The 128,691-nt window shown below is 38.8% G+C and overlaps 4 protein-coding genes, 4 long non-coding RNA genes and 1 pseudogene across 18 annotated transcripts; 2 read left to right on the top strand and 7 right to left on the bottom strand.

Moving 5' to 3' along the window:
* Positions 1 to 11,899: 11,899 nt before the first annotated feature.
* LOC112198960 lies at positions 11,900 to 24,714 on the bottom strand. Its single transcript, XM_024340039.1, has 4 exons — positions 24,562 to 24,714; positions 23,703 to 23,790; positions 23,448 to 23,660; positions 11,900 to 11,937 (listed from the first exon to the last, which is right to left on the bottom strand). The coding sequence occupies exons 1-4, from the start codon at positions 24,712 to 24,714 to the stop codon at positions 11,900 to 11,902; spliced, it is 492 nt and encodes a 163-aa protein (XP_024195807.1).
* Positions 24,715 to 56,511: 31,797 nt separating this feature from the next.
* On the bottom strand, positions 56,512 to 58,810 carry LOC112200881 (annotated as a pseudogene).
* A 19,664-nt stretch (positions 58,811 to 78,474) lies between these two features.
* On the bottom strand, positions 78,475 to 79,472 carry LOC121052428. The gene is made up of 3 exons (XR_005809043.1): positions 79,367 to 79,472; positions 79,035 to 79,123; positions 78,475 to 78,519 (listed from the first exon to the last, which is right to left on the bottom strand). It is a non-coding gene; the product is annotated as an uncharacterized LOC121052428 (long non-coding RNA).
* A 324-nt stretch (positions 79,473 to 79,796) lies between these two features.
* LOC112198959 lies at positions 79,797 to 83,614 on the bottom strand. Its single transcript, XM_024340038.1, has 2 exons — positions 81,062 to 83,614; positions 79,797 to 80,690 (listed from the first exon to the last, which is right to left on the bottom strand). The coding sequence occupies exons 1-2, from the start codon at positions 83,612 to 83,614 to the stop codon at positions 79,797 to 79,799; spliced, it is 3,447 nt and encodes a 1,148-aa protein (XP_024195806.1).
* Positions 83,615 to 86,170: 2,556 nt separating this feature from the next.
* Positions 86,171 to 88,459, bottom strand: LOC121052461. 2 transcript variants are annotated; one of them, XM_040517538.1, is made up of 2 exons: positions 86,419 to 88,459; positions 86,171 to 86,233 (listed from the first exon to the last, which is right to left on the bottom strand). In XM_040517538.1, the coding sequence occupies exons 1-2, from the start codon at positions 88,085 to 88,087 to the stop codon at positions 86,220 to 86,222; spliced, it is 1,683 nt and encodes a 560-aa protein (XP_040373472.1). In that variant the 5' UTR covers positions 88,088 to 88,459; the 3' UTR covers positions 86,171 to 86,219. The 2 variants fall into 2 exon arrangements, with proteins under 2 accessions (XP_040373472.1, XP_040373471.1); XM_040517537.1 differs by having other exon boundaries at positions 86,175 to 86,233; positions 86,315 to 88,459.
* Positions 88,460 to 88,618: 159 nt separating this feature from the next.
* On the bottom strand, positions 88,619 to 92,883 carry LOC112197115. Its single transcript, XR_002935559.2, has 8 exons — positions 92,626 to 92,883; positions 92,253 to 92,356; positions 91,482 to 91,698; positions 91,066 to 91,147; positions 90,846 to 90,923; positions 90,463 to 90,609; positions 89,340 to 89,668; positions 88,619 to 89,064 (listed from the first exon to the last, which is right to left on the bottom strand). It is a non-coding gene; the product is annotated as an uncharacterized LOC112197115 (long non-coding RNA).
* A 764-nt stretch (positions 92,884 to 93,647) lies between these two features.
* On the bottom strand, positions 93,648 to 98,872 carry LOC112195939. 6 transcript variants are annotated; one of them, XR_005809969.1, is made up of 9 exons: positions 98,751 to 98,872; positions 98,453 to 98,634; positions 98,302 to 98,357; positions 97,983 to 98,072; positions 97,126 to 97,193; positions 96,052 to 96,194; positions 95,460 to 95,532; positions 94,690 to 95,359; positions 93,648 to 93,669 (listed from the first exon to the last, which is right to left on the bottom strand). It is a non-coding gene; the product is annotated as an uncharacterized LOC112195939 (long non-coding RNA). The 6 variants fall into 6 exon arrangements; XR_005809968.1 differs by having other exon boundaries at positions 98,453 to 98,652; positions 98,751 to 98,767; XR_005809970.1 differs by lacking the exon at positions 98,751 to 98,872 and adding an exon at positions 95,727 to 95,794 and having other exon boundaries at positions 98,453 to 98,738.
* Positions 98,736 to 100,955, top strand: LOC112195938. 2 transcript variants are annotated; one of them, XM_024336179.2, is made up of 6 exons: positions 98,736 to 98,861; positions 99,483 to 99,577; positions 99,763 to 99,823; positions 99,900 to 100,109; positions 100,219 to 100,473; positions 100,664 to 100,955. In XM_024336179.2, the coding sequence occupies exons 3-6, from the start codon at positions 99,770 to 99,772 to the stop codon at positions 100,754 to 100,756; spliced, it is 612 nt and encodes a 203-aa protein (XP_024191947.1). In that variant the 5' UTR covers positions 98,736 to 98,861; positions 99,483 to 99,577; positions 99,763 to 99,769; the 3' UTR covers positions 100,757 to 100,955. The 2 variants fall into 2 exon arrangements, with proteins under 2 accessions (XP_024191947.1, XP_024191946.1); XM_024336178.2 differs by having other exon boundaries at positions 99,746 to 99,823.
* Positions 100,956 to 119,463: 18,508 nt separating this feature from the next.
* LOC112196045 lies at positions 119,464 to 121,736 on the top strand. 4 transcript variants are annotated; one of them, XR_005809429.1, is made up of 3 exons: positions 119,464 to 119,905; positions 120,005 to 120,130; positions 120,245 to 121,736. It is a non-coding gene; the product is annotated as an uncharacterized LOC112196045 (long non-coding RNA). The 4 variants fall into 4 exon arrangements; XR_005809427.1 differs by having other exon boundaries at positions 119,465 to 120,130; positions 120,245 to 120,393; positions 120,869 to 121,736; XR_005809428.1 differs by having other exon boundaries at positions 119,465 to 120,130; positions 120,245 to 120,393; positions 120,503 to 121,736.
* The last annotated feature ends 6,955 nt before the right edge of the window (positions 121,737 to 128,691 follow it).

Genomic DNA, 128,691 nt, shown 5'->3' with positions numbered 1-128,691 from the left:
AAATAGAGTAGTTGTGTGAACTAACAACCAACAACAAAAGAAAACAAAGTTCTGTTGTGTGAGATTATAACACACAACAGAAATGAAATCATCTCTGTTGTCTGAGTAATCAACAGACAAGGGAGATAATTTCACTTCAGTTGTTTTGTTGTGTGAGATTCATAACACACAACAAAAATGAAATCATCTCCGTTGTCTGAGTAATCAACAGACAAGGGAGATAATTTCACTTCAGTTGTGTGTTATTAATCTCAGACAACAAAGAATGAGTAATATCTGTTGTGTGTTATGTATCTCAGACAACAAAGAATGAGTTATATCTGTTGTGTGTTATGAATCTCACACAACAGTGAATTCTTTCTTCTGTTGTCTGAATGTACCGACACATCCCCGCGCATGCCATGCCAGACACATGCTTGCGCAGAATTCACACAATGGAAACAGATATTCTGTTGAGCAAAGTATTGTCACACAATGGTGAAATCACCGTTGTCTGATTTTTCAATCACACAACACTCGTTTAGACCACGATTAGTTTGGTCATCACACAACAGAAAATCACCGTCGTCTGATGACCTTTTTGTAGTAGTGAACTTTCATTCACATAAACTATTTCATACTTATGATATGAAATAATCATGCTACACTATTGGCTACATCATTATCATTTTAACTTAGATGAATTTAAAGATATGTTAAATAAGGAACACTTAAAGTTCCATATGATTTATAAATTACCTCGGTCCAATTATTGTCATATATTGTTGCATCTTCTCGCGTTGGCCTCTACCCAACTTGCTCTGTCAAAAGGAAAAGTGAGAGGTTATGCCAATATTAAAATTCAGGTATCTGCTAGTGTGTAGATGTACAAGTGAATGCACAGAAGTAGAAAATACAATACAAAGAGAAAAGTTTGCTGACATCTATAAATGCAAACTAAATAACAATTACTATGTCATACGCTACACATAGTTTCTTTTTTCCTCATCAAGAAAATCTAAAATAGTGGTACGCCTGAATTAAGCGCACAAAATTACCCTGCAAAAGACAATTGTTAGTATAGGATAAGCAGGGATCGTTCAGTCCGGGGATTGAGGGTACTTTCACAAATTGCACTAATTGAACAAAACTATCAAAAACTAAAGAAAGAAAAGGAAAATAAAGTTGACACAAAAACTAAATGAAAGGGGGGTTTAGGTTTTTAAAATGCAAGCAATAATAAAGGAAAGAAAATATTGTAATTTTTAGGGATTCTAAATCAGATGTATGGATGTTGAGAACTTCGTAATCCACCACTAGTTATGATTAGAGAAAGACAATTTAACCTAATCTTCAATTACTAAGGCATGTGAATGAAACCAATCAAGAACTTTAGGATCGCCGCTAAAGCCTTATTTTTCCCAAAATTACTTAGAACCGTGAACGCACTGCATCCTAAGCTTGCTTATATGCAATCAAGGTGTAGAACGCTACCCTATCAAATTAACTCATTAAGCACACATAAACACATTAAGCTTTTTGGAAAGATTGATTTTAGAGTACAAAACTAGTGAGGAACGCCATCCTAGCATGCATTCTATTTGTTTGATTTCACCTAACATGTAGGCTTTACTACTTTAGTGTTTTAAGATCGTGAACGCACTGCACCTTAAAACTAGCTCCATTTACATGCTCATATTTTAGATGATCAATCTAAGACATAAACATATAAAGAATTTATAAAACAAAACCAAACAAAGCATTCACAAAACCTTGTAATCGAAAAAGAGATTCAAAAGCTAAATATCCATCACATAACTAGGGTTTCATACTAGTTCTCAACAAGAAAATTACTCACTCATAGTTTGGAAATCCAAAAAAAAATAAAACCAAAAGAAATTACAAGGAAAAAGATAGAATTACACCATGAAGGGAGTGGATGATGAAAAGCTTGAGACGTTGATCTTGAATCTTGAAAGCAAGACTTCACTATCACGGCACGAGGTGGATGATGACGGCTAGGAGGCTTCATGGCTTGTTCTTCTCTTCTTCTCTTTGCTTGGAAATGCAGAAACTTGAAACTAGAGGATGGAAAGGAAAATGGAAAGGAAATGGAGAGACAAAGAAGATGGAATGGATGAAGGAATGTGTGTATTAGAATGAGAGGAGAAGGTGTTTATATAGGGAAGAAAAAGAAGAGTGAAATGATGAGTGGAAGAAAAATAATGAAAGTGGATCTAAGTTCACTTGTAAAATATGGAAAAGATAGAGAAATGATGAAATGAAAGCAAAGCATGAAGGTGCAGCAACATGGAAGTGATGATGATCTATTAAAGAGATTGTAGAAGAAAAATATATCCAAGGAAAAAGAGAAAAGCATCTAGCTTTCTTCATGTGGGTAGGAAACATGAACATGTGAATATTGAGCTGGTTTTAGGTCAGTTTCTGCCCCTTTATTCCTTCAATTATTTCTCCAACAAGACTTCATTATATGCCTTCGACTTCTTCATATGAAATGTTCCAATATGAGTGTAGATTATCCTGACAAATGTTCAGATTTTTATTCCATGCGGTTGGGCCGAAAATGCTGCTGGACCTCTTACAGGTCCAGTTTTCCAGTTTTGCTTCTGTAGAAAATTGGGCTGATTGTTTGAAGGCCTTGCACTCATAGTTTGCTCTGGCACTCTTCATAAGAAATGGTCCTTGGGCTTTCTAGAATGAATCTGGAAAGTTTCAACTCATTTGGAGTTCGGATGGTTAGTCTTCCACTCCTCATTTCTTGTCTAGCTCGCTTTCTCATTGGCTCAATTTCTCCAAGACATGCTTTGTCAGGCCAAAATGCTCATTTTGGGGCCAAACAGCTCATTTCATCATCGTCTACTCCAATGTACCTAAAAAAAATAGAAATTGAGTTAAAAATAGATTCGTTAAGGAATTAACTAAGCAAAATGAGAGGAATTAACTATTAAAATACCACATTAAAATGCTCCTATCAAATTACCCCACACTTAGCTTTTGCTAGTCCCTTAGCAAAACAAAAATACAAAACAGAACAAAGGCTTGACAAAAAGCAAGTAAATGACTCTACTGCTCCTAACTGTTGTCTCAGAGATATCAAACTCATGGCTTTCAGGTTAAACACTTAATCAAAATCACATAGATAATTCCAAGGTTAATAAACATGTGACACTCATATGACTAAGTAAGATATGGAGAACTTAAGTTATACAGTGAATAATAGCATGTTTCGACAAGTCCAATCCAAACTCACAAGGCATACTCTCGATTTTTCTCTCAGAAATGGCTATGCTTAAAAGCTTCACACTCAAGTATATGCAAGAGAACAAATTGTAAGGCAACAAACAGCTTGCATATTTCATCAATAAAAGCATTTTGTGAAGAATTTTTAAAGACCTCATGAAATGACTAAGTGCACAAATGGACCTAAACCATAAGCTCGACTGTGTAACTGACTCCACTAACCAAAGGCTGCCCATCTCAAGGATCAAGTCAGCACTTAAAACAGGTTGTAATGGGGCTAAGCTAGGGTTTTTGAAATGAAGATTAAGGATACAAAAATCCTAAGGACCTAGCAGAGCATATATGGACCACCTTATGTCATCATTTTTGTAGACCAAATATCATTGTTTTGGGCCAAACTTTCACTCTAACCAACATGGGAATGGACAAAGGCATAATTTTCAACTTTGAGTCTACAAATTTGAAAGTCCAAAACCACACTTCAACAATTTCCCAAGAGTTTTCTTTTCAATTTTTCTTCTCTTTTGCCGCTTTTCTTTCTTTCTTTTTCATTTTCATTTTCTTTCATTTTTTTTTTCTTTGGATTTTCCCCACCCCACACTTGTCTTTCATCGTCACCCCTACATACCATGTTATGCTCTAATAAGTCCCTAAGACAAGGGTAGAGATATCCTATACTAAGCTCATGGTAGGGTAGTGAGTGTGATGAAACAAAGGTTTTCAACGTAGGCTCAAAGGGGTTTATTCTAAGGAGTCCCACGACGGGCACAATTGGGGACACATGCTTGTTTGGCTATGGTGGTTACCCTAATGCCTTCTATCCTATCCCGGATCAATGCATATTATGGCATACAAGTTTTGACAGTCACAACAGTCGAGTTCTAGTACTCTCTAGTCCATTAAAATCTATGGCACATGATCATTGGATTTCCAAAGAATGATGAGGTTTTGCAAATACAGCCATGAAATTCTAAATTTATCAGTAAGCACTCGAAAAGAAAGTATTTTAGCTCAACAGCTCACTTAGGGTCAAATGAATCAGACTTAATCCTAGCATGCTTAATGAACCAAGTTACAATCCTATCTCAAATCTTCATACAAGCATCACAATGTTGATTAACCACAGAATTCAATTAAGTCCTATTTCGATTGTGAAAACCTTCAGCCATGAATTCAGAGACATGTTCATCCTAGACGTTAGGAGCATCCTAAGACTCAAACAAACAAAAACACTCTAAAACCAACATTTTTTTTTTTTTTTTTACAATTTAATTTAATTTCAACACTTAGGTACGGGAACAGGGAGTCTCGATATGCAATGGGACTGAAACAGCTACCCTTTTTCAAGACTATGTTTAATCCAATATACCTTAGTGTATCACAACATTTTCTTTTGTTATAAACATTTTTTTTTTCTTTATATACTAACTACAAAAAAACACAATAAAGCAATAATCCGTCCCCCATACTTAATTCATGCATTGTCCTCAATGTATAAACAAATATAAAGCATGCAAAGCATAAATCAAGCATAGAAGAGAAAGTTAACACAACGAAACCTAAAACAACTTAAAATTCATGAAAATAAAATAGAAGGAAGAGTTCAAGAAAGCAAATCTGCGTTTGATGTCTCCTCCACAGCCACAGTTGAAATGGGTTGCCTCCCATGCAGCGCTTAATGTTTAAAGTCTTTCAGCCTAGACTTGTACCTCCATTTACTCCTTTGGAGGAGCGGTGTACGGGCGAGTGGCAGCCCTCTTGCTGGTTTCAGCCTCCTGAGGAGGGTCCTCATGGTATGATGCAGTAGCGTCCTTGCGAGGAAACCCAGGAGGATAACTCTGCAAGTTATTGACTTCCTGAGCAAGCTTGTTTATTGCAGTGTGACAGCGGATCAAAGAGAAGTTCATCTCAGAGATGCAATCGATCATGCATGTGACTCTCCAATCTGTCACCATAATGCGGAGAGAGGAACGCAAATCATCAATCGAATCCGACAAGCTTTCCAGGGTGGCCACAGGCCGAGGAGCACGAGCAGCTGGTGCGGAAGAAGACTCTCCGGGATGCAGTCTGGGAGATCGACGAGGCAGAGGAGGGGGACTGCGGGTACGCTCACGGATAGGACGATGGTCCCCTGGACGAGTAAGTCCAGCTCTAGTGGCCGCTTGACGACCTTCTTCCTCTAAAGAGAGAACACGGCGTTGATTGACGCCCCTGCGAGGGGTAACCTTGGTTCGAGCCATGAGGAAGTAGAAGGAATTTGATACTACACAGGCACACGGTTTTAACAAAGCTTCTCCGGGAAGGAGAAGAGTTATGACAGTTCACGGCCCAAGAAACACGTATGCAAATGAAAAAAAACTCCCCCACTTGTCCTTTCTTTTCCTGGATTTATGGCAATTAGACCTGCTTTCGGCTGTAGCTTGTCTGTCACAGCTCCTCGAGATTCGTTTGGTTCCCCCACGTGTCCTTTCTTTTCCTGGATTTATGGCAATTAGACCTGCTTTCGGCTGTAGCTTGTCTGTCACAGCTCCTCGAGATTCGTTTGGTTCCCCCACGTGTCCTCCACGCGCCAACAGCTTTTCCGTGTTTTCGGGTGACTTTAATCCAACTCGTAGATTTAATCTCAGAAATCGTCCATCCAACGGTGGAGATCAGCTCACTCGTTCTATAAATAGGTGCATTCTGAGGGAGCGACTGTTCACTCCAAAAGAAAATTCTTCCGAGTTCCAGCCTTTCTCTCTCAACCCTTCAGCCTTTCTTTCGAAACTCAAATCCTTTCTTCAATTTCAATCCTTCTCCTCCCGATCTTCTCTTCCATCAGGAAGATTCAATCTCTTCTTTCATTCGAAAAATTAGATCACCAACACAACTTCCTCAACTCATCAACATGGAACCACGAACTCTGCAACTAATGGAGTTACAAACCCAGCAACAAATGGAATTACAAGCCCAGCAACCAACCGAGGAGGGAGGAAGCATCCAAGCAGCCGGGAGTAGTGCCAACACGCCTATCAGGCCGACCAATAACCGGTGGACTCCCACACCGCCTCAACTAAGAATCCTCAAGGGCCTTTACTATGATAAGGGTTTTAAGTACCCAACTCCAGAGCAGATTCAAGAGATCTGCCTTCATCTGAAACAGTATGGGCAGATCGAGGACAAGAACGTCTTCTTTTGGTTCCAGAACCTCAAAGCTCGAGAGAGGCAGCTGATGAGGCCAATTCGGAAAGTTCGGGTTGGTGGATCTCTCGATCTCAATTTTGGATCCACTAGCTCCACTGATGATGGTAGGTCCATTGACCTAAACTTTGGTTCCACTGGTCCTACTGGTGATGATGGATCCATTGATCTAAATTTTGGGTCATGTGTCGGGTATGGTGTTGATGGATCGATCATGGAACAACGAGGAGAATATCACCAGGAGATTGAAACCCTTCCACTATTCCCCATGCACGGTGAGAACGTCTTTGGCAACATGAAGACTACTTCCGCGGGAGGTAGCGGCTATGGTTGGTACTCCGGTGGCTGGGACGACAACAATGGTGGTTCTTGCATTTCTCTTGAGCTTAGTCTCAACTCCTCCGGAGCTGCTGACATGGCTTAGTAAATTTTTTTTTTTTTTTTTTTTTTTTAATTTTTAATATTTTTTTTTTTGTAAATAGCTGAATTTAATAAGACTGAATGAATGCAGTTTTTTATTTTTTTTTATTTTTTTTTATTTTGGTTGTCAAATATGACTCAAAAACAAATTGACAAATTTGTATTTCCCTAACTCCCCCACACTTAAATTAGACATTGTCCTTAATGTATGGCAATATAACTCACAATGCACAAGAAAAGCATAGAGAAGGAAAATCCAAAAGGCAAGTAGAAAGAATAAGAAAGATTATAGAAAAGCTCCCCCTTGAAGACCTCCCAATGCTCACGACCTATGGAGAAGACCAAAGTTAGACACCAACTTCAAGGCACAAGGCCTTGACTTCCAAAACGTAAGCTCCGTTTAATATGGACTCCAAAAGAAGTGATGAGTACGTCTGCTGGTTCCATCTTGGCTACAAACTGCAGCAAGCCCAAGTTGACTGCTTGCATAGCCGGCACTTTATTGCAAAGTGTAGATTTCCTCGCCTTTCTTAATGTTTGCACCTGCGCACTCACAAAACACATTAAAACGAACTAACAAAAATAAGATTAAAAATGAAAAAGTTTGGGATGCCTCCCAACGAGCGCTTGTTTTAACGTCTTTTCAGCCTGACGTGTACCGCCAATTAAGTGTAATCAGGAGGTTTAGGCTGCGGTTCGATTAGATGCTTAAGCTTCTTCAAAGATATTTCATGGTCCCTTGCAAGTAACTTAGGTAACTTGGGAGCAATGGAAAAATGAGATTTGATGCTCTTCTTTTCCTTTCTCCTCTTCCATTGTCTCCATCTTTTCTTAAATTTAACAATCACGGCAAGAATGACCTCCTTATCAGATTTGAGGTGCTCACATATCACCATCTCCGCATGATCAACAAACTCAAACGTTGCTTGGATGAGGAGAACATGTGTAGAGCTTGAATGAGGTGCTGAAGAATCATGTGGTCTTCCATGTGCTAGCAATAAAGGTCCAAATGTAGAAGCCTTGATGGACTCCTCTTTTAAGCAATCCTTCATTGTGGTCTCGTAACATTTTGGATCTTCATAAGGTAACATGATTGTTTCAGGCACTTGGGACACATTTGCATGAAGCTCATCCTTACTTCCTCCATGATAAGATTCATCATCATCAAAGGGATCTTCCATTTCCCATTTTTCAAGCTCGGTTATGCAACATAGTTCGTAGTCCTCACATGTCTCAATATTACGTTGCTCTTCATAAGACTCATCCAAATCCCTTATTTCATCCTCATCATAGCTTGAATCATTGAATGCATCTTGAGGTTGATCCAAAGTCGTAGTTGTTGGGAACTCCTCTAAAGTTACCATCAGTGTAGGAGGGTGTTCTTGAGATATAAAGGTCTCCCAACGCCTTTGAGTTTCTGCCCAATCATCACCATTCTCACGAGCTTGCTGTATAGAAGCATCCAAAGCTTGCTGTTCCTGAATCATAGCTTGAGTTGCAGCATTTAGAGCCTTAATCATCTCATCATAATTATTAGACATACCTGAGTTTTGAGGTGGAAGTGCTTGTGGCCTATAATCATGGTATGAACATAGGGAAGCATCAAACGCATTGAAAGATCCTTGCTGCATGTTTGGATTGTTGTTCCATGAAGAATATGGAGAGTTATCCCATGCTGGACTGTATGGAGGTGAATAGTAATTATTCCAATGCCCTTGGTTGTCTTGAAATCCTCCAAGCATGGTATTTTGACCATAGTATCCTTCATAACAGATGCTTGTACATGTCTCCGCTGAATGACCAACCATGGAGCATATGGAACACACCTTGGAAGATTGATGCCACATGACATTGAGAGACAAAACAAAATTTGAAGTTAGTAAGAAGTAATGGAATGAAAAACAAGTGTAACAAGACAATGAATTTCAAGAAAAGTACTATGTTAAGTTAGATTACACATTGGTTTATGTGAAGAGAAAAAGTTCGAGATTAAGTTTGAATCAAGGTTTGGACGTGCGGCCCAAGATGTTTCAAATGTTAATAATTGTCGCCCTCAACCCAAAGCATTCGATAACTCTTATTGGGACACGGCCAGGTAGTAGAGGAACGATTTTGGCGGAGCTCAGCTCACTTGTTTAGCAGGGGACGAGACCCTTTGCTAGCACTTCTCGTATCCAATCAGCCTAGACACCGTATCTTACTAAGATGAATCTAGCTGAACAATGGGGGTTAAGACAAGAATTAACAAAAGAACCCTTCACCTATTCCGTTATGATTCACACTTAAAATCGAACTAGAACTCAAAGTTAATATTTTACACGTTTAAAAAAAAAATAAATAAATAAATAAAAATAAAAATAAAAATAAATAAAAAATAAATAAAATAAAAAAATAAAATCAAATAAAAATTAAACAAAAATTAACACAACTTGCTAGGGATTTTTCAATCCCCGGCAACGGCGCCAAAAATTGGTACGCCTGAATTAAGCGCACAAAATTACCCTGCAAAAGACAATTGTTAGTATAGGATAAGCAGGGATCGTTCAGTCCGGGGATTGAGGGTACTTTCACAAATTGCACTAATTGAACAAAACTATCAAAAACTAAAGAAAGAAAAGGAAAATAAAGTTGACACAAAAACTAAATGAAAGGGGGGTTTAGGTTTTTAAAATGCAAGCAATAATAAAGGAAAGAAAATATTGTAATTTTTAGGGATTCTAAATCAGATGTATGGATGTTGAGAACTTCGTAATCCACCACTAGTTATGATTAGAGAAAGACAATTTAACCTAATCTTCAATTACTAAGGCATGTGAATGAAACCAATCAAGAACTTTAGGATCGCCGCTAAAGCCTTATTTTTCCCAAAATTACTTAGAACCGTGAACGCACTGCATCCTAAGCTTGCTTATATGCAATCAAGGTGTAGAACGCTACCCTATCAAATTAACTCATTAAGCACACATAAACACATTAAGCTTTTTGGAAAGATTGATTTTAGAGTACAAAACTAGTGAGGAACGCCATCCTAGCATGCATTCTATTTGTTTGATTTCACCTAACATGTAGGCTTTACTACTTTAGTGTTTTAAGATCGTGAACGCACTGCACCTTAAAACTAGCTCCATTTACATGCTCATATTTTAGATGATCAATCTAAGACATAAACATATAAAAGAATTTATAAAACAAAACCAAACAAAGCATTCACAAAACCTTGTAATCGAAAAAGAGATTCAAAAGCTAAATATCCATCACATAACTAGGGTTTCATACTAGTTCTCAACAAGAAAATTACTCACTCATAGTTTGGAAATCCAAAAAAAATAAAACCAAAAGAAATTACAAGGAAAAAGATAGAATTACACCATGAAGGGAGTGGATGATGAAAAGCTTGAGACGTTGATCTTGAATCTTGAAAGCAAGACTTCACTATCACGGCACGAGGTGGATGATGACGGCTAGGAGGCTTCATGGCTTGTTCTTCTCTTCTTCTCTTTGCTTGGAAATGCAGAAACTTGAAACTAGAGGATGGAAAGGAAAATGGAAAGGAAATGGAGAGACAAAGAAGATGGAATGGATGAAGGAATGTGTGTATTAGAATGAGAGGAGAAGGTGTTTATATAGGGAAGAAAAAGAAGAGTGAAATGATGAGTGGAAGAAAAATAATGAAAGTGGATCTAAGTTCACTTGTAAAATATGGAAAAGATAGAGAAATGATGAAATGAAAGCAAAGCATGAAGGTGCAGCAACATGGAAGTGATGATGATCTATTAAAGAGATTGTAGAAGAAAAATATATCCAAGGAAAAAGAGAAAAGCATCTAGCTTTCTTCATGTGGGTAGGAAACATGAACATGTGAATATTGAGCTGGTTTTAGGTCAGTTTCTGCCCCTTTATTCCTTCAATTATTTCTCCAACAAGACTTCATTATATGCCTTCGACTTCTTCATATGAAATGTTCCAATATGAGTGTAGATTATCCTGACAAATGTTCAGATTTTTATTCCATGCGGTTGGGCCGAAAATGCTGCTGGACCTCTTACAGGTCCAGTTTTCCAGTTTTGCTTCTGTAGAAAATTGGGCTGATTGTTTGAAGGCCTTGCACTCATAGTTTGCTCTGGCACTCTTCATAAGAAATGGTCCTTGGGCTTTCTAGAATGAATCTGGAAAGTTTCAACTCATTTGGAGTTCGGATGGTTAGTCTTCCACTCCTCATTTCTTGTCTAGCTCGCTTTCTCATTGGCTCAATTTCTCCAAGACATGCTTTGTCAGGCCAAAATGCTCATTTTGGGGCCAAACAGCTCATTTCATCATCGTCTACTCCAATGTACCTAAAAAAAATAGAAATTGAGTTAAAAATAGATTCGTTAAGGAATTAACTAAGCAAAATGAGAGGAATTAACTATTAAAATACCACATTAAAATGCTCCTATCAAATAGAACAGAATTTTCTCTATTTGAACATAAAAAAAAAAAAAAAGGTTTTTACATGCCCCAAACTTTATTAGCACTAACATGCTTTGAAACTAAGAAACCAACAACCTCTCTTAACTGAAATTACACATCTTGACTGAACTTAAAGTCTTAAACAAAGTGAAAATTTAAGAACTTGTGTAAGTTTTCAACATTCCAAAAGGTCCCGGTTTTCCTCTCCCTTTTCCTCAGATTTCTCAGCTACCAAGGAGTATGTTCAATACAATCAACAACAACAACAATCATAGCCACTAAAGTTTGAACCTTTTGCCTCATCATGACAAAAAATGTATGCTAAAATTCACAAACCAAGTTACATCCAGAATAAACACAGTAAGAAAATTAACAAAGGAGATGAAAGCGTAAAGTCAAAGACCTTTCAGAACAATATCTATGTATGAAATGAAAAATTCAAATACAGAATCAAATCAATGGGAAGAGATAAATAGATTCAGAAAAAGAAGCGCGGAAAGTGAACATCAAATAACAAGAAAGTGATGCTCCCAGGCCACTTCAGTGATTCAAATTACTAGACTCTTAATTGATTGAAGAAAACCCCTTACCTAGTAGAATCTTTCCAACTTCAATCAATCCTCGAATCCTTCTCAAAATCAATGTGCTCTGCAAAAAAAAAAGACATCAAAGCTAACTCACATATAGCTAATCAGCCTAATGATCCTAATCCTAATTGAACAGTACTTAATAATGAACAAGGTAAAGAAAAATTAACCACACTTGCTTAACGAGAGGGTAGCGGAAGTCATCAGCGTCGAGTTTGCGGAAGACAACGGAGGAAGCTCACGGCGAACCAAACCCCCTGAAATTTGATGTCGGTGTCGAATTGAAAGGTAGGCGAGGCAAACGTGAAATGATCGAAGCTGTGGAGATGACGCGGAGAGAATTACGGTTATGCTTGAGGGAGTGAGAAGATAGGGGAAGATAGGGGAATGGATCGAGGCTGTAAATACAAGAAGAAAATTGATCATGTAAACCCGAGTCCACAAATGGCTTAACTCTTCAATTTTTTATTTTTTTTTGTTTTCTCAAGAAACCGCCTGGCACCAACAATCCCGCCTCTACGGAATTGATTTTTAATTTTCTTCGGTCACTAATTACACAAGGGCTTTCTCTACAGTCCCTCACAACGATTCAATTTGGTCACTAATAAAAAAATATTACTTACCAAGCGGTCTGGGTCACTACTTGTCTTATACTTGGTCTAAAAATTATACAATGGGCTGGCTTTGGCTTATCATTTACATTACCGCCAAGTGATTTAATGACCACTAGTTCTTGTTGGTCAGTAAATCTATGTTATTTGTGACCATTATAATTAGGTCACTATGGATTTGGTCACTATAGCCCAATATTGTTGTAGTGCCCGCGTGAGCCCCACGCGCCGCCACTGTAGGTGGCGCGTGAAGGCTCGTAAGGCAGTGTTTTAATTCCGGTTTTTAGCCCATTAAATCCTATAAATTGTGTAGAGCTTGTATGTGAAGTTTGGTAAATTTTGGAGAAACTTGGAATTATTTATGAATTTTGAAGTTTAGGGTTTCGATTATCGAATTGCGAGAATCCGACCGTCGGATATCTCTCGGTTCTGGTTTGGAACCTTTAAATTAACGAATTGGTATTAGTGGTATAATTTGGGCTAAATCCGAGGAGAATTGGGAGGTGAAATTATGAGGAATTGATTTTAGGAATTTTATTAAATTATTGAAGAATTATTCACGGAATATAATTGTGTACAGGACGACGTACCGAGCTATTGCTCGATGACGGAACACGAATGTGTGATCGTCGGAATAGTACTGTGAGTGGACTTTTATTTTTCAAAGAATGATGCATGCTTTTATTTAATTGGTTCCGAGGTTATAATTTGTTTATCGTATTAATTTCCCGAGCATATGGTTAATTTCAGGAATGGTTTTGGATATTTGATTATTTGAAAGTTTTATGGCGTGCGGGGTCACGTCATTGGATTATGCTTATTTTCTTTTATTTATTTATTTCTGATGTGATTTCCGGATTTATACTATTTATATTATATTTATATTCGGTGATTTGAGATTTTTATGAGATTTTCGAAATGAGATTTCGATGGAGTAAATCTTTATATTTATTTATCTCCTATTTATTTTGAACTTGAGATTATCTTGGCGTGTGGGACACGTCATGGGAAACTCTTTTACGAGAGATGGGGAAGCTTTATGTACTTATGGATTTACTTGGTTTTCGGGTTTCTTTTGCCATACTTTGGGTGACTTATCATTGCTAGCATTGATTTTCCGCCTTTGTGGCGCGGTGATGGGATCACCGTAGCCCTCCGCCTTTGTGGCGCAGGTTACTGTCTCTGTGACAGTAATTCTATAGCCCGGTATCCTATTGCTACACTTAGTGGCGTAAGGGTATATTACGGGAGTAATGGGAGTATTTTAGCCTGGGAGGCTATCACCCGAGCCTGGGAGGCTCACTAATATGGCTATCGCCTTCCCCTACTCACTTTACTACTTAAGCTAGCGGGGCTAGCTTGATTTTCGTTTAACCAGCGGGGCTGGTCTTATTTTCCTTGAGTGTCAGAGTTCCAACTTTTTCTTTTAAATCGTATGTGACTAGCGGGGCTAGTCAGTTTTCATGAGTGGAACTCCTCTTGCTTTATTTTCGTTAATCCTTGCATGCATCGGGAATTTTTTCAGAAAAAGAAATAAATGTGGGAAAGTATAAAATCCATTTGGTTTAAAAATTGTTTATTTTTGTCCACTCACGCTAACGTATTTTATGTACTTTCCCCTGGGCCCTTCGGTTTCAAATGCCCAGTTTGCAGGCGAATTGGTTGAGGTCGGGCGTACACGAAGTTGAGGCATAGTCAACAGCATGGCTTCCGCATCTGTATTTGAATTAGGTTTTCCTCTTATACCTTTCTGTTAGAATTTCTCTGATTACCTATGGGATTTATGCTATCCGAGTTGAGATGTGTGTTTTGTGAATTGGAGACTGATGTTGATTTGGGGAGCAGGGTGGCTCCAGGAGCATAAGGATGAATTGATTGAGAAGTGTACATGTTTTCTACAGGTTTGGGTAGCCCATTTTAGGGGAAGTTCCGCCAAATTTTTGGTAGAATTTCTTCTAAGGTGGGCCCCGCAAGGTCACTTCGGATTTCAGGGTGAAATCAGGGGCGGGTCCTATCAATGTTTGTACTTGTGACCTAAAAGTGAATGGGACCTTGACGGGTAGATTCCTAGGGATCCCACGGTGTCGATAACCGTGAACCTCCGGAGGGGGCCGTGCTCCTATGTTTGTCGAGGAAGAGTGAGTACAGACAGTGAACCAGTCATAGGAGACTCAGGGCCAGGAAATGGACACTTTCGCTACTTGTAGTTACAAGGACTACAGAGTAGTTGGCCGGTTCTAGAAGGATGATGAACCAGGTCGGTCACCGATTTGTTTGAGTTTAGCCAGCAGGTAAGTATCTCGGAGCTCCAAACTGTGTGAAGCATACTGCACATGCTTTATAAAAGAAATAAATGTTTGTGGTTGCCTAACTTTAAAGTATTTTCGATAAACGTGCACAATATTATGTAGTAAATATTTTCAAGTATATTATTATTTTCAAACCTAGCATGGTTGGGTCAGCCCCTACTGGGCGTGCGAGGACGAAAGCTCACCCCTACAACAGTGTGCAGGTTTTGAGCATGTGGTCGGGAAGCGTATAGGAGAGGCACATGGCCCGGCTTGGCGTATTCCTCTTTGTCTTTACTAAAGTACGGTTTTGGGTCCATTATCGGATTTCGAAGTAAATTATTTATTTACTTTCTTACTAAATTATTTATTTATTTATTTATTTCCTACTCGCTTACAAAAATTTCGGGAGATCCGTAACCCTGGGGCGCGTCTCCCATGCTTGTAGTTGCTTTGTGATTTGTTTTATTTTCCAAATTAGGGCTCCGATTGCAAGCCCAAAACTCTTAGCCCATTTCAAATTCCGCTTTTGAAAATGTGTTGCTTGGTTGCTAGAACGACTTGTCCAAGAAAGTGTTTTGTAAACCAACAGTTTGAACCCAAAAGGCCTTGCGATTTCGGGTTGATGAGTTATCGGGATGTCATTCGTGACATGTTGGTTTCTCATTGGCTCGGGGTCGCGGCGCTGTGGGACCCCTCTCTCTGGTCACCACAGTAAAGTGGTATCAGAGCTCTAGGTTCCGAAATACTTTTGAAATCGTTTTTGCAAAAACTAGCAACCCTTCTCATATTTCTCACGTGTCGAATTTGGTCGAGCAAAACACTCGGTTTTCTTGGGCATTTAAAAATATGTTGGCAAACATATGTTTTTGACCCCTTTCTTCTATTTTACTATCTTCGGTTGATTACCTTTTCCCTCATTTCAATTACAAATATTTTTCCTTGGGGATACCTCCGAGTCGTTCAAAGAATTCCCATTGGATTTGAATAGTAAAGACGCCTTTGAGATTTCTTGGAAAATTATTTAGTTTATCTTTTGTGGTGCTCTAAAGTTTGGTTTAAAGTTTTAAATTGCCAATGCCGTCATGATGCCACTCGACCACAAACGCTCCAAAGGTAGTAAGTGTGAAGATTGGATATAGTGTTGGGTTAATTATTAGGGGATGGAGCATTAAGAAGTTACGAGGTTATATTGGGTGAGTTGGTACTCGGAAAAGTAGTTCGAAATGAAGTTGAAAGGAATATTTGTGTACCCCCTGCTAGTTTTATACAGCAAATTCTGTTGATGAATTAAAGTTTTTGTACTACATATATTGTTGCACGTATTGAAAAATATAGTGTTGGGCGGATCAAAGTGAAAATTTAGTGAAAATTTGAGGAAAAAGTGAGATAATGACCTCTATACAGTCATTTGGATAAGTTGTGTTCATATTTTCACTCGATTTCCTCTTCTTCCTTCCGAGCGATGGCCCGACTGCAGCAGTTCCCCATCGATGCTCTACAGAAAGAATGTGTGAATTTCAAGTAAGGTAGACACCTCTCAAGTGTTCCCCAAGTAGTGGACTAACAGGGAAACTTGTAAAGGCAACACAAACATGAAATTAAGTATTGCTTGAGCTTGACATCTCCCCAATCCTATTGTTAAATTGTGGAACGATATGAAGCCTTGTTGCTTTGCGAGAATCTATTGTTGCATCATTGTGTTGACACGATTACTTTGTTGAGAAACACACGAAAGTGAGAAACGACTAGTAGAGTCATAGAAACTATTCTTGGGTTACCATTGTGTTCCCTATAATCAGGGAAATTTTGGGAAAATAAATGATTGCGGTACCAGCAATGTACTTGAAAATGTTAGGATGCTTCGAGATCACAGGGTCACGCCCTTGTACTGGTATTAGTAGGATCACCAGCAACGTTTCTAAAAGTGGTCAAGAAAATATCTTTAAAGGATTATAACTTTAGCAGCCAGTTTTCTTTACTTCAAGGAGTCTTTGATTGCTTTGAAGTTAATAACACTACGAATTTCGGAAAGTGGACGAGTGGGTAGCACACTCTTGAAAGACAACTTTGATTACGTGGTTACAATGAAGTTGAAATGGTGACGTCAATGAGTATTTGAAAATTCAAAAGTTAATTTAATGCCTTATTCTACAGGGGTGTGGAGAAAGGCAATCAATGTGCCAAGTAGAACTACATGTTGTGGCTTCGCCATCAGGAAAAGGGAAAAATCGAGAAAGGTTTGAACACAAATGCTTGTGCGCAATTGGCGAGCTCATGAGTCTTCTATTGGGACAACCGTTCCAAAGGTTTCGTTACCTTAAAGGATTGAAGTTTGAGTTAGTTTCCTCTTGATGAAGATTATTAGCGTGGATGAGCCTAAAGCTTCAGTTTGATGCCTTAGTATGGAATTCATCTAAAGAGGTACACCATAATGAGGAACTTGAGTACGAACCTTTGTAGACTCGATTGAAATAAGAATTCACACGTCAACAGTAGCTCTCCCGGATCGATGTATCTCCTAGTTTTACTTAGGGAGAAATCCACTACACCGGGATTCGAGGCATGTCAAGGTAAAATGCGAATACGAGTACGAGCTCCAGAATCGAGGCGACAAATTACACATTTACCACATGCGTTCACTTTTGAGACAAAGTATTCGTAACATTTCTTCCACACCAGGAGCTTACATTAGCTGTTTTACATTCTTGCCTCTTACTACAAAAGTTGATTTTCGTCTCTTGCATTATTCAAAATGTTTTCCTCATAAGTCAAGAGACTAAATCTTAAACAATTGAGTTTTCCTTACTGAAGTGTTTTGTTTTACGAAGCTCGTACAATTTTAGGTTCTTTAGAAGTTTTACAAACTCAAAACTATCTTCAAGGCTGTTTCAGCAAAATGCATTTGAAATTATTCCCTTACTTACCAAAAAGTTCGTGCCAACAAATCTTGTTCGAAAAGTAGGAGAGTTTAAAATTTCCCTATTCTGTTTTCAAGCAAAAAAAAAAATTGGAATCCCAAGAATTTTACTATTTTGTCTCCGCAATTACTTGAAATTTAGTTTTATCCGACCTCTACTACTTTTAAATTTCTGAAATTTTGACGACGGTCTCAGTCAGCACCTCTACATTAAATTTACTGATCTTGTTTGGGTTGAAATTGCATATCTAAAAATTTTAGTCGTTAACTCATTTGAAATTATTTTCCAACTTCTTGGAAACTTGAAATGATAGTCTCGTTGTGGTTTTCTTTTCTCATTAGTTATCTTTTATGTAAACTGGTGGTTGGAAGAATGTTTGTTCACCTTCGAATTTACTCAGGACACCCGCTTCGAAAGTAAATGATTACTTTAAAGGAGAATATTTAGAAATTACTTTTTTGTTGTCAGACGAGGACACAAATAAATAAAGTACTTGTAACCGATTCAACTGTTTTGGCTTGACCAAAAATTGAAGGAGCGCTTATGACTTGATTTTTGAGTTTTGACATCAAATGAGTTCGTAGGGTGAAAATGAAAGTTCAAGGTCGATATCGTACGTGAATGGAAATGCTACGAACTTTACAAATTCTGAGGAGTCAACTTCGATTGGTGATGATCGAATTTCGTTGAGCCTTATCGAAATGTATTGTTGCAACTTGACGCCTTGAGCATTGGACGGTTTGTGCACTCAATACCTAGCAACCCATTGATTGGTGTCTCATGACGTGTAGTAGATACCTAGTTGTTGCGATTTTACAATGTGATATCAAGTCTACTGAATCATGTGCTTGGTTTCGACGTCATTTGGACAAGCTGTCACAATTGTTTGTTCATAGAGTAAACAGTATCCGCTAAGCTACGAATTAGGGTGTATGAGGTTTGACAACCAAGATCGTTGATAACTACGAGGCTGACGTCAGTGATGACATCGTTGACGTGTCATTCGTAGTGACGTTCTACGAAACTTATTTATGTTAGACATGCAAAGAAGCTTTGTTTCATTTCTTGGTTGCTACTCATATTTAAGGTTCAAATTACCGAGTAATTATTTACTCTCATAGAATGGAGATTTGATGTAGAAGTCAATCTATTTTCGGTGATTCTGAAAAGTAAGCTATTATTGCATGGTTGCAACGAAGTTGCTATTCGGTGAGTTACTTATCGAAAAGAATCATGATTCATGGAGAGAAGTGTATCCTATGGAAAGTATAATCGGAACACTTGGTGAAGTGATAAAGATAGCCCCGAAATTGGGAAATGTAGCTAACGGAAGCACAAAATTTGAAAGTTTTCTTAGTGTTATTATGTTGTGTAACTGGATGCGTGATGGGGTATTCCGCGTGAATTGTTTACAAGTAACGCTTGAGAAATTCTTACACTAAAGTGTTGGTCATTTAGTTGTGGAAACAAGGTTGATAAGTGGATTTACCACTGCTCTGCAGTATGTGGTTATTGAGATTAGTGGGTGACTAAGTGTTAGTCCCCGATTTGTTTTAAGACTCTTTGAATTATTCGGAAAGGCTGAAATGATAATGTCTTGGTTTATGGCATTGAGCTCAGAGGAGTAGGATGAGACAATGAAACCAAATGTATGCACATACACACACAATGTGATTGAAGGGAAAATTGCAATTTGCAAGAGCAAGTGGTTATCGAGTTTGATAAGCTCGTCCCCGTAAGAGAAGTAAGATGTACCATGTGAAAGGTAAAAGTTCAAAAAGTATCAGAGGAAGGTAAAACCATGTCTTGTGCACACTAGAGTCCGAGGTGAAAAGAAGTAACCTCTCTCATTCATGCTTTGGGCAAATTTCAAGGGCGAAATTTATTTTAAGGGGGGTAGAGTGTGAGCCCCCGAAAATTTTGTTTAATTTTTTTTAAGGTAATTTTTCACCAATAAGATTTTTCCGCAAGGTAATTTAAGTGAAGGAATTTATTTTGGAAATTATTTTAGTATCGAGACCACCTATTGGGCTGACAATTTAAGTTTCGGTTGAGATTCTTCCATTTGGACCTAGAAGGTTATCGAAGTTTAGTGAGGTGACCGTTTGTTAAAGTTTCGAAGACGATAAATTGAGTTGTAACAAAGTTTTGGATATTGGGTTTTTACGAGATCATGTTTTGGGACTATGACGAAGTTGAGAAACAGATTAGAAAGTTTCCGACGAAAGACGAATAAAAGAAACGTCACGAGCCCAAAACCGAAAGCAATCAGCTAGGAGAATTGTGTAATTCGTCGAAGGGGCAAATTTGACATTTCTCGTACGTGAGTATAAATAGAATACTTGGAAACCCTAACACCCAAAAAAAAAAAACCATTTCTCCTTCACTCTCGGCCGCACACTCTCTTTCTCCCCGACCTCACCCTCTCGTCCTCTCCCTCTGCCATCACCGGAACCACATCGTCCGGCCACCGCCTCACATCACCGCTACCACCAATCGAAGCACCACCTCAATCCGACCTAAACCCATAAGAGATCGACTCCATGCATCGACCCCGACCTCTCTCTTCCACTCTCCTTCTCTCTGCCATCGTCGGGAAACCTAACTTCCAGTCACCACCTCATGTCACCGCCACCATCGCTCGAACCAGCTCCCAATTTCCATCAAAACCCGAGTCCAGCATCGTCATGCATCAACTCCGATCTCTACCCGCTCTCCTCAAATTTGAGACGCCGCTGCACCTCCACGACCATCGGTCTCCGGTCATTTCTCCACCTCATCACCGTCCCCGGCGCCTTTAGCCAGAGCTAATGGTCAAGACCCCAAAGCCCTTTAGCTCCTCGATGCCGGACGCCACCATACGAGCGCTGCCAGGATCACGCCTTCTGCTGGGATCGATTCATCGTTTCCGGCCTCGTCAGAATGATGCCACCGCTAGACTAGGACCAACACCCCAACATTTACCAAAGCCCCTTGTCTCGACCTCTCACTCCGACCAGAGCTACCTCGCGCCGCACACGCCCCTAGCTCCGCCGCTCACGACTTCTGGAGCTTCAGATCACCTTTATTAGGTAGTCTTCGTGTTTCCCCTTTTGATTGGAGTTTCTGGTTTAAGTGGAATGAAATCCCTAATGCTATTGATTGGACTGTGTGAGGTTTTTGAATATGCGAATTGAAGTTTTTAGAGAAGATGAGCTATTGGGATAGCATTGATCGAATTCAGATACGATAAGGACATTCTGCAGTTTCTGATTTGGATACAAAGATTGGTGATGGGTTGATTATTGATTGTGTTTTACCTGCTAGGATCTGAAAGGATAATGGTGATGAGATGCAGCTACAAGGAATTGGTTTCTAATTTGGAAAAGAACAAGGGTAAGGGTCTTGCTACTTGGAAATCTGTTCTGCTGTGAAATATTGGTACATGGTGAAGTTGTGGCCTTGTGGATTACTTGAGATGAAATTGATTGAATGTATGGAGAGAGTTTATTTTCTCAATTAAGATGATGTATTTGGTTTTGGAAATGTCCTTTTGCTGATGGGCTTAATTTGGTGGTAATTGAGAATTAAAACTCGATGTGTTGAATGAGGTCAAAGGGATTGAGTAACCACAATTGTTTGAGAAATTGATTATGAAAAGTGGTGGATTTTATTTGATTGAGCTAAATTAGGATATTGGATTAACGTTCATGAAATAAGGTTAAAAATCAGAGTATTCTAGTGTCACCATATCCTGAAGTTATCGTAAGAATGTGATCATTCGGGAATGGTAATTACTATTTATTTGCTATTATTTAACAATTGAGTAAAAAGGGTCAAACCAGTTGACTTGGAATACATTAAGAAAATAAGTATAATCACCATATCCCGAAAGGAGTTTGAAAGGCGAAATCATTCGGGAATGGTAATTATTATTTAATTGCTTAAGGTTTAGAAGCTAAATAAATTGAGGTCAAATTGGTTGACCGAAATTTTAACATGGAAAGAACTGTGATCACCATCTCCCGAATGAGCTTACTCCGTTAAGTGAATTGTTCGGGAATGGTTACCATTAAGTATCGATTTAGAATAAATTGGTGACTCAAAGAAATTGTGCATATGAGTTATGCATTAGTTACTTATCGGATATACTTTTTGTTAAAGGACTCGAGCGTGTGCACATGAAATTGGAAGAAGTATCGAAAGTCGGAAACGAGGCTAAGATTGGGCGATCACTCCAATCCCAGGTAGGGTGAGCTGTCCCTTCCTTGTTAGAGGCTTTTCTATATGTGGAATGCTCTAGTATATTAATATGTTGCCTGCAAGTACGTTTTGATTGTTCATTAGTCGATGCCTCGTGATATCCGTGTTTCCATAACTGATAATTGCATATTGTGGAAACCGAGGCTAGACTTGCATGTTGAGATACTGTACCCATTGTATGTTTGTACTTGTGACCTGAAAGTGAATGGGACCTAGACGTGTAGATTCCTAGGGATCCCATGGTGTCGATAACCGTGAACCTCCGAAGGGGGCCGTGCTTCTATGTTTGTCGAGGAAGAGTGAGTACAGACAGTGAACCAGTCATAGGAGACTCAGGGCCAGGAAATGGACACTTTTGCTACTTGTAGTTACAAGGACTACAAAGTAGTTGGCCGGTTCTCGAAGGATGATGAACCAGGTCGGTCACCGATTTGTTTGAGTTTAGCCGGCAGGTAAGTATCTCGGAGCTCCAAACTGTGTGAAGCATACTGCACATGCTTTATAAAAGAAATAAATGTTTGTGGTTGCCTAACTTTAAAGTATTTTCGATAAACGTACACAATATTATGTAGTAAATATTTTCAAGTATATTATTATTTTCAAACCTAGCATGGTTGGGTCGGCCCTTACTGGGCGTGCGAGGACGAAAGCTCACCCCTACAATAGTGTGCAGGTTTTGAGCATGTGGTCGGGAAGCGTATAAGAGAGACACATGGCCCAGCTTGGCGTATTCCTCTTTGTCTTTACTAAAGTATGGTTTTGGGTCCATTATCGGATTTCGAAGTAACTTATTTATTTACTTTCTTACTAAATTATTTATTTATTTATTTATTTCCTACTCGCTTACAAAAATTCTGGGAGACCCGTAACCCTGGGGCGCGTCTCCCATGCTTGTAGTTGCTAAGTGATTTGTTTTATTTTCCAAATTGGGGCTCCGATTGGAAGCCCAAAACTCTTAGCCCATTTCAAATTCCGCTTTTGAAAATGTGTTGCTTGGTTGCTAGAACGACTTGTCCAAGAAAGTGTTTTGTAAATCAACAGTTTGACCCCAAAAGGCCTTGCGATTTCGAGTTGATGAGTTATCGGGATGTCATTCCTGACATGTCGGTTTCTCATTGGCTCGGGGTCGCGGCGCTGTGGGACCCCTCTCTCGGGTCACCACATGCGTTGCAATCTCTAATTCCTTCACTGTGGGGATATGCAACATAGGTTGATGTGCCAGAAAGTCTGCGATGGCCTGTCCCTTTACTGCTTTCTGGGGAACGTATTGGAGCAAGAACCCGGATAGGGCCAATACCCACTTGCCGATGCGGCCTCTCAGAATAGGTCGCGATAGCATGTACTTGATCAGGTCGGTCTGAGCGATGATGCAAGTAGTAAAGGATAACATGTAGTGCCGCAACTTGCATGCTGAGAAGTACAAGGTAAGACACAGCTTTTCCATTGGAGTATACCTAGTTTCGCAATTTGTTAGTGTCCTACTAAGGTAGAAAATGGCGTGCTCAATGCCTGCCTCATCATCCTGGGCGAGTAGGCTGCCAATGGAAGCCTCAGCCGCTGAAATATATAACTTCAGTGGAAATCCAGTTCTCGGGGGAACAAGCACTGGCGGGATCGCAAGGTAGGCCTTGATTCTATCGAAAGCCTCTTGATGTTTAGGCTCCCATACAAACTCATTCTGACATTGCAGCTTCAGCAATGGAGAGAAGGGCTGGATTTTACCTGCACAGTTAGAGATGAAACGTCTCAGAAAGTTGATCTTACCCAGCAAACGCTGCAATTCATTTTTCGTTCGCGGAGCAGTTGCCTTGATGACTGCGCTTGCTTTATCTTCAGGGACCTCAATCCCTCTCTGATGGACAATGAATCCCAAAAAATCTCCTGCTTGAACTCCAAAAACACATTTAGCGGGATTCATTCTGAGCTTGTGTTGTCGCATGCGCTAGAATACCTTTCTGAGATCAGTGATGTGTTCTTCTCTCTTTTGAGACTTCACAACTACATCATCGATGTAGACCTCTAAAATCTTCCCCAGGATGTCATGGAAGATAAGGTTCATGGCTCTCTGATACGTTGCACCAGCATTCTTCAGTCCAAAAGGTATAACCACATATTCAAAAACGCCCGCGAAGCCAGGACAAGGGAATGCAGTTTCATTTCTGTCTTCTTCTGTGACCGGAATCTGGTGATATCCTGCGGTGCCATCCATGAAGGACAACAATTCATGTCCTGCTACGGCGTCTACTAACATATCCGCTACCGGCATGGGATAGACATCTTTAGGTGTAGCGATATTAAGGTCTCTGTAGTCTACGCAGACCCTCATCTTGTCATTCTTCTTGCGAACATGCACTATATTAGATAGCCACTGATTGTACTTGGCTACCCTGATAATGCCCGATTTATGCATTTTTTCGACTTCCTCCTTGACAAGGACTTGGGTCTCTGAATTCATTCTTCATGGCTCTTGTTTCATAGGCCTCTTGTCAGGGAGTGTTGGTAGTTGATGGAAAACCAAGTCTGGTGACAGGCCGGACATGTCTTCATATTTCTCCGCGAAGCAGTTTTTGAATTCATGTAATAAATCAATGAGCCTCTGTTTCTCGCTAGGCTCTAAGTAAACGCTGATGACCACTTCCATAGGTTCATCTGCTGTTCCGAGATTGACCTTCTCAGTAGGATCTCTGACCTTAGGAGGTGTGTCGTCCAGTGCTGCTAGAGCGAGCTGAATATCAACCTCATCATCTTGTTCCTGGTCAGAGAGTGTCTCATTCATGGCCTCTAAGGTCGCGACTCGATCATAGGCCTCTTTTTCCACTAAGTACGATGATAATCTTTCGTACAGCGAGTGGAAGGCCTCTATCCCTTCCTTTGGAAGGTCGTAATCCATTATTCGTTTAAGGGCTTGGGCACAGCATGGCTAGGCCTTTCCAAGCCTTCTTTTGTGAGCGTAAGCCCCCACTGTGCCAATTCAGAGGCCGTCACCCCTGTGGGGCGTCCTTTGTCATCGATGCCACTGACCTGTAATGGAGTATAGGCTCCAAATAGTACCTGGCATCTACATAGTTCGCAAAAACTGGGAATGGACGAGGATCCGCTTTAATCACCTCTGCTTTATCTGTCTCCTTGTTCCACATAACTAGTTCTTGATGGAGTGTTGACGGAACACAGTAACTCCGATGGGTCCAGTCTCTGCCCAGAATAGCACTGTAGGCCGCATAACAATCTGTCACAAAGAAAGCATAAACTCCCTCAGCAGGGCCAACCTTGATGCGCAAGAAAAGTAATCCCAGGGTTTTTGTTACAGTCCCCGTGAAGTTTTTTAGCGTGAGGGACGTAGACTGGATTTTCTCCTTCTTGATTCCGAGCAAGTGCATGGTCCTGGTAGTGATGACATTAACGGCAGCTCCGGTATCAACCATGATCTTGCTAACTTTGGTGCCGCTAACTTCTGCTGTTATATATAGAGGTCTCATGTGTTGGACCATAGTAGGTGTTGGCTTGGTGAAGCTCATGAAGAATTCTTTGCTGTGAGCATCCTCCGTTTCAAGAAACACAGCTTCTTCCACAGGCGTCATGATTCCCGATGTGATCTGCAAGGGCTGCAAACTACTTTCCTAAGCTTCGACGCAGTCCTGAGAGGCGACCGGTAGCGCATACCGCACGGGGAGTACGTAAAGCATGTTGCAAGATGTGTCAGTCATATCTGTCTCCTCCATGTCATCTTCCAAATTAAGCTTGGGTTTGTTAACAGGGGCGTCAGTGTTGAATTGCTTAGCCAAACGATCTACTAACGACTCCTCTGTAAGGCCTTTTACCTCACACTGCTTATGTTCTTGTATCACTAGTGCCTGCTTGGGCAAGTCTGACTTCTGTTCCCTTGCTGAGCTTACCTCTAGGGGAGTGACCACTACACTCTGGGCTCTTTTTGGTCTCCATTGTAAAGTATCGGTAGTCTTGTCCTTGCCCCCTAGTCTCTCAAAAACTGAAGATTTAGCTTCTGGTTCCTCGCGAAATAACCTGCGCCTGACATGTGGTCGCCGAGTCGGCAAACTCTCCTTTCGAGCTGGAGGAGGTGTTCTCTCTTCAGTGATCCTGCAAAAAACATTGGGCTTAGATGCCCCTGTTGCTTGTTTCTGAAGGCTGCGGGGAGCCACTAATGGCTTAGCAGCTAGTGCCTCCATCTCCTTCTGATACTGCTCAGGCGATTTGACCAATTGCGAAGGCTTGATCAACCCCTGGTCAAGAGCCTCTAGCGCGCGCTTGGCTTCCCTGAACCTGCGCTGTAGTTTCCTCTTCTTGGAAGGGCTTATTCGTCACGCCCCCAAATCCAAGGCCAATATTGTACTGAAATATGGCTCGTGAATTTGTGACGTGAGTCAAAACAAATAAAATTTTCTTCTTGAATAAATCAACAGGAAGTAAAAGAAATTATATACATGTTTGAATAGTACTTTTATTAGAAAACAAATATCGGTAATATATTTACAAAACCAAAGTTAAGCAAAAATTCGAATCAGTACAGGTATTCACTAGAAATAGTAGTAGAAAAATATTATTTTATCTAGTAGGTTCATCCCGTTTCCCCAAGCATCTACTCAATACCTGAAAACAAAAAGGTGTAGCATCATGAGCAACACAAGCCCAGTAAGTACACAACTTACATTCTTATATTAATGTGTCTTATAAGAAATCAAAACTGAACAACCAATTAAAATGTACCAAGAACCATTTATATGTTCATACGAATTCTTAAATATGTATATATATACACACAATACATACACACACATATATACAAATATATTCATTCATGTGAATGGTTTGGTAATAAATCACATAGTCACATCTTCTTATCAAACCAACAAATATTGTAGTATTAATATGTTAAATAACATTAAAGCAATACATGCTTGATTCTATTTTTACTCACACCATCACATATTAAAAATATATCATAGATAGATATTTGATCAAAATAACATAAGTACATTTCTCTTTTTAGTGAATTTTCAGATTAACTGGTAACAAATCACAAATCCACGTGTTAGGGACCGACGTAATATTCCCAAAACACGGGACACAAATCCACATACTAGGGTCCGACGTACTATACCCAAAGCATGGGACAACCAGGTTGACTGGTATCAAATCACAAATCCACGTACTAGGGACCGACGTACTATTCCCAAAGTACGGGTAAGCCGCAGCATACCAAAGACACAACTAAGGCATGTATACTCAAAGTAAGCACACTTCCTAAGAGTATAATAGTGCACTATCTGAAGGGACTAGAGCCCACAGCTTAATCTCCACATAACACCAAAACAGTTTTACCAGTAATTCACTTAAGCACGGGGTTGTTGTAATCACCCGGCTTCACAATTGTACTTTTCAAACATAATCAAAATCACAACATACAATCTTTATAAATTATAGATCGTAATATATGTATATGTACACACACATATAGATACATATACTTAGGAATAATCTCATATGAAAACATGTATAATATAATTGCATATCACAAATAAGTAAATTTACTAGCAAACAACATAATTAAAAAGAAGCTTATACATAATTGAAATCAAGTAAAAATAGATAATAATAAAGCACAAACATTAAATAAGTAACTATAAACAATTTAACAAAATTAAATTATAGTTAGTATAAACATTAAAAAGAAGCTTATACATAATTGAAATCAAGTAAAATAGGTAATAATAAAGCACAAGCATTAAATAATTAACTATAAACAATTTAACAAAATTAAATTATAGTTAGTATTTCAGTCCTTATGTCCAAATCCATTGAAGTTCATCAACCACGTTCATGTTTCTCCGATTAGAGTCATCAAACTTCAAAATATGTTATGTTGTCCATCACAAGTCCGAATTAGTCAAATGAGTACACCATTTCAAAGGTTTTTTCACAAGGAATGCAATGGAATAATTCATGTAGTCCAGATCAGAGTGATATAGTCCAGAAATGGTGAAGAACCATAACAGTGCAGAAACCGATATTTTTAATACTGTCCTTTGATGTCTAAGTAATTACGTACTGTGTATTTTATCATTACTTCTCAAACTTTCCAGATCAGAAGTAGAGGTCCTAAGCTTCAAATTGATATAAAGTTTGTAGAAAATGGATAAGAAATGAGGGAGATATGAATTTTTGAAGTTGTGATGGCTGTATGAGATTTCCAGCGAGTTTAAAAGTTGGAAACTTTGATTAGCCATAACTTCTTCATTTCTTAACCTTTTTTTGTGATTCAAAAGCCTAAACTGAAGAACTTTTGATGAGGAATTTAATACTGTAAATATTTTTGACAAAACAGATTTTGTTATATACGAAAATACTGGTTTGCAGCAAAGCAGATCCTTTTCCATTTTATCATTGATTATGTAGTTTGATAAATCTTAAAGACAAAAGAATATAAAAATGTATTCATGTACTTACTTAAGAAACTCAGGGGTGAGGTGAAGATTTTGGTCTTGAATTCAAGCTTGGACTTCTTTAAGAAAAACAAAGGGAGCTTCTAAAGAGAAGAAAGGATGAAGGATTTGTGTGGGAACTTGAGTTTTCTCTACAACTAAGGAGGCTTCAAATCAGTTTTGCACTTGATTTTTAAGCTTGTAGGAAATATGATAGAGATCATGTGTTTATATAGGCTAGAATTAAGCATAAAATAAGTAAGTGGCTAATTATTATAAGGTGAGTGACTAATTACTATTTAGGTTAAATGATTAAAATGATAAGATAAAATTAAAAAAAGTAATAAAAGAAAGAAAGCATAAATCCACTTGCTAAATATTTATATATGCATATATATATATATGTATGTACACATACACATCCATATGCACATTTACCCAATTAATAAGTAAAGAACTTTAGTGCTTTCCTTAAGGTAAAAAAAAATTACAATAATTAGTACTAAAATGACATGCATCACAAAAATAACATAGATAAGAGTCTTGAACTCAATAACAAAGATTTTTTTTTTTGAATATAGTTAATAATATAGTGTTCTATAGTTGGCACTAATTTTCGGGTTATTACATTATTTCCACTGCCTTCCCCTTTTCCCTGGTGTACCATTTTCCTTCCTTGATGGTGGCAGCTGGAGCAGGTGGGATATAGGGCTTGGTCAAATTGTTCTTGCGCTCGTTCGTGGCCTTCTCCTCTTGTTTCTTATCAACCGCAGCCACTTTCAGTTTCTTGAATAAATTGGAGTCCTTTGTGGATGGTGGCGACTCCATTTTCTCTTTTTCTCTTGGGCTAGAAGGTTGATAGTTCCGCGATGGGGAGGCCCACTTAATAGGCAGGAGAGAGCCAAAATGAAATGTCTGCTCGACCTCTTCATGTGACACTTGGATGTCACACTCTTCTTTACATTGCGAGCATAGGACCACGGGTGAGGCTTTTCCGACTGGTCTAGCTTTCTTCTTTGCAGGGGTCTCATCCTCGGCAGACTTTCCTTCTCGTTCCCTTGTACTCAAATCCAAGGTTGGTTTCCTCTGGTTCTGCTTGGCCCAATTCACATCGACCATATTGATCCCAGTGTCGGGAAAAAGGTTCAAGTCTACAAGCGCTGCTGTCGTTACTGGAGCTTCCACCTGCAAACTGCCATTATTAAGCCATACCCATGAATCTGGTCTTTGAGCTTCACACAGTCAGCGGTATTGTGATTCCACAGGTTGTGGAATTTGCAGTACTTCTTCCCTTTCAGCTGGTCTGGTCGAGGAAAAGGTCCAAAGTCGGTCTTCACCATCTTCGCAGCGATCATCTCATCTAGAGTCTCATGTGCCTTATTGGCATCATAAGTATATGTCGTGAACTCAGGTTTGGTGAAGGCCATCGATTTGAGCTTGACATGCTCCTTGGAAATTTTCAGTTGCTTCAGGGCTGGATTCTTCCTCCCGGTTAGTTCATAAGCAGCGATATCATTCTCCTCTTCCTCATCGTCATCTTGAACCACCTCTTCAATGTGATGATGGTAGTAAGGGTCATAAGTAGCCGGCTGGTAGCTCAGGGCCGTTATGGTGCGATGTTTTCCTGGTACATATGTCCCTTTGGACGCATTCTTCCTTGCATCAGTTTCTCTGAAGAGATGTTCAAAGCTGCCTACCTCTGTGATGAGCTCTCCCATTGACTGGATCATGCTGCCATGTTGCTTCTTTCACTGACGAGGCTCCAAACCCTTGACCGCCAGTTTGACTAACTCTTTCTCGGGCAGGATGACATTCAGCTTGGCTTTCTGAATTTGGAAGCGCTGAAGATAGGCCACAGCAGACTCTGTGGGCTGTTGGGCCATCTGAGTGAGAGAAGCCAAGTCAACCTCAGGCCCAATGGCTCCAAAGGTTTCTCGGAAAAGCTTTTCCATCGCGGGCCAATCCGCCACTGTCCTTGGCCGAAGTTTGGAAAACCACCTAAAGGCAGCTCCCGAGAGAGAAGTGCCAAAGATCCTGCATTTGAGGATATCATCATTCTGGTACTGGCCGCATTGTACCCTAAACCTGGCCAGATGGGTAGCCGCATTCTCGGCGTCTTCTCCTGAAAAAGTAGAAAATATGATATTTTTATAACCCATGGGAAAGGGCGCGAGCATTACATGCGGCGGGAAAGGTCCCTCATAGACCCCATCCACTTGGGTCCTAGGATTGGCCAGCCTGATCATCTCCTCTACCTCTTCACGTCTTACATACTCTGGGCCCGGAGGTGGAGGAGGGGGTGTTACCACAGTATGGCAAGCCACCTGTAAGGGTATTGTCTGGTTTAGAGTCACTGTCCCTTCTCCTACACGTACAGTGCGGGTTGTAGCTGGTTGCTGAAGAGTCACTGCTGGTATGGGCATCTCTTTTGTCAAGGCTGTTATCTTAATCGGGTTACCAGCCTGGTCAATCCCATAGTAGCCTCCTGGCAGTTCTTAGTACATGTTTTCTGCCCCGTCGCTGTCGTATTGAGTAAATGTGGTAGAGCCAAATCTGGTTCCACTAACTTTCGATGCCTGATGCTTCTCTCTGGTAGTCTGTTTGCCTGACGGGGTGGCATTTTCTTTGCTGCCGCTGATAACCAGAGTTTGCTCCTTACTTTTCAGTTGCGTAGCAGTAACGGTTGTGGAAGGTGTAGCGGTATTGCTGGTAACTTTCTCTCGCTGGTTCGGCGGCACATACTTGCTCGAACCAGACGGCTGGCCAAGGGAGCCGAGGATAGCATTAGGATCCCCAAAAGCTTTGTTCAATACTTCTCTTGCCTGGTTCAATTCGGCTCTTTGCATGGCCACCTCGGTTGAGAGGTTAGCGCCATCCTTGCGAAGACCTGCCATATCTGATGCAGTCTACTTCGTTTGGTTCGTGATGGCCTCCATGATCTCTTTTTGGCATTGATTCTGCTCACTAGTGATACCCGTGGCATGAGCCCTTACTTCACTTTCTGATTGTGTGATTTGTTGCTTAGTGTTTCTGTTGAAGAATACGGGACCTAAAGTAAGAAGCATGATGGGGAGAGAGAGAGAGAGAGAAGACACCGGATGTATAGTGGTTCACCTTGCACTTGGGGCAAGGCTACGTCCACTTAGAGATTCTACTATGAGTGAGGTCAAATGACCTTTGTAGTGATACAAGTATAGGGATCATGGATCCATCCCTTCTAAGAAGGGGAGGACTTCCTCTTATAGCTAAGAGGAAGTCCCCATCTAGTTTACATTTCCCATGTGGGACATAATACACATATTGCTTCTCTTGAAGCCTTTTGGAGAGCATGGGAGAGTAGCCTCCCGACTAGATACCGGCCGACCTCCACCATGGCAACGTAGCTCGGGTGTCGGTCTACCGGATGCATGTCATAGGCGGGGCTAACCATGCCGCGCGGCCCACCTAAGAGGTCGTTGTTTATGCTTGGCGGTATGTGATATAGGTGGTATGTACAAGTCCCCCGAGTCCCCGAGTAAGAGGCGCTTCTTGGTTGGGGAGTTTAAATGTGATGCCGCCAAGTATGAGTGATGACCTCGTTGAACGCTATACCCATACTAGTCCCCCAACTCCGTAAGTAAGAAGGGACTCTACGGGTAGGTTGGTGCCCCGGGGCCCTCATGAAGCTAGTACCTGCAAATAAGATAAGAGTGCAGAAAAAAGCATATTGATTGCGCTAGGGCAATCGAAGTGACATTTGAGTCAAATGCATCAACGTGCATGAATGTTTATGAGATGCATGATGCAAAGATGTGTGACGAACACGGTAAGAAATAATGATATGTGTGATGAACACGGTAAGACATAATGATATGTAATGTTGTATGCACGTGATGCATATGCGTTAGGATCGGGAGTGTTGTTACTCGCTGAGTCCCCCAAGTCACATAGTTAGTAAAACGAGAATTTGGACTTTGAGTTCGCTCATGTCGAGCGGGTGATTGGTTATATGAGTTTTGGCCTATGGTCTTATTAATGGGATGTAAAAGAAATTTAATTGTTGCGATCAACAATAGGTGAAAAATTTCAATATTTCCATTAATAGACCATGGAACGAAAAGTATGAGTGTGAAGCTCAATGATAGTCCCGGTCGGGTACTACCTCCACTGATGATAAGTGGTATGAATAAGTCCCCCAAGTGTACAGAACGGTCGGGAGGTGAGATGACTCAGAAGCAAGGGATTGGACCTTGGCTTACTTCGCCTCCGGTACCAAGTCGGGTTTTCTGAGGGCTTAAGCCTATGGTACCCGATGAGGTAGAATGAGGATTTGAGTCTCTGATACCCGGAAGGGTAGATTGAGGACTTGAGCCTCTGATACCCTGAAGGGTAGATTGAGGACTTGATGCCTCTCATACCCGATGGGGTAGTATGAGGGCTTGATGCCTCTTGTACCCGATAGGGTAGCATGAGGGCTTGGTGCCTCTCGTACCCGATGGGGTAGCATGAGAGCTTGATGCCTCTCATACCCGATGGGGTAGCGTGAGGGCTTGATGCCTCTAGTACCCGATGGGGTAGCATGAGGGCTTGATGCCTCTCGTACCCGATGGGGTAGCATGAGAGCTTGATGCCTCTCGTACCCGATGGGGTAGCGTGAGGGCTTGATGCCTCTAGTACCCGATGGGGTAGCATGAGGGCTTGATGCCTCTCGTACCCGATGGGGTAGCATGAGGGCTTGGATAGCGTGGCCTGGTGAGGTCACGTGAGGGCTTGAGCCTCCTTAACCCAATGGGGTTGAATGAGGGCCGGTGGGCTCCTTTACCCGGTGGCGTGGCCCCGGGTAGAATGATGTAACCTCGTTGGGGTAAATGAGGACTTGTGCCTCTGATACCCGGAAGGGGTATCCGGTGGCTTTGGCCTCTGGTACCTGATGGCGTGGTCCCGGGTAGAATGATGGCTCTGTGCCTCGTAACCCCGTTGGGGTACCTCGCTCGGGGCGAGGATTTTAAGTGCTGCACGTTACACTTATTTAGTGTCATATGTATATATGTAGCAATTTAATTGATGAGCAATTAAATTAACGTTTGACACTAATACATAGGCATATTAGATATGATATCGAAATTATCAAATATCGTAGGCATGCTTAGATTATAGAAATCGTTATTTGAAGCATGTAAACCATTGCATTAGCTCAAATTTGAAAAAGTGTAAATGAGAACTTATCTTTTACCGATTAGAGAAGTTGGAAATTGGGATTGGCCCGCATACCAAATCATGTTGGAGTTGTTCAAGCATGACGTTCCATGTGATCGATGAATGATCGTCAATAATTTGCTTGGCCTTGTATGCACAAGAAGATGCCCGGTTTAGAGTGATTTGTTTCCTCCAAAAGCAAGACAGAAGAAGTGATTAGCAATTTATATGATTTAATAGCGTAAAAGATTGAATTGTTCATATAGGTATACGATCATGCCCAATAAGAATTTGAGTACACAATAAATAATCATGGGTGAGACCGTGAGACTGTGCCCATCCCGCATTGATCACAACTATTGCATGGGAATAGTAATGATGGGTAAGTAGGGCATGTAACGATGAACAATTTGCATGTGAATTTAAAGAAGTAAAATATAGAGATGAAACAAATGTGCTTGACTGGTGTGTAGATATGTTTTGCAATTGTACATGTATGGGATCATGTAAATTAGTTTGAATCTATGAGTGGTGTCATAGCTAGAGTCAAGTATGACATTTGTGTTATGAAGGTGAGAGCCATGCATGAACTGGTCCTATGTATTGGACTTGGTCAAATGGCACATGCAAATACGTATAGATGGCCTAGTTTTTTTTTTTTTTTATGCTGCCACGCTCGACATGTAGCAGTCATGTGACATGTATGTGTAATAAAGCATATGATTGACAGTTATGAAGTATAGATAGAAACTCAAAGATGTGTGAGTTTGGTACTGATGCTTAATTGCAATCATGATTGCATATATGGCACAAGCAAATAATTAAAAAGCTAGCTCGTATGTGAGGGTTAATTGATAAATATGTGCAATCAATTAATATTGCGGTAAGATCATGCAAGTAGATCGAACATATTCAAGTCAGATGCATATTTGCTGTAGCTGTGCATAAGCAGACAAGTATATATACTACCTTGCCTGGCATTAATTTAGAGTATAGCAGGTCACGTGTAAGATTTAAATCATGACAAGTAGCCATGCTATTTAGAAGTTGTAATAGGCTGCCTATATATACTCATATATAAAACATGCGTTTGTTTACGTTGATGACGTTTGAAAAACAAAAACTTATCTCAGCCGAGCTGTGAAGTACTGTTGGATGGTTCCCGGACTAGTTGGATGATATGGCTAAGATGCAGACGCTCGATCCCGACACCTAAAAAGAGTCCCCGTCATTAGTAGTGCGGTGTTGTTGAGGAGGGTCTGCCTTCTTGCTATACCAGGTTGGGAAAAAGCGAAGACCCTCCAGGCGCTGGGTGTACCTAGTAGTTCTTCTCTCGTCTCCCTTTTTTTTTTTTTGAATCCCGGAGGATCTCTACTGCTTGGGAGAGCATGGGTTGGTGAAGCTTTGGAATGACTTGACCGGGATGTGAAGGTGGTACCGGTGAGTCTGTAAGTGGGAGCAACCAAGATGATGATGGTCGTGGTGATGGCAGCGAGACTCAGGTGGGATGCGAGAGTTGCCAGTACCATGAGGAGGAGTCGCCGACGTGAGATAAAGATACTGTTGGGAGGTGCCGGGATGAGTCACCGAGAGGGATGCCGGGCTCAGAGCTTGACCCATTGGGATTTTGAGACCGAGGTGGGTCAAGGGACAGAGATGGATCCTCCGGGATGTGCAGTGGATACCGGGCGGGGTCTCCAGATTAGGTCTCGGTGATGCCGGGTGCCGGTGTGGGTTTTAAGAATGTGTTGACAGCGGTACCCGTTGGTGAAGTGCTCGCGGTATGGGATGCTGGGTACCGGTATGTAGGAGAGGCATCGGTGATGCTGGGTACCGGTGAGTAGTAGTATGTAGACTTGGTGGTGTAAACTGGTTTGGAAGTTTGGGAATGAGGGCGCATTGGCTAGTTCGGTCCCCGAGAAAGAATTCTTGGATGGAGCCACCGAGATGTCGAGTGCCGAGGGCTCACTGAGAGCTTAACTGCTGCGGTGACTAGCTGAGATACCGCGACTGAGCAGAAGTCACGGGTGGAAATGGATTGTGACTGGGTTGGTTGCCACAAACCCGGATGGGTTGATCCGGTGTCTTGAAATTTTGGACTCATATGTCCCGGTCGGGAGGTGGAAGGATTGGCCAAGTCGTGTCACCGAGAACCGTTGCCGGAAAGAAAAAAAATTCGGGTGCCCGGAGAAGATTTGGGTAGCCAAGGTGTCGGCTTGTGATTCTATTTCTGGTGTTACCGGACAAACAAAGTGGTTTGGGCTAATTGTTTGAGGCTGACAAGAGTCATCGGGAACTGAGGTCGCTGCCCGGAGATGGTGAGGTTGCCGGAGAGGATTTAGAATACATGATGATAACATGATGATGATTATTCGTCTGAGGCCCAGAGAGTTGATGCTGTGCACGTACCCGCTGGCTCATGAGAGTCCCGGAGAAGAGTGGAGCTTGTGAGCTTGGGGGTAAAGGGTGCGTAGCCGCTGACTCATGGTACCCGGTCACTTGGAGAAGAGTGAGGCCTGGGTGTAAAGTTGAGGGGTGTCCTGCGTGTACCCGCTAACTCATGGTACCCGTACATGACCCTTGTTCAAGGTCGGAGGTTCATACCCAAACTCTTAGGGACCCTCCTTCTAGCGCCAATGTTTCTGTTGAAGAATACGAGACCTAAGAAGCATGATGGGGAGAGAGAGAGAGAGAAGACACCGGATGTATAGTGGTTCACCTTGCACTTGGGGCAAGGCTACGTCCACTTAGAGATTCTACTATGAGTGAGGTCAAATGACCTTTGTAGTGATACAAGTATAGGGATCATGGATCCATCCCTTCTAAGAAGGGGAGGACTTCCTCTTATAGCTAAAGGAAGTCCCCATCTAGTTTACATTTCCCATGTGGGACATAATACACATATTGCTTCTCTTGAAGCCTTTTGGAGAGCATGGGAGAGTAGCCTCCCGACTAGATACCGGCCGACCTCCACCATGGCAACGTAGCTCGGGTGTCGGTCTACCGGATGCATGTCATAGGCGGGGCTAACCATGCCGCGGGGCCCACCTAAGAGGTCGTTGTTTATGCTTGGCGGTATGTACACTTAGTATCTTCTGCATGTCTGGTAATGCGCTTGTCTAGTTCGCGTATGAGGCGGTCTGTCTTTGCGGTATCCCTTTCAAAATCAGCGGCTATCTTCTTGCAATGATTTTCAATGTTCTCCATGATGATCGCGAACCTCACCTCGGATGTAGCTCCTTCTGGAATAGGCTTCGCTACGAAAGCCTCTCTTCCTCTACTTTCCATTGTATTGGAGATAGCGGTAGTGACAACAGGCTCACTGACCTGATTGGTGGTGACATTCTGACCCTCAGTAGCGGTCGGGTGATTTTCTCCCTGTTCAGTTGACATATCGGATGATTCAGAATGATGAGAAAATCTTTGAGTCACTTGTTATTCAGAAAGACCACAACAGTCCGCGCGAGGATGCGGTCTGTAACTGGAGGTCTTATGTCTTGAGCAGTTAGCGTAAACCATTTGGTAAGGGTTTTCGCTTGACTTCCCAATGGCTACGTTCACGAAGAGACACTATTATAAGTCCCACTGGGCGTGCCAAAATGTTTGGCTCCAAAACCAGTTGGCTTGCAAATTGTCTCTTTTGAGCACGAGTGTGCAGGCGTGCCAGCACCATGGGGTGCAGTCATCGGGGAGTCCCTTGACCTGACTTCTTCTTCAAGCGTTTGTGGGCGAGGAGAGCACCAACCTCGCCACAAGGTTCTTCTCTAACCTTTCGAGAAAGGACTTCTTGCCTTACGAATATGGACTGTGGATGTGATCTCGTCGCGTCACCGAATCGATACTTAACATTGTAGGCTGAGTAGAGCAATCACTGGGAAGTTTGGAGAAAGCACGGGTTTTGCTAAAGCGTGACTTTAGCTTCGCTGGGTTGCGAGGGCATTACCCTTACTTCGCTGGTCGTATCGGTGGCAGTGGTACTGGCAGTCGGCTCGCGGAGAGACTAGGACTAGAAGTACGGTCGCCGGGTTGATCTGGTGATGCTGACAGTCGGCTCTTAGAGATACTAGGACTGGCGCGCTGTCACCGGATTTCAACGAGGTTGAAGGTTTGCTCCGAGGAGGCTTTGTAATCGCTAGGATTGATTGATTTGAGAGAGGTCCTCTTTCTGTCCTTGAAACCTAGTATTTATAACTAGGGTTTCGACTGTTCCTTGCTATAGAAGGATTATTGATTGAAGTTTCTTATTCAATCTCTGCTACTTGACTCCAATAAGGTTTCGTTTTCTCTATGGATTACGGAATAGGCGAAGCTGTAACCCAAACCCAAGCAGGCTTATTTTTGGGCCGCAGGTATCTGCCCGCTGTGTTAAATCCACTAAACGATCTTGCCAAAATTACTTTTGGGCTCAAATAGCTGTAATGTCACATCTTTGGTGTCTTTGCATATGCCGGTCTGACGGCTTGCAAGATCCTGGCAGTGAATGGTCCTGGTCTGGACCCGAAGAGCGGATTTAGAATTGGCGCTGGGGCACCTGCTTTCTCCTGGATTAGCCTTTGCTCTAGTTGTTGCATTCTTTCTAGGATTAGGGCGGTTGCATAGCCAGCGGGCCTTGTGTGGAGATTCCGCTGAACCAGCTCTCGCCTGAGGACAGGTGGGTTGCCCTCAGTCCTGGCTCTAGCCTTCGAGCGGTTGGTGTGCGGCTGTGACTCCGCTTCCTGTTCCATCATTAGGCAAGGCAGGGGAGGTGGGCCCATTCCCAATAGTTCTGGTAGGTTTGGCGGTACCTGCATCTGTATGATTGGTACGGGTACCAATCCGCTTGGGTTAGGTCGACTACGTCTGGTGCTCGGCGATTGCTCGCTCTGTGCTGGGTTAGCGTTTGCGTCCAGCGCCTTTTTCAGTTCGTCAAATTTTGACATTAGTGTGGCCACCTGCTTTTGGGCCTCGACCTTCTCTCTGCGTTCTTGTTCTCGCTCCCTGTTTGCCTTGTGGACGTTCGCCAACGCCAGCTCATATATAGCGGCGAGATCCTGGACCGGTGGACGGCTGCTGCCCAGTCGGGTCTCCGCTGCGGTTTGGGTTAGCTTGACCTGGGATGAGTCCTGGGGTTGACCGCAGTGTTGAATAGTGCACGGTTAATATTAACTGCTGGGTTAATGTTAGTCGTGGGGTTGGCAGATTGATCCGCTTGCTCCTCAGCGTTTCCCCTGCTACCGTTAGTCATGGTGGTTGTGGTAGGATGGCCTTTTGTTCAAGGGTTCCCACAGACGGCGCCAATGTTAATGCTTAAGATTTAGCGGTAGCTAAACCTTGGTTAACGTTAGTCCGATGGGCGGACCGCTACTTGTGATACTCTCAGAGCTTCCGCTACCTGTCAAGTAAAATACAGAGGGCGTTAGAGGGAGACCGCATTGGGCGGTCTTCTCTTCTCCGATGCCTAAGTTAGTCAATGTATTTATGTTGACAAAGTACTAGTAGGTAAGTAGTAAATGCGTAATTAATGAGGAGAGAGGAGAGAACCTTTTATAGGTGGGAAGAGGCTGATCTCTTCCATGTTTTCGATGTGGGACTGATATGCTTCAGTTCCCAGCTTCTGGAGCTTCTGATGCCATCTTGAAGAAGCTCATCGGCGGCGATCTAGGGGTGAGCCGGGGCTCAGGCGGTAGCCTGTTTGGCTGTGTTTCAGTAGGTCACTCTGCTGGTGGGAGTTGGTACCGTTGGCATTAGCATGAGCGTGGCTCATTAGAGCTAATTATGCTTGGCAAATGCTCATGTAAGTACACATTGGGAGATACTTCAACGTCAGAACGTATTCTTGAGAATATAGAGCTCTATGAAACTTACACTAGTGTACATGAGATGTGGGATAGAAACTGCATCATGATTGATGATGTATTTGCGCATTTCATTGTGCATGAGTTCGTTGAGTCAGATGATATCGAACCACGCTTCGTTGATGAATAAATGTCAACGTAGAGAAAATTGGCCTAATGAGAAGATGCAATCCAGGTTAAGTTGGTTTCTCTAATGAAGAGGAAGGTTTTCAAGCCAGTGATGCCAACACCTCCAAACATAAAACCTATTGACTAATGGGTTTTCGTTAGAAAATGTTATGAATGATAATAAAAAGATATGGTAATCTCGTCTTATAGCGCAAGGCTTCTCACAAAACGCCCTGGAATCGACTACAATAAGACATATTCTCTCGTAATGGATGTCATTGCACTCCACTACCTTGTCATTTTAGTAGTTTTCGAATAACTAAACATGCAGCTTACGAATGTGGTCACTACGTATCTCTAAGGGGATCTAGATATGGAATATACATGAAGGTTTATGGTGAACTTCATTTACCCAAGTCAAGTGGCTCTAGACCACGGAGCCCATTTGCAATGAGGTTGAAAACACTTACTAAGGTGACTACTTGATTGGGAAAGGATATGCCCACATGTTTGGGATTCTATTGCGGTTCATGTGGGACATGATCTTTATTGAAGTCCTTAAACAGTTAAGGGAAATCGCTAAACACTTAAAATCTGAGTTTGAGATGAAGGATCTTGGGAGAACACGACTATGTCTCGATTTGGAACTTGAGCATTGTATTGATAGATGCTTAGGCGTCTTGACAAGGACAAGCCTTCAAGCACCCCCTTGATCGTCAATAGTCTTGATCCTGAAAATGATTCTCTTCATCCGAAGGATGATGACGAAGAAGGGCTAGGAGCATAAATGCGCTACTTAAGTACAATAGGCACATTATTATACTTATTTCAATGCACAAGACCGAACATCACATTAGCAGTGAACTTGTTAGCTAAGTATAGCTTTGCACCAACGCAACGCAATTAGACTAGTGACATGACCATGCTCTACCCCTATAGAGAGATGATGGATTCAGACCACCAATATTGGATTGCATTCTCTATCCCCACCCTAAAACGACATTAGTGTTTTAGAAGGTTTTGCTGATGGTGGGTATCTCTCTGATCCACACAAAGGTTATTCCCAAACTAGTTAAGTATTCACCATGGGTAAGACCACGATATCTTGGAGGTCTATAAAGCAGACCCTAGTCACTATATCTTCGAACCATGCAGAGATTATGGATTGAATCTATAATTACGCAAGTTGGAAGCAACTGTGGTTTGAAGTCTACCACAGATGAGCCTACAAGCATTTATGAGGCTAACGCTGCTTGCATTAAACAAATTAAGCAATGCTACATCAAATGTGGCAACACCAAGCATAATCAACAACAATAGACTCTCCTCAATATCAAAGTGAACTAGGTTTGATCTGAGGACAGTACGGCAGACTTGTTACTAAGTCATCGCCTAAATCCGCTTTCAAGAAACATGTTGGTAGCATGGCTTGTGGAAGTTATCCAAACTCCCATAACCGGTGTCATCAGCGGGAGATGCAGACATCAGGGGGGATGATGTCTACATGTATAGTCTCGAAACGTGAAGGGTGTGTTGTGCTCTGTTTCCCCTTTGACTGAGGTTATTTTTGTCCCACTGGGTTTCTGTTACTCGGCATGGTTTTTAATAAGGCAACGAGAGGAGCACCATATTTGGGCAATACAAGGGGGAGTGTTTAAGTAAATCCAGAATATATGTCTGGCCCAAACTCTAGGCTACTTGCTCTAGTTATAATAGGTTAATATTAGAGATATTCTCGGAGATATCTTCGTAGATATCCAATTAATGTACGATTATATTTTCTTGTACAACTCTAATTCTGTGCTTGTAATCCTCTTTATAAAGAGGCCTCTGTTATCAATTAAAGCACAACTCAATTCTCTTTCAATTTCAGTTTTCCTAAAACATTTATTTTATTTTAATTTTTTGAAAATTTTTGTGTGTTATGAGTCTAGTATCTATCTATACTACTATTGAGAGAAACCATTTTGTTAGTTAAAATGGTGAAAAGACACGAAGACCCCATACCATATATTACTTTTATGGGCTAAATACAAATTAATATCCTGTAATGTGGGTCCAAAATCATTTCAATCCCTGAACTTATAATTTCATCAAAAACACCCCTGGACTTTCAATTTTGATCTAATAGGTCCAATTTGTTAGTTTTCCAACAATTGAGTTATTTAACTTGTTAACATGGCTCATATATGGCCTATGTTTTATGATGTGGTTGACATGCTAAAAACAAGCGCGCAATTTAACCCTGCAATGATGTAGTCGTCAGTAGTAAAGGATGAGCAAGGATCGTTCGATGCCAGAGATTGAGGGTAACTATATTAATCACACAAAAGAAAACAAAACTAAACTAAACTAACACTAAAAGAAACGTCACACAACAAAAAGAAAAGAGAGAAAGATGGAAGGACAGATAGGGGATAGAAGGGTGCGTTGCAATCCTAGAAACAAAACTGATTTGGGGTTTTTGGGTTTTTAACAAAAATGAACAGAAAACAAAGAAAAGAAAAATGATTTTGAGTTTAAGGTTTGAAAGATATGGATGGAGATGTTAGGAACTCGGAAATCCACCACCAAAATATGCTTGAGACAAGTTTATCATCCTAGTTTCAATTACTAAGTCGTGAAAAAGGTTTCAATCAAGAACAAACCATGAACGCATGCATAAGTCCCTAGATTACTTAAGCAAGATGAATGCACCATTACTAAGCCTTTAGAATAAACAATCAAGGTATAGAACGCTATCCTATCAACAAAAGAATTCTAAGCATTAATCACGTGTGGAAGTTTGATCGAAACAAGTATGCAAAACTAGTGTGGAACGCCTACCTAGCATGCAATCCGTTTTATTTGGTTTCACCTATTGTCCTATAGGTTTTACTACCATTGAAACAAGCATTATTAACCGTTTAGGATATTAAAATACCTATTTCTAGCCCCACTCACATGATCATAATATTTTATGTGCGCATTCATAAAACATAAACATGCAAGAGTTATCTGTAAACCAAAACCAAATAAACAATTTCACCACAAAGCAATCACAAAACTAGAAATCAAAATATTGTCAAAAACATATCTTAGGAGCTTCAAACCTCGCCCCTAACAAAAATAGATTAGCCACACATTGTCTCAAAATTCACAACTAGAAACATATAAGTTTGAATTACAAGAAAATAAAAACCGTAAAGGGCAGAAGATGAGAGCCACAAATTCACTTTTAGGCAGCCTTGAACGCAAGAACCCCCCTCAAGATGGTACACGGCAAGGCTTGATGAAGATGGATGATGGTGTGCACGGTTTTTGCTCTTGAAGGACTTGGGAATTTCAAGACTTTGTGTGCTAGGGTTTAGGGTAGAAGATGGCGCTGTAGGGTCTTGGTTTTCAACTTGTTCAGAGCCTTTAGATGTGAAGAATACTCAGCCCAAGTTTCCTTTTCCAATTCTGCTTTGAAAGCCTCCCCTAGTTGCTTGAGGATTACTCAAATTGGTGCACAATTAAATGATTTTCAAGCCTTAATAATCTTCCCAAAATCTTGAGGAATGATTCTAGGACTCTCCTTCATATTTGCAGCAGCAATAGCCTTCCAAAAATGCCCTGGAAATGTTCTGTTTTGACTAGGATTCAATTTCGGACTCTGAAGCTTCCTTATTGGACAAGGGATGACTTCGTCTTGACAAGTTTCTGGATGGTTCTTGACTCCCACGTGATCTATGACATCATATCTTCTAGATTGATCAACAAATTCCTGGAAAAAATCCAAGAAAATCGCCGGAAAAGATCTCCCAAAAAGCTTCGTGAAAACCTGACAGTTTCTGCCTTATCGGGAAGCCTAGTTTGTGCTTAGTTTCCTACTGCCTCGTTGACACTTCTGACCAGTTCTTTGGCTGTAGTTGAATTATAAAATCATGTCTTCAAGGATAGATGGCCTTTTCTGCAAATGTGCATCTGGAAGAGTGCAAGAATTGCTCCTCAAAACCGTTCCCAGAAAGCTGATTCTGAAACTGCAGTTTTCTGCTTTGCAGCAATTGTTTTGCACAATGAATTCCGTGGACTTCCCTTGTAATTTCGGGCCAAAAGTTTGGTCAAAATTAATCCTCTGCATCAGTACTTCACTATACATGACTTCGTTGCTCCCTTTAAGCTTCTATTTCTCTTGAATCACTTCACGAACTACTTAAAAAGAAAATAAAGTTAAAACTGACTTTTACAAGGAATTAACTAAGAAAAGTGTAAGGGATTTCACACTATATTCGTCACATTTATGCTCCTATCAGTGGTGTTGAGGTGGCCTGCATAGTCAATTTAGGAGTGAGTCCTACTATTAAAAATAAATAGTTTTTTCAACAAATAATTCAACTATAACTTGAATCCATACCAGAATATTGCCGAATTGGACCTATTAGATCAAAATTGAAAGTGCAGGGGTGTTTTTGATGAAATTAGAAGTCCAGGGACTGAATTGATTTTGGACCTAAACCACATGGTATTAACCAGTATTTAGCCCTATTTTTAAATAATTTCTGGTATTCAAAGAGTATTATAGTAAATAAAAAAATACTGATAAACAGTTAAAAGAAAAATTAATTGATAACTACTTAATATGCAGATATGTTCCCACTATTCCAATGGGAACCCATTTTGTACGTGTATAACTTCCCGCTAGCCTAATCTGCAGATAACTTTCCACTGCCCTCATATGCAAATAACTCCCTATTTTTTTAATCACTTTAATAATTACTAAGACATAAATACTTTAAAAAGAAATTTTAAAACTAGGGCTGGGCATTTAACCCGAAACTCAGCCTGGGACCGGCCCCGACCCCAGAACGATCTGGGCCCTTTAAAAAATTTGACAGTTTTATAATGCCCGGCCCAAAAACATTATATAACGGGCTGGGCCCGGTCCTTAAAAAAAAAAAAAAAAAAAAACCAGAAGGCCCGAACTCATGTATAATTACTCATAATTTTTTAGTTTTTTATTCTTCTCTGGACTCTCTCTTCTTTCTCTTCAATTACTCATATTTTTTTAGTTTTTTATTCTTCTCTCTTCTTTCTTTTCCCGTCTCTTCTTGTTCCTCGCTCCCTCCCTTTATTTTTCCTTCTCCCTTCTTATCTTCTTCTTCTTCCCAAACGCCTCCATTGTCTTTTTTTCTTTTCTTTTCCCTTGTCTCCCTAATCCTCCTTCCCCATCAGAATAATTGTAGATAATGAGAGAATTCCTAATTCTCCTTTGTCTTTACTCAACCCCAAAATCTCTCTCTCTCTCTCTCTCTCTCTCTCTCTCTCTCTCTCTCTCTGTGTCTAGTTTTTCTGTAGCTATGCCGATCGGAGACGAATCTAAGTTGTGCAAGTTCTGGAAGTTTGATTGGATAACGAAGTTTGAGCTTGATTCGATAACTAAGTCCGAGCCTAAGCAAGAGATCGAAGTCTAAGCTTGATTCCATAAACCCATATTGTCATTAATGGTTGTGGTTAGGTGGCTTTGGAAGGTGGAGGAATGAGTTTGGAGTAAGATCTGTTATCAGATTTCTTTTTTTCTTGTTAGCCTATTGGGCCCGAAAAGCTGGCCCAAAAAAAAAAAAAGGTTCGGGCCCAGCTTGGTTATAAAACTGAAAAAATATTATTTAGACCCGACCTAAAAATTCCGATCCAGGTCCGGCACCAGAAATTTTACATGGGCGGGGCCCAATCCCAGCCTTGTTTTAGGAGAAATTTTGAAAAATGACCCTTTTTGGGTCTTTAAAATGATTTATAACCTTATTTTCTAATTTAGTTGAAAGATAACCATATGATAGTATAGAATGTCTTTATTACCCTTAATAAACTACTCACTTCTCTACCCTCTACCTCTTCCTTTTCTATCGTTCCTGCTTCTACACTACTAGAATTATGGCCCCAGACATCGGCCAAAAACCGATGAGAAACAAAAACCCGACCGATGTCTTTGTGGGTGATGAGAAAGATTCGGAAAATGCAGACATCGGTTTTTAGCCGATGTCTAGTATTCGTGTAGACATCGGTTCCTAATTATAAATCGATGTAAATAGGTTTAAATGATAACAAACTTACATGTTTTACTATTTTTAAACCCACATTTTATTGTATTTAATGCTTAAAGAAATATAGATTACACAACACATGTTTGCGTTTTAACATCGTTATTGATTTAAGAACCGATGACTGATACTGTTACAGACATCGGTTCCCATTTTGGAACTGATGTCTGGTACTCAGTAACATATCGTTTTCGACAAAAAATCAATATCTGTATATTTTAGTAACATCGATTTCCATTTTGGAACTGATGTCTGGTACTCAGTAACATATCGTTTTCGACAAAAAATCGATGTCTGTATATTTCAGTAACATCGATTTTCATTTTGGAACTGATGTATCTATATTACTAGACATCAGTTCTTATAATTAAAACTGATTTCAACTTTATATCTAGACATCAGATTCTATAAAGAGGATGATGTCCACAAAATATGTAGCTGCTGCTATGAATTGCAATTTCAACCGTTGACAAGAGTGATTTGAATATTGTGGTATTTTATTTGAAATCATCATCCTTAACAGTTTACAAAATGGACAAAATAAAACCCCAATTCACGTACTACAAAATAATTTGGCTACAAAATGGAATGGATCAATTATTCATAATGATCCAATAAACATGGATCTGGGAAACAAATAAGGCAAGTGTCTTTCTTGTCTTCTTCAAGCTTCACTTTGACAAGAGTAGGAGCTCGTCACAATTCCATGACAAGCAGCACTTGATCTTCTTATGTTGGGGGATATGGAACTTTGGGTATAGTTGGATGCTTCATTGACCTAAAACATAATCAAACACGAAGGCATAAGAAACCTTCACCGCACCAAGTTATTACAATAAACTGACATGCTCTCAGTATATAAATGTTATTGTCTTAGTTATTGATAGGATATGCAGCATATATTACAGATACATTGTGTGCTATATATGGAGGAATGGATAGCCATATAGGGACTATTCTTCCTTTTTCTAGAAAGTTAAAAACAGGACATAAGCGATTTATGTGACCTACTTTGTGTTAAGATGGAATCCCAATTTTTGTTTTAATTTATAGGAATTTGAAGTTTATTAATAAGCAAAAGGATGAACAGAAGTACAGAACAAAGGATTGGGACTTGAGACCTCTTTATTAGTGAAGATGGGAGGTCCACGTCCATCCAATCTGGTGGTTATATCTGGGAGTGTTAAAAAGAATTGAGGACAGGAAACTTTTCCTTGCCCAAGTTTTGTAATTGCAGCATTGCAAGTTAGTGCAAGCATGAGGAATTCTCAGCAATCTACATAATTTCTTAACTCTATAAAGCATTACCAGCTATTCAATCCAAAACCCATGAACATCACCTATAAATTCTTATTTCTGCATTTCCAACTTCTACCATGAAGGAATAGCAGATTTCAATTAATTACCAAACAAACAACACGGCTACAATGCAGGTAACCATCAATATTTCCAAAGGTACGAGTATTACCTGTCTCAATCACGAAAGCTGCAAGATCTTCTTTGTCTTTGGATCAATGGCATTGATACTGAAAATACAATAATTAAAAGTATAAGGAAAAGAACCATAACTATAAAGATCTCAATATATAAACAAAAGCTTAGACTCTAGCTCGACATAGAATCCTCCTTTCAGCCTTGCTTCATGCTTCAATTGGACCAACTCATTGTCCTATGCACACAAGTAGTATGTTAACATGAAGAATAAACATAAAGGGCAAATCGATTCAAAGAAGCAGAGTGAAAAGGAAGAAGAGGGAGAAGTCTCATAAGATTGAATGCAAAATCAAACAGACCATGCAACATATCTGATGCATGAATAATCTCAACCACAAATAGCACAATATTGGACAACGGCAGAAAGACCAGTCTGAATATACTTGATCTCAGAAAACAATTTCTGATACTGACATTAATATTTTCAAGGGTTTAGGGTCTAGATATCAGGGCTCATAGTTTACAATTTATCAACTCAATTGAAAAAGTAGAAAAAACTGAAACAAAGAAACAGTATTTGATTTCCTTCAAAACAACAACCGTATAAACTAACCACATATGGATATTGTAAATATATGTGAAAAGTGTATCACACTTCCACAGTTTCATGCTACGGATATTATGCAGAAATTCATAGAGCATGCTGCAATGAGGTAGACTTGAAAATGTAAACAATGATGACTAACCAATCAATATATATGCTTGCTAACCTGTATCAGAACACAATAGGAAAGCGTGGTTAATTCCACCAAAAGATATTGCCTCTGCAGATCTTTCCAGAGCTTCAAGCTACTCCGAAAACCTTTACAGCAAACGAAAAGCAAGTGGAATTAAAAGTTTAAAGGGAGAGAGAGAAAAAGAAGAAGAAGAGAGAGCTGAAAGAGAAAAAACATTAACTTAGGTAACCTAATTTTTATTTGTATCATGTACGATGTACAATTGATCTAGGATTAAACTAAAGCCATAAGAATCCTTGTCAATATCTAACTAATCAGTATCATTATTGCCTTGACTTCAAAATTGGAACACAGTTACACACTGATTTTGATTTAATAAACACATATGACCTAGACTAATCTATACCTTTCATCCTTACCATTCATATCTCCACTACATAACAAAACAGTTATCTGCTTAGAACCAAAACTAAGACCATGTAGAGACTGCTCATGGATTGCAGCTCCAAGACATAAGATTGTTTACTGGTTTTAACTGACTTAGTCTTTGCACTGAACATTATGACAAACATAGAAAGAACATTGATGAATTAGATCACTGGTTATTACCCAAAATAACATTGAATCTGACCCATTGCAACAATGCTTCCAGGATTGTGAACAGTTTTAAAATGTAAACACTAAAATTATAAACATGTCACACATCCTTTAACCTTGTTGACCAATACTGGCCCTTTAATTTACGTGGAAAAGCTGATGCAAAAAGCCCTTTATCTGTTTCTGTTACTTTGCCATTTGCTTCTTGATACAATCTTTCATGCCATTTCAAGCATGCATACAATCTTCAAAATTTATATTCGCTTTCACCTCTGTAGCTAAATGAACTTTTGAACACAAATAATTTAAATACCTAGAAATACATTCATTTAATACACACAATTGTAACTGATTTAATCATTTATACTAACAGCTTTAATTGATCATCATATGTATCAAAACTCAACATGAACTGATCATGAACAACTATTTGAATTGCTTTTAATTATCTGAATTAAACATGTTACTAAAGCTTTGCTTGTCAACAATAAAGCTTAGCCTGTTGGGATAAATAGATATCAATTGATTGCTACCGTCGTTACTTTTGGTGGAGGAAGATTTTATTCCTTTTCAGTACCACATGATGATGGCAGAAATAATTCATATTTCGATACCTAATGGCAAACTATCAAGGCTTTGAATGAAGAATACAAACTAAGGGGTATAAGCATTAACTCATAAACTATAAAGAAGGTAACAGCTAAGTTAGAAGGGAAATACTAAACTCATCCCTAATAAATTAGGAGAATAAATCCTTATTCCAAACTATAAATAACTTGACTAAAAGGAAGAGAAATCTTAATTAAATTTGGAAACAAAAGAAAACAATCCAAACACTGCACTAATTAGCTTAGTCCTTCTATGTTAAGGACAATGAATCCTTAATCCAGACTAAGAGAAAAGAAGGGGTCTGACCCCATTGCATTTTGTACATAAACCTCTCTCCTTTATCTCATATTGCAATTGCACTAATCTGAAAACAGCTTAGGAAATTTGGGGATTTTTCTTGAAGTTAAGGAGTTCATCAAATGGCTACTAATGGAGAACGTACTTGTACAAAACGGCCTCCGAGCCCCTCTCCTGTAAGAAATTCCAAATTCTTTAAGGCAAACATGAGAATTTTGGTTACTGGAGGAGCTGGGTTCATTGGCTCTCACCTAATTCTTAATTTTAGAATACCCTAAACGTTGGCTGAGACATGGCATTCACCTAATTCTCCACGGATATGCACTTTATATAGAGAGAGCCAATACAATCAAGATACTTGAGATATAAATACATACAGAGGAAATAAGAATGTAGATCATTTACCTTTGCAGCTATCAAATATATTGAAGGATTAGGCTTTTACTCTGTCACACCATCACCTACAAACAAAAATGGAAGGATATTTGTGAACTTAAGTGTGAGCCAGGTATGCAAATGGAAAATCTACATGAGTATGACAAAATCACAATTTAACTGAGACTTTTCTAACTACCAAAAGACCATAACCTAGATCTTTATATAGCAAATTCCATTGTGCTATCATGTAGGTACCGACGAATGAACAGAATAAAAAATAAAAAATAAAACATGGGAGGTACAAAATCAGTCAACAAATAATGAAAATATGCTTCCAACATTGAACACAACAGAGAAGTTAGAAATTCAGTGCTTCTCCCAGTGATCTTTAGGCAGTTAAGCACTCAAAATTCCGTAGCTTCTTCAGTGCACACGGCCTTGGAATCTTCGAACCCCAGAGTCCCCCGCTTCTTCATCTTTAGCTAAATTCCGAAGCTTCACACAGAGATAGAGTGAGAGAGAGAGAGAGAGAGAGAGAGAGAGAGAGCTACAGACGACGAGCGGCGCAGAATTATCAGAGGGGGCCAAACTGGGTTTCACTTTTCAACGGGTTACTGCTCTACCCGTTGAAAGCTTTCCCAATGTTAGGCTAACAGAACTATAGTGAACTTCTCTATACACATCAAATTCCAATGAATCTGAACACAATCGTCCATTCAAAACCCAGACCCAAGTCAAAATAAGCTTCGGAAATATAGGCACTCACCGGAGTTGGAGTATCAGTCTTGCAAATGGGCATTGTGGCCTCCATTTCTCCAAAGCAAAGAGACCTAAGTAAACCCAGTCAAATCAAACAAAGAACAATATCAGTGTCACTAACAATCACAAACAAGTGAATTCTTAGATCTTGAACAAAATCTTTCAAAGACTAAAAAGAAATAAAAATCAAAAGAGACAGAGAGAGAGAGCAGGAAGAACCCGAAATATGCAAACCCAGAAACAAAGAACAAAGTGTGGAGGCCATTTGGACTAGTTGGGGTTTGAATCTCAGAGCAAGGATGTGCTGTCGTTGGATGAGAAGCATCGGCTTGCTGCGGAAGAGAGCTTGCCGGCAGAGGCGATGGCACCGGTGAGGGGACGGAGGAGGTTAATGAGGGAGAGACAGTAGCCACGGATCTCAAGCTCGAGATCCGGAGAGGGAGGTTGGGTCAGAGAGCGAGGCCGGGAACTCAGGGTCAGGGAGCGAGGTCGGGGACTCTAGGTCAGATCGGAGGTGGCTCCAGTCAGCTTAGGTCGGAGAATGAAGTCAGGGACTTGGAGCACGTCAGGTTGGAGAAGGATGTCGGGAACTCAAGGCAGGTCAGCTTGGAGAACGATGAGGTCGGCAAGGTGAATGAGCTGCTGAGTCTCACAGTTATTAGCTAGGGTTCGAAAGTTTGAGAGAAAGAGGAAAATAATTGGTCCCCGCGGTTCTCAAAGTTTAAAACTTAGTCCTTCCGCATTTTTTAAAATTTTTCGAACGAAACTTTTCTCATCGGTTACGAAAGTAACCGATGTCCATAATAATCATAGAAATCGGTTTTTTCACAAACTGATGTTAGCACAGTTTTTAACATCAGGTCCAATCCTGACCGATTTAATAGTGGCGATGTCTAATGACATTATTCTAGTAGTGCTATTTTACCATGACAAGCAATTTCTCTTATAGTCAAAACCTAAACACTATCTTACTAATTTGGAACATAATCAAAAGTTCAAAACTGTTGTGTGTTCAAGGTATGTACATCAATAATCTCTTTGTTTTTCTTTTCAAGAATTGGATTATAATTTTGTGGTCAAATAAAGTCCAACGCTTGCTATTTTAATTATGTTCTTGAATATTTTAGGGTTTAATTTATATGTTGAGTGCAGAGTAATTTGGTTATATGTCGACATACATGGGGAACAAGTTTACTAACAGTGCTGCAGTGTGAACAAAAGAATTAGAAAACTGGATCAATCATAGTCACCACATTCACCAGTTACCGGTACCAAGCCAAAAGGCTTATGATTTAATAGGTGTGAAGCTTTCATCTCTGCGTCATCGTGATAGTCATATATAGGATCATGAGTACCTGAGAGAAACACAAACACACCACCAATAGCAAATACCAATTCTAGATCGATCGTGGGGGGATGTCGATAACTCTTATGGGACCATATGCTTAACCCCAAATTCTTGTCCATCTGGTCTATAAAAGGGTTTTAACCCATTCATTGAAGCGTGAGGCCAGACCAAAACGTGCATTTCATGTCCTTCTGAGTTCCATGAAATTGCAGTGGAACCCAGTCTAGCTCTAATTCATGCAATCACTGAAAAGACAATGGTCAGAGTATAGCTATTAGTTTTAGAGAGTTTCTATTGGGACCTCTAAATCTGCTCACTTGACCTCACTCTATTGTGAATTATTAAATGACATATATAACCTACAATAAAATGACTATTAAGGACAATAATTATACCAAAAAAAATTGTTATATTTATTTTCTTTAGACTTTACAATTCAATAATATTAGATTACATTTTTTATTATTTTCCCTATCTATTTTAATTTTCCAATTTCACTACATACTCATTAAAGCATTCATTTATATTTAATAAGAAATAAAACTATGATTAAGATAAAAATGTATGATATGCATATTGAACGCATATTGGTCAGGGAGAACAAAATAAATTGTGTTATGACCTAAATCTAAATATATCCATTATATTTGCAAAAAGAAGGAAAAAAACAGAGCTACCAAATAAAAATAAATAAATAAAAATTAAATAATTAATCAAGATGGTACAAAAAATAGAGAAACATTAAGAAAAAATTATTAATCTTTTTTTTTTTGCACAGCTAAAAAAGAAAAAGTAAATAAAAAAATCACATATTTTTATTTTTATTAATTTTTAAAACTCAATACCTTGTGTTTGATTTTTTTTATTGGATAAGAGATTTATGTTGTCTGATTAAGGAATGGAGATGTAATTAAGATTTATAGAGTAATTAAATCATTGAAATGACTAAGTTTTTTATTATAAAGATCTTAGTTTGTTTGTAAATTATATGAGTAAGGTTATTTGAGGAACTTTAGTGAGGTTTAATGAGTAAATTTAGTATTTGAAAATTTGATAGGAGGTGTAAAAAGCATAGAAGTCAAATGAGTAAATTTGGAGGTTCCAATAGAAAAACTTTCACACTTGGATGAAAGTTTCTGTATCAATCCTCTATTTACATTGTTACATGCTTGCATGTCGTTCTGCATAAAAATCTATGCAGACATTGCTGATTGAGTCAAATAGGACGTGCAACTATCTGAACTGATATTGATGATCTCCCTCCTTGTTGGGGATATTTGATTTAACAAATATATATATATATATATGCATTATTGTTCCAGAATATATATTTAGTGATATACATGCTTGGTTAGTAATTGTTGCCTTCACGCTTCCTTGTGTTTCTGTATTGAACAACAGTTTAAGGAGTCTAGCCTAGAAGATTTATGTCTCCCTATAGTCTGCTTGTTTAATAGCCTGCACTTCGTATAGTTTAAGTCTACACTTCATATAGCCTTGCTGTTGTTATTTTTATAATTTTATTTTGTCTGATGCCTTGCTTCTGTTTATTCCATAAAGCATCATTGATATATATTTGTATTAACGCTATACTACTATCATGGTCACTTTCTTTCTTTTTTTCTTTTCTTTCAGATAATGAATCGGTTCATGGTTGTTCTTTATTACGGTGGGAAATGGGTGAACTCCCAATATACAAGTGATCAATCGAAATCAATGTTAGTCTCAAACAATGTTACCTACCAAGAGCTTGTGAAGGAATTATATCATCGGATTGGTATTAGTCCAAATCAATGTGGAATGAAATTGCATTATCAATATAAGAACAGCTTAGGGGTGTGCAACACAATGGAGATAGTTGACAATGAAGATGTAGCTAGTTGGGTGTGTGACAGCCTCTCAGTGCAACCTAACAAGATTCCATTCTACATTACTCTAGAATGCAGCTTATCAAGATCTGTAAGTGGAAGTAATCAAGGCATGAATAGTAGACCTAACCCATCTTTTCAGTATGATGATGTTGTCTCAACAATGTTCTCTACTGAGCTTGAAGATCAGAGTCCAATTGCATTGATCGAGTTCCCCGCATGAGCGAATAGTAGTAAACTCTGGGTTGGATAATGGTGGTAATGTCTCATACAAGAGAGGAAGATGAGTTTCCACATGCCACTTGGGATAATGAGAGTCCAATGGACGATGTAGAAATTGAAACTGAGCAACCTACGAATGCTAACTCTACTCCATCATCTTCTTATCTTAGCAAGAGAAGGCGCATAGAAGACTATGAGAATGTTGCATTTGTGGACACCAGTGACGATATTTTGGTAGGTCAGTTATATCCGAGTAAGAAAGCCTTGAAACAACATTTGGGCATGCTCGCAATAAGAAAGAATTACGAGTTTAAAGTGAACAAATCTGCTAGTGATCGGTTTGAAGTTAGGTGTGTGGATCCTAATTGTAAGTGGCGACTCCGCGCAATAAAGCTATAAGACTTGGCCTATTTTGAAGTAAGAAAGTTTCATAATGAACATTCTTGTTCGTTGGATATTATTCATCGTGATCATCGACAAGCAAGCAGCACTAGAAATTGCAAGGGGATCACCAGAGGAATCATTTGCTATACTTCCAACATATTGTGTTATGTTAGAGTGCAAAAATCAAGGTACAATAACACACATAGAAACTGATGAACATAATCACTTTCTATACTTTTTCATGGCAATTGGAGCCTCAATTAGAGGATTTCGTGATTCTATTAGGCCCGTGATTGCTATAGATGGTACATTTTTGAAAGGAAAGTACTTTGGAACCATGTTTGTGGCTGCATGCCAAGATGGAGAGAATCAAATATATCCTTTGGCATTTGGGGTGGTAGACTCGGAAAATGATGCCTCATGGTCATGGTTTTTGACAAAATTGAGAGGGGCCATTAGAGTTGTAGAGAACTTGGTTTTTATATCTGATCGACATGGAAGCATTGCCAAAGATGTGGATAATGTTTTTCCTGAAGCACATCATGGAGCCTGCATCTTTCACATAGCTAACAACCTGCAATCAAAGTTTGGCAAAAAAAATGAAGTTCCTTAAGTTATATTACACAGCAACAAAGAAGTACCAAGTATCCGAGTTCAATACATTGATGGATGACATTCAAAAAATAAAAGATGGAGAAGTCTGTAAATATCTTGAAGACATTGGGTGTCATAAGTGGGCAGGAGCTCATTTTATGGCGTACAGATACAACATGATGACATCCAACATTGCTGAATCTATGAACTCAAAGCTTAAAGATGCTAGAAAACTACTAATTACTACTTTAGTGGATCACCTAAGAGAGGTGCTTCAACAATGGTTTGTTGAACGACGTGATGCAGCAAGCTCCCTTAATACACACTTAACCAAATGGGCAGAAGACAAAGTGCGCAAAAACAACAATAGTGGTTCGCATATGCGGGTATGTATTCTAAAAATTAGTTTCATAATATTTGTACTTGTTATACTATATTATTTGATTTTCGATTCGGAACCATGCTCACTTTGGTTTCATTATACATTAGGTGTCTCCAATTTATCTCTATGCATTTCAAATACATGATCAAAGTCAAACATTTATAGTGGACTTAAATAATATGACTTGTACATGTCGAGAGTTTGATCTTGATCGACTTCCTTGTGCCCATGCAACTGTTGCCTGTAGAACTAAAGGAATATCAGTGTATAGCATGTGCTCCCAATTTTACACAGCCAATGCACTTATCTTAGCGTATGCGGAGCCTATTTGGCCAGTTGGGAATAAATGTGAGTGGGATGTGCCTGAAGATGTGCAGAACAAAATTTTCTTACCACCAATAAGACAAGTAGTACCTGGAAGACGTAAGACGGTACGAATTCCATTTGTAGGAAAGATGCAATTAGAAAAAAGTGTACAAGATGCGGTGGAGGAGGTCATAACCGTGCAACTTGCCAAAATCCAATTCCACTTGTTTGATGGAATGCGATCTTCCTATTAATGTTGTGTTTTAAATTACAACACTTTAATTCTATGTACTTACGTTTCAGTGCTGTAATTTTTTCTATTTGCTGCATTTTACTTCTTCACTAAGCTTGACATTAAAAAGTCATTTAGTCTCTGGAACCTTGTACATTGCTACTGTTGGTTTTTTTTTTTTTGGCTATTCAAACAAAGTATGAAAATGATATTTCCCTTTTCAATTAAAGCAAAGCAGAGCAATTGTACTCCACGGGTCAAAGCAAAAATATAGCAGATTGGTTTGTGTAGGTCAATAATATAAATTAGAGGAGAAAAATTTCAGAGTTTAAAAGTTCAAAATCTTCTGCTCACCGAATGAGAAAAAATTTCTTAAAAATTTTTAAATTTTTGTTCTAGGGATTTAATAAGGGTTTAGATGACTTTTTACCTTCTCAAATGGTCATTTTTCAACTAAATTAAACAACAAGGTTGTAAATAATTTTGAAGACCCAAAAGGGTCATTTAGCAAAATTTCTCTTGTTTTAGCACATGTGGCCGAGACTGGTAAATTGGCCAGCCACCACGTCCCACCACGTCTCTTCTCATCTCATTGACACAAGAAATGAAGGGCTTTGTGGAATATATGGCTTGACTTGAAAGTACATGAAGATGTTGCATTTTCTACAATCCCACACTTTAAGCAAGGGAAAATATTTGGTCTTTGCTTTACTCTTAAAGCAGAACACAAGATCCACCACCCAGTGTCCTGCAATCCGTATCTAGTCCTAGCATCTATTTTAAGAAAAGGAAAGGGAAAAATAAATCTACAAAATAATAGTCCTTCATGAAAATAGTAAATTGGAAATAACAACAAAATCCAGAACAGTTTCTTTCAAGGAAAAAAAAAGGTCAACGGATTAGTTAGATCACCAGGACAACAAAGGTACAGATCTTTGATTCACTACATGCACACCTAACGCTTTACCCATAAAAGAAGCAAAACAACGACAGCAATAATAATAATAACAATTATATTCAGAAGATGTTAGACCTGAGGCACTGGGGCCAATGAACAATGTGTGAGCTGGTTCCATCAGTTCAAGATGCTAACGGTGACTGCGGCTGTTTACTTCAACCAGGCTGTGACCTATGTCCCTTGTTACTTGCTGTGCTATTGCAAATTCTCGGATTTGCATTGCAGTGTCAAACTCACCGATTTCAGAATAGAAGTTTGAAGCTTGCAACAAAATTGCAGGGTCCTTTCCCTCAAGCTCCAATAAACTTTTTACTGTTCGCCTTCCCACTATTTCATTCTTGTGCACCCTACAACTTCGCAACAATGAGCTCCACATTACAGTCACCTTTTCCGGGTGCGTGTTGCAGCAACTCTTCAGCTTCATGTAGCAAACCTGCCCGGCCTAAAAGATCAACCATGCATGAATAATGCTTTCGGTCTGGGGAGACCTCATATAGCATTTCCATTGAATCAAACAACAATTTTGCTTCTTCAACCAGACCTGAATGGTTGCAACCACTTAACACGCACAACACTGTCACTTTATCAGGTTTCAAACCCTTTGCCACCATTTCCTGTAGCAAATGAAGACATTCACCTCCCATTCCATTTCGGGCATATCCATGGATAATCGATGTAAAACAGATGACATTTGGTAAAGGGAGTTCATCAAAAACCTGGCAGGAAAGCTTGACATGACCACATCTTGCATATGCTTCGATTAGTGAACACGAAACAGCAATATCAGATTCAAAACCTGACTTTACTGCACAACAATGAAGCAATTTGCAGCTGCCTAAACTTGCAAAAGCAGATACTGATAAAGCTTTTAGTGTCGTAGAAAGAGTAACTTCATCAAGACCAATTCCCTCATCAACCATCAAACCAAACATCTCCACCACATCCTCAATAACACCACAGTGCAGCAAAGATGTCATTAATGAGTTGCAACACTCCAAATTTCTATCACGACCATTTTCATATATGAACACTGAACTCTCAATGTCACTGCATTTCCCATACATATCTATCAGAGCAGATTGAATATGAAAACTCGCATCATGATCAAAACCCGATTTCACAACATAAGTGTATCTGCTTCCCAAGTTGAATATTCCGAATCCTACTAGCCAAATTCAAAAACCCAACAAATGAACGGATGGATGGCCTCTTCCCCCAAAACTGCATCCTAGTAAATAACTCAAGAGCATCAAGCAGCAAACCATTTTCGGTATAGACCCAAATAATCGAATTCCACGAAATCACATCCTCCACTGGAATAGCTTCAAATGCTTCTCTTGTATCAATCAAACTCCCACAAGCAGAGTACAAATCCACCAGAGCATTGGCAACAAACACATTCGATTCCAACCATCCCTCCTTCACAACACCACAATGGAGCTGCTTTCCTTCATCCAAAAGCTTCCCATTGCTACATGCACGTATCCAATAACAATAACTAAGCCCATTTGGATCCACACCATCCAACTTCATCCTATAATACATCCCAAACAGCTCATCCACTCGACCCAGTTCACAAAACCCACGTAACAACAAATTCCATACAGCCAAGTTTCTCTCCTGCAACTCATCAAACAACTTTACAGCTACATTTTCTTGCCCCATACGCAAGTAAAGGTCTACCAGGGAGCTCCCCACATACATATTCAAGCTAAACCCAAGAGACACCGCCCTGCAATGAACTTGAACCCCTTCTCTATAAAGCCCTGCATCAGTACAAGTCCCCAACACAGAAGAAAACGTCGACGCACTTTCTCTAATTCCTCGTGAAACCATATCAGTAGAGAGCCGAAAAGCCTGTTCTCGATGCCCAAATCGGCCATGCCCTGAAATAAGCAAGTTATATGTCACAACATCATACTGAGGCATTTCATCGAACACTTTGAGTGCATTGTTCAAGTCCCCAGATTTTATAAAGTGGCCTATTCTCCGGTTGTTGGAGTATACTTGGTCACTGGTATTGGGTTCAAAACACGAGTCGAAACCCAGAGATGAGGTTGATGAAGCTACAATGGGTATGCTCACAGAGGAAGACAATGATCGAAGAACTCGAAATGACCATCGAGCTCTCCGCGGTAAAATCAACATTTGAAAATCTAAACGGATATGGGAGGGGGTGTTTGAAATTTTGACTATATATACAAACCCTCGTGGACTTGAAAAGACTATAAAGGTCTTTGCCTTAGGTCACCATGTTTAAAGATTGAAGCTTGAAATATGAAATTGAAAGACTCATATGGATAATAAAATACAGGAAATAGGGGCAAATCTTTGCACCATTACAAGATTGATTTGAAATTTTCCATTTTTTACATCGAAACATCACCTGGACAATACGAAAGCCACACCGAAAAGCAACACGCTGATACATGCTATTAGTACGCTTTTACAATCACAATGATAATCAAACCATCAATTTACATTTAACAGCAGATGGCATGAAACATAAGGTTACAAAGAAGAAGCATTGCAACAATGGCGTTAGCATGTTGCAGCAAGAGCCTCCAGAAGAGACGCCACAAAGCGCATCTGAGTTTCTTCATCGATTCTTGAAAAGAGAGGAACATGGACAAATAGAGACTTGTGACCCTTTTCTTCTGCAAACCGGAGAGAATGGTAGTAGACGTAATTGCACACAAAGCGTCCCGCATCATCTGATACCGCCACATCGAATCCCTTCTTCTTCAAGATCTTAAGGATTGCATCAATTGAGCAAGAAGTCTTCAAGAACCAAATGGTGGAAAAGTTAGCACCGAAATACGTTGAGAGAGATAGGGGGGAGGGATTGCAAGAGCATAATATGTAGGTTTTCCAGATGGTAAGACAGAATGCCAAGTCCAAATTATAAGTTTAACAATACTAGAAATTATGCCCACGCTTTGCCGCGGGAGTTACTCGTATGAATTAGAACTACGTAATGGAAGAAAGAAATTATTACATAATATTACATGGTATCCCTGATCTCATAACATTACTGTTGTTCAGGAGAGTAATTGCTTGTGTAGACAACGATAGAGATCAATTCCGCGTGCTCTGCGGGTTGGTTATAAGTTTAACTACAACAAAAACAAACGTTCAAAATATTGTCCGTAATCAGAATATCTTTTACAGATTTGAAAATCTGGTATGTTAACCAGATACATACATGAGCGATTTTGATCCAATTAGGTACATCGGTGCTGCAAATAAAACCAAGAGCAACAGAAGATCAGAACTTTAAGAATCAAATTAATCAAACACGAAAATCAAGTCAAAATATTCTTCCAATTTCAGAGTAAAAAAAAAAAAAGTTAAAAATTTTCCTTATCAAACTTAAAAGCTGAAAGTTCATCAACTGTAATTAAAAAAAAAAAAAAAAGGGAGAGAGAGCAATTTTTTTGCCATGAAATGTTCCAATATTTGCAGAACATCTAGTGAACAATGAAATATCTAATTCCCTAATAAAAACTTCCATTCTTTCAATCGCTGTCCCAAATTTTTGTTTTGGGAGAGGAGGGGAGCTAGGGGGAGAAATAATCCCACAGAATTGCAATAGAATCATTTGAGCACCATGACGCCATAAGAGTTAGAAGTGTACATGTTATATATGCAAGTGCATCATCTGTAAATGATATAATCAATTTCCTAACCACATGTAAATGAAAACTTTCCTCCCATTTTTCAGAAACTACATGAAACAAAAGAGCACAAACAATCAAGCAATAATTGTGCTAAAACAACTCACTCCTCAAAATCTGATCTTTGAAGAGTAAAAGTATTCCCAATGTTAGAAAAACCAATACAGAAACAGCAACAAACTTTTTGCTATTTGTTAAGCAGCAGACAAAGGGTATTACCTGCTAGAGCATTTGCAAATGTCTTAATTTGAAAGTTGCTGCTTCCATCATTCTTTGCCACTGGTGCAAAATCTTGGCAAACATCCTGATCGAGATGTAGAATGTCTCTTTAGCTGCGACAGGCGCCATATATCTACCTTAAAGATAAAAAAAAATATTGAGGAACAATTGTGCTAGCAGATCGCCCAGCTAGAAATACACAAATAGTGCTAAATGATTCTTACACATTTAAACTGATAAATTCAGTTGTTAAAGCAAAGGAAACCAATAGCTTACAAACCCAGGTGTGATAGTTGGAAATTAGAGAAGCGAATAAAAAAATTGAGATACATATAGACACATATAGAGAATTACCTGACTTGCTGAAATGCTTTTAGCCAATATGTAATACATAAGAAGCAAGCAGCCATAGCTGCTGTAATCAACCAAGTTAAGCCTTTAAAGCTGAAGACTGAATTTGAAACTATGACCGAATGACTCAAGCTGGAAAAAACATGCAGATGCCAGACAAATTGGAATCGAAGCTTTCAGTAGAATCAGTTGATCTATTTTCTTGTATCTGTCACTGAAGCCTAGTGAAATTTTATCAAAAGATTATATGCCTTTTTGTAAAGGATGTTAAGGCTTTAACGTAATGCATAAATGAAGCATTTTACATTAACTGTTCCTGATTATTAGGCTAAAACGAAGCATAAACTTTTAGAAAATAAACAGACAGAAGAAAGCAGTAGTATATCTAAAAGATGTAGATACAGATCACAAAATGCAGAAACTTGAGAAAAGAAATTCATCAGTTAAAAATTTTGTTTCTTGCTGGAACATGGTGCAATTTGTTTCGTTTGAGGAAGATGACTTTGTTAATCATAAAGTTAACCATTTCATGACAACACCAAAAGCTACTATGCTAAGTTAATTGAGCACTATAGAGATGTTTGAACGAAAAGACAATGGATTCAGATTCATTCACAACTAAACAATAATTCTGGTAAAAGGAAACAAAGTTTATATAAGAGGATTATAAAACATGAAAAGAAATAATGATCAAAATATGAAAGATGATAACTCACTTAGACACTGCTGGCCATTGTACTGGGGCCCAAACGCATTTTTTGTGATCAATTCCAGCAAGTTATCTAAGAATCCAAACTAAACCAAAAGCGTGGGCCAGAGAACACCCACCTGGTTTGAACCCCTTATATAAATTCCACATCTTGAATTCCTGAAAAAAAAAAAAAAAAAAAAAAATGGATGTTAAACCTTAAATTGCAGGACTCAAACTTTAATCTGCAATATGCATAGGCATGCCTTACCTTCGAATTGCTCAAAGGTCTTCTTCTTTCTGTTTCAATCATGACAATAGCACGTGATCGATTGGATCCCTGCAAATATAGATGATGAATATCATGAAATTAATTCATCATTTTCTCCCAATATTCATATCAAATCAATTGCACAACTAAACCAAACCAAACTAGGCCTCATCATATGGCCCTTGGGCCCTAAGCCCGCCCGGCCCGGCCCTTCCATTAGGGCGGGCCGGCCCGACCCTTTTTTATTTAGGGTAGGGTATGGGTCACACAAATAAAGCCCGGCCCTACCCTACGGCCCGGCCCGATTGAGCCCATAAGGGCTAGGCCCGGCCCGGCCCTTAAAGCCCGGCCCTAAAATTTATATTTTATTTTTGTTATTTTCTATTACATGTGTTATATGTATAAAAGTAATAAAACTATGGAAGTGTAGAAAATTATTTCAATCTACCATATTAGGAAATGAGTCTTTTAAATTGAGCCATATTTTGAGAAGAAAAAAATAATTTTTTTAAAGAATTAACCGTTAATTCGGCAAAAACACCGCCGTTTTAATATAATCTTATGGGTATTTTAATATTTACCAATAATTACTGTTAACTAATTAACTGTAATAATTACAAAGATATTATTTCAAATTGGACAATATATTCATGTAATACCAATTTTGAAATAAATCAAGTAATCAACATAACTAAAAATAATCAATTGGTCGAGTTGAAACCTTTTTACCAATATAATGTTAACTTCTTAATGAGCAAAATGGGGGACGAAATGGAATTTTTTAAAATGAACCACTGGATGTTGTTTGCATATGAATATATGTTAGTGGTAGAAATTTCAACAATTTCCACATTCGGTTGGACCTCGATCTACCCGGTCAACTCAATACCCTAAATAGAACATAAAACAAATATGTTCTTAACCAGTCCTTGGCAATTCACTTTTTTCGATCTTTCAGCTCCCACACTCTCATGGGTAGGGGGTCTAGTTATGGATGTCAAAATTCCGCAACGTTTGTCCGCGCATGGTGCCGCTCCCCTTAGGGAAGTTTGCTTGTGCAAAGCGTTGACCGCTCCATTAGGTGCCTTATTCACGGCGGATCGGCCTAATTTCTTTACACAATACCTATCACTATTGTATAAACATATAAGAATTTTCAGATTGATCGATTTTCATTTCAAAATTTTTGGATCGCACATAATCCTTATATGTCTTGTAATGTAGTATAACTAGTTTATTAGGCTTGTTACCCTCCATGAGCAAAATGAGGGACGAAATGGAATTTTTTAAAATGAACCGCTGGATGTTGTTTTCATATGAATATATGTTAGTGGTAGAAATTTCAACAATTTCCGCATTCGGTTGGACCTCGATCTACCCAGTCAACTCAATACCCTAAATAGAACATAAAACAAATATGCTCTTAACCGGTCCTTGGTAATTCACTTTTTTCGATCTTTCAGCTCCCACACTCTCATGGGTAGGGGGTCTACTTATGGATGTCAAAATTCCGCAACGTTTGTCCGCGCATGGTGCCGCTCCCCTTAGGGAAATTTGCTTGTGCAAAGCGTTGACCGCTCCGTTAGGTGCCTTATTCAAGGCGGATCGGCCTAATTTCTTTACAAAATACCTATCACTATTGTATAAACATATAAGAATTTTCCGATTGATCGATTTTCATTTCAAAATTTTTGGATCGCACATAATCCTTATATGTCTTGTAATGTAGTATAACTAGTTTATTAGGCTTGTTACCCTCCATGAGCAAAATGGGGGACGAAATGGAATTTTTTAAAATGAACCGCTGGATGTTGTTTTCATATGAATATATGTTAGTGGTAGAAATTTCAACAATTTCCGCATTCGGTTGGATCTCGATCTACCCGGTCAACTCAATACCCTTAATAGAACATAAAACAAATATGCTCTTAACCGGTCCTTGGCAATTTACTTTTTTCGATCTTTCAGCTCCCACACTCTCATGGGTAGGGGGTCTACTTATGGATGTCAAAATTCGGCAACGTTTGTCCGCGCATGGTGCCGCTCCCCTTAGGAAAGTTTGCTTGTGCAAAGCGTTGACCGCTACGTTGGACGCCTTATTCACGGCGGATCGGTCTGATTTCTTTACACAATACCTATCAATGTTGTATAAACATATGAGAATTTTCAGATTGGTCAATTTTCATTTCAAAATTTTTGGATCTCACATAATCCTTATATGCCTTGTAATGTAGTATAACTAGTTTATTAGGCTTGTTACCCTCCATGAGCAAAATGGGGGATGAAATGGAATTTTTTAAAATGAACCGCTGGATGTTGTTTTCATATGAATATATGTTAGTGGTAGAAATTTCAGCAATTTCCGCCTTCGGTTGGACCTCGATCTACCCGGTCAACTCAATACCCTAAATAGAACATAAAACAAATATGCTCTTAATCGGTCCTTGGCAATTCATTTTTTTCGATCTTTCAGCTCCCACACTCTCATGGGTAGGGGGTCTACTTACGGATGTCAAAATTCCGCAACGTTTGTCCGCGCATGGTGCCTCTCTCCTTAGGGAAGTTTGCTTGTGCAAAGCGTTGACCGCTACTTTGGACGCCTTATTCACGGCGGATCGGCCTAATTTCTTTACACAATACCTATCACTATTGTATAAACATATAAGAATTTTCAGATTGGTCGATTTTCATTTCAAAATTTTTGGATCGCACATAATCCTTATATGCCTTGTAATGTAGTATAACTAGTTTATTAGGCTTGTTACCCTCCATGAGCATTGTCAGATTGGTCAATTTCCATTTCGAAATTTTTGGCCCGCCCGAATAAGCCATATATTTTTTTCTATTTTTAATTACGTTTCTCTTTTTTCTATAATATGCAATTTATCTCTTTCTTTGTAATTGATTTCATAAGTTTTGTTTTCTTTAATTTCTATTTTCTTTGTTAGACAACAATTAATATTGGGAGATTTATATAGATAGTTAATTGAATATAACCACCTTAAGTAAGATTAATAAATGTTATAAGTTACAAGTATTACATTAATATAAAATATGTTCAATAAAAAACAATGAGTCTTTTATCACCAATATATACCATTAAGCCATATTTTGAGAAGAAAAAAATAATGTTTTTTTTTTTGTTAAACAAAATAAGGCCCTTTTTGGCCCATTTCAGCCCTATTTGGCCCTATTTGAGGGCCGGCCCGACCCAGCCCTTTCGGCCCTAACGGATCGGGCTTTTCGGGCGGGTAAGGGTTAGCATATTTAAGCCCTGGCCCGACCCTACCCGGCCCTAAATTTTGTTGACTTTGACTAGGCCCGGCCCGGCCCGACCCTAAGCCCTAAAATTTAGGGTAGGGCCGGCCCTAGCCCGGCCCATGATGACCCCTAAACCAAACAATGACGTAAAAAGGGAAAGACTCAGCTAGTTCAAATTAATAAAAGAAATTGGTAAGTGTAAATGAATGAAAAAGCTTGGGTAACTCACCAAGTTTGTGCTGATGTTGATCTTGATGGAGAAGTTTGATGTCGGCTAAAAGCAGATGCTGACGACAATGGATAGTACCGGATATCCCTCTTTTATATATATATATATATATATATATATATATTCAACTATTCAGGGCAAAACTGTAATCCCAAAATGGAATTCATTTCGAACACTGTTTGTCCGATTGTGAAATCTGGAAGAATCGGTATTCTTCGTTTTGTTTGGACTTGATAATATCCTTATTGGCTTTTGCCATCAGTCCACTGGGTTTTCAGACAATGTCAAATCTCAATTGAACCAGCCGACATCAAACACCAAAGAAGAACCTGAAATTCTAATGGAAAAAGAAGGACAGAAGCGTCTTTTAACCTCTTCCAATGGCAAAAGACGCATATGCCCAGCTGACATAGTATGAAAAAAACGTGTAATTCGGAGAAAAATTCAAGGGCAAAATGGCCTTTTCGACCTGATGAATAGTAATAACAGTAACCAGCCCACCGGCCTTTCGTATATAGTATATAACTAGAAAATATACTCACGCTTTGCTGCGGAATTTATGGTTACGAATGAGTTCGTCGGACGTGGAACTCCTTTAAATTAGATACCAGAATTTTTATATAAAGATTGAAATTATGTTTTTCTTGGTATTACAATGTATAAATTGAATTGAAGTATGCTGCTCAGCTGCTGAGATAGCTATTGGGGTGATGCATGCTTAAATGTAGTGTTGTTCTGAACGGATGGAGTTTTTTGTGCACTCTTGCAAGATGTTTGAAGAATTAATAAGGATAGCATTATTATATTAGAGGGCAAAAGGTAATTATTAGGATCTAGAAGTTATCTTCATCATAACACAAATTAAAATGAAATAGAGTTTCGAAATGAAGTTACTTTGGAAATTTATTACAAACCTCTTGCAAGTCCAGCAAATAACCAAAACCAAAGAAGGCCCGTCTTTCGCTGTCTGTACAGACCAAGCAAAGAATCAAAAACTTTTATACCTTAACAATTCGGTTAAGGAGAGCTAAACAATGTAGATTGAAAAATGAATGTATATAAAGAGCTAAACTTTAATTAGCCATAGTTTTGCGGCAATTGAACACTATGCGTTGATTTTTAGAATAGTTAAATACTGAAGCACAATAGTTAACATCAGAAGGCGTCTCTCAAAGTTCAACATGATTAGATCAGTTACTGACAAAAATTGTTCAGTAACTTTACCACTGGTGACTACCTATTTTTGGTTTAAAATTTTCTGGCCATGCTATGTTATTCTTTATAAATTAGTGTCTTTACTATGTATGGCCTTTTGGTTGCTGTTAATCAGTTGTTATCAAAGATTGGACCTTGTTGACTTGGATCTTAATTGTGATTCCCAATTACTTTGATGACATTGATTGCATCATTGTTAACTTCAAGCTTCCTGAAGTTTTCCCCTACTTCAAAAAAGTCCTATTAACTCTGTTAGGGGCTTAGCTGGTCAAAACTGACAGAAAGCAAAAATTGAGAGAAAGCTGAATACCAATTTATGGTAACAAATTTTGAAGACCCTGCAATTCATGTTCCTACCTAATACTATCAGTGAATCAAAAGAAATTAAACGAGCTAGCAAAATGTCAAAATCGGACCCAAAATTACTTAATGATTACAATTGATCTAGAAAAATGACAAATAGAGCAATGTTCTGACATGTTTTCAAATTATAATTTGCTTATCATAGAACTCCTTTGACCAAAAACCAAATGGTCCAAGGCACACAACAGAACCTGCATTAGAAAAGAATCATATTTTAACAGACATAGATCAGACCAAAAACCAGATCTTTTTTTATTTTCTTTAGTTTAGTTTTTGTTTCTAACAGTACCAAAAGAGTTTGGTTCTTTGAACTATTCAAAAAGTAGAGGAAATGCTACAAAATCAGACGAAATTTCATATATAAATGATTGAATAATATGATAATTGAATTCCCTCCTGTATTTGATTTGATTTTGTTCTTACTAAGAAAACAAAAAAACAGCAGAGGCTTTTGTTTTGAGATGTAATAAAAGTTCGGAAATTAAGTTTTATCAAGGGAAAGACATTCATTTTGTAATAATCAATGTTATCAATCAAAATCGTACTATCTACCTTTTACAAAGCAAACAAAGATTGATTTGTTCTGTTGTCTTCTGTATCTCAGTGGTTGGAGTTTTACGAATCCTGGAAAATGAAGAAAACTAATTGATCAGTCACTGTTAAGAAGATAATAATTGACAATGAATGTACTATACTTTGAGGCTGGATAATAGTCAATCTAGATGTTGACAGAGGCTTCCCCAAGATGATGGATTAGCCGTTTTCTTATTCAAGTAATAGGATTTTGTTTCATTACCTGTGGTAGCATATAGTAAGTTGTAATGCATTTTGAAACAAAGTTGAGCAAGGGTTGTGAAAAATGGTAGAAAAGGTTGGTGAAGTTTGAAGAGTCAAAGCATAAGGACCTTAGAGATATCATCGGATGATGAATAGATAATGAAATAACAAAAGCATCAATGAATAGGCAAAGATAATGAAAAGATAGCAAGAGATTAGTTTGCATCGTGATTCTTGACATATAGATGTTAGCCAAATAGCCACCCTCAAGTATAAGGGGTACAAGTAATAGTATAGGGATTTAAGAAAGGTTGTCGAACCCACGAGGATTGGATTCCTTTCACTAGCTAGGGTGTTAACCTAAGGAGAGCTAGAATATGCAAATGTACAATCACAAACCTAAATTCACAAGGAAATCTAGGCTCATGGTGAGTATGTGCATTGTGGTGGTAGTGAAAATGTTTGTTGGATAGAGTAGTGAACCAAATTAAATTAAATGCTCAAATGTAAACTAAATTGCTCTAAACTAAACTAGTAATATAATGGATGAAGTTAGGGGTTGGATTGTCTACCACTAACCTCCCTTGCAAGTATTGAAGTTCAAATACAAGTGATGCTATTCTAATTTCCCAATCACCCTCTTTGCATCCGGATAAGACTACAAAGGCTTAAACTCCTTTTATTTTATCAATTTCCACCGGATAAGTGAGAAACTAACTACCCAAGAACAAGTTATATTACCGGATAAGTATCAATTCCTTGCTCCTAGATGCAAAAAGATTTGAGTTTAGATAATCAAGCAAGCAAACCAATCCTAGATCTAGGTGATTTTAACTCACTACCTTCACATGCACATAGAGGATGCTATCATGTTATTAATGTTCAAGGTTAACTACTCCCTAAACATTTTTTCATGAGATGACAAACATAACACATTCAAAATAGTTAAGTTTGAATAATTGCATTCACTTCTTGAATTAACATATGAAGATGAAAATCACAAATAACAACAAATGTCAATTAAAACATTAATTCATACAAGTTTGGCTACGGCTTTCAACCCTAGCCCTAACAAAATAACTACTCACTCATAATCATACAAATTGACATCAAATCTATAAAGTAAATCAAGGTAAATTAAAGAGTTAAGGGAAGAAAGAACTAGTTGAAGCTTGACAAATCAATGGGTAGCTTCTCCTTCATTTTTCTCCTTCAATGCTCCTTGAATTCTCCTTGATGGTGGAATGGATGGATATGAACTTCTTGATGGTGATGATGAATGAAATGGTGATGAAGATATGATGCTCCTTTGGCTGACTTTGAGTGGTGGTGATGAAGTTTATGGTGGTGGAAGATGGTAGTTGTGGTGGTGATGATGGAGTAGATTGGCTATTGTGGGTTTGGATTTTGGGAGGTGGAGATGGAGGTTTTGTGAAGGAGATGAAGAGAGAAATCAGATGTAATGGGATGAAGGAATTGGTCCTTGAGAGTGAGAGGAGAATGTGTTTAAATAGGGAAGAAAAATAAGAGTGAAATGATGAGAAAAAGAAAAATAATGAAAGTAGAGTATGGGAGTGGTTTGTAAAATAAGTAAAAGATGGGGTAATGATGAAATGAAAGCAAAGCATGAAGGTGCAGAAACATGGAAGTGATGATGATCAATTAAAGAGAATGGAGTAGAAAAATATATCAAAGGAAAAAGAGAAAAGCATCTAGCTTTTTTTCATGTGGGTGGGAATATGTTGAGCTGTTTTTCAGGTCACTTTCTGCCCCTTTATTCCTTCAATTATTTCTCCACCAAAAGTTCAGATTTTGCTCGTGACCTCTTCATAACAAATGTTCCTTTATGAGTGTAGATCATTCTGCTAGAATTTCAGAGCTTTTAGAATAGTGGTTGGGCCGGAAATGCTACTGGACTCCTTACAGGTCCAGTTTTCCAGTTTTGCTTATGCAGAAAATTGGACTGATTGTTTGAAAGCCTTCCACTTTTATCTGGCTCTTGCACTCTTCATAAGAAATGTTTCTTAGGATGTCTAGAATTTATCTGCAGAATTTTAGCTCATTTGAAGTTCATTTGTTCAGGCGGCCGCTCCTTCTTCCTTGTCTAGCACACTTTCTCCTAGCCGGAGTAAGAAAATGTTCTAAGGTTGACTTTTTAGTGCATTTCCATTCTTCTCCATCATTTCCTAGCATGATAAGGAAAACATAATAAATATATATAAATAAACACAAAGGTTAAGCAAAAGTATAAGATTAGGGAAATAATGAAATTGGATTAGTCAACATTAAATTTGGACTTTAGAACAAGTAATTTTCATGTTTTAGGGGACAAATATGTATATGAATTATGATCCAACAAATACCCCCAAACTTGGACTTTGCTTGTCCTCAAGCAAACTAACCTAAATCCAACACTACAACAACTACCTAATCCTTCCAACAATTTCCTCAAGGAACACAATATAGATAGGGCATGGAAATCAAGTTAAGTCTTAAAGCTTCATGGATTATGGATCAAATGCTTGCGTTTTGAAATGTGTAGCATGTCTTCAATTTGTCATTTCAACGTACCAAAATTGAGAATGCATGTCAAATCATGTTAACCATAAACTCACAAGATATTCACTCTATTTTTCACACAAGTGTTTATGGGTTAACTAATCTACACTCAAAAAACAATCTCATGCAATTCCGCCATATGCTTGCTCTTCAATCTTATCTCCACTTATCAACAAAATCACATCTTGGATGAAAAAGGGCTTTTATTGGATGTAATGAGGCTCAAGGTGAGGGGTTAAAGGAATGAAATGGAATGGAATAACAATTTTCAAGCAACTTAATAAGCAACAATCTTTTTGAGATTAAGAACTTAAGAACTAAAGATGCTCAAAATTTCCACTTTCTCACCACTCCCCCAAACTTAAACAAAAACTAATTATTGAATTGGAATGACATTCTTTTGAGAATTTTTTTTTCTTTTCTTTTTAAAAAAATTTTTTTTTACTACTTTTTTTTTCCTTTTTTTTTTTTTTTCTTTCACTAAAATAAAGTAAAATTGCAAAACAAAGAGTACGCCCACACTTATTCTTTTCCGAGTACCCCAAACTTGTTTCTTTTAGCATCATGACACAAACAATCTCGTATTGCTCATTAAGAAAATTTGAAAGGATAAGGCAAGTGTTTAAGTTAAGGGTAAACATTTGTGGTGTGAAGAATTGAAAGGCTAACATAAAGGCTCAAATGGCAATCTAAGGATATTCAATCTTTTTGGGACATACTCATTTGGCCATGGTGGATTCCTAGTTGCCTAAATCATTTTCAAGATGTAAAATTGAGACAAAGAGTTTCGAAAGATATGAAGCAAGTTCTAGAGATGCAAAGCAAATGAGATGTCCACTCATGAAAAAATTAGTGCTTAGAACAATGCATGCACTTCAATTAAGCTCAAATCTCACTATATGGCATGTAATAGCTCCCACAAGTCTCACTATGCTTCTTTACCTCAATATATTGATATGACAAATATGGATATAAATGAAATCAAACACTTGATCCATAATAATTTATTTTGAAAACATAAAGCTCAAAAGACCCAAACATTCTTTCTAGCCCATATTTATATTAAGCTCAAGTTCATCATTGGTGTTGGAAGGAACCTAGAATAAACACAAAAAGTACTAGAAAAACTAATTTTTTTTTTTATATTAAACACTAGCACACAATTTTTTTTTTTTTTTTATATATTAAACACTAGCACACAATATTAAACACTAATACACATTCCCCCCACACTTGAACTTAACATTGTCCCCAATGTTATAAAGTATTTTCTTGAAAGCAATTTCAATGAAAAAGTCTAAGCATGGAGAGGAAGGGTTAACACACATTTACACACAAAGTACACAAACAAATTAACAACTAAGTAAGATATATAAGAAATTTAATGCAAAAGAAGGTTTAGAATTTGCTCCCCCTTGTAGACCACATAATACTCTCCACACGTCACCAACAATCACCAATAAACAAGGCATCAAAGCCTTGCAATCCAAGCTCATCATAAGTTTGGTGTTGCATCAAAAATGATATCATTCTTCTTCATCTTCTTATCTTATTCAAAAACTCTTTTATTCATGCTTGGCTACCTCCAAGTAGGGCTTTGTTTTTGAGGACTTCTAGCCGGTCCTTAGAAGTTACCACTACTTGTTAGGGGGGATACTTCTTGTGCAAGACCACCGTACTATTTGGAGCCAAAGGACTTCTTGATTTGTCATAGAGGCAAGAACAAAAGGAATCCATGAATTCTCCAATGTTTGACCAAAGGAGTGGCTTTCTTCTAATCTTCCTCTTCTTTGCAATGGATCTCCCAATAAGTATCCTTCTTGACTCCTCCTTCAAAGTTGATGCAGACTTGATGCTTGGAGAAGGAGTAGGTGGTAGAGGTATGTGAGAGTGAGGTGGAAGGTTGAGAACAAGTGTACCACTTCCTTTCCAATCATTCACTTCATCATATAAGCATTGAGCACTGTATGGTGGATTGAGAGGTAGAAGTACCTTGATCTCAATACTTTCATTATGAATATGAGTGCTCAATGTTCTATTTTGCTCCTTGGGAAATTCTTGATGGTGCTCCTTGGATGGTGGACGAAGAAAAATCATTGATTCTTCAACTTCTTCTTTATGACAAGGCATGGAAGGAATTTCTTCATCTTGGAGAGTCTTGACCTCATTGGTGGAGGGATCACGGTGCATGACTTCATTTGTTGTATATTTCTCCTCAAAGTACTCATCGTCTTCTTCAAGGTTATCTTTAACAACAAGCCCCCTTGCTTTCCAAAATTGAACAAAACCATCAATGTTTTGCTTCATTTCTTCTTTGCTCATTTGACGGCTCCCATAACCAAGTGGTTCTTCTTGTATATCTACATCATCATCTTGAACTTGAATAGGGAACTCTTGCTCATGATGTGGAATATATGATTCTTCATTTGAGGTTGACTCCACTTGATCAAGGAAAACTTGTGGCTCTTGCAAGGTGGTAGATGGTTGCTGTAATGCATAATGAAGTTTGAGTTGATCAATCTCTTCCTCCATTCTTGCATTGGAAGCTTTCATCTCGGCAATGGCTTCTGGAAGTAGAGATCTTAGAGATTCATCTTTTCCTTCTTCTTGAGGATATGCTTGGGATGCCATAGTCTCTTGATGCATGCTCATTTCATACTCATACTTTTGCATGAACTCCGGGTACTCAAATCTCAAGACACAATCAAGAGGTGAGTGTTGTGGAGATCCACACAATGCACAAATATGGTTGAAAGACATGTGACTTTGGGTGTAAGGCTCCCATTGTTGATAAAGTTCATCATTATAGCTTTGTTGCTCAAACTCTCTTAGATCATTCCATCCTTGGTTCCATCCATCCATAGATTGAAGAAATTATATGTGTACCTATAAGTTCCCAAAGGATTAGTAACTAGAAATAAAATAAAATAAAATGCAAGGAATATACAAAAATTGAAAATTGCGACTAATTTTTTTTTTTTTTTCACTAAGTAAAGAGAAGAGGAATCTGATCTTTGGGTGTTGCCTATCGCACAACAGTTCGGTAATTCCTTTCAATGCGACCAGGTAAGGAGGGAAAAGATTTTGGTGGAGCAATGCTCACTTTTCAACCTTTCGGTTACCTTTCTCTTATTCGATCCTTGCCTAGACATCGCATTAATTGGATAAGCCTACTTATGTTGAGTGAGTAAGCTCGACGTTACAAAGATAAAATTCCTAATCTAATTACTCTAATTAATATTTTATTTATTTATTTATTAATACTGTTTTTTTTTATTTTTTTTTTTTACAAATTTCTACCAACTTCTAATCCAAAAGAAATAAATCTAACTATCAAATATTTAATTTTGCAACTAAAAGATGAAATTGCAATAAGTAATAAGCAAATAGCAACTAGCAAATAGGCAAGATTATTTTTTTTTTTTTTTATATTTTCAACATGCTCACACTTTATCTTTTTCTTACCACAATTACTAATTTACTAATTTACTTGTCAAAGTACTTACCACAATTTCGAAAATAAGGTAACAACCACAAAAACTAATAAAACAAAGAAAATAAGAACACAAGTTGAAACACAAAGCAAAAGTAAAATTTCTAACTTTCCCAAAGGCAAACCGAGCTAGGAATCGGATTTTATACCAATCCCCGGCAACGGCGCCAAAAACTTGTTAGCCAAATAGCCACCCTCAAGTATAAGGGGTACAAGTAATAGTATAGGGATTTAAGAAAGGTTGTCGAACCCACGAGGATTGGATTCCTTTCACTAGCTAGGGTGTTAACCTAAGGAGAGCTAGAATATGCAAATGTACAATCACAAACCTAAATTCACAAGGAAATCTAGGCTCATGGTGAGTATGTGCATTGTGGTGGTAGTGAAATTGTTTGTTGGATAGAGTAGTGAACCAAATTAAATTAAATGCTCAAATGTAAACTAAATTACTCTAAACTAAACTAGTAATATAATGGAGGAAGTTAGGGGTTGGATTGTCTACCACTAACCTCCCTTGCAAGTATTGAAGTTCAAATACAAGTGATGCTATTCTAATTTCCCAATTACCCTCTTTGCATCCGCATAAGACTACAAAGGCTTAAACTTCTTTTATTTTATCAATTTCCACCGGATAAGTGAGAAACTAACTACCCAAGAACAAGTTATATTACCGGATAAGTATCAATTCCTTACTCCTAGATGCAAAAAGATTTGAGTTTAGATAATCAAGCAAGCAAACCAATCCTAGATCTAGGTGATTTTAACTCACTACCTTCACATGCACATAGAGGATGCTATCATGCTATTAATGTTCAAGGTTAACTACTCCCTAAACATTTTTTCATGAGATGACAAACACAACACATTCAAAATAGTTAAGTTTGAATGATTGCATTCACTTCTTGAATTAGCATATGAAGATGAAAATCACAAATAACAACAAATGTCAATTAAAACATCAATTCATACAAGTTTGGCTACGGCTTTCAACCCTAGCCCTAACAAAGTAACTACTCACTCATAATCATACAAATTGACATCAAATCTATAAAGTAAATCAAGGTAAATTAAAGAGTTAAGGGAAGAAAGAACTAGTTGAAGCTTGACAAATCAATGGGTAGCTTCTCCTTCATTTTTCTCCTTCAATGCTCCTTGAATTCTCCTTGATGGTGGAATGGATGGATATGAACTTCTTGATGGTGATGATGAATGAAATGGTGATGAAGATATGATGCTCCTTTGGCTGACTTTGAGTGGTGGTGATGAAGTTTATGGTGGTGGAAGATGGTAGTTGTGGTGGTGATGATGGAGTAGATTGGCTATTGTGGGTTTGGATTTTGGGAGGTGGAGATGGAGTGTCATGCCCCTGATTTTACACACATATAAATCGATATATATAATCCCATAATTATATATGCGTGAACGTTCAGTCATCAATACAAAATACCTGAAATCTTTTTCCCTTAAACTTACACACTATTGATGCCCTGAACCCTCAAAGTTAATATACACTCGCTCCAAAGAGCTATATATTACACCAGCTTACGAATTAAATTGTCAACAACAAGATAAACGTAAATGTTGCTCAGAGTTAACTATACAACGGAAGTCCTTATCAAAAGTAAAGTCATAAAAGAAATGGCTTCCTACCGTAAAGCTGCAAAGGCACTATCTCGCTGCCTCAACCTCGATTATCCTAACCTGCAGGATTAACTCCTACACCGTTGGAATGGTGCACCGGGTTGCCACACAACAAACCCGGTAAGCTTTTGCAAGCCCGTATGAGTAACTCAAACACACATGTACAACTCACGCTAAAACGAGGAAAACCTTTCAACTCGCGAATAAAGAAAACATACCATGCTTCCAAAAACAATACTCTTTTCCCAAAAGAAACGACGAAAGTCACACCGTGACAAAATCATATAAATCGTTAACCTAACAATTCAAATATGATAAATCGATCCAACCTGGATAAAACAATAATTAGGTCCAACCTGGACAAAACATCAACACAAATCAATCATACCTATCGTTAACCTAACAAATAGAATATGATAACTCGATCCAACCTGGATAAAACAATAATTTGGTCCAACCTGGACAAAACAATAATTAGGTCTAACCTGGACAAAACATCAACACAAATCAATCATACCTATCGTTAACCTAACAAATAGAATATGATAACTCGATCCAACCTGGATAAAACATAATTTGGTCTAACCTGGACAAAACATGTTCCAGGAGTCTTAAGTAACCTACTTAGATCCGTGAAGTACGATGGCAGACAGACTAGAGCTCTAACTGAATCGTAACCTGTCACCCGGCCAAGGTTCAATCTTATGATATAATATTGCCATGAGGATGCAACCTGCAACCCCGGATCCTTAGGCCAACCTGACCCTCAGATCAAAATGTCAAATCAAACCAAAAGGAGAAATCACAACCTGTGACTCTCAAATCCTCAGACCACCGGTCATCGGATCAAAGCATTAAATCAAACCAAAGGGAGATATCACAACCTGTGACTCTCAATCATCAAACACTTTTCAAAACAATAGAAATACCATTTCCCACAATTTGTTTTCCGAAAAGCCACACCCCAAAACAATAAAAAGCATCATTTCATGCATATTGTTTTCATAAATCCACAAACCACCAAATATATATCTATATGTAGTCATCCGCTTAGGAATGCCTACTAATACCAACTATAGTTTGCAATTAACTAAATAATTCTCAAAACAGTATGGTGAACCCGTTCGTGATATGAACTTCGTGAGATTACTCACCTCAGAATCCCGCTGCGTCTTCTATACAGAACCGAACTAACACTATCAGCAACAACTCGTCCAATTCACCTTTAGAAGCACCTAATCACCAATGATCTTAAATCAGTAACGATTCACATTTGATTAAAGTTCGAAACCCTTGTTTTGAACTAAAATCCCCAAAGTGGCGCCAATCGAGGCAAAACCACATCCGAGACCTCCCAAAGTCTTCGGAATACGTCCACGATCGATGTGACCAAACCACAAGTCGATCGGACGCTCGAATCCTCACGGATCAAATAAATCGATCGGTATGAAACTGCAAAAATCATAACAAATCCATTCGAACTCCAAAATTTGCATATTATATATCGAAACGCTCGTATCGACGAGTAGAAGACATATAATACCAGAAACAGTCCTATACATGGCCGGAACACCGCCACAGGCGGTGGCGCACCACCGCCGGCCAAAACTCAATATTTCACAAAACTCCCAACATCAAAAATCTTCATCTAAGCATGCTTGTGAACTTTCATAACTGGATCGAAGTCAGAAAACAAGCTTAAGAGATCGAAAACAACGTCACAAGACGTGAACAGTAATCCAATCCGAGTTGATCGAATTTTCACGTGAATCGATCCAAACAAACACCAAGGATTGATCGGCGAGGCTGTTCTGAGCTCAACCAAGAAAACTCGAAGCCTTGCCGACGACCGGAGCAAGGAGGCGAGTCGTTCTGGACTGGTTTCACCGGAAGAGGTCGCCGGAGCTGTGAGTTCCGACCGGGTCAGAATGCCGGGTCCGGGTCGGGTCAGTCGAAAATCTTCGACTCTGAAGACGCGGACGAGAGAGAAGAGAGAGAGGAAAAATCTTCCGGAAATGGAAATGAGGAAAAATGAATATATTTTCTGATTTTTCCTATATATACTTAAATGGAAACTTTTTCCAATAGCCATAACTTCCTCATACGAACTCCGATTTACGCGTTCCACATGTCCACGAACTCGTATCGACGCGCTCTACAACTTTTGTGAAGGAAGTTTTCGGAGAATCCCAACGTATCAAAAGTCAACCTTGAACCCCCCCTAAAGTCATACTTTTCAATAATTAATTCGTCCGAAACACTTCCGCTCCGTCCACAAGCCACGAAACCGTCCAACAACCATAAATTAAATTCCAGGAATTCCTCGGAAAATAATTACGAATTTCCGGGGCATCACATGGAGGTTTTGTGAAGGAGATGAAGAGAGAAATCAGATGTAATGGGATGAAGGAATTGGTCCTTGAGAGTGAGAGGAGAATGTGTTTAAATAGGGAAGAAAAAGAAGAGTGAAATGATGAGAGAAAGAAAAATAATGAAAGTGGAGTATGGGAGTGGTTTGTAAAATAAGTAAAAGATGGGGTAATGATGAAATGAAAGCAAAGCATGAAGGTGCAGAAACATGGAAGTGATGATGATCAATTAAAGAGAATGAAGTAGAAAAATATATCAAAGGAAAAAGAGAAAAGCATCTAGCTTTTTTTCATGTGGGTGGGAATATGTTGAGCTGTTTTTCAGGTCACTTTCTGCCCATTTATTCCTTCAATTATTTCTCCACCAAAAGTTCAGACTTTGCTCGTGACTTCTTCATAACAAATGTTCCTTTATGAGTGTAGATCATTCTTCTAGAATTTCAGAGCTTTTAGAATAGTGGTTGGGCCGGAAATGCTACTGGACTCCTTACAGGTCCAGTTTTCCAGTTTTGCTTATGCAGAAAATTGGACTGATTGTTTGAAAGCCTTTCACTTCTATCTGGCTCTTGCACTCTTCATAAGAAATGTTTCTTAGGATGTCTAGAATTGATCTGCAGAATTTTAGCTCATTTGAAGTTCATTTGTTCAGGCGGCCGCTCCTTCTTCCTTGTCTAGCACACTTTCTCCTAGCCGGAGTAAGAAAATGTTCTAAGGTTGACGTTTTAGTGCATTTCCATTCTTCTCCATCATTTCCTAGCATGATAAGGAAAACATAATAAATATATATAAATAAACACAAAGGTTAAGCAAAAGTATAAGATTAGGGAAATAATGAAATTGGATTAGTCAACATTAAATTTGGACTTTAGAACAAGTAATTTCCATGTTTTAGGGGACAAATATGTATATGAATTATGATCCAACAATAGATCTTATTGATTCAAAGCAAATAGAATCCATTTATGTTGACCAAAAGAAAGAGGTTTAATATATGTGCTCTATTTATATACAGAATCCATTTCCTAGATTTCTATAGTACTTCAATTCCTGTCAGACATTAATTTGACATAGCGAGCTCATCGCTCAATCTCCTTGTTTCCAAGTCATTCCAACTCAATATTAACATGGCTTATAAGGAACATGTACATGACAATTACATGTTATTGAAGCCAAAAGAAGAAACTCTCATCGAGCTTATTCGCTTTCTGTTTTCCTCCGATTTAAAGAACAGAAGATTCATCAATAATTACAAAACAAAACTTAAATACCTGATTCACAGCAGCACAACCAAGTAAAACCAACTAACAAAACCAGGAACAACACCAAAAGAACAACCCAAATACTCCTTGCATAGAACCTACACAATAAGAACAAAACAATCATCACCATTCAAACAACAAAACACCCAAACATCTATAAAAACTGACAATCCAAACCTCAACAAAAACCACCCACTGAAAACCACAAAACCATACCCAAACACATAGAAACCACAATCATTACCTCAACAAAACATAAAAACCAAGATCAATTGAAACCCAACCACAACAAAATCCACCGATTCAAAACCACAAAACTACAAACATCAATAAAACATCACCTCCGATGAAAAATCCTCTTCTCCTCCGATGCTTTTCTCTTATCTATAGATTTGGCTCAGTAAACGTCTGGAAGTCATGGAACTTCTGGAAGGGTCAGTGGAGGCTGAGCAAGTACACGGGTGGGTTACGATTCTCTGCTCGACGGGTTTCTAGACTTTCTGTGGCAACCCGAAATTGTGAGAAAAAGCCAGGGGCAAAACCGTCACTCCATTTCAGGCCCTTATGAACAGCAACTCTCCTTTAGTATATGGTAAACTAGAAAATGTGCCCGCGCTTTGCTGCGGGACTCATTATTATTACAATTACATTATTATGTATCATTCGGATAATCAAATTATATTCAGCTAATGTCAGCGGTGAAAATTGTTTGGCTGAGTAATTGCTTGTATAGACAATAATTTTTTTTTTTTTTTTGGCATTGAAGAAACATTACAGAGGAAACAAAACAGCAAGAAAGAAACAAAGCAGCAAAACGAAGAAGCAGGAAAGCAACAAGCAAACTCCAAAGGCACAGCTAAGGAGGGGGGCCGCAACATCAAAGAGCAAAATACGCATTAGGGAGGGGGGAGGATTGGAGTACCAATCAACAGGACACACCCTGCGTAAAGCCATGGAAGCCACCAGATCAGCAGCACCGTTGGCTTTTCTACTGACCCAACGCCAGTTAACACGGTGGAAGCGGCCGGCAAGAACTCGTATACGGGCAACAATTGGGGAAGCCGTCCAGCCCACCGTTGAAAGGGGATTTTGCAGAGCAGAAATCAGAGATAAGGAATCAGATTCCAGCAGTAGAGAAGAGAGGGAGAGGGAGGAGGCTGCGATGAGGCCAAGCTCAATAGCCATGGCTTCAGCAGCCAAAGGAGAGGAAGTGAAATCAAACCTGGAGGAGCCCCCCACAATGACTCCAGAAGGATCACGAATCACCACATCTAAGCCACAAGAGTTAGAAACTTCATCCCAAGCCGCATCCGTGTTGAATTTAAGAGAACCACGTTGAGGGGCAGACCAATGGGTATCCTTGGTAGACAGACCAGTGATGCAAGAGTGTCGCGGGAGAAGCAGCTTAGGAGGGATCAGAAGGTATTCCCTTGATGCAGTGAAGGCAAGAGAAGCAACAATCGATGGAGAAAAAGGGACTTGCTTGAAAATGAGATTACACCTATATTTCCAAATGTACCACAGAAGGAAAGCAACATGGGTGGGAAATTGAGCATCAGCCAGAGCTAAACCATTGTCAGAGTTAAACAGCGCCAACAACCAGCTGTCAAATGTGGTGATTCCTTGAGTGTCAATACGATAACTGAGAGGATGTGAAAACAAAGTCTGAATAGCCAGAGGACAAAGAAGTAACCCATGTTCAACTGTCTCAAGATAAGAATCACAGAGGGGGCAGATAGGGGAGGTGGCCAGGTGTCTTCTAAATCTTTTTGAGTTTGTAGCCAAAATATTGGACACAGCACGCCACAAGAAGAACTTGATTTTGGTTGGGGCACGAAGTTCCCATATCCACTTCCAGACTTGAGGATGAATTTGATGAGACTGATGGGGGTGACAAATGAGAGTAGGAATGGACTTCGAAACTGCAAATTTATAACCTGATTTTACTGAATACTCCCCAAGGTGGTGGCAGACCAAATTAGCTTATCCAGTTCAATAGTAGGCCCAAATTGTGTAGCACAGATTGCCGAGATTACCTCAGGAGGGAGCAGAGCATGTAAGGCCGGCAGATTCCACGCGTTTGCAGATCTGTCAATGAGAGAGGAGACTGGCATAAATGGAGCATGAGGGGGCATAAGGGAACTTAGATTAAAGTTTGGATGTCGTGGAATCCAATTGTCACTCCAAAAATTGACATCCGCCCCAGAACCGATTTGCCAAAGAGAGCCAACTGTAAGGAGAGATCTACCCTCCAGCAAACTAGACCACTCCCACGAGGGGGATGAACCTCGAACTGCATGGAGAAAGGAACAGTGGGGGAAGTACAAACTTTTCAAAACTCGAGCCCATAGCGCTTGAGGATTGGACAATAGGTGCCAATCTTGTTTAGCTAGTAGAGCAATGTTGAAGTCTGCAAGATTGCGGAAGCCAAGGCCTCCATTAGACTTTGGGAGGCCAAGCACATCCCACTTCTTCCAGTGAATACCCGACTTGAGTGCGTTATTCCCCCACCAGAAATTGACTAATGAGGAGGAAATCTTGCTGCAAACCGTAGTGGGAAACTTGAAAACGGTCATAGGGTACGCCGGAACAGCAAGTGCGACTGCTTTAATCATGGTCTCCTTCCCTGCCTGAGATAAGGTTGAAAGGTTCCATCCCTCAATTTTTTTGTGAATTTTCTCTCTCACATAATTCAGAGCAGAAATCTTTGACCGACCCCAAATGGTAGGAAGACCCAAATACGAACCCGGATTCGTCACTGCTTTCATCCCCAAGATATGGCTAATAAGATGAACAATCTCCGGTCTTGTGTTGGGACTAAAGTATAAGGAGGACTTGTGAAGATTAATTGATTGACCAGAAGCTGTGCAATACATATGAAGAGTGTTAGATAATACCTCACAATTGTATAAGGTAGCTTTCAGGAAGAAAATGGAATCGTCAGCAAAGAAGAGATGGCTAACTTCCGGGCCATCCAGACCAAGCTTAACAGCATCAAGAAGACGGTTATGGCATATCCTTCTAATCATTGACGAAAGAACATCATTGATGAAAAGGAAAAGAAAGGGGGAAAGTGGGTCTCCCTGTCTTAACCCCCTTGTAGGCTTGAATTTCCTGCCAGGAGTACCGTTGACCAACACAGCCATAGAAACAGAAGTGACACAGGCCATCACTAATCGAACCCAAGAAGGATGAAACCCCAATTTTAGTAAAACCAATTCCATAAACTTCCAATCAACACGGTCATATGCCTTGTTCATGTCTAGCTTCAGAGTAAACTCTCCATCAGAACCAGATTTGAGAAGTTTAAGGTGGTGGAAACATTCATGTGCAACAAGGATGTTGTCTTGGATTTGTCTCCCAGCAACAAAAGCAGACTGGTTTTCGGAAATGAGATCCGGCATGAAAGGACGAAGTCGGTTGGAAATGATCTTAGTGAGAATTTTGTAAGCAAAGTTACACAGAGCAATAGGGCGAAATTGAGAAGCATGCTCAGGGGTTTCCACTTTTGGGATAAGGGCAATAAAGGTGCAGTTGAACTGATCCGGCAGAGACTTAGCCAAAAAGGACTGAGAAGTGGCCTCTTTGACTACAAGCTTGACAATATCCCAATAGGACTGGTAAAAGGTACCTGAGAATCCGTCGGGGCCAGGGGCTTTGAGTGCACCAAGTTGAAAGACAGCATCCCTCACTTCTTGAAGAGAAATATCATTCAATAGAGCATTGTTCATTTCATGGGTGACAACCGGTTCAACAAAGTCCAAGACAGTGTCGGTATTAGTAGGGGGAGAGGCAGTATACAAATCACGAAAGTACCGGTTCAAATGAGAGACAACAGCAGATTCAGACAGTAACCAAGAACCAGTATCATCCTTGAGGCGAAGGATTTTGTTCCTGCGTCTATGCATAATAGTCATCTGATGGAAATAATGAGTGTTCTGGTCACCATGGGCAAGCCAAGAGATTCGAGATCGTTGCTTCCAATACATTTCTTCAAGCAACCAAAGAGAAGCAATGTGATTTGAAGTGGTGGAAATGTCATTCTGGGTGTCCTCAGTTTCTGACTCTAACAAAGACTGGATCTTTTGTATACCATCAGAAACCTGATTGCCAAAATTTGGAAAAGTAGCATTAGCCCAAAGAGTGAGGGCAGATTTGCAGCGATCCAAGTTCTCAATCCAAGTAGTGGAAGCCAAATCCGAAGAAATAGATTTCCAGTTGGAGTGAACGAGCTGAAAACTATCCGGATGTGAGGTCCACAAGTGTTCGAACCGAAACAACTTGGTAGCTTTGGTTTCCGTTGGAGCAGAGTCCAGAAGTATGGGTCGGTGGTCAGAGCCCAATTTAGGGAGATGGAACACTTGAGTCTTTTGATGGGCAGTCAGCCAAGCAGAATTTGCCAGACCCCTGTCAAGTCTTTCTTTGATGATGATTCTACCATTCTGGAAACAGAACCAGGTGTAGCTAGGGCCTTGAAAATGAAGATCAGATAATCCAGAATATATGGGAGAGGAAATCCTGGAACAGAGAGAGTCTCCAATGGGGTTGAGGAAGGCCACCCCATTTTTCATGTAGCCAGAGAATCTCATTGAAGTCACCAATGCACAACCAGGGTACTACTCTAAGAGAGAAAGCAGGATACAAAGAACGCCAAAAGGCATTGTTTTGATTAACATGGGGAGTACCATACATCCATGAAATATTACAGTGGAAAGCCTCCGAAATGAAACAAACAGTAGTATTAATATAATTATCCGAGCTAGTTATACTGGAAACTTGGACAGAGCTGTCCCAAAATAAAGCGAGACCCCCACTACTCTGGCCTGTAGGATTAACTACAAACATGTGGTCAAATTTCAGTGTCTTCTTCCAATCTTGAAGAGTTTGTTCTTGCTGATGAGTCTCCATTATAAAAAGCATAGAGGGACTGTGACGTTGTATTAAACGTTTAAGATGTTTCCCTGTCAGGGTAGTCCCAAGACCCTAACAATTCCAAGACAGCAGCCTCATGGGGGGCCCGTGGCTGCATATGGCCAGCCACCGGTGCCAATTTCAGTAGTGGGACTATCATGGGAAGAGATAGTAGCAGGAGAAGGACTATCATGGGTAGAGATAGTGACAGAAACTGTGGGCAGTGTCAAGGGGTGTTGTGAACCCAACAGAGGAGCATTGGTACGCCTGAATTAAGCGCACAAAATTACCCTGCAAAAGACAATTGTTAGTATAGGATAAGCAGGGATCGTTCAGTCCGGGGATTGAGGGTACACCTGTAATTGCAAAAATAAATTAATAAAAGTAAAAAGTTTTATGTACAAAAATAACAAATAAAGAATTAAATTAATAAAAGTAAAAAGTTTTATGTACAAAAATAAAACAAAGAATAGAAATATATACAAGTTAATGTAAAAAGGGGGATTGGAGTTTTCAAAACGCAAACAATAATAAAAGAAAGAAAATGTTTCAATTTTTAGGGATTCCAAATCAGATGTATGGACGTTGAGAAGTTCGTAATCCACCACTAGCTAAGATAAGAGAAAGACAATTTAACCTAATCTTCAATTACTAAGGCATGTGAATGAAACCAATCAAGAACTTTAGGATCGCCGAGAAAGCCTTATTTTTCCCAAAATTACTTAGAACCGTGAACGCACTGCATCCTAAGCTTGCTTATATGCAATCAAGGTGTAGAACGCTACCCTATCAAATTAACTCATTAAGCACACATAAACACATTAAGCTCTTTGGAAAGATTGATTTTAGAGTACAAAACTAGTGAGGAACGCCATCCTAGCATGCATTCTATTTGTTTGATTTCACCTAACATGTAGGCTTTACTACTTGAGTGTTTTAAGACCGTGAACGCACTGCACCTGAAAACTAGCTCCAATTACATGCTCATATTTTAGGTGATCAATCTAAGACATAAACATATAAAAGATTTTATAAAACAAAACCAAACAAAGCATTCACAAAACCTTGTAATCGAAAAAGAGATTCAAAAGCTAAATATCCATCACATAACTAGGATTTCATACTAGTTCTCAACAAGAAAATTACTCACTCATAGTTTGGAAATCCAAAAAAAATAAAACCAAAAGAAATTACAAGGAAAAAGATAGAATTACACCATGAAGGGAGTGGATGATGAAAAGCTTGAGACGTTGATCTTGAATCTTGAAAGCAAGACTTCACTATCACGGCACAAGGTGGATGATGACGGCTAGGAGGCTTCATGGCTTGTTCTTCTCTTCTTCTCTTTGCTTGGAAATGCAGAAACTTGAAACTAGAGGATGGAAAGGAAAATGGAAAGGAAATGGAGAGACAAAGAAGATGGAATGGATGAAGGAATGTGTGTAGGAAAATGGAAAGAAAATGGAGAGACAAAGAAGATGGAATGGATGAAGGAATGTGTGGGAAAATGGAAAGGAAATGGTGAGACAAGGAGATGAAATGGATGAAGGAATGTATGTCTTAGAATGAGAGGAGAAGGTTTTTATATAGGGAAGAAAAAGAAGAGTGAAATGATGAGTGGAAGAAAAATAATGAAAGTGGATCTAAGTTCACTTGTAAAATATGGAAAAGATAGAGAAATGATGAAATGAAAGCAAAGCATGAAGGTGCAGCAACATGGAAGTGATGATGATCTATTAAAGAGATTGTAAAAGAAAAATATATCCAAGGAAAAAGAGAAAAGCATCTAGCTTTCTTCATGTGGGTAGGAAACATGAACATGTGAATATTGAGCTGTTTTTAGGTCAGTTTCTGCCCCTTTATTCCTTCAATTATTTCTCCAACAAGACTTCATTATATGCCTCCGACTTCTTCATATGAAATGTTCCAATATGAGTGTAGATCATCCTGACAAATTTTCAGAATTTTATTCCATGCGGTTGGGCCGAAAATGCTGCTGGACCTCTTACAGGTCCAGTTTTCCAGTTTTGCTTCTGCTGAAAATTGGACTGATTGTTTGAAGGCCTTCCACTCACAATTAGCTCTGGCACTCTTCATAAGAAATGATCCTTGGGCTTTCTAAAATGAATCTGGAAAGTTTCAACTCATTTGGAGTTCGGATGGTTAGTCTGCCACTCCTCATTTCTTGTCTAGCTCGCTTTCTCATTGGCTCAATTTCTCCAAGACACACTTTGTCAGGCCAAAATGCTCATTTTGGGGCCAAACAGCTCATTTCATCATCATCTACTCCAATGTACCTAAAAAATAGAAATTGAGTTAAAAATCGATTCGTTAAGGAATTAACTAAGCAAAATGTGAGGAATTAACTATTAAAATACCACATTAAAATGCTCCTATCAAGCATCATCAGTCAAATTGGTATCAGTAGGGGGACTTGAGATCAGAGAATTCTCAGTCTGGATGAGACAAACATCAACCATACCATCAAGTGTAGCCACAGTATCACTCAGAGGAGAGTGGTTGGTTGCAGTAGATGTGGGACCACCACCACGGGCAGAACGAGCACGACCACGAGCTCCACGCGCGCCACGACCTCTTCCACGACCACGACTGGTAGGGAGCTTTGGGATGCACTGCCTCCCAATGGACAGAATAGGGGAGGAGGCCGGAAGGATGATCTGCTCAAAAATGGACGGTGGAGCTAAAGATAGATCCGGTTGAGCTACAGTGGGGGCCGCAATTTTTGACTTCTTATTGACACGGGTAGAACTTTCCGGTACGTCCTCCGTCAAACGCTTGAGCCGGAGTTGATCTAGGAAGGCAGCAATCCCAGAGATAGTATGGTCAGTAGGTGGAAGTGGTAGTTGTGAGATTGAGTGGGTGATGGTAGGGAAGAGATCAGCTAGAGTGCCAGAGTGAGTGTGGTTATGTGGCTGGGGTGAGGTGTATAGTGGGGCAAATTGGGTCAGAGTTTGGGAGTGGGTATGGTGGGCCAGAAAAGGATAAGAGGGTGGATCGAGTGGGACAAATTCATTGAGAGAGTGGTTAAAAATGAATTGTGTATTCCCCAAAGAAATTTCTCCAGAGGAACCCAAGGTAGGGAAAGTTCGAGAGGCATTGTTATGGGGTAAGAAGGTATCAAGGGAAGTTTCAACCTCAACAATAGGTTCATTAACAGGGTCGACCTTAGCCTTACCTTTGACCGAATGGCCGACAGAGGAGGAAGCAACGGTCACCGAAATGGGAGAGTTGTTTTGGTGGGTATCAGTTGCGGGTGGGGAAGGGATGTCAAAAATGATAAGGGGCCTCGTAGAAGGCAGAGGGGGCACGTGAACGAGTGCTTGGGTTAGAGGAGAGCTTGGGAACTCACAACAATTTTGTCTGGTTTGAAAGCTCTGTCTTTCGAAGCGGTCCCAACCTCTCTCACTATCAAAAGAGGATCCATGAGAGAGATGTCGTGCAGCTGGGGTGATCATCCACACACCCAAACGATCTGCTCTGTGGAAGCGGGCCTGGTTGCAAAAACGTTCACTATGCCCCAAGCGGCCACAGTTGTAGCAGAAGAGAGAGATCCTCTCATACCGGAACTCCACCCAAGTGGGATTATTGGCTCCAGACCTGATCCAAACACCGGGAGTAAGGGGAAGAAGGGTATTTATGTTGACCCGTACCCGAAGAAAACCCCTCGATCCATTAATGGAGTCGGGATCTTCAATTGCCATCACCGAGCCAGCAACCGCACCAAGGAGATTGGCATTGGATCGAGTCATCTGCCCCCGAGGAAGTCCGTGGGTCTGAATCCAAATGGCCAGAGAATGAACCGGAACATCCTCAAGTCTTGCCTCCAAGGGCCAAGTATTGATGCTTATAGTGTGACCCATAACTGACCAGGGTCCTCTGTCCAGGATCAATTGGCCAGTCTCAGCCTCTATGGGTGTTATAGTGAAAGTACGGTTATCGCGAATGGCTTCGATATGGACTTCACCAAAATCAGACCACGCTCGAGTGAGGATCCGAATCACAGCAGCAGTATTGAGAAATTTATCAGCGATGAGGAAGCCCAGAAGGGTGGGAGGTTGTTGAGCTTGAGGGTCAGGTTGGTTTAGATCGATCACATGATCATCAGGGTTGATGTTTCCATCAGATTGCATGGCGCAAAGACGGAAAGTGGAGTACTTGTAAGGTGAAAGATGGAAGAGATCTGTGGGGGAAGTGTATTGGCTTCTTCGAGTATGGATTGTTCAGATGTAAGAAAGAGGTTGAATGTATTCTAATAAATAGGCAGATCCAGAAGTGGTGTTCATTGAGAAGCAGGGGCAATGAGGTGACCAAAATTAATGGTGGTGTGATTTCCCAATATGGCTAGATGGCCGACAGGGGAGGAGGACGGTGGGTGTAGCTGCAGAGCAGATTAAATTAAATTTGCTGGGAGACACAGAGAGAGTAAGATCCGGCGAGTGGTTTGAACAAGGATTTTTAGGGGCGGCAGAAAGCAAGCTAGAACTAGATTAAGCAGGGGAAGTAAAGGCTGGAGAGAGCAAGAACAGGAGGTAGAGAAGACGTGAGTGGGTAGGAGTAAAGCCCAGACGGCGGAGCAGGTATGGGGTAGTGATGGTGTTGGAGCAAGTTGCTTGGGTTTCACCGTTGCTAGTGGGTTAGATAGGGATAAGGTCGGAATTGCTCCTAGGGCTTCACTGTTGCTAGTGGGTTTCCACTGCAGGAAGTGGGGGGTTTCTCTATTCTAGAGAGAGACGCTCTCAACTTAGAGAGAATAATATTGTTGATCTCATAACATTAATTTGTAGAATCTTTGTGTAAACTGATTTGAGAAATTGGAGTAAGCTGTCTTCACACACTTTGAGGTCATGTACAACTTACCAACTACGGTTTAAGGTCAAGTACACATTACCCAAATTTCTTGACCCCAATCAATAAGTTGAAATGAAACTTTGTGTGTGAGAACTCTTTGATGGAAGTTGGCCTGAACAGATTGAGCCAATGAAAAAGCACATTGAGACTTCTTTTGTGTCAGACTTTAGTGGCTTCGTATTGCACTTCTTTTTGCTGGATATAAGTTAGCCTCGGGTCTTGATATTAGCTTCCAGTCACTCCAAAGTGGTTGTTTTGGCTGTGATGATATAGAAGTATTATCAAAGATGTTATACAGTATGAAATGTTATAAGCAGGAAAAATGTTATAAAATAGTTCATGTATGATTCTTAGCTGAAATGTTAAGATGGTGAGGTAGTACAGCAATAGATTAAAGCAGTTTGATTCAGTGTGTAAAAGTTTAGTGTGAAGTTAATCTACTTGAGACACGATCATATCTTAAGAAAAGTACAGTTTGTGCAATTTGATATGAATTTGTTTTCAGATTGTAAGAGTGGGAAAAGAGATATTCACCTTTATCCGAGAGTGAGCTAACACTGTGCTCAATCCTCTGTTGAGTCTTTTGCATATAGTTCTCTGCATATTTTGGAAGAACAACAAAAGCTTGAGAATATATATTAGGTGTTGATGATTATATGTCTAAAATAAATAATTTATGTTCAATTAAGACAAATTCACCGGGAAAAACACAGAAACCTGCTCAGCCATTGGTACCTCACCATTAACAACAGTAACCTTTGCCTGAGAACAGAGTTCATAATATTTGCCTCAGAACATAAGAGCCCTAGCTTGCATGCTCATTGTTGTTTCATCATGATTGAACCTGGTTGGAAATAGGTCAACTAATTCCAGACGCAATAAAAAAAATGGTACTTGTATGCTAACTTGAGAACCAACATTGCAAAGTAATTTTACTTGAACACCAAGAACAATGGATTTGATTCAAGTTCATAAAGCAGTCATATTATAAAACTACATGATGAACTGCATTTCAAGTTGTTACATGAAATGCATGTTCAGTGAAAGAAACCTAGATCGAACACACTCATCTTGTTTTATTGAAAGTTTACTGCAACCTATTATCAATGCATTAGCCTGTCTCTGGATGCGAGGGGAGTGTTGGTTTCATATATACAGTTCACACTAATAATTAAAACAGCTTTAATATTGTCACTGATATTTGTGCAGAATATTGATTTTTGATTTCAAATTTCAAATAGTTAATTTACAAACAAACACAATACTTATTTCATTTATTCCTCAGTTTTGAGCATAGAAAAGATAGACACAAATATATACAATACAGAAGAGAAATATACAGAAGATAAATTTTGCTGGCTGGTTACTCCAATGCTTTTTAACTTTACATGAAACAAATATTTATGTCCTTTGAATTTGATAAGAAACTAAAAAAAAAGAAAAGAAAAGCAATGTTTTTTAGTGTTTTTCAGTAGATTTCTGATTTAAAGTTTGTACAGATTCATTCAATTCCACATCTTAGTCTCAAATACAGACTCAGATCAGCAGGTTTTCATCAGTAGAAATATTTTCTCAGTGTTAAATCAGGATAGAAATTTAACGCAAACAGAATTAATAGTGTTGGCATGCAAGAAGGAGATAGGAGATGTCAGTATACCTTGAAATGTTTTCACCCTGAGACTTGTGAAGATGACTAAAACTGGAGGAGAAAGTTCTCTTATACGGTCTGTTTCAAACCCACGTGCAAGGTCTCCCCACGGACACTATCTGCTATGAATAGCACAACTCTGTCCGATTACTTTTTCTGCAAGTAGAGGAGCAAGTTATTGCATACCTAATCGAGATTGATAGTTCATAAAATCTTACAGATATAGATTACAACATCACGCTCATAGCAAAATTACAATCTAAGAATATGAAAGGTAGAGTGATATAAAGTTGGCAAATTGGGATCTATCTATAATATATAGAGCATGCTTGACGTGATAATATAGGAGGACAAAAGTAAGTCAGTAAGTTCCAGGTGTAGATATTGCATACATTTGGGCATATTACTGTGGAAACTCCTCTCAGAGCTTTCCTTAGGAATGGCTTGTCCCTTGAATCTCCAGTCAATGACTTCGTAAACAAAAACCACAACCATGTAATGAATGTTTGAAAAACAATGACAAAGAAATATGAATAAAACAACCAAAAAGACTAACAGAACATCCTTTCCCTCTCAAAAGGGGTAAATTTATATCAACTAATTCTCATCTACCTCAACATAAGTTCCAAATGCTTCAAGTGCAGCTTGCTTATCCTTCACCAACTCTTTTACTCTAGCTCTTTTGACAATCAACCTGTAACAAATTAAATCAGTTCATGATGAACACAATTACTTGAAGCAAAACCCACTATGCTTGAAGAAAATTATGAAAGCTTATAATCATATGAAATGTTACAGAAGATAGCTATTGGAATTGAGGAAAAAACAGAAGATAAACATACCAAGTAAAACGGAACGAAAATGAGGGTTTCTTCACTATCCATGTTTCAAGTGAATTGGATTCACCCACAAAATTTCAGTACACAAAATTACCTCAGTAGTAGGAAAAGAGCTAGATGTGTAATTACTAAAAGATAAACTTGTGCTGCTTAAACTTAAAATTGCAACGATAAGCATAGACCTTGTACCTCATCAAGATCAGTTAATCTTCTCTCCAAAGTAAAAGTATTCATGTTTAGTCCCAACCTCTCAAGTTCAGCTTCAAGTTCTTCCTGTTTTTTACTTATCGTATCTGAACTCATACAAACTCTACCATCATACTTCATTTTCTGTTCAGGAGATAATTCGAACATCTGTAACAATCATCCTGTGATCATCTGGTGTGCTGTTCCAAACAATACCCTACTAACATAAAAAATAAAAAATAAAATAAAAAATAAAATAAAAAATAAAGTAAAAAACAAACAAACAAAAAGAATTATAGGAAAAGCTGATAATGAATCTGAAAAGCATTTAGCTCACGTTTCCTCTTGAAAACCAGTACACATCTCAATCGGTTATGAATTAAGATTAACTATTAAATAGAAAACAAAGACAGCAAATTGATATCTAGATTAGATACACATTGATCTCTAAATCAGTAATAAAACATGGATACGTTAGGCCTCCAAATATTGAATAATCACCAAATTTATTTCATAGTCTAAAAATGCAAGACATTCATGAAAGAAAACTCTACTATTTATTTCAAACTTATTTCCTTAAGCTTCACACTAATGCAATACCCAGAAACAAAAAGTTAAGGATTCACTCATTGAGATGATTAAGTTTCATATGCAATGGAGGTTGCATGTGGCCTAGTTACAGCCTATACCATATCTCCATGATCATCTCTGCACAAAACTCCAAGAAATAGAACATTATAGAAATGGGTGGGAGAGACGGATAAAAAGGCCAACCTTGACACCCTTTGGTCCCATTGCATCTTTTACCTCCTTGGAGTCTCTTCCTGTCCATTTGGGAGTCTCGGGAGTCTTTCAATATCAATTTTCTGTCTGTCATCCTGGGAATTTTTCAGAAATTGCATGCTCAATTATTTCCTCTTTGAATTACAAACAAAAAAACTTGCACAAATTAGGGAGACAGTAAGTTAAAATAACTCTATCTACCTGCAAAAATTTCCCAAAAAAAGGAAAAACCAAAGAACCAAATGTTCAGATAACTCTTGGAGGCTTATCTGACCCATTTTCTTCTTACCAATTCTTTTCTGTTTTCCAAAGATTTCAGTATTAAACATCGGAAGAAATTTTGAGAAATTGAAAAATATCGAACCTTTGAGTCGATTCTAGTTTATCCAATCCACAACATCTCTAATTTCTCCCCCAAATCTTCTTTATGCTCCCAAAGAAACGAACTGAGCTGAACCCAGACATAAAAAATCCAATCGATACGAAACGCTCTTCTCTCCACCGATCTGAATCTCGCAGACTCCAGTCCCGTATGCTAATCTCAAACAGAATCAAAATTCCGAATCTTTCGACTTCTCCCAGCTCAACAGACAAAAAAAAAAAAAAATAGGAAGAAACTACCTCGACTACTTCTTCTACTGAATCAGAGGGGATCGAACTTGATGATGATGAGATTATGAGAACAAACTCTGGTTCTTCTTCTTCGTTGTTGTCTCAGCAAGCCCAAACTTGTTTTACTTTTCGTTCTGTTCTCCTCTCTCTCTCGGAAGTCGCGAGTTCCCTTTCTTCTTCGATGCGCTAAACATCAGCAGTTCAGCACTACTGTCAAGGTGAAAGAGAGGAGAGAGAAGAAATTACTGTGTCAAAGAGGTAATTTAAGAAAACATAGAGGGCAAAAGCGTCATTTTCCTGCTGCAGAATTTGTTCTTATCAACAAATTAGACTGATGAAATACAAAAAGGAAATTATTATATATTACTGAAATTGTGAAACAGTTTTTACACACTGTACATTTTAGTTCAAGTGCATTGAATTGGAACTGGTAGAGTCTTGCTAGCTATACAAAAATGTTATAAGTTAATCTAACAAAAGCTGCTGCTTGAGGTTGTTCAATATAGTAAGTGCTCCAATTGTTGAAAAGGTGATTGTTTGGGTTGCAGCTGCGGAAGATGTTGGAGTTGGTTAGCAAAAGTTGTTACTGGAGTCTGTTGAAAAAAAGTCATTGCTCCAGTTGGAGCTGTACAACATACTCTCCAACTAATTGGTTGATTGCACTTGTACAAAAAGAATAGTTGCTATAGTTGCAGCTGCAGCTGCACTGCTTCCAAAGAATTGTTCTGCTTGTTTTCCGATCAGCATAACTGTTGCTTGATTATCAGCATCCTCAATGGTCATGTGGACTCTGTAACTGCATGTAAAGCAGAAAAGTTATTTATTATTTTTTTATTTATATTTATTTTGTTATGATTGTTTTGAGAATAAGTTAAGAGTGGAAAAGAAAAACTAACTGCAATGTATAGTATAATAGGATTTTTAATATCATTCATTGTTACAAAATTAAGAAATACTAATAGTATAACAGTAAGGTATAAAATATTTAGTTGAAAACCACAAAAAGGAATACTGCATAGAAATTAAGTCACAAAGCTTAATAGAAGCAATGAACTCACCAAGAACAAAAGTTTCTTGAAATCATTGTAAATAAAACTCATAAAGAGTATCATCAATATCATAAGCATGAACAGAACTGAAAAAGTTCAGCAAGAATGTCACAATTTTTTTCAACAGACTCCAGTAACACTTAAACCCAATTTTGAACACAGACACCTAAACCCTAAACCCAATTTTGAAAACCTATCCCTGAAAATGATCAGATTTTTAATCACTTAAACCCTTCAAATCAGAGGTGTATTGTTTACCTCATGCCTTCAAAGAATACAAACTCATTATTCAATCTCAGCTCACACAAAAGAGCGAAACTTTTTTGGTTAATATAACACAATCACAAAGTCTTAGCAAAACCAATGAACAGCCAAAATGTAAATCCAAATCACATCCAATAATTCAACAGAGAGATACAGTGTTCAGATTTTTAGTAAAATTAGTGTAACTCCTTAAATTTCATAACTAAAAACAAAATTTAAAACTAATTAAGTTGGCTACCTTCTTGTGGTATTAATTTCTTGAGGAACAGTTTTAGTTGATTCAGATATGAAATGTTTACATACAGGAAAAAATACAGAGAAAAAAAACAGAAGGAATCAGAAAATATAGCAATGAATTCTGGTGAATTAACATAATCTAATTATATTTGAATTTATATACAAAACATAGCAAGGAACTCATGAGTTGATTGCTGCAAAGTTCAATGAACTTCAAAATTAAAAAAATAGTGGGAGATAGAGATAAAAGAGTTTAATTATTTTACCAGGGATGAGGTGTCTGTATGCCATGGTGTACACAAATGAGTTCACCACTATTTTCCTTTACTTTTATTTGTCGGAAACAGCTTGCCCATCCTTTATACCACCAACCATTATGTGTTGGAAATTTGCGGATTGAAGCGCTGCAATAGACAATCTCTTGTGTGATATGTATATATTTTGTTAGAATATAGTCAAATGTAGAATCTGTGTTGAACTAAATTTATAAACAATATTGAAAAAATGAAAGAAAGAAAGAAAGAACTGTTTACTCAAGTATGATTAAAATGTTTAAAGGAGGATATATGTTGTAATTGAACAATGATATATTATTTGAACAGTATATATGAGCTGTATAAATTTTAAAGCATTTTCTAAAAATCAACTTGCGAGCAAATTATAAGCAACTCAGATATACAGAATGTAAAAAACTATAGAAAGTACTGGAATTTACTTTAATTCTCATTCAGTATATTGCATAAATAGTGAACTGTAGGAATTAGAAATTTGACAAAATGAGCAGCATAAACAGGCAGAGAACAATTGAAATTGTAAAAGTTGTGACATTTAACCTCTGAAGTTCAAGTTCAAGCTCGGCCTCTAGTTACTGATCGACTTTGAACTCTCCTTAGCTTTCTGCTCATACGAATCTCTAACATCATACTTGTCCTTATTCTGTTCGGGAGACGTGTATAAACGTTATTCATGTAGCACAATTAAATTTCAATATATACACCAAAATAAAAAACTAAAGTTGAGCGGCATCAATCATCACCTGAAAATAAGCCTTGAGCCTCTTTTTGAGAATTGCATGTCCTTTTGTCAACAGTTGGAAAGCTCTCATGCATCTGAGATTGCATATATTGACACAGAATTAGTTGAAACTAACCATGTGAACTTTTGTGTGACATAAATTTATATACATACATACACTATCCATGTATATCTAGCTAATTGTGAATTAATTTAGGGATATACTATATCATGTTTATATGCTTAGTTACAGGATATGAAGTTCAGCTGCGCTCTTTTATAGGATTACCTCCATTTCCTGCCCAACAATATTCCCTCAATTCAACTAATCTAATGACCAGCAAGATACCAATGTTTCTGGGGTGTGTATTACAAAGGAGACCTTGTCAAATGAGTAGGGAAAAATACTGGAAAAAAAAAATGATGCCAATAAGACCATTGTGCAACACAGCAATATTCAAGCACATTAAAGAAGAATCCATCACATTTGACATTTGATATAAGAAAGTATATATCAACTGGCCTTTTTCATTGTTCTTCGACAAAAGGAGGTTGACATTTCGAATCAAACATCAAGTGGAATTGAACATAATTTGTCAAATAATGACATGAACCTGCAACTGGAGCCTCTTCACAGTCAACATTATCTTGCTCTTCATCTTCGAAGTTTTGACTTCATGCCAACCTGACGACTCTTTGCTGCTTCTTCTTCTCGTATTTTTCTTAAAGCAGCATAATAAGCTTTGAAATACTCATCCTATAAAACAACGAAGAAACAATTGAGTGATGTTTTGTACCTTATTGAAGCAAAATATGAGTTACATTCTTTCTGTTTTTTTTTTTTTTTTTTGTGAAGGGGGTGGGGGAGGTCTAACATCAAGGAAGAAAAGAAACTTGCATCTACATCTTTGACTCTATTACTCTATCTAAATTTCAATTGTGAAGTTCACACAATACATAGATATTATTGTATAGGAAGTAAACCCAGAAACTGAAAAGATGAAGAGCATTCGAGGAAATCAAGATTAAATTCCAGAATAATAGAAGCGGCCACCAAAAAATAAAAAACCTTCATAGTCAAATTCATCAAATTTCATACATAAAACAGATTTCAGCTGAAAAAGAGGAGCACAGTTTATGCCAAATGAAGAAATTAAAGAAGCAGGGAGTGAATTACTTACTGATAGAAAACACAAACAATACCCAGATTCAAAAGCATACAGAGCAAGAATTAGAAGAATTACCTGATCTAAGTATTTTGTTTGCCACTATAATGGAACTTGAATTCAGAATACTTTCTCATGTTTTGTTAACATGTATGAATACATGTATAGAACTCAAATCAACTATTGTAATTGCTCCCACTAAGGTCACTTAAACATTAAATGGAAATCGAGAATCTAAACAACAGAAACATACCATCTTGATTTACTTGATTGACGAACCCCAATGGAAAAGCAGTAGGGAAATTTTGTTCTCCAATAGAATCCTTTTTTTTCTAATTTTCTTTACCAAAATAAACTGAAAAGATACTTAAGAATCAGAAACCCATTATTACAACCAAGTATTTGAGAATGACAGAACATACCCAATTCAACTAAAACTAATCAGTTTCAAACAAAATCCAAGACAAAAAATTTGCAACATTTATAAGATCAATAATGTAAAGTAGGGATACATGTATTTACCAATATAGTATATCATTTCCAGTTCAGAATGATGATAGTGATTTAGGATCCAGAGAAGCTTCTCTAATCTGAAAGCAGATGACAGAGAATGTCAGCAAACAATCAAATTTAATCAGTAACATATGAAATGTAAGAATGAAGGTACACTATTCCTGGCAAGTGAAACAGGGGTAACTGAATGCTGGCTTGATTTACTTTCTTCAATTTACCTTTTTTTTTGGTTATTGGTATTGACCTTTTTCTGCTTTAAGGAATCTAAGATTAGGATGCTAACATAAGAATGTTAAACTCCAGAACCTATTTATTTTGAAACATTGTAGGAAAACCTACAGCTATACAGAACCAGATTTGTCTATTTCTTATAAATGAGAAAACAGAACAGAGAAGGAAATAAAGTTTATGATTTTATTGTAGCCTTCTTTTAATTATAGTATGCACTTTTACAATGTATAAATTCCTTTGGTTTTTGATTTACCATTGATAGTTAAATTAATAAAAAATTTATAAATAAGTTGGATTGATACAAAGTTTGGTATATAATTATCTATTATGCAGCAGAAATGTGTTATAAATAGTTTGTTGACTAATCTAATTCGTAAAACTTCTTCCAGAAGAGGCTCTAGCATTTTGAGAAGTAATTTCTAAGCATCATGACAGATAACACATGTGTATGCATACAAAGAATCTATTACACTCAATTCACCTACGAAAATCGATAAAACAGCAAGAAGAATGGAATTATACACAGAAATTTCACTTTCATACCACATATCTTTTTATCTGTGATAACTACACTAATAATCATTGATCACAATGTTCATTATACCACAACAACAGCAACACAATTGACTCCATACCTGAATAACAATAGAACATGAAACCAATAGCAAATAACAGATACAGGAACCATGGCAGAAAAACAATTGAGACTCTCCTTTGCATAGAACCTACAAAATCAAAACAAAATAATCATCAGCACCCCAAAACAAACAAATCACCCAAAAAAATCGAAACCATATTAATTGAAGACCAAAATTTTTCAAATCGACATGAAACATGAAACCCATATCCCTGAAACATGAAACCCATATCAATTCAAAAGCAACGACCGCAAAAACCCCAATGAAAACTCAAACATCTAGAAATTTTCAAATCGCCGAAACATCAAAATCTCACCTCCAAGCTCTTCCAGCCAATTACTCAAATCACAAATTCCACAACAAACAATATCCCTGAAACATGAAAACCCATATCAATTCAAAAGCAGCTACACGAAAAACCCCAATGAAAACCCATATCAATTCAAAAGCAGCTACACGCGTAATACCTTCGATGTTAAACCTTTCACAATCCACGCAACCAACAGCCGACCACTTATCCAAACCGAACAGAAACCAATCTCTTCCCTTCTTCCCGTGATGATCCCAACGATTTAATAGCTTCTAGCCTTCTATCGCCTTCCTCTGCTCTACTCCCTTCGATTGCACAAAGCCAACCTCACAATAGCCACTGTCGAATAACAACGCACTACACCAATGACACAGCGTATTTGACAAAAAAGACCAGGGGCAAAAGCGTCACTTCAAATCTGGCCTTAGGAACAGTGCTTAGGAACAGAAACTGACCTTTGGTATATAGTAAATTTGACAACCCACCGAAGCAGAACCGAACATAATATCCTGTCTCGGGCAAACTCCATCGCCGACTTCCCTCTTAGCTTGTCTGATTGATTAAAGGTACGATTTTCATTTATGTCGTCAATTAATTGCACGGAATTGATCATCTTGCTTCTGGTTGCTGTGCCCATTAATTGCCTTGTGTTTCTCTCGCCGATGTTTTTTTTTTTTTAATTTTAATTTGAACGATACTCTTTTTTTTTTTTTGAAAGGTTGAACGATACTCTTAAGAATTGGGAAATCCTCCAAATTCAAAGATTTTGGCTCAATTTTGGCAAATTCTTTAGCACCTAGATTTTAAAAATCAAGACTTGTTTGACGGAGTTGGCTTAGGAATGACACTGAGGTTTGAATGGGGTTACAAAAGTTGGGGGAATTGATTTAATTGGGTTTAAGTGAAGATAAGAAGACCATTCTGATCAGACTGATTTGCGGTTTGAATGGGGTTACAAAATTTTTGGGAATCGATTTAATTTGGGTTTTAGTGAATTTAAGTAGACCATTCTGGTCAGATTGAATTGCAAGCAAAAGAAAGTGAAATCAAACACTGGATCATTATCAAATATGTTGTTTGATGAGAGAGTTGCAGGAAAAGGACAATTCTCAATTAGGCTTCAGACTTACTCCTAGCGACAATTCTCTCAATTCTGATTTTCACCGCCTCATTATTGGTATAAACAGGTAGGAGCTAAAAGGGATCTGAGGAAAAAGAAGATTCTCCTTCTCGGGGCCTGGGGCTTGGCTTTGTTATCAGCTGGTGCTTCTTCAGAATTGAGGTTGGTTTTTTCTTCTGGGTTCTACTTGTTATGCTTGAGTCATTATTTTTCATTGGATTTGTACGCAGCGAACTGTTTTTTTGTAAAACTGGCCTAAACTGGCCTTTTGATTCTTTACCTGTTTTTTGAATTTTTTGATGAAGGGTTGTTTCTGTTTTTGACTCTTAGGGTTTTCTTGAAAATAGACGAAAGATGTCAAGCAAGGCAGAAACTGAGAATGAAGAGGTTTTGGGGCTCAAAAAGGAGGTCTGTGATTTCTCTGGTTTTTTGTAAAACTATCATCATTTAGTATACTTAATAACTAGTGTGTGCTTGCGGCCAGATTGTGGAATGCCAAAAGGAAATGCAGGTGCTATTGTATGAGATATCATTGTGGTCTCAGGAATGTAAAGGCATGGAGCAGTTAAAGGAAGAATATGTAACTAGCCTGAGAGAAAATATAGAAAGGAATGTGAGGGATCATTGTGAATCTGAAAAGGCAATCAAGAGTCTGAAGGCATCTTTGGACAATGAGTTGGAAAATAAATCCAAAGTACGACTTATCCTTTTTGCAGATTTATCTTGTGTGTTTGAAGGGAAAACCACCCATGTTTTTTAAACCTGAATTCTGAAGCTTGTGGCTTGCTTGTTTTTGTTTACAGCTTGAGAAGACTTTGAAAGAGAAGCAAAAGTATCTTAAACACAAAAGAGAATCACAGCTTCGGTTGGATGAGCTATATAAAAGTTTGTCTGATGATGAGTTCGACGATGATGTGTCAGACGATAGTGAGGTCGAAGAGATGGAGAAGAAACTGCTGAACTTGAATACTTTTTGTTCTGCTATGTACTCTACTCTCCAATTGGGGGAGTCCATTGGTGAACTTCACACAACATGCTCTACTGTCAAAGATGCTAAGGTAATATATTCTAAGGATTGAAATTAATATCTTTTACACAATTCCAATATGTCACATCCTCCAGAAGCTGCATGTACTCCCTCCCTCATTGTACATGTTTTTATTTTTTTTATTTTTTTTCATGAACTGAAATTTGCTTCTTGAATGAGGCATAGACGACTTCTTATGTATTTTTGTTTTATTGGTGAAGCGTGATCATGTTGGCGGACAAAATTTGCGAAAAAGGAAAGGACGTGCAAAAAATCTTCAAAAGGAAAGAAGTTTTGAAACCCTCGTGACATGAAAATGATGAGGACTGATTGGAGCATGTTGGACGTGGGTGGTTTGCACTTAACGGCATTTCACATTGTTTAAACTAAAAATTTCTGGTATGTTAAAAAAATTAAATAAAATAAAAATGAAAAATAAAATTTCTGGTTTAATGTGTTTGTTACGGATAATCTCTCCCTTTTGTTTCTTGTATTTAGGTTAATTTGTCTTGAGCAGCTGTACTTTTTTTTTTTTTGAATAAATGGGGACCAAACGGCCCAACAGCAAAGAAGAGAAAAAATTACACTCAAGGAGCTACCGTCCTATATCTAGGATATTCACACAAGTCATCCAACAAGAAGGAAGCAACTTGTGGAGGAGGTTGCTCCATAACAAGCACTCAAATCTCACCATCCACTCCAGATTTAGAAAGTACATCAGCAACTTGATTAATCTCACGATAAATATGGCTAACTTCATAGTGAGGAAATTGTCTAATCAAAAATTGGCAGCGGTCAATAAGAGTTTTAGAAGGATGTAAATCATTCACACCCTGCTTGATCATGTTAACTAGAACTTCAGAATCACTTCCAACCATCAGATACAGGCATGAAAGATTATGAGCCAATCTTAAACCAAGAAGACCCCATATTTCAGCATTAAGAACAGATCCTCACCCCAAATTAGCACTGAATCCAGAAAATCCAATTACCATAGTGATCCCTTAAAACTCCACTAGCTCCAATTTGAGCAGTTGTACTTTAAATTACATACTCTGTCATTGGTTTCTTACTTTCTTATGGTTAAACTTGCACTTTCTTTTTAATCGTCACAAGAATCGCCAGAAATTGCTTTAAACAGTCGGAAAGCATGAAGCTTTACAGCTTCGATTCTCCTTCCTTGCTCCATGATGGGACGAACCAAGAGATGAGAGAGGTCATCGTTGATAAGGCGAGTTGGATGCACAGTTGCGCTTGAAGACATATTTCTGGTCGGGTCATCCTCCTGGGTGTCCGACTTGAGAAGATTGTCTTCTTTTTTTTTGGTCCGAGGGTTGAGAAGTTTGTCGATCAATAGCCCATATATACCTTTTTCAATAAATAAATAAATTGCCGGGTTCAGATAGCACCTAGACCTGTAAATGGATCGGATTTGGATCAGATCGACCTAAATCTAAATCCGTTTACTTAAAAAAAAAAAATTTCGATCCAAACCCGCTCTGTTAACCCAGGGGATCATTGATAACTCGATCCAAATCTGTATCCGCCAGATTAACGGATACCCGATCCGCTAATCCAACCTGTTTATAATTTTAAATATTTTAAAATTTTAAATAGTAATATTAAATTTATATCATGATACCTCATAAAATATTAATAAAGTATTAAAACAACATGAAAAGTATCACCAAAAGTAGAATTACATTATTGTTTCTGGTGGCTTTCTCCGGGTACCTCACACAGAATGCTATACCGTCTGGGGCACCGATCGGCTCCTAAATCCTGTATCAAGAACACAACGTTAGAGGGATAAACTGTACCGGACGGTTTATACCTCTCCGATGCCTGAGTGAGAAACTTGATAGCTGTGTAGAGTAAATTGTGGATAAAGGAGTTATTACCTGTCAAAGGTGGTTGTGCTATAATCTTTATATTCAAGCGTGGGAAGGGAGTCTCCCCTATCCTCGATGTGGGACACAGGTTCTTCTGATGCCATATCAGTCTTGTATTTGTAAAATAGATGGGCTGTGCTGGCCTTGCCCCGGGCCCTGGGTGCCCGGGGTGGCACCTTATGTGAAGCCCGCCATGGTGAGGTGTGAACCCGGCCCATGGCGTAGTACCTGGGAGTACCGATGGGGCTCAGGGTCTAGTGTCAAACCTAGTTGAGACTCCCTAGTATGTACAATTATCAAAATTCTTAATGCTTCTCCAAATCTTGGGTGATGGACTGTCCCTTAGATTTCTGCAAAAAAATTGTATTAGAAATTCTTCATATTTTATATTTTATATTTTTAAAAAATAATAATATATTAATAAAAAATAATATTTTATTATTACAAAAAGGGGCCGGATCATTAACTGATGAACAGTAACTTTAATTTTTCGCTTATAACTTTCGCATACGAACTCCGATTTTAGCGTATCACATATGCACGCGCTCGGTTTAACGTCCTCTACAACTTTCATGAAGGAAGTTTTCTCAAATTTTGGCCCGATCAAAAAGTCAACTTTTAGGGCCACTAAAAAAAACCGAATTAGGGTAAAAGTGAAAGTAGTTGTCGTTTACCGTCCAAATGACTAGTAAACAGGTAAGTGAAGATACGGGATGTTACACGTTGAACCGTTATGATCCGAATCCATTAACCCTTTTACTTAACGGATCAAATACAGATTTAGGTCGATCCGGTTACTGTTCACGGTAACTTTCTATAAATAGTTGAGTTACTGTGGTAGATTTCCATTTTCGGAAATCTATCGAATTTTCTCTCTCTTCTTCCTCGATTTCCTTCCCCTTCTGCTCGTTTTCTTCCACCAGCGAATTCTTCCGTTTCCGGCCACCCCACGACGGAATCCGGGCACCGGCAGGCTCGCCTCCTCCTCCTTGTCATGCCTGGGGTGGTGTTTTGCGGTGGCTCGGCCAGAAGAGCTCGAAATTGAGCCGCGAAGTTTACTGTAGCTGAACGGAGGTTTCGTCGATTTCCGGCGATTCAGACAGTTTCCGACCACCAAACCACTATCGAAGGCGCGGTTTTCGCCAAGGATCGTTTTGCCCCTAGCCTTGAGCCACGTTTTGCAGTGTAGAAGGAGAATCAAGGAGAACCCGATTCTAGGGTTCTTGGGTTTTCTGGGCTCGTGTTCAAAGGCCAAATTGGAGCTATTCGAGGTAAAATTGGAAAATGTTGTGAACATGAAAAATGTTGGGTCTGATGAGTAGGTTGCGCTGCCGAAATTTGGTGACCATTGGAGGTGGTGGCCACCGGCGCGTGAGCCCCACCCGCCGCCATTGTGGGTGGCACGTGGTGGCATGTAGGGCAGTGTTTTAATTCCGGTTTTTAGCCCATTAAATCCTATAAATTGTGTAAGCTTGTATGTGAAGTTTGGTAATTTTTGGAGAAACTTGGAATTAATTATGAATTTATGAAGTTTGGGTTTCGGTTATCGAACTACGAGAATCCGACCGTCCGATATCTCTCGGTTCTGCCTTGGAACCTTTAAATTAACGAATTGGTATTAGTGGTATAATTTGGGCTGAATCCGAGGAGAATGGGAGATGTAATTATGAGGAATTGATTTTAGGAATCATATTAAATTGTTGAATAATTATTCACGGAATATGATCGTGTACAGGATGACGTACCGAGCTATTGCTCAATGACGGAACTCGAATGCTTGATCGTCAGAATAGTACTGTGAGTGGACTTTTGTTTTTAAGTAAATGATGCATGCATTTATTTTGAAATTATTGGTTTATTTAATTATCGTTTTATTTATCGAACATGATATTTTGTCTTGGATTATAATTTGACATTGATTTTTCATGAGTTTCGGATATGAACTTATTATGCTCGGATTTGGGATTTATGATCTAAGTTCGGAAATATGATTTATTGTCGGAGATTATTTATACATTATTTTCAATTATGATTCGGAAATGGATTTTGAGCCTTCAATAAGTATCTCCGATATATGGCTTTTATTTGAAAGCATGATTTTCGACGAATTATTTCCGAGGTGATTTCCGGAATTATGCTATTTATATTATGTTTCTATTCGTCGATTTGAGATTTCTGAAAGATTTTCGAAATGGGATTTCGATGGAATTAATTCTTGTTTATGTATTCGATCTTTGGTTTTGGCATTGGGAATGCCTTAGTAATGATTTCGGTTTGAGAATTATCATTTTGTTTGATCTCGCCGTTCTGCTATTGATTTGAGATACTCCTGACGTGTGGGATACGTCGTTGGAAATTCATTTGCAAGAGATGGGGAAGCCTTATGTATTTATGGATTTACTTGGTTTTTGGATTTCTTTTGCCATACTTTGGGTGACTTATCATTGCTAGCTTTGATCTTCCGCCTTTGTGGAGAGGTGATGGGATCACCGAAGCCCTCCGCCTTTGTGGGGCTGGTTACTGTCTCTGTGACAGTAATTCTGAAGCCCAGTATCCTCTCGTTACACTTAGTGGCGTAAGGGTATATTACGGGAGTAATGGGAGTACTTTAGCCTGGGAGGCTATCACCCGAGCCTGGGAGGCTCATTAGTATGACTATCATCTTCCTCTACTCATTGTATTATTGCTGGGCTAGCGGGGTCTAGTCCGATTTTCACTGTAGCCAGCGAGGCTGGTTTTATTTCTTTTCTTGAGAAACGAGATTTCCGTTTTTCATTATAATTTTTGAATGTTGTGACTAGGGAGGCTAGTCAGTGTATCGTTTTGAAATTCTTGGTTTTAAAGCTAAATGTGTTTTCTTATTGCGGCATGCATCGGGTTTCTTAAAGAAATAAATGTGGGAAAGTTTGAAATCTTTTTCTTTTTAATTTGTTTATTTTTGTCCACTCACGCTAACGTTTTTACGTACTTTTCCCTGGGCCCTTCGGTTTTCAAATGCCCAGTTTGTAGGCGAAATTAGATGAGGTCGGGCGTACATGGAGTCGAGGCATAGCCAACAGCATTGCTTCCGCGTACTCATTCTATTTCTGTGTTCTTTGTTACCTAATGGAATAGTATTGCTCTGATAACCTGTGAAATTAATCATGTAATGTGGGTTTAGACTGTGATTTGTGAAATTGGAGTTGTGTTTTGGGGAGCAGGTGGCTCCAGGAGGATAAGGATGGGTTGATTTAGAAGTGTAAATGTTTTCCTACAGGTTTTGGGTAGCCTACTTTTAGGGGAAGTTCTGCAAAATTTTTGGTAGAATTTCTTCTAAGGTGGGTCCCGCAGGGCCACTTCGGATTTCGGGGGGGGGGGGGGGGGGGGGGGAATCCGGGGCGGGTCCTGTCAGTTGGATCAAAATTTTCGATCCAAACCCGTCCAATAATCACAAATCTGGAGCGAGTCCGGATCAAAATCACTTTAAAATTGTTTTCTAATAATTTTTTTTGTTTGGAGAATATAACAAATAAATAATTTTTATAATTCCGAAACTTCTAAAAATTGTAACAAATAGCTCTGGGGTCAGCAAAAATTCTCGAAAATTCTCACAAACTTGATGTGACGTGTACTTTAATATTGTGTCTCAAACTTTATATTCATTAACGGTCTAGCTAGCCATTCGAAGTAGGGCTGGGCACGGTCCCAAACCGGCACTGGTTTTACAGGGACCGGGATCTTGCAGTTGCAAATAACAAGGACCGGTCAAAACCCAAACCGACAATGGTTTTACAGGGACCGGGAGTCTTACTTCGGGCAAACACTCACCAAGTCACCATGGCAGCAGGTTCCATTAATCCAAATAAGCCTCAATATACACTGATCTTGTAATTCTTGTCATCTTGAGCTGTTTCCAATTTAAAAGCTTCATCGAAACAAAATCGAAATAGAGACAAAATAAAAATCAACATACAAAATCAATTAATCAAAAATTCAAAATAGGGAAATCCAATCAAGAGTTCAAGACTAGTAAACTGTGAAGGCATTAACAGAAATGAGAGGTGAGAGGTGAAAATCAATTCTCATAGCCACCGAAATGGCGAGCAGAGTCTGGTACCTGGTAGTCTTCCTCAGGCCTCCTCCTTATCCGAGACAGAAGGCGGTAGCAAAGACAGAAGTCACAGAACTCACAGAAGTGTTGGAGACTTGGAGAATTGGATCTTGTATTTGCAAAGCACCTCGAGGTCCCCGTAGAAATCGGCGTCGACTGAGACTCCAAGAGAGAGGTGAGAGGCGTTTTGATTGCCGGAAGATTGGTGGTCGGTGGACTGTAGTTAGATCGAGGTGAGAGGCGGAGCCGCGAAGAGGTGAGAGGTGAGACTGTGGTCTGTGAGAGGCGGAGAAGGGAGAAGACTCGAAAACTAGAGTTGTTGACTCGTACAACTGATTTAGGAATTTAGGGTTGTTGACTTCAACAATCACGTGTGGTCATGTTTATACTAATAGTATAGACTTCAAATATTAACGTATAAATGGAGGACACATACACATGTTCGGGTTTTCTGGTCCACGAAGTCAGCGAAATTCAAGGACCGGGACCGGACCTGCACTCTGAGGACTGGGACTGAACCGGACAGAAATCATTCATTTTCAGTGTAAAACCCAGACCAGACCGGCCGGTCCGGATCGGTTCGTTACTGTTTTTCGGTCTTTCGGTCATTTGTGCCCACCCCTAATTCGAAGTGTGAGTTAGTAGAAATAAGAAAAAAGCCTAAGTCGGCTGGCCGAGTAGATCGATGTTATAACTATTACAAAAATTTTTGAATTCTTAACCCGAAAGTCTAAATGATGTACTTTGTTTCATCTAATGGATGGTTTTTAATCTCATGATCCAACTTTGCTCTTGCTCTTTGAAGTGTGTGGTAAAAAAAAATAGGGGAATTAAACCTCAGTCGGTTGACCGAGTGGATCGAAAGTATAACTCTGATGAAGTTTTTTGAGTTATGAACCCAAATCCTAAAATAATGTAATTGTCAAATCTAATTGACAATTTCTCAAGAGCACGATACGATGATGCCCTTGCTCTTTGAATGTTGTATTGAGAAAAAAAATACGGTTTTATTTAAACTTAATCGGTTGACCGACTTGATTCAAGTCATAACAATGACAAAATCATCAAAATTTTGAACCCGAAGCCTAAAATAATATATCTGTCACTTGACTCACTTCTAAAGGTAAGCCTCCCAAGTGCAAACTTCGATGACACCCTTGCCCTTTAAAGCTTGAAGTGAACAAAAATAGGGTTATTAAGCCTTAATCGGTTGACCGAGTTGATCCAAGTCATGACAATAATATAATCGTCCAAATTTTGAACCCGAATCCTAAAATAATGTATCTGTTACTTCTAAAGGTCGGTCTCCCATGTGTACGATCCGATGACACTCTTACTCTTTGAAGCTTGTAGTGAACAAAAATAGAGTTTTTAAGCCTTAATTGTTTGCCGAGCCGGTCGACATCAAAACAATGATGGAATTTTGTGAATTTTGAACCTGGAGCTTGAGATAATATACTTGGAACATCTGATGGAAGGTTTCTCAAGTGTGCGATCCGATGAAGCCCATGCCCTTTGAAGCTTGTAGTGAATAAAAATAGGGTTATTAAGCCTTTATCATTTGACAGAGTCGATCGACATCATAACAATGACAAATTTTTCTGAATTTTGAATTCGAAGCCTAACATAATGTACTTGGCATATCTGATAGAAGGTTTCTCAACTGTACTATATGATGAGGCTCTTGCTCTTTGAAGTTTGTAATGAACAAAAATAGGGTTATTAAGCATTTTTATGTTGATCTGATGGAAGGTTTCTTAAGTGTACGATCCAATGACGCTCTTTCTATTTGAAGTTTGTAATCGTTTGACGGAGTCGATCGACATCATAACAATAATGTACGCCCGAAGCCTAAAATAATGTACTTGGGACATCTAACAGAAGGTTTCTAAAGTGTAACATATGATCACGCCCTTGGCCTTTGAAGCTTGTAGTGAAAAAAAAAAAGGTTATTAAGCATTAATCCTTTGATCTAGCTAATCAACATCACAACGATGACAGATTTTTTCTGAATTTTAAACCCGAAGCCTAAGAAAATGTACTTGGCACATCCGATTGAATGTTTCTCAAGTGTACTATATGATGAGGCTCTTGCTCTTTGAACCTTTTTTTTTTTTCATAAAGAGGATCAAAGGATTTCACTCCTACCCCCATGGTGACTCGAACCCATGACCTCGATCTTAGATAGTGGGCGCTCTAACCACTGATAAGGCTCTTGCTCTTTGAAGCTTGTAATGAACAAAAATAGGGTTGTTAAGATTTAATCCTTTGACCGAGGCAATTGACATCCTAATGATGACTGATTTTTTTCATTTAAACCCAAAACCTAAAATAATATATTTGGCATATCTGACGGAAGGTTTCTCAAGTGTACTATCGAATGACGCTCTTGCCCTTTCGAGCTTGTAGTGAACAAAAATAGGGGTTATTAAGACTTAGCCATTTGACTGAGCCGACAACATAACGACGACGGATTTTTCCCAATTTTTTACCCAAAGACTAAAATAACGTACTTGGCACATCTAACGAAAGGTTTCTCAAGTATACGATCTGATGACACCCTTAACCTTTGAAGGTTGTAGTGAAAAAAATATAAGGTTATTAAGCCTTGACCGCGCCGATCGATATCATAATGATGACGATTTTTCCAAATTCTGGACCCGAAACCTAAAATAATATACTTGGCATAGATATCTAATGGAGGTTTGGCAAGTTTACGATCCGATGATGCCCTTGCCCTTTGAAGCTTGTAGCGAACAAAAATTGAGTTACTAACCCTTAATCGTTTCACCTAGCCGATCAACATCATAACGATTATGGATTTTTCTGAATTTTGAAACCGAAGCCTAAGTTAATGTACTTGGCACATTTGACAAAAGTTTTCTCAAGTGTACTACCCGATGAGGCTCTTGCTTTTTGAAGCTTGTAGTGAACAAAATATAGGGTTATTAAGCCTTAATCCTTTGGCCGAGCCGATCGAGAACCTAACGATGATGGACTTTTTTGAATTTTGAACCCAAAACCTAATAATATACTTGGCACATCTAACGGAAGGTTTCCTAAGTATGCGATCCGATGACAACCTTGTCCTTTGAAGGTTGTAGTGAAAAAAAAAAAGGGTTAGTGAGCCTTATTGTTTGACCGAGCCGATCGACATCATAACAATGACGGATTTTCCAAATCTTTTACCCGAAGCCTAAAATAATGTACTTGACACATTTGACGGAAGGTTTATTAAGTGTACGATTCAATGACGCCCTTACAGTTCGAAGCTTGTAACAAACAAAAATAGGGTTATTAAGCGTTTTTATGTTGATCGAGCTAATCAACATCATAACGATGACAAATTTTTCTGAATTTTGAACCTGAAGTATAAAATAATGGACCTGGCACATTTGACAGAAGGTTTCTCAAGTGTATGATCGGCTGACGCCCATGCCCTTTGAGGCTTGTAGTGAACAAAAATAAGGTTATGAAGCCTTAGTCGTTTGACCGAGCCGATCAACATCCTATCAATGACAGATTTTTCCTAAATTTAGACATGAATCCTAAAATATTATACTTGGCACATTTGACGGAAGGTTTCTTAAGTGTAAGATCTGATGATGCCCTTGCCATTTGAAGCTTGTAGTGAACAAAAATAGGGTTATTATGCCTTAGGCGTTAGACCGAGCCGGTCGACGTCATAACGATGACAAATTTTTCCCAATTTTAGACCCGAAGCCTAAAATAATGTACTTGCCACATTTGACTGAAGGTTTCTCAAGTGTACGATCTGATGACATCTCTACCCTTTGAGGCTTGTAGTGAACAAAAATAGGGTTATTAAGCCTTAATCATTTGACTGATCGTGTTGTTACTTTTGAAAGTCTATATATTTCTATAGGACTAATTTCAGTTTACCCCCCCTGAGGTTAGGGGTCGTCATCATGTTAGTCCTTCGAGTTTCAATTTAATCAGTAACACCCTTGTACTCTCCAAATTCATCAGCCGTGTCCAATTTCTACTATTCCGTCCAATTTAGACCGTTAAGTTTGACTTTTGAGGGCTAAAATGGTCATTTCTAGACAAATTTTTTTTTCTTTTTTGTTTGTTTTTTTTTTCTGTTTTTTTTCATTTAATTTTTTTTTCCATTTTTTTTATTTTCTTGTTTTTTTTTCTTTTTCTTCTCTTATTATTATTATTATTTTTTTATAACTTTGTCTTCAACCTATACACCACAAGTTATAATAGGTTTATAAAAAAAAAAAAAAACTCTAGGTGGTCAAAAAGCCGCTCGCTGGTCTACGATATTTGTGATATATCTCCGATAAAGCAAAGAATTTTAGGATATATCTGTAAAATATAATAGGTTTATAAAGTGGAGAATTTTAGGATATATCCCCAATAAAGTAAAGAAATATCTATAAAATATGATTAAAATAAATAAATACATATATTTCTTCACTTGATTGGGGATATATCCTAAAATTCTTCGCTTTATCGGAGATGTTCCACAAATATCGTAGACCAGCGAGCGAAGAATTTTAGGATATATCCCCAATAAAGTGAAGAAATATCTGTATTTATTTTTTTAATCATATTTTACAAATATTTCTTCACTTTATTGGGGATAGATCCTATTATTCTTCACTTTATAAACCTATTATATTTTATAGATATATTTTACAAATATATCCTAAAATTTTTCGCTTTATCGGAGATATATCACAAATATCGTAGACCAGCGAGCGACTTTTTAACCACTTAGATTATTTTTTTTTGTTTTTATAAACCTATTATAGGGTTTATTTGTAACCAGCCAGCGAAAAATTTTAGGATATATTTGTAAAATATATCTATAAAATATAATAGGTTTATAAAGTGGAGAATAATAGGATATATCCCCAATAAAGTGAAGAAATATTTGTAAAATATGATTGAAAAAATAAATACAATTATTTCTTTGTTCAAGGAAAACCTAATTTGTGTTTAGCCCAAACTCTAGGTTACTTGACCTAGTGGTAATAGGATTTAATTAGAAGGATCTAGAATCCTAATCAATGTAGAATTACTTTCCTTGTATGATTGAGATTCTATGCATTGTAATCCTCTATATAAAGAGGCCCCTATTATCAATGAGAACACACAGAAAATTCCTCCCAAATTCAGTTTCTCTAAAACACGTTATCAGCACGAGCCCTAACCCTGAAACAAATAGCCAAACCCTGATTCAAGAAGCTAAAAACCTTGAATCCGAATACAAATCGTTGAAGCCTTTTCTGCCTCCACCTCACAGCTTAAAGGAATCGATCTCAGGAGTCCAGAACCGGCAGCCCCACCCCAAGAACCGGCCGGAAACTTACCGAACCGGCCACCGGAAGCTCCATACAACTCGCAGCAAATATTCCACCGGTTCACCATCTTCCGGACCTTCAAATTTCACCAAATTTTGATACCAGAAGCCCATTGATATGAAGTTTCAGGAACCGGAAGAAAAATTGCAAAAACCGGCCTAAAAAAGCGTGAACCGGCCACTTGAGCTGCTGCATCTTGAACCGGCAGAAAAGAAAAGAAAAGAAAAGAAAAAGAGAAAGCAAAAGAAGCCCAGAAGCCCAGAAGGACAGAAGCCCAAGCCCAAGCCCACTGACGCAGACCCCACGGCCACGTCAGCACCCTGACCCACTGCCACGGCATCACAGGGACCCACTGCCACGTCAGCAACAGGGACCCACAGCCACGTCAGCAACGGTCAACGGTCAACAGTCAACGGTCAACGGTCAACATTCCGGTCAACACTTTTCCGGCCAACTTCCGACCACTTTTCCGGCTAACTCCCGGGCACTTTTCCGGCGACTTTCCTGCCAGCTATAGTAACTCACTGCTACAGTACTCCGGCAGCTACAGTACTTCCGGCGCTACAGTAACTTCCGGCGACAACTTTTTCCGACCATCTTTTTAAGGTACTTTTTCTAAAAGTTCCCGTTTTTGAAGTTTTATTTCAATTTCTTCTTCTTTTCTCGGGGACTTCCAACATCCCTTCTTCTACACCCCTTTCTTCTTCATAGGGGAGACCAATAGCCGAACTGTGGGGGTTCGTGCTCACTCCAAGCTTGGAGCTTGTAGAGTCCTCCAAACTTAGAGTTTGTTGAGAAGAAAACGATCGACCACATACATCGTTGTTTCGATCTAATCCAAAAACCCCTCTTGGAATCGGATTTTCTTAGAAGCGACTACGCTCAGAAAATCTCTAATTTCTTGGAAGCGACTACGCTCAGAAATTTAATAGTTTTTCGTGGTAGCCCTTTCGCTCCGAAACTAACCCTAATCTTGTGTTGTTTTTCAGGATGAGTAACCTGAACAAGTTAAACTTCGTTCCACTAGAAACAACTGGCGCAGGATACCATAGGTGGGTCCGAGATGTGCGCCAACATCTTAAGGCTGATGGACTTCTGGGAGCCATCCAAGAGCCTGGTCAGAACGTGCTCTCCATTGAGCAAGCTACTGCTTTCGAAGCAAAACAAGCTAAAGCCATAATTCTCATGACAAGGCACATGAATGACGCGCTCCAAAATGAATACCTCAATGAGGAAGACCCAAGAAAGCTATGGGTAGAACTTGAGCAGCGATTTGGCAACGTTCGTGACTCCCTGCTTCCTGATTTAGAAGTGCGATGGCATAGCCTCCGCTTTTGTGATTTCAAGTCTGTGCTTGATTATAACTCGGAAGCTCTTCGTATCAAGTCTCTGATGGAGTTTTGTGGCCAAGCCATAACTGATACGATGTTAATCGAGAAGACTCTCTCTACCTTCCCCGTCTCTACACTGATGATTTCAAAGAATTATCGGATTGATGTAAATGCAGGACGTATCACAAGGTTTCATGAGCTCATTGGCGCCATGAACGTAGCTAAAAAGCACGACAATATCCTTGTGAAGAACTATAATGCTAGGCCCGTGGGAACTAAGCCTATTCCGGAGTCTAACTATAGTCGCGCCCCTAATGGAGGACGTAAGGAGCGAAACCCAAAGGATAAGGACAATTCTGGACATTCTGGTCCATATGTTCGCCCTAAAGAGGAAGGAAATCGCCAAGAGAGGCGTGCACGGAACCGTGGAGGTCAACGTGTGAAGAGAGAGAGAGGCGGAGCCTCCGACCATGGTGGTAACGCCACCAAGAGGATAGGTCGTCCAAATCGCGCCCCAATGGCGCCTCGATCAAGGGAGCCTGACCATAATGATGTTTGTTTTCGATGTGGATCAACTGAACATTGGGCCAAATCATGTACCGCACCCCAGAATGTTGCAAACGCATACAAGACGTATCGTGAAGCAAGGGAAGCGAATTACATGGCACAAGAAGATCAAGATGGCGATCTAGATCTAAGGGTGGAAGACTACAAGGATCAAGACCCAGAAACTGGCGATTTTGATTAAGTCTTTTTATTTTCCAAGAGTTGTAGGCGATTGCCATATTACTTTTTATTGGATTAGATTTTCTTTGATCATAGAAACAATGATGTATTCCGTTGGCTTATGAATAAAATTTCGAGTTCTTTTCATTATGACTCAATTTTGATTCTGAGCATATGACTTTGTGACTACAATGGCTGGGTCATCAGTATTAATTCAAGGACATGGAATAACCCAAGTTCCACTTGCCAAATGGCACCTTGATTACAGTTGTCACAGAAACTCTCTACGCTCTTGGGGAAAATAGTACCCTATGAATAGCCAACGAATTCCATGCGAAAATTCATGTAGAGAACGGAAATGAGTTCCTTTGCATTACCTCTAATGATTGCGAACAAAGACGCATCTTAGAGAAGTTTATGTGTCGCTCTAGTGGACTTTATGTCACTATTCGAGCTATTAAATCCAATAAAGTTATGAGAGAAGAATCTCTTGGACTTAGACACATATTGGCTTTGTCACGACAGGATAGGTCATCGTGGTCATGATATGATGATCCGTCTACAAAAAGACTTCACACGGACATCTTTTACTAAGCCTGTTCCTTAAGGAAATTAGGACTGAGACCGTCCTATGCAAAGGATATGACATTACTCATTCTGTTCTTACAAAGAATCCGTAGGGATTTTGTGGATTGATTCAACCAACTTGCGGACGTTTAAATATCTCATGATGTTGGTTGACACGCAAACACACTGGTCACGTGTTGTGCCATTGTCCACTTGTAATGCTGCTTATGCTACACTCCTAGCACATATCATACAACAACGGGCTCACTCCCCAAATCATCCTATTTAGTCAATTGGATTTGACTATGCTAGAGAGTTTACATCGAAGACTTTCGATGGTTATTGCATTGGGACTAATGTTGGACATTATATTCCCCTGAACACACCCAAATGGTCTCATGGAAACGACTACGATGGTAGTCTGAACATTGGTAATGCGCACCAATCTTCTTACATCCGCTTGGGGTGATGCAATATCGCATGCAGCTATGCTAATTCGTCTACGACCTAATGCCACTCAATGTACCTCTGCGTTACAGCTAGTGACTGGGTACACGTCTTTTGTACTTACGCACATTTGAGTGAGCCATTTTTGTGCCAATTGCGCCGCCACAGCGCTCTATGATGGGTCCTTACAGACGAATGGGCAACTACGTTGGATTTGAGACTTCCAACAATCGTCCGCCACTTAAATGCCCTTGCTAGGCGATCTCCTTACCGCTAGATTTGTGGATGTCACTTTGATGAGACAGTCTTCCCGTCGTTAGGGGGAGATAAGAACACGAATGTTCAACAGGAACGACAGGAATTGTCGTAGTCTGTCCCCACTATGTCTCATCTTGATCCCTATTAAAGTGACGAGATCACACAAATATGCTGCAAACATGCCTGCAAGGAAGGACGTCCCTACGAGAGGACGTAGCGCCACCCTACACGGAGGTAGGCATGGCGCCAACGCCAAAGAGAGCGGCACTCTGGCGTTATAGGCCATGGCCCCAGCTAGGATGCGTGGGAGGCACGTGGGTTCGAAGGATACTTTGGCACATTCCAATCCTTTGATCATCAAGACTCAAAATCCGTCTCATAAGTATCTTCCGGGTTATGGTTATCGTTGGGGGACGCCTCAACGTTAGAACCTATTCCTGAGAATATAGAGCTCTATGAAACTTACACTAGTGTACATGAGATGTGGGATAGAAACTCCATCATAATTGGTGATGTAGTTGCGTATTTTGTTGCGCATGAGTTTGTTAAGTCAGATGATATCGAACCACGCTCCGTTGATGAATGAATGCCAACGTAGAGAAATTTGGCCTAAATGGAAAGATGCGATCCAGGTTAAGATGGATTCTCTAACGAAGAGGAAGGTTTTCGAGCTAGAGATGCCAACACCTCCTAACATAAAACCTGTTGACTAATGGGTCTTCGTTAGAAAGCATAGTGAGAAAAAGAGATGGTAATCTCACCTTATGGCGCAAGGCTTCTCACAAAACGCCCTGGAATTGACTACGATGAGACATATTCTCTCGTAGTGGATGTCACTGCACTCCACTACCTTGTCAGTTTGGTAGTTTCCGAATAACTGAACATGCAGCTTACAAATGTGGTCACTACGTATCTCTATAGGGATCTAGATACGGAATATACATGAAGGTTCATGGTGAACTTCATTTACCCAAGTCAAGTGGCTCTAGACCATGGAGCGCGTTTACAAAGAGGTTGAAACGCTCACTAAAGTGACTACTTGATTGGGAAGGGATATGCCCACGCGTTTCTATGACAAGTTTTAGATTCTATCGCGGTTCATGTTGGACATGATCTTCATTAGAAGCCCTTAAAGAGTTAAGGGAAACCGCTGAACACTTGAAATCTGAGTTTGAGATGAAGGATTTTGGGAGAACACGATTATGGCTCGGTTTGGAACTTGAGCATCGTGTCGATAGATGCTTAGGCATTTTGACAAGGTCAAGCCTTCGAGCACCCCCATGATCGTCCGTAGTCTTGATCCTGAAAAGGATCATCTTCGTCGAAAGGATGATGACGAAGATGTGCTAGAGGCAAAAGTGTCTTACTTAGTACAATAGGCGCATTATTGTACTTATCTCAATGCAAAAGACCGGACATTTCATATGTTGTGAACTTGTTAGCTAGATATAGCTCTGCGCCAATGCGACGCCATTGGATTGGTGTAAAAGATATCTTTCGATACTTGAGATGTATGAATGATATGGGCTTGTTCTATCCCTACATAGAGATGATGGATTCGGACCCATCACACACCAGAAACGCCGCCAACGCTGGCCTGCGTTCTCTATCCCCATCCCAAAACGACATGTGTTTTGGAAGGTTTTGCTGATGTTGGGTATCTCTCTGACCCACACAATGGTCATTCCCAAACTGGTTAAGTGTTCACCATGGGAAAAGACCGTGATATCTTGGAGGTCTACAGAACAGACCGTAGTCGCTATATCTTCGAACAATGCAGAGATCATTGCTCTTCACGAAGTGGTTCGTGAATGCATATGGATTGGATCCATAATTACGCATGTTCGAACAATTGTGGTTTGAAGTCTACCACAGATGAGCCTACGAGCATTTAGGATAATGCTACTTGTTTTGAACAAATGAGGCAAGGCTACATCAATAGCGATAACACCAAGCATAATCAGCAACAACAGACACTCCTCGAGATCAAAGTGAACTAGGTTCGATCTGAGGACAGTGAGGCAGACTTGTTTACTAAGTCATTGCCCAATACCACGTTCGAGAAACATGTGGCAAGAATTGGCTTGCGGAAATTATCTGAACTCCCATGATCGTAGTCATCAGGGGGAGGTGCAGACATCAGGGGGAGATGTCTACATGTTCGTCTCGAATCGTGAAGGGTGTGTTGTGCTCTTTTCCCCTTCGACCGAGGTTATTTTTGTCCCACTGGGTTTTTGTTACTCGGCAAGGTTTTAACGAGGCAACGAGAGAAGCACCGCGTTTGGGCAACACAAGGGGGAGTGTTCAAGGAAAACCTAATTTGTGTTTAGCCCAAACTCTAGGTTACTTGACCTAGTGGTAATAGGATTTAATTAGAAGGATCTAGAATCCTAATCAATGTAGAATTACTTTCCTTGTATGATTGAGATTCTATGCATTGTAATCCTCTATATAAAGAGGCCCCTATTATCAATGAGAACACACAGAAAATTCCTCCCAAATTCAGTTTCTCTAAAACATTCTTCACTTTATTGGGGATATATCCTAAAATTCTTCGCTCGCTGGTCTACGATATTTGTGGAACATCTCCGATAAAGCGAAGAATTTTAGGATATATCCCCAATCAAGTGAAGAAATATATGTATTTATTTTTTTAATCATATTTTATAGATAAATCTTCACTTTATTGGGGATATATCCTAAAATTCTTCACTTTATAAACCTATTATATTTTACAGATATATCCTAAAATTCTTTGCTTTATCGGAGATATATCACAAATATCGTAGACCAGCGAGCGGCTTTTTGACCACCTATAGTTTTTTTTTTGTTTTTATAAACCTATTATAACTTGTGGTGTATAGGTTGAAGACAAAATTATAAATAAAAAATAATAATAATAAGCGAAGAAAAAGAAAAAAAATGTAAATGAAAAAAAAAACAGAAAAAAATGCAAAAAAAAAAATAGAAAAAAAAAACATTCTTTTTGTTTTTTTGTTTTTTTTTGTCTTGAAATGACCATTTTAGCCCTCAAAAGTCAGACTTAAAGGTCCAAATTGGACGGAATAGTAGAAATTGGACACGGCTGATGAATTTGGAGAGTACAAGGGTGTTACTGATTAAATTGAAACCCGAGGGACTAACATGATGACGACCACTAACCTCAGGGGGGTAAACTGAAATTAGTCATATTTCTATATGTAATGAACAAGTTATACAACATTAGTAGACACAGTGATATTACTTTCTAATAACAAAATCAAAATTGATAAATTTTGTTTTCAACATTGACAATACCCGCCCCTGAGATTTCACTCTGAAATCCTAGGTGGCCATATGGGGACCCCTTTCTGAGAAAATTCGACAGAACTTTTCCTAAAAATGGACAACCCAAACCTGTGAAAGGAAATAAAATCACACTTCTAGATATTTACTCACTTTGAACTTCTAGAGCCACCTAGCCTTGCTCCCCGAAAACAAACACTTCACCAACCAAATTATCGATAAACCCATAAGTATCCAACTGATAAATTAAAGGGCTAAATACAAATTACTACCCTGTTATTTAGGTCCAAAATCAATTCAGTCCTTGAACTTCTAATTTCATCAAAAACACCCCTGCACTTTCAATTTTGATCTAATAGGTCCAATTTGTTAGTTTTCTGACAATTGAGTTATTTATTTTGTTAATGTGGCTCATATATGACCTATGTTTTATGATGCAGTGTTGAGGTGGTCTGCATAGTCAATTTAGGAGTGAGTTCTACTATTAAAAATAAATAGTTTTTCAACAAATAATCAAACTATAACTTGAACCCATAACATAATATTAACGAATTGCACCTATTAGATCAAAACTGAAAGTGCAGAGGTGTTTTTGATGAAATTAGAAGTTCATGGACTGAATTAATTTTGAACATAAACCACAAGGTACTAACTAGTATTTAGCCCTAAATTAAAAGACCATAACCGAACATTCCAAATTTACAACCATCTCGGAATAATTCTAACTCGATCCAAACCCATAATTTACAAAAATTAATCTAAAACATCCCATGGTTATCAGAATAGTCTAAGGACATGGAAACCCCAAGAAATTTACCGAGCTTAATTGAGATCGTTCGACAATTATTTATATAATTTTTCAAAAATTTTCACAAGGTGAAGTCCGTGATTTAAGAGTTGATAATAAAGTATCGACACGATGAATCCGTAATAATTTGCGGGGAATTTTTCGGATACCCGAGTTATTTATCGGAATTTTCTGAATTTTTGGGATTTTAGAAAATTATTTAACGAAAATAGGAATTAGTGCGATGCGATCTTGGTTATCCATTCACCATTGTTTCATCGTAGCGTGCAAAATAAAAAGATGCAAATATATTGAGCTCTAATTAGATCGAACAACCCAGACCATTCAAGAAGGATCGAGGTTGAGACCCGCGTGCGCGACCCGGAAACCCGGAAAGAGGATCCAACCGGCGCCCCACCTTCCGGTCATCTCCCGGTGGCAGACCACCTACATTCAAACCCTCTCCTTAGCGCCGATGTTCTCTTGTGCGGTGGATTAACCAATCGGCGACGAACGGCGATGGTACGACGTCCAGAAGCCGCTGCAATTTCCGGCGATTATCCTTCAATTTCCGGCAATGATACAGCAGTGTACTGGTATCATTTGAATCCTCTCGTCATCACCGACCTTTCTGTGCTCTTAGATCGTTCATGCATTAGCTGTAGAGAGAGAATCGACATTCGGAAGCTTTGACAGCTTCGATGAGTTTTCCAGCGAAGCCGGCGACGGAGTGAGCTGCATGTGGTACGAAAATTTATCCCCTCCTTATGCTCTACATGATTATGTAATTGGTTTTCAAATTTGGTTGGGTTTTGATGAATTGGTTTGTGGGTTGGTTTTGAGTTCGACGCTGTCACCGATGCCGGCGACTTTTCCGGCTCTTCTTGGTCCGTTTCTGACTTGACCGCTTCCGTAGGCGAGGGCTAACCACAATTCGGGAAGCCTGTTGGGCCAAATTGATGATTTTGGGTAAGTCCTGTCGCTGTGGTGGTAGTATTGATCTTCCTAGATAATTCCCCGTTTTAGTTACACTGTGAATTGTGCTTTGATTGTTGATTTTGATTCAATTCCGGAAACATCAAGGTTATGTTGAGTTTTGGTGGAAATGACGCTATTGATGAAGTGTTGAGAAAGTGAAGGAAAAGGGGAGAAGTTCTTCTGCTGTCATGTTCTTCGTTAAGAACATTGGACTGCCAATTTGGACTCTGCTTTTGATTTAATCTGATATCAAGGTTAGTTGGGTTCAGTTCAAAGTTCTGAGCAGTGCCTTGTTTAGTTAGGTTATGGAATTTGTTGGTTTGTATGCTTACTGTGAAATTGTGTTATGATAATGATGAGTAGAGATCGATGTGATTTCATTCTTGGTTGGTGGCTATGACAATTGAACAGCATGTTACGATTAAGTTGGATTTGCAAGCTCGACGTTTTATCAATGTTGCCAAGGCAGCTTGTTATTGAATATTGTTCTTCTTGGTTGTGAAGTTGGACTTTTGACAATTGTTGTGAAGTGATAAGTAAAGAAAATGAACTAATATATTGGGTGACCTTAGTAAATTCGGATTAGCCCAATTATCGATCTTGTAAATGTTGGTCAAACTTGGTCAACTCCTGGTCAAACTAGGAAAAGTTGGTTTGACGATTTGTTAATCGTTGAGATTTCAATTATTTGTTCGATAAACTATTAATAATCAATATGTCGAAAATTAGGATTCAATTACTCAAGGAGCGGAAGGTTCATGATTCTCGGACAACGTTAAAGGTTAGAGTATCGGAATCCAGATAGGGGACTTAGGACTCACTCGGTTAGTTGTTTTCATTTATAGTTAAACGTTAATGCATATTTGAGTTGCATGACTTGGTTTATTAAATATATCATATGGTAACCATTTTTTTTTTTTTGATATATTATTGATGGCCTGAGAGTGAAAGGAACATAGCGATTCCCTGGGCTTTGATCCCCTAAACCTCTGGAGGGGCCGTATGGACGGAATCATATTCGACATCCCCTGAGGTGTGGCACTATTTCTAGGTAATATGGCGTAAGTGGAAACTCTCACTACACTTACCTAGTGATGACTTTATTTGAGGTAAGGCCATGTAGTTGGTCCATGAGATCGGCGATCAGGTACTATATATTCATTTGAGTTTCGTGGATTGGATTTTGAGTCTGAAAAATATTTTAAGTTTGTTGTTCTATAAATGAAATGATTTGAGTACGTTTTCATACTGGGTACCCAAAAATTATATTTTATGTGTCGGTTTTCAAACCTAGTCGGGTGAAGCCCCTATTGAGCACCGAGGATGAAAGCTCACCCCTACAACAGTGTGGATGCAGGTACTGTGCACTGGTAACGGGACTGGAGCAGAGGGAGCTGGGTGTGCAGATTTCAATAGTATATCTTAATGGAAATCAAGTTCCGAGTTCCAATCTTATTCTTGTTCCTTAAAGTTGTATTTTTGGAACTTGTCAAAATTTGTTTGTTGTAAGCTAAGTCCATTATTTCTCGATTGATTGCAACGTCAAGTCCTAGATGACCATTTGAATTTAAAGTCTTAGAAATGTTTTCACCTTAAAGAATTTAAAAGCTTCCGTTGTGTATTTTGTGAAAAGTTTATTTTAAACAAATTTGCCTAGAGAATTTGTAGATTGTAAATAGTATTTTTGGTTTATGTTTTGGAGACTCGCGGCACTGTAACATACTCAAGTTGGTGAGGTGCAATTCGGGGCATTATAGGATAATAGAATGCGATACACAAAGAAGGTTAGCAAGTATCCTACTGATGATAGATGGCAGCGGTGGTGTTAAGCCTCAACTCCTAAAGCCAAACAGCTACACTGCGAACTTGGCTGGCATTTGAAAACAAAGGGTCCAAGGGAAAAGCATATAAAAACGTTAGCGTGAGTGGGCAAGATAAACACTGTAGCACAAGAAATTAAAGAGTGATTTATGCTCTCCCACAATTTAATTTAATATAAATCTCGATGCATGCCAGTGGTTAGGAATGAAATTTAAAGAATAAAATTGACTAGCCCCACTAGTCCAAAATAACAAAGTATAAGCAGGGGAAGATGATGGCCATAAAAGTGAGCTTCCCAGGCTCGGGTGATTGCCTCCCAGGCTAAAGTACTCCCATACTCCCGTATATACCCTTATGCTACTAAGTGCGGCGAATAGGATACTGAGCTTTAGTGTTACCACCGCAAAGGCAGCAACCAGCGCCACAAAGGCTAACATGCTTCCGTGATCCTATTGCTTCACTACAAAAACGGACAACATGCTAGCATAATAAATAATCACCTAAAGGGAGCTCTTCTCATCTTGTACAAAATAACATTTGTAAACAACTAAACTATTTTCGGAAATTAAGTCTACTTTAAATTAATAATGGTTTCTAAACATTACTTCCATTAATTAACCCCCTTTAATCCTCCTCAGATTTAATCCAAACTTCACCACTAACATCATTTCATTAATTTACAGATTCTAGGACAGATTCGGGAGAAATCTGAAGGTTGGATTCTTGTAAATCGCTAACTGAAATTTCAAACTTCGAAAGTTCACAATCGATACCAAACTTCTACAATTTCCACCAAAACCACATTTACATGTTCTATGTTACGCTAAAATCAAGCATTCAACTTAACCCTACAAATTGTAGTCATTAGCAATATAGAGTAAGCAAGGATCGTTCGATGCCAGAGATTGAGGGTAACAAATTAATCACACAAAATAAAACAAATAACAAAACAAAACTAACTATCACACAAAACAATTGACAATACTAAGAAAAAGAAAAACGTCAAAGAGAGAAAAAGATAACAGGAAAAGAAGGGGATGGAAGGGTGCGTCGCAGTCCTAAGTTGAAACAGATTTGGGTTTTGAAGTTTCTATGAAAATAAAAGGAAAATAAGAAAGCGAAATCGATTTTATAGTTTGAAAAACAATATGGAGAAGACGTTAGAGACTCGGAAATCCACAACCAATTACTTTCAAATAATGTTAAATTAACCTAGTCTCAATTACTAAGGTGTGAACAAAAACCAACCAAGAAACAAGTTGAAGCAGATCATGTCTCTTATTATTGTTTCCCTAAGTACTTAGTCTATATGAACACAGAATAGCCAAGCCTATCAAACATGCAATCAAGGTATAGAACGCTATCCTATCAACAACACATATAGTGTCAACATATTTGAAGCATTAAGATCTCATGGAAACAATTACTTATAGAGTTGCAGTCTAGGTGGAACGCCTACCTAGCATGCTCTTCTAGTTGTTTAAAACATCAGCATTTGTCCAAAGTCTTGCTTACTTTTGGATTAGAAAACAATACGATTAGGTGAATTATTTTCTAAACCTAGCTCCAATTACAAGCATAAATCCTATGTTGGCCACCATAAAACAAACACATGCAAAGTTTTCAATCAATCAGAGATAAACAACCAATTCACACCAAAGATCAAGAAACTAGATTAAAACAAACATATGTTCTACATAATCGGGGCTTCAAAGCTCGCCCCTAACAAGAAGTAACTAGCCACATATCGTCTTTAATTCAACAGATAAAAACATAAGTATTTGATTACAAAAGAATAATAGGGAGAATATGAGAGCCACAAATTCACTTTTAGGCAGCCTTGGACACAAGCACTCCTTCAAGATGGGTCACGGCTAAGCTTGATGGAGGGTGGAAGATGGATTGAACGGTTTTTGCTCTTAGAGGACTTGGGAATTTCAAGTCTTTGTGTAATAGGGTTTGGGGTAGAAGATGGTGCTGTAGGGTGGTGATTTTTCACGTGTTCAGATGCTCTATATGTATGAGGAGCACAACCCAAGTTTCCATCTCCATTTCTGATTTAAAGACATTCTCTTGTTGTTTGAGGATTCCTTGGATTGGTGTACAATTTAATTGCCATAAAGCCTTAGTAATCTTCCCAAAATCTTGAGGAATCATTCTAGGACTCTCTTTGATATTTGCAGCATCAATAACCTTCCCAAAATCAGCCCATAGAAGATTTCCGCCAAACTGTCCTGTTTTGTCTGGGACTCAATTTCTCTCTCAAAAGCTTAATTCTTGGACAAGGAGCGCCTTCTTCTTGCTACGTTTCTGGATGGTTCTTGACTCCTACGTGTTCTATGGATATCATCCCTGCTAGAATGATCCATAACCTTCTGGAAAAACACCAAGTAAATCTCCGGAAAAGATCTCCAAAAGCTTCGTGAAAAGCTGACAGTTTCTGCCATATCGGGAAGCCTACTTTGAACTTGATTTCCTACTGCCTCGTTGACGGCTATGACCAATTCTTTTGCTCTTGTTGAAGTAAAACATCATCTCTTTAAGGATTACTGGTCCTTTCTGCAAAGGTTCAGCCAGGAGAATACGAGAATTGCTCCTCAAAACTGTTCCTGAAAAGCTAATTCTGAAACTCCAATTTTCTGATTTGCAGAAACTATTTTGCACAACGATTTCCGTGGACTCTTCTGACAATTTCTGGCCAAATGGTAAACTTAGTCCTTTGCATTAGTACTTCACGATCCATGGCTTCATTGCTCCCTTAAAGCTCTTATTTCTCTTAAACTGCTTCACGAACTACCTAAAAAGAAAACAAAGTCAAAACTGATTTTTTAAAGGAAATATCTAAGAAAAGTATAAAGGGTTGCACATTGTATTTGTCGCATTTTATGCTTCTATCAAATTCCCCCAGAGTTAGCTTTTGCTAGTCTTTTAGCAAAATCAAAACCAATAAAATAAAACAAGGACTCAAAAGACTCAAACAAGCTATGCCTTTAACATTGTTGCCTCAGAAATCTCTTACTTTCATAGCATCAAGATTAGCATGCAACCAAGAATCAATCATGAGTAATTCAAGAGTTAATTAAAACACATATTCCACATATAAACATGTAAGACACGGATGTGACACAGGTGATGGGTGGGCATGTATCCAACAAGTATGATTCAAACCTTGCACGTTCACCACTCTTTCTTCTCTCAGATCAAGGCTAATGCTTAAAAGCTTTTCACTCTAATATATATGAGAGATGATAAAATTTTTGACAAACAAAAATTTCACATATATAAAGAAAGAAAGGCTATGTCAAAATATATGTAATAATTTTTTCTTCAATCTCATGAAGGATACAACCACTTGCCAAACGGACTGAACCATATGCTTAACTCTTGTTACCAATCTCCACAGATCAAAGGCTGCCAATCTTAAGGATCAAAGAGGTCTCAATTAGGATTGTAATGGGGCTAAGGTTTAGGGGTTTAAAGAAACAAAAGGGTAAGGAAAAATCACTAAGTCTTCTAAAAACCTAGCGGAGCCTTCATTGAAGCATTGAAACGTCTTCTTTTAGTCACCAAGGCATCTTGCAATGTTGAACTTCTTGTCTGTCTTTATTGAGGGCTAGATGTCATTGTGTTGGGCCCTTACTTCATTCTAACCTTCATTTGAACACTTGTGGAATATGACAAAGACCAAATTAATCGTACTTAGGCCTTCGCTTCAAAACAAACTCCTTGTCCATAATGGGGGGACTAAAATCCACAAATACTTACACTTTTTTTTTCTTTTGCTTTTTTCAGCATACATTTTTTCGTGGACAAGTCTTTCCCCCACAGTTATTCTTTCTCATCATCTTCATCATCCTTGACGCCATCTTGATCTTGTATGTCTCAAAATTAAAACTCCACTAAATCTTTAGAACAAGGGTAGGGATATAACTATACTAAGGTTCAAGGGTTAGGAATATTGAGTGTGACGAAAGAAAAGGTTCAAATGTAGGCTCAAAGGGGTTGAACTAAGGGGTGTACATCTTGTGAACACAATGGGGACACATGCTATTTTTGGCTTTGGTGGAAGTTTCGAGATGCCTTTATCCTTTCCAAAATCAAGGACATGTATTGATAAAAATTTTGACTAGGACAAGAGCATGTTCTAGTAATATCTAGAGTTCGTTAACTAATCTGTGGCAAGCAGTCAATCAAAGAGAAAGATAATGAGATCACTAAGCATCACCAAGGAAATAAAAACAGAATTTTTAATAAACACTCACAAAAGATAGCAAATAGGCTCAAATTCTCAAAAAGGTTATTATGAATCAAAACTCATCATCAACATGCTCAATATTATGTACAAACGTCAATGAAAAGACACATCTACTACATAATCATATGCTTTATATATATTGTAATTAACCAAAGAATTATTTTAACATCATCTGAATATTGTGATCATCTTTTTTCTATAGGACTAAATACTGTTTAGTCCTTGAGCTTTTGACCAAAAAACACTTCAGTCCCTGGCCTTTTAATTTCACACATTTAGTCCTTGTACTTCAAAATTTCGGACCAATAAGTCCTTTCTGTTAGTTTCCGTCCAAAAACTCTGTTAAATAGTTGACGTGGCAATTCTTTCGCGTCAAAAAGTCTATTATGCCCTCACTTTATTTATTTACTTTGTTTTTATTTATTTTCTGTTCATCTCTTCTTCTTCCCCATCTCTCTCCTCCTTCTGCTTATCCCTCCTCTCTCAACTGATCACCCCCAAACTCTATTTACTGTTGCTTCTTCGATTTCGCCGCCATGAGGCCGCCTCCCCCATACACTACTCATTCTCCGACTTCGCCATTCGCTACTCGTTCTCTGATCCCTTGGACCACCAAATACTCGGCCACAACGAGGCCGTCTCTGCCTCGTCTCCGCCTCAACACCCAGATCAAGACCCATATTGATCTTCTCCAGTGTTCTCCATGACTTTTGGGCAATCCAAAGTGGACAATTTCTCCGCCTCGCCTCCCTTCTTGACACTCAGATTGAGACCCACATTGTCTTCTCCCTGGCATCTGTCTCGTCCCCACCATCCAGCTGGGATTTGCTTTCTCGTCTTGCCGGTTGCATCTATGGCAGCATCTGTACCTTCATTCTCAACGAGAACCGGGAAATTGCTCTTCTTTGCTTGATTCTTACTTGGCAGCAGAGCTTCAAGGCCAAGACCATGTACGCCAATCTCTCCCATGTGTGTTCGATTTGAATGGTCAAGTTTTGGTCTTGGTAAGAAGTTTGGTTTTTTTTTTATTTTTTTTTATCAATTTTGGAATTAGATTTTTTGTTTGTTGATTTTGGAAGTTTAATTTGAAGGTTTTGTGATGGCTATTGGAGAAGTGGGGAATTAAGGTTTTGGGCGACGGAACAGTGGCGTTGGTGATGGCGGTGGGGATTGGGGCGTGGAGCTGTTTGACCTAGGATTGAGATTTGATGGTACTGGGTTTTTTGAAGAAGGTTTTGAGCAGGGTTTGGATGGAGCTCATGGATTATTGATGGAATCATTTTGGTTTTCTTTTCTTTTTGTCTAATCGATCTGGGTTTGGGAGAAGAATTGTTGCAGCTTTTCTTTTTCTTTTTTATTTGGATTTGGTTCAAGAACATGTAAAATTTTTGGGTTTTGATGGTTGGGAGGTGGTTGTTCGGAGAGAGACAAGAGGTAGAGGGTTTTGGAGAGAGGGTAAGCAGAAACTAAAAAATAGAGAAAGAGAAAGTGAGGGCATAATTGACTTTTTGACAGGGCATAATTGACTTTTTGACGCGGAAGAATTGCCACGTCAACGATTTAATAGAGTTTTTGGACGGAAACTAACGGAAATGACCTATTGATCTGAAATTTTGAAGTACAAGGACTAAACGTGTGAAGTTAAAAGGTAAAGGAACTAAAGTGTTTTTTGGTCAAAAGTTCAAGAACTAAACAGTATTTAGTCATTTTCTATAATTTCAGAGATTAAGTCCATCCTACACAATAGAAAGGCAACCTAAAACTCGAAAAACAAAATGAATTGAAAAATGAAACCTAAATACTCCAAAAGAAAGAAAGGACTAATTTCTGCTTACTACCCTATACTTTTAAGGGTTCATTAGTTCAGTTCCTACACTTCTAATTTAATCATAAAAGTCCTTGCACTCTCCAATTTCATCAAATCGATCCAATTTTTCACCACTTCGTCAATTTTTGGGGAAAATTTCCGAACACTGATGGGTCGACGGGCTGCCTAGCGATTGGTAGTTTGGAAATTTTCCCTGTGAGAAGGTCCCAAGTAAGCATTTTTACAGCGAAAATTGACGAAATAGTGACAGATTGGATCGATTTGATGAAATTGGAGAGTGCAAGGACTTTTCTGATTAAATCAGAAGTGCAGGGACTGAACTAATGAACCTTTGAAAGTATAAGGTAGTAAGCAGAATTTAATCCTTTTATTTTTTTAATTATTTTTTTTTTTTGAGAATTCCCTTCCCCCACACTTGAATCATACATTGCCCTCAATGTATGGAAATGTAAATCAAACAAGGCATAATACAAGTGTAAAGAAAGGAAATAAAAAGATTATAGGAAGAAAAGTGAGAAAGTGTATAGAAAATCTCCTCATTGTAGACCTCTCATGCTCACGACCTTTGGAGATGACAACAAAGAATCCAACCTCAAGACCATAAGGTCTTGACTTCCTAACGTAAGCTCCCTACTAAGTTGACTCCAA

The sequence above is a fragment of the Rosa chinensis genome, chromosome 4 (genome assembly GCF_002994745.2).
Source record: "Rosa chinensis cultivar Old Blush chromosome 4, RchiOBHm-V2, whole genome shotgun sequence".
NCBI classification, from domain to species: domain Eukaryota; kingdom Viridiplantae; phylum Streptophyta; class Magnoliopsida; order Rosales; family Rosaceae; genus Rosa; species Rosa chinensis.
The sequence above is the reverse complement of the archived record's forward strand: the minus strand, read 5'-3'. Positions and strand labels throughout refer to the sequence as shown.

Excerpts from the sequence above, each read along its gene's own strand:
- LOC112198960 (XM_024340039.1), bottom strand. The coding sequence starts at position 24,714 with ATGAATGAGACACTCTCTGACCAGGAACAAGATGATGAGGTTGATATT. Across the intron at positions 23,791-24,561 it reads CTATGGAAGTGGTCATCAGC|AGAGGGATTGAGGTCCCTGA; the intron begins GTTTACTTAGAG and ends ATTGTCCATCAG. Across the intron at positions 11,938-23,447 it reads CGCCCAGGATGATGAGGCAG|AGCACATTGATTTTGAGAAG; the intron begins GCATTGAGCACG and ends TTTTTTTTGCAG.
- LOC112198959 (XM_024340038.1), bottom strand. The coding sequence starts at position 83,614 with ATGAGATTCTCTGGCTACATGAAAAATGGGGTGGCCTTCCTCAACCCC. Across the intron at positions 80,691-81,061 it reads ATGCTCTGCTCCCTCCTGAG|ACTTTGTTTTCACATCCTCT; the intron begins GTAATCTCGGCA and ends CTGGCTATTCAG.
- LOC121052461 (XM_040517537.1), bottom strand. The coding sequence starts at position 88,087 with ATGCAATCTGATGGAAACATCAACCCTGATGATCATGTGATCGATCTA.
- LOC112195938 (XM_024336179.2), top strand. The coding sequence starts at position 99,770 with ATGTCAAGCAAGGCAGAAACTGAGAATGAAGAGGTTTTGGGGCTCAAA. Across the intron at positions 100,110-100,218 it reads AGTTGGAAAATAAATCCAAA|CTTGAGAAGACTTTGAAAGA; the intron begins GTACGACTTATC and ends TTTTGTTTACAG. Across the intron at positions 100,474-100,663 it reads CTACTGTCAAAGATGCTAAG|CGTGATCATGTTGGCGGACA; the intron begins GTAATATATTCT and ends TTATTGGTGAAG.